The sequence below is a fragment of the Rana temporaria genome, chromosome 3 (assembly GCF_905171775.1).
Source record: "Rana temporaria chromosome 3, aRanTem1.1, whole genome shotgun sequence".
NCBI classification, from domain to species: Eukaryota; Metazoa; Chordata; class Amphibia; order Anura; family Ranidae; genus Rana; species Rana temporaria.
The window spans coordinates 456,071,862-456,216,040 of record NC_053491.1 but is presented as its reverse complement, the minus strand read 5'-3'; the positions used below and the strand labels follow the sequence as shown (position 1 = coordinate 456,216,040).

The 144,179-nt window shown below is 46.1% G+C and overlaps 2 protein-coding genes across 2 annotated transcripts; both read right to left on the bottom strand.

Moving 5' to 3' along the window:
• Nucleotides 1-39,373: 39,373 nt before the first annotated feature.
• LOC120930573 (mucin-3B-like) lies at nucleotides 39,374-56,766 on the bottom strand. Its single transcript, XM_040341748.1, has 4 exons — nucleotides 56,356-56,766; nucleotides 55,454-55,681; nucleotides 41,877-42,036; nucleotides 39,374-39,569 (listed from the first exon to the last, which is right to left on the bottom strand). Exons 1-4 carry the CDS (start codon nucleotides 56,375-56,377, stop codon nucleotides 39,374-39,376), a joined length of 606 nt encoding a protein of 201 aa, XP_040197682.1. The 5' UTR covers nucleotides 56,378-56,766.
• Nucleotides 56,767-88,617: 31,851 nt separating this feature from the next.
• On the bottom strand, nucleotides 88,618-115,715 carry LOC120933464 (mucin-2-like). The gene is made up of 9 exons (XM_040346694.1): nucleotides 115,599-115,715; nucleotides 112,976-114,247; nucleotides 108,038-108,139; nucleotides 103,842-103,963; nucleotides 100,111-100,169; nucleotides 97,085-97,224; nucleotides 94,264-94,326; nucleotides 94,018-94,183; nucleotides 88,618-90,127 (listed from the first exon to the last, which is right to left on the bottom strand). The coding sequence occupies exons 1-9, from the start codon at nucleotides 115,642-115,644 to the stop codon at nucleotides 89,923-89,925; spliced, it is 2,175 nt and encodes a 724-aa protein (XP_040202628.1). The 5' UTR covers nucleotides 115,645-115,715; the 3' UTR covers nucleotides 88,618-89,922.
• Between the last annotated feature and the right edge of the window lie 28,464 nt (nucleotides 115,716-144,179).

Genomic DNA, 144,179 nt, shown 5'->3' with positions numbered 1-144,179 from the left:
TTTTTTTTTGCCGTAGATAGCGTTTAGCCGTGGAATTCACCGCGGCTTCCGGGTAGGGAATCCCGCGGGAGTGGGCGTTCCTATTGACATGCCAATTGATTGACATGCTAAACGACGGCGCACACAGCGCGTCACGACTTCCCGAAGGAAGCTCGGGTCGGCTCGGCTCTATTCGGAGCCTGCGCACTGGCGCCAAATAGAGCCGAGCCGACCCGACCCGAGCTTCCTTCAGGAAGTCGTGACGCGCTGTGTGCACCGTCGTTTAGCATGTCAATCAATTGGCATGTCAATAGGAATGCCCACTCCCGCGGGATTCCCTACCCGGAAGCCGCGGTGAATTCGACGGCTAAACGATATCTACGGCAAACAAAAAAAAAAAGGTCAGTGGGGTAGATTCAAAGAGCAATTGCGCCTGCGTAACCATAGTTACGCAGCACAATTGCTTACTTGCCCCGGCGTATCGAATGCTCCTGATTCAGGAACCTCGATACGCCGACTGCAGCCTAAGATATGAATGGCATAAGGCTTCTTATGCCATCGTATCGTAGGCTGCATTCTTACGATGGCCGCTAGGGGGCGTTCCCGTAGTGGTCAGCGTATAGTATGCAAATTGCATACTAACGCTGATTCACAACGTTACGCGAGCCCTGCGTACGCAGTTTACGTCGTTTCCGTCCGTCGGGTTTCGCGTAAGGCTGCTCCTGCTAATAGCAGGGGCAGCCAATGCTACGTATACCCGTCGTTCCTGCGTCGCAAAGTTTAAATTTTACGTCGTTTGCGTAAGTGAATCGTGAATGGCGCTGGACGCCATTCACGTTCACTTTGAAGCAAATGACGTCCTTGCGACGTCATTTGCCGCAATGCACGTCGGGAAAGTTTCCCGACGGAGCATGCGCCCTACGCTCGGCGCGGGAACGCCCCTAATTTAAATGATTCCCGCCCCCTACGGGATCATTTACATTAGGCGCCCTTACGCCGGGCATTTTTGAGGAGCGCCCACGCAAATTACATGGCTACTGCTTCGTGAATGAAGCGTAGCGCAGTTAATTTGCGGGGGCGCAGGGCAAAAACGGGACGCTGCGCCTCCGTAAGGAGTGCGCAGCGGTACCTGAATCTACCCCAGTGTCATTTTATATGCAGAACTGGGCTGGATGTAGTGTTAGAAATTTTTTATAGGGTGAACCTCCACTTTAAGTTACCTCAGTGCTGTCTAGGGGTGCAGTTGGAGAACAGAGTAGTGAGCGAATGTCCAGACAATGAATAAAGGTTTTCCAATGCTTTATTTCCAGGCCAACACGGCCAACATCAACATCAAATGGGAAGAAAAGGTTGATGAAGAAAGAGGGAGAACTTTGCAGTATCAGGCCTGGATATGAACCGAGTAGTCCTGCTCTCAGTAGTACCAAATTGCAGTTCGTCGCCACTCTAGCCAGAGTGGGTGAAGTGCCCCTGGACTCCTGCCACAAGCCTGGCAGCCGAAGTGTCACTTTAGATTGCTGGGAGGAACAGATCTCTCTCACAGACCCGGCTCTAGGGCCTCTGCCACAGGCCAATTACTCTGAATGAGCTAAATGGACGAATTGAGCGAATCCTCCCAGTAGGTTTTAGCATAAGTCACCGGATGACAGCAAAGCATACCTGTCAGCATTCCGGTCACCAGATCCCCGATTGGTTCGTTCAAGCCCTGTTGGACAACCTACTTCCGGGTTCTCCTCAAGCCGACCCCCCAATCGAACGGCATCCAGCCTGGGATCCTCTCAATAGAACTGGGGACCCAGTAAGTCACTGGGGCCCCTCTCAGCAACATAGAGCTCCGCGTAGCATTCGACCCCGGCCTGGAAGGTGGACATTCCATCCTCTTCTCTTCTTTCGTCTTGTATGTCTTTCTTTTTTTTTTTATATAATTAGTATTTTATTTTAAAAGAAAGTCAAAACAAATACAAGATACATTGGCAGTGGAACATCATTACTTAACATAATCCGAACAGAGTCGGGCATGCATCAGGGATGGGACTCTGGAAAAGTAAGGGAGCGGAGGTCATCCGCCCACCCCGGACGTTCGGTCCACTTGAGCAGGCGTCCCCCCCAACAAGTGGGGGCGGGATATGACCCGAACCCCTACCCCCTGCAATGCTAAGTACATTCCCAAAGTAACAGTGAAACAAGGGAACATTCCAAGAACATCCTGAGCGCCCGAGGCAAGGCTGGGCACCTGAGCACCACATGCCCGCTTGACATTAACCACAATCTGCAATGAACAGGCAAAAACAAAGTAAAAACAAAATAAAATAGTAAATTATTAAAAATTAAATTAAATTAAAAGAGATACAGTGGACTGACACAGAGAAAGAAAAGAAAACAAGAGGGGTAGAAGAAGAAAGAAAAGCGAGAGAGCGAGAGACAGAAGAGAAGGTGGCGGAGGAGTCAGCCCCCACCGATGGCACATAAGGGGTATTGCATAAATCAGGAGGTCTCCTGGTTAGCCCGTTGGCGATGCTCCTGGACGAGTCTCCCTAAGGAGGGATCCGCCAGATCAAGCAGTGCCTCCTCTAAACTGGACGATAACGGGGCAGCATCGTGGATGTGTGCCCTCCATTCCCCCCAAACAGTGTTGAAGCGTTCCCGGATATCCCTGCATTCCGCGAGCCAGCTCTCTGCTTCCATGATCTCCCCCACCTTCCCCAACCAGTCCTGTTCGCTAGGGATAAGCAAGCTTTTCCAATGAATTGGAATGAGACGTTTAGCTGCATTGAGGAGGTGGGGAGAGCACTTTTCTTATAACGGGACAGTGGAATGGTAGGAACGTGGAGCAGAAAATGCTGAGGCAGGGCCGGGATATCCATCCCCAGGCCCTCAGAGATATGCTTACTGACCATATCCCAGAACGGCCGAAGCACCGGGCACTCCCACCAAATGTGCAGGAACGTGCCCCTTCTGTCCACATCCCCTCCAACACACCTCAGAGGCTGTAGGGAAAATCTTTGCTAGCGTAGTGGGTACTCTGTACCACCTTGTTAATAGCTTATAATTGTTTTCCTGGGTTCTAGAGTCACAGAGCTTGAGTGCGTCAGTCGGTATAAGTGATGAAGCTGTTCCCTGGTAAACTCTATGTGTAAGTCCCTTTCCCATTCCCTTACAAAGTGGGGAGTGGGGGAAGGCGTTGCATCCCCCAGCATCCCATATAATGCTGAGATCGCGTGGGGCAGGCGTTCCGCCGCAGCCCACATGCTTTCGAATTCTGTCAGGGTAAACCTAATCTGTGCTGTCTTGTGGCTTTTAGTCATGAAGGTCTCAAGTTGTCGGTGTCTCCAGAAATCAAAGGGGAAGCTGCCAAACCTTTCTCGTAGTGCGTCTAATGATTGCAAAGCGCCCCCCTCCGCAAATTTTGCCAAACTACATAGTCCGTCACCTACCCATGTGTCAAGGATGCCCTTAGCTCTCCAGGTGCGAACCACGGGAACCCGCATATCGGCGCCAAGGGGACGTTCTGGGCGCCAAGCCCAGTCTGGTGTTCAGCCTATCCCACAAACTCAAGGAGTGAGTAGTCAAGGGGGACACCCACTCCGACAGCCCCCTCTCCTCAGCTGGCACCCACGGCGCATACGACAGGTCTCGCCCGGCCATTGTTTTTTCAAGGGGGACCCAGAGCTTAAGGGACGTGTGGAATTTCCAGTCCAAAATCCGTTGCAATGCGATTGCTTGGTAATATTGTGGTATGTTCGGAATGCCCAGGCCCCCTCTGGTCTTAGTCCGCAGGAGTATAGACATTGCCAGTCTGGGTTTCTTGCCCCCCCACACAAATTTAGTAAAAAGACTGCGGAGATCTATGAAAAAACGTTTCGGCATGCGGATAGGCACCATTTGCAGAAAGAATAAAACCAGAGGCAATACTATCATTTTTAGGATGTTCGTCCGCCCACCCACGTAAAAAGAGCCCTGTCCCACGTCTGGAGGTCCCGAGTAATGGAGCCGAGGAGGGGAACATAATTAGATTGGTATAGAGAATCGTGATGATTGGTGAGTTGTATCCCGAGGTACTTTATAGAAGAGGTGGCCCATTTAGAAGGGAAGGAATCCCTCAGGTAGACATCAAAGTCTGCGGGACAGTGATCGGCAGTATTTTGGATTTCGTGAGGTTTACTTTAAAATTGGAGACCTCCCCGTATGCGGTTAGTTCCCTCATCAGGTTCGGCAACGAGAAAAAGGGGTCGACGACATGAAACAGTATGTCGTCTGCATAGGCAGATAGTTTATGTTCAAGGGAGCCCGCCTGCACCCCCCTGATATCAGGATTATCCCTGACCCTCTGCAGCAGTGGTTCCAAGACCAGAGCAAACAGGAGGGGCGAGAGCAGGCACCCCTGTCTCGTGCCGTTCCGAATGGGGAACACCTCAGAGAGGCCACCATTAACCTTAATTCGGGCCGTTGGTGCAACATATAGGGTGGAGATCCAGTGTAGCATGTGTGGGCCCAGTCCCGTCCTCGCAAGTACCGCGCGGAGAAAATCCCAATCCACGCGGTCGAATGCCTTCTCCACGTCGGTGGACAGTATCAAATAGGGAGGCATCCGACCGCGTGTGTGCGCCCAGTGTATGAGCTGTAGGGCCCTATTGGAATTATCCCTGGCCTCCCTACCCACCACAAAGCCAGTCTGATATGCATGTATCAAGTCGGGGATAAGGTGTTTCAGTCGGTTGGCCAGTATTTTGGAGAAAATTTTTAGGTCGGTGTTCAGGAGGGATATTGGCCTGTAGCTCTGTGGCTGGGAGGGGTCCTTGCCCTCCTTAGGGAGTACCGTAACGTGCGCCAGGGAGGTCTCCCGTGGGAGGCCGCCGGTCGTTGCCAGGGAGTTAAGAAGGGCACAAAAAGGAACCTTCAACGTGTCGAAAAAACTTCAAGTAATAGTCCCTAGTGAACCCGTCTGGTCCCGGGCTTTTGCCTGAGGGCAGGGATTTAATAGTGGTTAACAGTTCGTCCGGGGCAATTGGACGCTCCAGGTCCGTCGCCTGATCTGAGGGAAGGGAAGGGAGCCCAATCGACGAGAGGTATTCTTCTATTTTAGCCCGTTTGAGAGTCACTGCAGCAGGAGAGGAGGCGGATTCCAGGTTATACAGAGACTCATAATAGTCTCGGAACAACGAGGCGATCTTTGAGGTATGCTGTGCTTGTTCACCCCCAGGGGATAGTAATTTGTGCACATGGGCTAGGAGCCTCTTCTTCCGAAGAGCACGAGCCAACAACCGGCCGCATTTGTTGCCTTGCTCGTAATAGGTGTGGGCCATATATCTCAGTTTACGATTGATTTTACGGTCTAGTAATTTCGAGAAAAGCACTCTAAGTTCGTTAAGTCGCTTAAGGTCTTCTGGACCCGACGTCTTCTTATGGCTGAGCTCAGCCTGCCTAAGCGCATGCAGCACCCGCTGGAAATCCGCCTGCCTCTCTCTATTCAGCTTGGCACCTAGAGCAATTAAGGTGCCACGAACCACTGCTTTGTGGCCCTCCCACAGGATGCCCTCACCCACCTCATCGTCAGTATTTTCCAGAAAATAGTGCCTCAAAGTCTCCTGCACCCCTGCTACCACCCCTAGATCATCCAGCAAGTTTTCGTTGAGCCTCCAAGTCCTGACCCTAGAGAGTGCCTGGGACAGAGAAAGCGTGAGAGTCACTGGGGCATGGTCAGATATCGTGATTTGGTCAATGGTTGCCCCCAGGAGAAGGTCAAGTGCATCCTGGTCTATCAGAAGCATGTCGATTCTTGTATATACTTTGTGAACACTAGAAAAATAACTATAGTCCCTTTCCGTAGCATGGAGGACCCTCCAGCCATCCACCAAAGTGTGGTCCTGGAGTGTCCTCCTAAAGTGTCGCAGAAAGGCGTCAGAGTGGGTGGTCCTGCTCGTTGAAGTGTCTAGCTTCGGGTCCGGGCTGACGTTAAAGTCCCCCCCCCAGGATCAATCTGCCTTCCCGAAAGTCGGCTAGCTGGGCAAGGGTCTGGTCAATAAACGTAAGTTGTTGTGTGTTGGGGGCGTACAGAGTTGCAAAGGTGAACTTCTGTCCCATGATCGTGCCCTTTAAAAAAACAAAGCGTCCCTGAGGGTCCGCCTTGTGGTCTATGGGTTGGAATTGGCAATGTTTATGGATGGCGATGGCCACCCCCTTAGACTTGGGCTTTGGTGAGTTGCTAAGGTACCATTGCGAGAACAAATGAGTGGGGAGCTTTGGTAGAGAGGAGTCTGTGAAATGGGTCTCCTGTAAAAAGAGCAACCTTTTCACCTCTAACCAGAGCCTGTTCCGCTTGTTAGGGAGCACAAACCACGTATGTTGTAAGATACTACCTTGATCGTTGCCATGAGGGTACGAAGAGGGTCGTCCATATGCTAATCTGATTCCGCAAGGGCTGACTCGCTTTCCTAGCCGGAGAGGAGAAGAAGGAAAGGAAAAGAGAGGAAGGAAGAGGGGAGAAAAAAAAACATTAATGACACAAAACATACAAAAAAAATTAACATTCTCAGGTCCACTAATGCCGTAAAGGCACAGGAAGGTGAGACCCTACACTGTTTGCCCGACCCAGGTGGCCCCTCAGATAAAGCGGGGCCACAAAGGTGAGGCAAGGTGCCCATATCAGGGCATATACCCATGACGGGTAGTCCTAGGTGGGAGTCGTGATCGGACACAGAGAGCCGGGAGGTCTCCGCTCCCCACACACTGAAAAAAAAGGGAAAAAAAACTTCCAGCACATCACTACCCTGAGGGGGCCCCGGGCATGCCAGGGGCACCTAACGTAACATGACAGGCCCACACTAAGCAGAACAGAGCCCCAGGAACCCCATGGGCCAGAAAGCATCCCATTCCCAACTCCCACCCCACAGACCCTCCCCTTCCACATCTTAATATTGGTTCCCCAGTGGCAAAGTATGTCCAAGGCACTGTAACATGGTCAAGGCCGTGAGGTAAAAGTCCCACTGAGGCTAAAGGAAACAGAACTAACTAAGAGTAGGACTAGGACCAAAAAACAAAAAAAAGTTAGGCCCCTCCGCCGGCCAGTCCAGGGAGGGTGGTGTTTGGAGAGTCAGGGTCGATCCGTGAGCAGAAAAGAAGTAGAATCAGCGGTCTCTTGGGGTCTCCATCTGTAAAGATAAGGCATTGTTCAGATCTTCAGTCCCCTGCTGGAGGTCCCCGACCGGCCGCTGTAGACGAGGAACGTTTACGACCATGGGAGCTCCGAACCATCTGCCAGGGTTGAGGAGCCGGCACTGTTGGAATAGCAGAAGTCATCCTCCAGTCTGCAAAATCCACCGGTTCCAGCTGCAACTGCGTCAGGAAACGTGGGAGGTCATCCTTATTGCGTAGAATAGCGGACTTGCCATCTCTGTCGGCCTGCAGACTGAACGGGAACCCCCATCTATACTTGATGTTTGCAGCACGCAGTGATTCCAGGAGGGGTGATAGGGCCCTGCGCTGCATCAGGGTGCGGCGCGACAAGTCCTGATAAAAGAAAAGCCTGGCACCATCAAAGTCAAAATAAGGGCGTTTTCGCATCAGCTGCATGATCCTATCTTTAACAGTGTACCTATGGAGCTTGCATATAATGTCCCGCGGGTTCTCTGCATCTTGTGATTGCGGCCTGAGGGCCCTGTGAGCTCTGTCAATCTCCACTTTGTCATTCGGTGAGAGGCCCAGCAGCTCTTTGAAAATGCCTTGCAAGGTGGGGACAATATTACTAGCTGTTGTGGCCTCAGGCAGGCCCCTTATGCGAATGTTAGACCTGCGGCTACGGTTTTCATAATCGTCCAGCTGTGTGAGCAAGGCCTCAATTTGGTAGTCCTGGGCTGCACACTTGTCCCCCAGCTTAGCAATGGTAGGCAGGGCCTCATCCACAATCTGCTCCAGCGTTTCTAACCTGTTGCCAAGCTGGGTAGTATCTGCTTTCAGCTGGTCTATGTCCTGCTTAAAGGCTTTTTCCACCCTGGTGGCAAAGCGGTCTAGATCTTCCCTGGTGGGGAGGGATAGCAAATGTTGCCTCAGGTCCCGGTCGCCCAGTACATCCGCTGCATCGGGAGTTAGGCCTAGTGAAGCCACAGAGCCAGGGGAGTCGGAGGGGGTTGCTGCCCTTACCAGGTTCGGCGTCTGGATGGGAGACCCTCCGTGCTGCGACTGCGGTGAGTGCCTTGCCGCATCCTTCCCCTGAACCTCCGTCCCCTTGCTTCGCCCGGACGCCGTCTTGGAAGGTCCGCCGCGTGTCTGCAGGCCGCAACCAAAATATGCGCCGATGGACCCGGTACCGTGCTGTGTGGGATGCTTGGTTCTGGAGGAGACTCTCTGGGACTGGGACATGCCGTTTGGGCCCGGCTGGAGGCAGCGAATCCGCCGGAATCTGCTTATGAAGCTGCGGTGTGTGAGGAGCTCTGGAAACCTGCTTCCTCACGCATCCATGTCCAAGCCACGCCCCTTGTATGTCTTTCTAACCTCCTTTTCCCTGCTTCTCCACCACTTCTCTTTGCTCCCTCACTTCTACCTTTCGTTTTTCTCCTCTCCCTTTTTCTCCACTCCTCTCCACTTGTATTTGTTTATATGTCTCCTTCTTCTTCTGTCCCTTACAGTTCTCACCTCTCTTCTCTCCGCTACAATGCCTTTTTCCTGTCATTCATTCATTTTCCTCTCTCTCTTTTACTACCCTTCCTTTTTTTTCTTTCTACCCTTTTTCTCCCCCCCTCTCTCTCTCTCTCTCTCTCTCTCTCTTTTTCTCCACCTTCTTTCTCCCCTCTCCTCTCCTCACTTCACACCTCTTCCTCTTCCTTCCTTTCTTCACTCCTTTTACTTTCATACCTCTTCTTTTCCCTCCATTTCTATTCCTTTTATGTCTGTCCCCTTGCTGTCCCTCTCCTCCCCTGTCCCTTACCATCCTCTCCTCTTCCCTTCCCTTCTCACCTCTTTGTCTCACCTCTTCTATCTTCTACCTCTCCTGTTCCTTCCTCTCCTTACTTTTTAATTTACTTCAAAAACTTTCCCTTTCTGTTTCTTTCTCTCTACTATGATTGTTTTCTCTCCCCTTTCTCCAACTCTCCTCTTCTTTTCTGTCTAGTTCTCCCCTATCTCTACTTTCTTCTCCTCTCCTTTCTCTTTACTTCATCTCCACTCCTCATGTATCCTCCAACCTTCCTTCCCCTTCCCTCATATATCTTTACTTCATCTCCTCTCCTTTCTATTTACTTGATCTCCTCTTCTCACCTCTCCTTCCTTTTTCTTTCCTCTTCTCCCACCCTTTCTTTCCACCTTTTCTCTTTCCTTCATCTACTCTCCTCCTACTTTCCTTTCTCTTTTCTTCATCTCTTCTCCTCCCATTTCCTTCCTCTTCTCTCCCTTATTTCCCTTCCTCACCCCTCCTCCCATTTCCCTTCCTCTTCTCTCCATTTTCTTTCATTCATCTCCTCTTCTCTCCTCCCATCCTTCCACTTTCCATTCTCTCCTTTCTCTTTCCTCTGTCTCCTCTCCCCACCTCTCCTTCCACTTTACTTTCTTTTCTCTCTTTCCTTCATCTGCTTTCCTATCCTCTCCCCTCTCCTCTCCCACTTTCCATCCTCCCCTCTTCTCACCTCCCCTTCCTTGTTCCTTCCTCTTCTCTCCTTTCTCTTTCCTTCATCTCCTCTCCTCACCTCCCTGTTTTATTCCTCTTCTCTACTTTCTCTTTCCTTCATCTTCTCTACTTTCTCTTTCCTTCATCTTCTCTCCTCCCACTTCTCTTCCTGTTCTCTCCTTTGCTTTCCTTCCTCTCTTCTCCTCTCCTCTCCTCACATCTCCTCCGCTTTTCCTTCCTCTTTTCTCCTTTCTCTTTCATTCCTCTTCTCTCCTTTCTCTTTCCTTCATCTCTTCTCCTCGCCTCACCTCTGCTCACTTTTTACTTTCTCTACTCTCCTTTCTCGTTCGTTCATCTCCTTTCCTCTCTTTTTCCTTCCACTTCTTCTCTCCTTTTTATTTCCTTCATCCCCTCTCCTCACCTCACCTCTCCTCCCTTTTTTCCTTCCTCTTCTCTCCTTTTCTCTTTCCTTCATCTCCTCTCCTCACCTCACCTCTCCTCCCTTTTTTCCTTCCTCTTCTCGCCTTTCTTTTTTCTTCATCTCCCCTCCTCACCTACCTGTTTCTGTCCTCTTCTCTACTTTCTATTTCCTTCATCTCCTCTCCTCACCTCTCCTCCCACCTTTCTTCCTCTTCTCTCCTTTCTCTTTCCTTCCTCTCCTCACATCTCCTCCCTTTTCCCTTCCTGTTCTCTCCTTTCGCTTTCCTTCCTCACCTCTCCTCGCCTCACCTCTCCTCACTTTTTACTTCTTCTTCTCTCCTTTCTCTTTCCTTCATCTCCTCTCCTCACATCTCCTCCCTTTTTACTTCCTCTTCTCTCCTTTCTCTTTCCTTCATCTCCTTTCCTCTCTTTTTTCTTCCACTTCTTCTCTTCTTTCTATTTCCTTCTTCCCCTATCCTCATCTCACCTCTCCTCCCTTTTTTCGCCTTTCTTTTTCCTTCATCTTCCCTCCTCACCTCCCTGTTTCTGTCCTCTTCTCTACTTTCTATATCCTTCATCTCCTCTCCTCACCTCTCCTCCCACTTTCCTTCCTCTTCTCTCCTTTCTCTTTCCTTCCTCTCCTCTCCTCAAATCTTCTCCCCTTTTCCTTCCTGTTCTCTCTTTCCTTTATCTCCTCTCCTCATCTCACCTCTCCTCACTTTTACTTCCTCTTCTCTCCTTTCTCTTTCCTTCATCTCCTCGACTTTCTTTTTCCTTCCTCTTCTCTCCTTCCTCTTTCCTTCATCCCCTCTCCTCACCTCCCTGTTTCCATCCTCTTCTCTCCTTTCTCTTTCCTATATCCCCTCTCCTCACCTCCCTGTTTCCTTCTTTTTTCTACTTTTTCTTTTCTTCGTATCCTCTACTCCCTGCTTCCTTCCTCTTCTCTGCTTTCTCTTTCCTTCGTCTCCTCTCCTTTCTTTTTCCTTCCTCTTCTCTGCTTTCTCTTTCTCTTCATCTCCTCTCCTTTATTTTTTCCTTCCTCTTCTCTGCTTCTCTTTTCTTCATCTCCTCTCCTTTCTTTTTCCTTCCTCTCTCTCTTTTCTCTTTCCTTCATCTCCTCTTATTTCTTTTTCCTTCCTCTTCTCTCCTTTCTCTTTCCTTCATCCCCTCTCCTCTCCTCCCTGTTTCCATCCTCTTCTCTCCTTTCTCTTTCCTATATCCCCTCTCCTCACTTCCCTGTTTCCTTCCTCTTCTCTGCTTTCTCTTTCCTTCATCATCTCACTTCTCCTCACTTTTTGTCCTTCCTCTTCTCTCCTTTCTCTTTCTCTCATCTCCTCTCCTCACTTCCCTATTTCCTTCCTCTTCTCTACGTTCTCTTTCCTTCATCACCTCACTTCTCCTCCCTTTTGTCCTTCCTCTTCTCTCCTTTCTCTCATCTCCTCTCATCACCTCCCTGTTTCCTTCCTCTTCTCTACTTTCTCTTTCCTTCATCTCCTCTTCTCTTTCCTTTATCACCTCACCTCGCCTCTCCTCCCTTTTTCCTTCCTCTTCTCTCCTTTTCTCTTTTCTTCATCTCCTCTCCTCACTTCACCTCTCCTCCCTTTTTTCCCTCCTCTTCTCTCCTTTCTCTTTCCTTCATCTCCTCTCCTCACCTCCCTGTTCCCTTTTCTTCTCTACCTTCTCTTTCCTTCATCTCTACTTCTCTCCTCTTTTTCCTTCTTTTCTCTCCTCTCTCTTTCTTCTCTTCTCCGCTCCTTCTCTTACTCCTCCCCTCACTTCCAGGACTCCATGTGAGAATAAAAAACCCTTGGCACCACTATCCGGGGGGCCCACCCGTGTCACGTATGTGGATGCGGCCCGTGTCACGTATGTGGATGCGGCCCGTGTCACGTATGTGGATGCGGCCCGTGTCACCTATGTGGATGCACATTCTCCGTGAAGAGTAGTGGAATATATTGACACTATAAATGATTTTCGGCACCAGCTAGCAGCTCTTTTCCCAGGTTCATCTTAAGTGCCTTTTTGATTGGCAAATTGTTTGAAAACCCCCAAGCTTAAATTAGATCTCATCAACAGGCCTTGACATATGCAATATTTAAGGCACGACAACCATATGGAGCCCACGGTGGGAAAAAAAACCTGTAAAGAAAAGATGGTGTTTATGTAAATCAAGATAAAATGTACTCGGAAAAATGGCAACTAATTATGAAATAGCTGTCAACAAGTTACAGATTATGCTGCTGTTGTGTTAACAAGATCCTACAATTTTATATCTGTGTACTTTGTAATTGTGAAAGTGAGCAGCTTAAAGAGACCCTGCACCATCCTAAAAAAAATTACAAATAAAAGCACAGAAAAATCAGATCTTTTAAACTCGTACTTGTAGTGGTTTTCCTGTCTATAAATGATATATTCACTTTCATCGTGCCTCTGAACTTTCTAGAAAGTTTGACCACCCCAGGATGGTCAATGCCCTAGCAAAGCCCCTTCCTCACTGCCATCTCAAAGCTTTCTCCTCTTCTGAAAGTGTCAAATTAACCACTTAAGCCCCAAGCCTCTTTTTGAGATTTGGTGTTTACAAGTTGAAAACATTTTAATACTTCTAACTAGGGTTGTCCAGATACCGATACCAGTATCGGTATCGGGACCGATACCGAGTATTTGCGGGAGTACTCGTACTCGCGCAAATACCTCCGATACCTAAATAGAACACTTCCCCCCCCCCCCGCCGCTGCCGCCGCATCGCGCCGCCGCATCGCGCCGCCGCATCGAGGGACATGGCTAGAGGGACATTGCTGCATATGTGAGGGACATGGCTAGAGGGACATTGCTGCATATGTGAGGGACATGGCTAGAGGGACATTGCTGCATATGTGAGGGACATGGCTAGAGGGACATTGCTGCATATGTGAGGGACATGGCTAGAGGGACATTGCTGCATATGTGAGGGACATGGCTAGAGGGACATTGCTGCATATGTGAGGGACATGGCTAGAGGGACATGGCTGCATATGTGAGGGACATGGCTAGGAGGGACATGGCTGCATATGTGAGGGACATGGCTAGAGGGACATGGCTGCATATGTGGGGGACATGGCTGCATATGGGGGGACATGGCTGCATTTGGGGACACATTTAAAAAAGTATCGGTATTCGGTATCGGCGACTACTTGAAAAAAAGTAGCGGTACTTGTACTCGTCCTAAAAAAGTGGTATCGGGACAACCCTACTTCTAACCCCCAAATATATATATATATATATATATATATATATATATATATATATATATGTATGTATACAGGGCTCAAAATTTCAAGCCCTGAGCTTCTAGCCAGGCCTCAAGTGTTACTCGCCACCAGTTGCCTCACCTAACCCATATACTGCCCCGTCCCCAATTCCGCCCCTAAAAACGCCCTTGTAGATTATCTCTTGGAATGACACTGTTAAATGTTTATGCCGAATCAAGTCACACAATTAAATATTACCAACAACAACTTTAACAAAATGGGACAGGGCACTGAGGCAGACCAGAGGGACAGGGCACTGAGGCAGACCAGAGGGACAGGGCACTGGGGCAGACCAGAGGGACAGGGCACTGGGGCAAACCAGAGGGACATGGCACTGGGGCAAACCAGAGGGACATGGCACTGGGGCAAACCAGAAAGACATGGCATTGGGGCAAACCAGAGGGACATGGCACTGGAGCAAACCAGAGGGACATGGCACTGGGGCAAACCAGAGGGACATGGACTTTTTTACTTCTGCAAATATTGCTCTCCCCCTTCTTATGTTCAAGACTCCCTCCTCCTCCTCTGCCTTCTCTCTAGAACCAGGTCTTTTCCCCTATTCTCTTGCTGTCTCCTCTGCAACCCCCATCCATCCTCCTCTCTCTCTCTCTCCTCTCCTATTCTACACACTCTCATAATCAGGAGCCCCCTGTGTGCGGCTCCACACTTGCATGTCCCCACTTCCCCCTTTCATTGTCGGCAGTGAGGAGAGGAGCTGCAGTACAGCAGGCCCGGATCCAGGAGCGCAGTGACTCAGAGTAGGGCCCCCATGACTGGGTTATCAGTGAAAATTAACCATTGGCTGTGAGGGGTTGAGGGGGAGAAGAGAGGAGGTCATAAAAGGGTCTGTTCCCCGCCCCTGGGCAAGCACAGTGAGCTGAAAAGTTCAGAGCAACAGGTATGTCTGACTATCTACTGGGGGTTGCTCCGCACCAGCGAACGAGGGGGGACGCGCGTCGGCACGAGCTCGCAGGTCTAGATTCGTCCCCAAGAGCCCAGCGTCACTTTGGGAATCCCGATCCTCGGGCCCCTCCGGGCCCCCCCCGCGAAGCGCGCGGCCAAGAATTCTGGGGGGGGGTCCGGGAGGAATCCCCAGCGCGGACGGGGTTCTGCGGGCAGCGCCGCTCCGCCAGTCCTGGGGCGGCCGCGGCACCCGCGCGGCGAGTGGAGTCTGAAGTTGCGGGCCCCGCCCCTCGAGTAGTTACGCGGGGGTCGGCGCCTCTGCGGGGGAGACCTAGGAGCACGACCGCCAGGCCAGACACCTCCGCAGCCGGCGGCCTGTCTCCAGATGTGGCGGTGGCGGCAGTGAACTGCGCGGTAGCGGTCGACGGGGCTGGGGTCCCACCCCCTGGCCCATGGAAGGCGACGGCGAAAACGGCGAACGGGTCTGGCGGGCGGTCGGACGCCAGGCCTGCGGCCGCCAGGGATCCTTCCCCTGGTGAGTTGTCGGAAGTGTCGGATGAGCCTGCTACGCTCCGGTCCGAAGGGGAGCTTTCGGAGTCTGATGAGGAACCACCCCCCCGGCGGGGGGCAGCTGCGGTGGAGGTGATCGGGTCAGCTAGTGGTTCTAACCCTAGGCAGCCGGGTAAGTCAAATTCACCTTATTCTCCTGCTGTGCATTTGAATGTGGGGGGGCAGAGTGGCAGTGGGGGGGTAGGGGTGCCCGGTGTATTTCTGTCAGCGGGGGGCGGGTCCCCGCCCCCTGGCAATGTGTCAGGCGGGGGGGGGGGGGGGGGGGGGGGGGGGGCGGGGGGATTTGCGGGTTTCTTGGCGTGCATGAAAGAACTGGTGGGCAGGTTTGAGAGCGCGGGGGGGGCGGCGCCAGGTCCGGCGGCGGCATGGGCGGCTTCCGCGGGGGGGGGGGGGGGGCCGAGTGTGGTGGTGGCTCTGGCGGCGCCGGCGGCTCCGCTGGTGGTGGCAAGCTTGCCCCCGCCGGTGGTAGCCCCCGTGGCCCCGGCCGCTACAGCAACCTCAACGGCTCCACAGGCTGGGGACTCGGTGACTCCCCTGGTGGTGCCGCCTGTGGTGGCTCAGGCCAGTGTGGTGGCTCCAACGACGGCAGGGGATGGAAAAGGGGCCGGGGACACTGCTGCCAGGCAGGAAATTATCCGCTTGGCAGATGCGGCGAAATGTGAAATATATCTTTGCTATTGGTTGTGAGTGTCACCGGCGCAAAAGGAAATAAATAAATAAATAAATAAATAAATGTGAACTGTGATCTGCTGCAGTACCGTGTGCCCTTAGTGGGGGTCAATAGTGCTCTAAGAAGAAAAATGTTACTGCGCTGATCTAATTATCCAGAGGTATTTAATCTCTGGGAATATGGACATAAGTGAAATATCAGGGCCACAATGTACCCAATCTTAAGTGTGAATAACCTGAATACAAACAATAAAAAATATAAGAAATATATGAGTCATACAAATGTGACACAGTGATTTCAAACTTAAATCATATATCTAGATCAGTGTGTCAGCATACAATCCATTTGCCACAGTGCTTCTATGAGAAAAATGGCTGTTGCTGCTACTGACCAACCAAATAGTGAAAACAATACGAAAGATATTACAAAAAAAAAAAAAAAATTATATTATATATATATGTGTGTGTAAAAACCCAATATGCAGTATGCCAACTGCACCGTGAGTTGTTCAATAACCGATATTGGAACAAAATAAAATAAATATCAATAAAAGTGAAATAATTATCAAACAACCATACAACCATACAAATGTGCAATGTGCAGATTGGGTACATTGTGGCCCTGATATTTCACTTATGTCCATATTCCCAGAGATTAAATACCTCTGGATAATTAGATCAGCGCAGTAACATTTTTCTTCTTATATCTTTGCTATGAAGCATCTCTAGGGACTCATCTCAAGTCTGAAGTCAGGGAAAAGATCTGGAAGGGTGAGTATGTGGAGATTTTTTCTTTGCTCCCGTTAGAAAAATTTAATTTGGATAGGGGGAAACCGGACGAATCCAAGAAAGAGGAAGAGGAGAGGCGCAGGTACCGGCTGATCCCGCGTACGTTCGCCAATTGGTTACAGGCATTTAGCATACTGGCATGTGTAGTGGGGGGAAAAGAAGCCGGAATGTTGTTCAGGTCTGTTTATTTACCAGAATGCCATTGGGGAGGCTCACAGGGTGTATGGGGGCTCGGCGTGGCTTAGGTACGACGAACAGTTTAGGCAGAGGATGGCGGTCCGGCCTGACCTGCGTTGGAATCAAAAAGACATGAACTTGTGGTTATGCTTGATGACAGCGGCCAGGGCTCCAGGGCAGTTATTTCCAGGGGGGGCCGGGGGTTCCAGTTCCCAGGGGCAACCGGCCGGCAGAGCAAAAGGGGTGTGTTGGCAATTTAATGCGGGCTCTTGCAAGTTCGGGGGTGCCTGTCGGTACAAACACGAGTGCTCGGGCTGCGGTGGATCCCACCCACAGTCCAAGTGTTTTAAGCAGAGCAAGGGCCGTACCGGGGAGTTTGCTCACAAGAGGGACGACGCCGGTGAAGGTGGAAAAGATGCGCCGTTTCTCGGCAGATATCCGGATAGAAGGGCGGTGGCTATGTTGGAGAGGGGTTTTTCAGTGGGGTTTTTGATTCCGTGTGAGCTGGGGGTTGTTCCCCCGGTGCCACGAAATTTACGGTCTGCGTTACTTCATCCGGACGTGGTTTCGGAGAAACTGAGAAAGGAGGTGGCTCTGGGGCGCATGGCAGGTCCTTTTGGGGTAGCACCTTGGCGGACTTGGTGGTCTCTCCGCTGGGGGTGGTGCCCAAAAAAGAACCTAACAAGTTCAGGCTAATACACCATCTGTCGTTTCCGAAGGGTGGGTCGGTCAATGATGCCATTGATCCGGAGGCTTGTTCGGTCAGTTACACATCGTTTGATGCGGCGGTGCACTGGGTTAGGCGATATGGGCAAGGGGCGTTAATGGCAAAGACGGATGTGGAGGCGGCATTTCGGCTGCTGCCGGTTCACCCGGACAGCTTTAGGCTGTTGGGATGCCACTGGGAAGGACAGTTCTACGTTGACCGGTGCCTTCCCATGGGGTGTTCTATCTCCTGTGCGTTCTTTGAAACGTTTAGCTCTTTTTTGGAATGGGTGGTGCGGGACGTGTCGGGAGTGAATTCGGTTATCCATTATCTGGATGACTTTCTGTGCGTAGGGCCGGCTTCTTCCAGGGTGGCGTCAGTGCTCCTGGCCACCCTGGAACACGTGGCGGAGAGTTTTGGGGTTCCGCTGGCCCCTGAGAAGACAGAGGGGCCGCGCATGGTCATGACTTTTCTAGGGATCACTTTGGATTCCGAAGTCATGGAATGCAGGTTGCCAGAAGATAAGGTAGTGGCGCTTAAGGCTGAAGTAAAGGGCATGGTAGGGGTGCGCAAAGTTCGACTTAAGGAGCTCCAGTCATTGCTGGGGAAGCTGAACTTTGCGTGCCGCATTTTGCCAATGGGGCGGGTTTTTTGTCGGCGGCTGTCGGCTAGCACAGCGGGGATGGTGGCTCCTACACATTTTGTTAGCTTACAAAAAATACACAGAGAGGACCTACGGGTATGGCATTCATTTTTGGAGGAGTTTAACGGGAGGGCTTTATGGATGACGGGCCCTGTCAGCAATTTTGACTTGGAGTTATACACGGATGCTGCGGGGTCCACAGGCTTCGGAGCTTTTTTCCAGGGCAGGTGGAGCGCGGGCCCGTGGCCGGTCAGCTGGGTGGAAGCAGGGTTTACAAGGAACCTGGTCCTGCTGGAATTGTTTCCAGTGGTTCTGGCGGTGGAACTGTGGGGGGCAGAGTTTAGGGATAAAAAGGTGAGATTTCACTGTGACAACCTGGGAGTGGTGCAGGCGATTAACCGGGTGTCGGCATCCTCGCCACCGGTGGTGCGATTGCTGCAACACCTGGTGCTGAGATGTCTGCAAAGGAATGTATTTATTCATGCAGTTCATATAACGGGAGTGGAGAACGTCATTGCTGACGCCTTATCTCGTTTTCAGTGGGACAGGTTCCGAGAGTTGGTGCCGGGATCGGAACAATACGGAGTGCCTTGTCCAGAGGAGCTGTGGAGGATTGCGTTGGCGTGATCTCTGGTTGGCTCAGAAAGTCAGTGAGTGAAGCCACATGGGTGGCGTACAGTAAGGTATGGCAAGAGTGGGAGTCTTTGGCTACCTGGGCGGCGATTGATCCTTGTGGGCCGGACGTGCGAGGTTTGTTATTTTATTGGGTGGCTAGATGCATGGAGGATGGGGTGTCAGTATCGGTACTAAATCAGAAGATGGCGGGTTTGGCGTTCCTGTTCAAGTTGCGGGGTTGCCAAGATTTCACCAAGGATTTTTGGGTTAGACAGGCGCTCAAGGGGTATAGGAAAGCTCGTATGACCCGGGATGTTAGGCGCCCGGTTTCGTTCTCGGTGCTGCAAGGTTTGGTGGGGCAGTTGCCGGGTATTTGTTCCTCGGAGTACGAGTCAGCGTTATTTAAGGTGGCGTTCATATTGGCGTTCTTTGGGGCCTTCAGGATAGGGGAGTTGGTGAGCCCATCGAAGAAGAGGCCCGGCGGCCTGAGTTATCAAGAGGTAAGTTGTGGGCGAGACAGGGTGTCGCTTTGGCTGCGCAAGTCAAAAACGGATCAGATGGGAAAGGGACGAGAGGTTCTACTATTTGCCCTGCCGGGGTCTACGCTGTGCCCGGTGGGGGCGGTTCGGGCGTTTCTTGACATGCGCCCGGGGGCAGAGGGTTCCTTTTTGATACATGGTGATGAGTCCCCCTTTTCCAGGTACCAATTTGTTACCATTTTTAAAAAAGGGCTCCGTGCGGGGGGAGTGGATGAGAAAAGTTTTTCTTCTCACTCCTTCCGCATTGGTGCGGCAACTGAAGCACATAGATGCGGTTTGGGAGTAGAGGTGGTGAAGCAAATCGGCAGGTGGGAATCTAGGAGATTTAGGAGCTACGTCCGCCCTCATCTGTTGGATAGTTAATCCCTGATAGGGAGGAGGGGGGGGGGGGACAAGTGCATGGTGTGTATCATGTTTAAAATTTGGGGGTCAGTGTGTTGGTGTGCTGTGAGTTACCCGGTTCTTTCTTGTATATCTTTCTTTCAGATGGTACCCCGGCCTTGGTGTGGATCCTGGGCCACTCATATGTAGTATGGGGAGCAAGGCGGGCTGATGTTAGGCCGGATGGTCGGCAACTGGGCTTCCCAAGGGAGGAAGCCTGTGTGCGCTGGCTGGGGGTCCCGGGGATGCTTTGGGGCAGAATGGTTCCTGAAGTGCATCGTTTTGCACGGCTGGACCGGCCTCCCGATGTACTATTGTTACATGTCGGAGGTAACGACCTGGGGGTCAGATCGATGCTCGATGTCACCAGGGATATTAAGTTTGATATCCTAAGGTTGAGGACGGAGTTTCCGGGTACGGTTATAGTTTGGTCTGACATTGTTGCTCGGACCGCCTGGAGGTTAGCAAGGTCAGTAAGCAGGATCAACCGGGCCCGAAGGAAGATCAACCGGGATGTGGGCAGGTTCATGGCTCGGAACGGAGGGCTGGTGGTGCGCCACATGGAGCTGGAGGAAGAAACATGGAGGTATTTACGAGGGGATGGGGTGCATCTCACGTCAGTTGGGATAGACATGTGGTTCTTGGGCTTGCAAGACGGGATTCAGAGGGCCATTAGGGTGTGGAGGGGCACCCAAGGATAAGGTTTTACCCTTGGGTGCTGTGGCGTGGTTTTGGTCTCTGCGGGTGAAGGAGGAGCCGGAAAATAAGGGAGTTAAGACCTGTCGGTGACAGGAAAAAGGATGGTGCCCAGATAACGGAGGTTACCTGGAGGGAACGGTATGGTGCACTGCGGTCGGGAGGGTCTCTGAGCACGCATCGGCTTGAGGCCTGACAGAAGGGCACGAGAGACCGCAGTGCAATTGAGGAGTTAATTGTATATATATGTTTATATATATACAGGGTTTGAGTTTGTGTATATATATGTTTATATATATTTATAGTGTTACAGTTACAGGCTTTCGCCTGCAGAGACCAACGTCAGTTAGTTATAGGACAGGTGTGTTGTTTACGTTAAAATTGTTAAATTATTATCTTTAATAAAAATAAGGCTGCTACGGCCTATTATTTTACCCAACAACTGGTGTGGTCTCCATTTAATGGGAAGAAGGTTGGTTTTGGGTAGTAGGGGTAATAATACGGTTTAATTGCACATCTGTTATACCATAGTCAAGCGGGAGGGAGTACAATCCAGCACCGAGATTCACACACCTGCATAGCCATTGACACCACAACACAGCGCACACTGACGCCGCACAGCATACTGCCGCTCTCTTGTCAGGGCAACTCTTGGTGAGCGCTGTGCTGCACTGCCTACCTGGCACACCCAGAGTGGTGATAATCGCAGTCCTCCAGCTCACTTGTTCCTTCCTGCTCTTTGCTCTCCAGCTACATTGGTCAGGTTGGGAAGCCAGGCTCAGAGAGGTCATACTATCAGGTCCCATGGCTTAACGAGAATTGTAAGGAGAGCACCTGTGTACTGCTCTGCATGTGTGCGGCTCACCCGACTACTTTTCCTGGGCACGCACCTTTCCTCTTCGGCCACCAATTGCAGCGTGGCTCTAAGTGTAGGCACAGATTGGACTGTTGGTCATGCAGAACTGTTATCACTCGCCCCCAGCTTAAATCCACTCGCCAAATGCTAGTAGGCGAGTGGAAATTTTGAGGGCTGTATATATATATATAATTATATATATATATATTTTTTTTACTAACACCCTAGAGAATAAAATGGTGGATGTTGCAATACTTTTTGCCACACCGTATTTGCGCAGCGGTCTTACAAGCGCACTTTTTTTGGAAAAAAATTCACCTTTTTGAATTAAAAAATAAGACAACAGTAAAGTTAGCCAATTTTTTTTATATTGTGAAAGATAATGTTACGTCGAGTAAATTAGAAAAGGATCAACTCATGTAGGGTGGCATGTGGTTGCCATCATCCCTTGATTGCTAAACAATTGAAAAAAACTCAAAAAGGATTGGGATTTTGGAGGCAACAAATAACCGCCCCTTGCCATCAATCATCTGGTGATGGTATTCCATGATGGACAGTATCCATATCACACTTATTATTCAATTCATTGTATATTTATATAATTTTTGTATCAACCGATTTTGTAATATTTATATTTATATTTTGTAATAAATTTGTATATTTTTTGTAACATTTTTGAAGTTTCTGTTTGTTACCCTTTAAAAATCTTCATAGGCGACATTTAAAAAATTCTACAGGTTGCATGTTTTGAGTTACAGAGGAGGCCTAGGGCTATAATTATTGCTCTCGCTCTACCGATCGCGGCGATGCCTCACATGTGTCGTTTTAACACCATTTTCACGTATGCGTTCACTTCTGCACGGGTGCTCGTCGGGACAGGGCCGATTTAAAAAAAAAAAATGTTTTCTAATTTATTTTAACTTTCTTTTTTTATTTTGACACAATTTAAAAATATATATTCTGAACAACTTTTATTCCTATTACAAGGAATGTAAACATCCATTGTAATAGAAAAAAGCATGACAGGACCTCCTAAATATGAGATCTGGGTTCGAAAAAGGCCTCAGATCTCATATTTAGACTAAAATGCAATAAATTTTTTTTTGTCATTCTAAAAATCACTCGTCTCCATACCCAGCCAGGGAGAAGATCCGATTGCCTCCGCTGCAGCCGACGGCTCTGGTAAACGGCCGAGAGCACTGGAAAGCGGCGGGAGGGGGGCCATCTCCCGCCACCTCTCCCCTCCCCTCCTCTCCCGCCACCGATAAAAGTGATCTTGTGGCGTAGCCGCCGCAGAGACCGCTTTTATCTGAAAGAGGACAGCTCGCTCTTGAAAAGAGTCGCGTGCACGAGCGCCAGCACAGAGATTTGTGTGTGTAAACACACAAATCCCTGTGCCGTCAGAGGAGGGGAGACATGTCGTTTGTTCCTAGTAAGTAGGAACAGCGATATGTCACCTCTCCTAATCAGTCCTATCCCCGTACAGTTAGAACACACTGAGGGAGCACACATTTAAGTGAGTGAGTGTGTCTTAAGTTTTTTCCTGAAGGCCCAATGGTTTTCTTCCACTAACCCCTTAATCGCCCCCTAGTGTTATCCCCTTCCCTACCAGAAGTGTAATAGGAATAAAAGTTGTTCAGAATATATATATATATATATATATATATATATATATATATTTTTAAATTGTGTCAAAATAAAAAAAGAAAGTTAAAATAAATAAGAAAACATTTTTTTTTTTTTAATCGGCCCTGTCCCGACGAGCACCCGTGCAGAAGTGCATTTTTATAGCACTGATCGCTGTATAAATGTAAATGGTCCCAAAAATGTGTCAAAAGTGTCCGATCTGTCCGACGCAATACTGCTAAAAACAGCAAGATCACCGCCATTAATAGTAAAAAATAAAAAATAATAAAAATGCCATAAATCTATCTCATAGTTTGTAGACGCTATAACTTTTGCGCAAACCAATCAATATACAACTTTTGCAATTTTTTTTACCAAAAATATGTAGAAGAATATATATTGGCCTAAACTGATGAAGAAATTTGTTTTTGAAAAAACATTTTTGGGCATATTTATTATAGCAAAAATAAAGAAATGTTTTTTTTCCCCCAAAATTTACGGTCTTTTTTTTGTTTATAGAGCAAAAAATAAAAATGGCAGAGGGGATCAAATACCACCAAAAGAAAGCTCTATTTGTGGGGAAAAAAGGACGCAAATTTTGTTTGGGTAAAGCATCGCGCAATTGTCAGTTAAATCAACGCAGTGCCAAATTGTAAAAAGTGCTCTGGTCAGGATGGGGGTAAAACCTTCCCGGGAATGAAGTGGTTACCATTAGGGATGAGCTTCGAGTTCGAGTCGAACTCATGTTCGACTCGAGCATTGCCTGTTCGGCGAACAGCGTACAATTTGAGGTGTTCGCGGCAAATTCGAAAAGCCACGGAACACCCTGTAAAAGTCTATGGGAGAAATCTAAAGTGCGAATTTTAAAGGCTAATATGCAAGTTATTGTCCTAAAAAGTGTTTGGGGACCCGGGTCCTGTCCCAGGGGACATGTATCAATGCAAAAAAAAGTTTTAAAAACTGCAGTTTTTTTGGGAGCAGTGAATTTAATAATGCTTAAAGTGAAACAATACAATTTTATTTCGTACCTGGGGGGGTGTGTATAGTATGCCTGTGAAGCAGCGCTTGTTTCCTGTGCTTAGAACTATCCCTGCACAAAGTGTCATTTCTGCTCCCGAAAAAACTGCTGTTTTTAAAACTTTTTTTTGCATTGATACATGTCCCCCGGGGCAGGATCCAGGTCCCCAAACACTTTTTAGGACAATAACTTGCATATTAGCCTTTAAAATGAGCACTTTAGATTTCAAACGTTCGAGTCCCATAGACTTTAACAGGGTTCTAAAGTTCACACAAACTTTTGGTCTGTTCGCAAGTTCTGGTGCGAACTGAAAGGGGGGGGGGGGGGGTTTCGGCTCATCCCTAGTTACCATCCAATGTGCCTGAACTTGTTAGAACTTGTCAGAAAATGTGAGCACTCCAGAAGGGTCAGCTCCCTAGTTCAGGGTTGGACTGGGTCAGAAATTTGGCCCTGGACTTCATCCAGACTGGCCCACTTTGACAGGTCTCTCCCATGGCGGCCGGACAACTCCCACACCCCCCCCTCGGCCACCCAAGCCCCCTCCCCCCCTTCACTAGCCGTTCTACTTTATTAGAGTATAATGGCTGGTACTGGTACTCTTATAGGCAGTACCAGTGGGGAAGCTAGACATTATTTTACCCGGGGAAAATAATCAGTTCGGTGCCCCCCTTATGGGACAAGATTAGGCAGAAGTGAGAAACTCCCAGGCCATAGCTGTTGAGTCAGCTGTCTGTCCCCTCCCCCATGCTCCTCTGGTCCTCCCCCTGCTTCTTTGTTTCCCCCAGGTGAGCGCTGCGGGGAGGGAGAGACCGAGGAGTGGAGGGGGGCGGCAGCCCTCTGTCACTGAAGCCGGCCCACTGAGCCATCGGCCCACCGGGAAACTCCCTGTAGTCCCAATGGCCAGTCCATCCCTGCCCTAGTGTAGCATACCCCTGCAAAAGCCGCTGGTGAACTTAGTTCTATTCCCCCCGGTTAGAGCAATCACAGGGAGGCAGACAGCATTTTCTTCATTTTTCCACTGGCTCAAAGGAACAGTCTAGGAGTGCTATTTTTTTCTTTAGGTTTTATTGGAATGTAGAACTTGGATGGGGAACTGGACAACTTGAAGACTCTTTGACTATCTTGCTGAACTGTGAAAAGGGAATGTCCCATAGAATCTCTATGCTGATTGTGACTAGTACTCCTTCTAAAGACAAAGGCTACACAGTCATTGACTTTCCGGCACTGGGGTCATTTCTGACACAGCCACAGGATAATTGGTTGCCAACATCCACCAGGCACTTCTCAGTGAGGGAGATGCACCATAGGACAGCTGGACTCTCTCCAACCAACTTCCTCCTGGCCTTCTCCAGTGAGCTTCACCAGACCCAACTTGATTCTAGGTCATCGAGCTGGGAAATAGGCCCCTCAGTGATGCCTAGCTGAGATCTTGATGTCTTCCTGATGGCTTCTTCTAGCGTTCTGCCTCGGTGCAAAGCCCCCTAAACAGGAGTCTCCTCCAGCAGGACTGGACCCAGGAACTCTCTCCTTCTGCCTCAGACTATTTATGGGCTTTCCCACCACCTACTGGGCATGCCTTCCCAGGGATTGGCTGAGGTCCCATAAATATTCAGACTGCCCATTCCGTTTTTCCTAATAAATCCACTATCCTCTAGAACAGGGGTCTCCAAACATTCTAAACAAAGGGCCGGTTTATTGTCCTTCAGACTCTTGAAGGACCGGACTTTGGCAAGCGGGGGGTGGAAATTTTCCTGGCATCAGTGGGACTTAACATATGGTATTAGGGGGAGAAATAATGCCCCATTGTTTGTATCATAGGGAGGAATCGTGCCCCATTAGTGATGTCAGTGGGACAAATGGTGCTCCACTGTTGGTGTCAGATGTCAGAATAGTGTCTCGTATCAGTGGGAGGGATACTTCCCCAAGGGCCGGATAAAGGCAAGCAAAGGGCCGCATCCGGCCCTCGGGCCGCTGTTTGGAGACCACTGCTCTAGAATACAGGAGGAAGTAATCAGAGCAGCAATCTGTGATCTCTCTTTCCCACCAACTTCCTCCTGGCTTTCTCCAGTGAGCTCCTCAAGACCCCCCCCCCCAAAAAAAAAAACACTTTTTGTGTAAGCTCTGTACACAGGGAAAGGTCTCTATGTTTCTCATTCCTGAGAAATTAAAATATCTATTATAAAAAGCAGCACACTTTACACATATTACACACACTTAGGCACATATTTAACCCCTTGATCGTCCCTGATGTTAACCCCTTCTGAGCCATTGTCATTAGTAAAGGGACAGTGTATAGTATTTTTCTCAGAGAATAGGTGCAGGAACTTCCCCCTTCTAGGTCACCCTTTGTCCACGCCCCCTAACCACCCCTGGGCACTATACATTTTGGCCAAAATGTATGAAAAAATCTTTTCTTTTTTTTCTTTTTTTCTTTTTTATGTTATATAGCAGAAAGCAAAAAATATTGTTTTTTTTTTTTTATTTTCTTACTTTTTTAATTTATATTGGAAAAAATTTAAAACCTAGTGGTGATCAAATACCACTAAAAGAAAGCTCTATTTATGAAAAAAAAATTATATCAATTTAGTTTGGGTGCAGTGTTGCATGACCGCACAATTACTACCGTATTTATGGGCGTATACCGTGCACTTTTTTCCCCTTAAAATCAGGGGGAAATCGTGGGTGCGCGATATACGCCGATCCCCGCTGTCTAGCGCCGAGCCGAGCACTCGGCTAGGCTCGGCCACGCTTGTCTCCGCCCCCAGCCACGCGAGAGGAGCCAAGAGAAAAGCCGAGAGGAGCCGAACACACAGGAAATTCGGCTCCTCTCGGCGCCAAATCCAAAAACAAACACCGCTGCAACCCCGGGCAAGGTGCGGATGGACTCGCAGACGGACACGCTGGACGGAGACGGACACCTGGATGGAGGCCGCAGACGGACACCTCCAAAGCCGCAGACAGACACCCACAAGGCTGGACAGACCCCGCGCAAGGCCGCAGACGGACGCCGGACAAGGCCCCTGATGGAGGCAGGACAAAAATGTAAGGGCCAGATTCACAGAAAAAGTACGCCGGTGTATCTCCTGATACGCCGGCGTACTTTCAAATGTGCCGTGTCGTATCTTTAGTCTGAATCCTCAAACCAAGATACAACGGCTTCTGGCTTCGATCCGACAGGCGTACGGCTTCGGAACGTAGGTGTAATACTTCGGCGCCCGCTGGGTGGAGTTCTCGTCGTTTTCCGCGTCGGGTATGCTAATTAGCTGTTTACGGCGATCCACGAAGGTACGCGTGTTCGTCGCATTCTCTTACGTCGTCGCTAGTCGGCTTTTCCCGGTGTAAAGTTACAGCTGCTATTTCATGGCTTATATTTAGACCAGCCATGTTAAAGTATGGCCGTCGTTCCCGCATCGAATTTTAATTATTTATTTATTTTGCGTAAGTCGTCCGGGAATAGGAAAGGACGCAACGCATGTCGCCGTTCAAAAAATTACATTGGGTGCGACGTCATTTCCCGCACGGCGGGAAATTTCAAAACGGAGCATGCGCAGTACGTTCGGCGCGGGAACGCGCCTAATTTAAATGATACATGCCCCATTTGAATTAGGCGGGCTTGCGCCGGACGGATTTACGCTACGCCGCCGCAAGTTTACAGGCAAGTGCTTTGTGAATCAAGCACTTGCCCGTAAAACTTGCGGCGGTGTAACGTAAATGTGATATGTTACACCGCCGCAAATGTACCTGAATCTGGCCCTAAGTTTTCTTTTTTTTCCTTAAACTACCTTTCTAAGGTTGGGGTGCGCGTTATACGCCGATAAATACAGTAGTTAAAATTGCGCAGTGCTAAATAGCAAAAAATGGCCTGGTCATGAAGGGGGGGGAAATCTTCCAGAGCTAAAGTGGTTAAAATGATCATAAAACGAATGCAGCCACCGCATCTAATGATTAATAAGCCGCAATATATTACATTTTTGTTTTTTGAGTTTAATACTGCGCTATCAGTACAACTATCGATCGGAAATCAATTGCCCTAATGTGTGGCAAATTAATCGAATGGGTTGTGGTCTATGGATCGATTATTCCCGGACGAGATCGGTTCGGAAAATAAATTGATTCAAAGGCCTTCCTATGGATTTAGGATTCTGTATACGCAGGTTTTCAGTTTATTGATTTATTATTTTTTATTCTATTGGTTGAAAGTGATGAATTTGTATCTTTTTGTCTTTTTTTTTTAACCTGATTATAAATCTTACTTTAACAAAAAAATAAAGCCCTTGAATACATTTAATGCACACGGCGATGTAAGGCATCAGTAATCGTCTCAGCGATCTCCTTGTCGATCAGTGGGGGTGTTAGTGAATATGTCATGTGTGAGTCATCGGAGGTATAATGGGGGCTCAATCTGTTTTTCCTTTTAAGTTTACGAATCATTTAAACCTCCGCACGCCGTGATTTGGGGCCCCTCGGGGATTCTGACAAGAGTCGGCCTCCTTCGTGCCGAGGTGTCCTCGCTGTGCAGCTTGCCTCCGGTCCTCCGAACTGACTCAGCGCTGACATATGGATTCAGCCCTGTGGCTGGAGGAGGGGGGATTGGTACCTTACACAGGAAAACAACTTCTTCATTTAAAGAGAACCTGTCACTTCCCCAAAGCTCAATCCATTCGGGGATGTCAGCTTCCAGCAATAGCTTCTACTAAACTAAAAACTTTATTTATTTATTTTAAATATATAGAAGAATATAGATAGGCCTAAACTGTGGAAGAAATTAGTTTTTTGTATAAATTTGGGATATTTATTAAAGCAAAAATTGTCGCTCTTTTTTTGTTTATGGCGCAAGGAGTTAAAACCGAGGTGATCAAATACCACCAAAAGAAAGCTCAATTTGTAGGAAAAAAAGGACATAAACTTTATTTGGGTACAGCTTCGCACGACTGCGCAATTGGCAGTTAAGGCGACGCAGTGCTGTATCGCAAAAAAATGGCCTGGTCAGGAAGGGGCTGCAGTGGTTAATTTATACTTTTTTTTTTAATATATTTTTTTTAAATTTATTTGTTTTTGTATTTTTTTTTTAATTAATCCTTTATTTTATTTATACATGTTTTGGATAATTTTTTTAAGATTTATGTGTTTTTGTATTTTTCTTAATTTATACATGATTTTTTTTTTTAAGATTGATGTGTTTTGTATTTTTCCTAATTTATACATGTTTTTGATTTTTTTTTTTAAGATTCATGTGTTTTTGTATTTTTACATGTTTTTGTATATTTTTTTAAATGTATACATGTTTTTCTTTTTTAAGATTTATGTGCTTTTGCATGTTTTTTTTTTTTTTTAATATATACTGTATTTATCGGTGTATAACACACACCTTCACTTAAAGCGGTGGTTCACCCTCCATAGCAACATTTTTGCATAAAATTAGGCATAGTAGCTCGAGCTACAGTATGCCTGTCTTGATTTTTTTAGCCCGGTACTCACTGTTATATCGTACCTTGAAGATTCCGACTCCCCGCGGGGAATGGGCGTTCCTATCCAGACGGAGGATGATTGACGGCCGGCTCTGGCACGTCACGCTCCCCGAAGACAGCCGGAGTAGGTCTCGGCTCTTCGCGGCGCTATAGGGCGCATTCGCACAGACTATAGTCTGTGCGCAGGCGCCGTGAAGAGCCAAGCCTATTTCGGCTATTTCCGGAGAAGCGTGACGTGCCAGAGCCGGCCGTCAATCATCCTTCGTCTGGATAGGAACGCCCATTCCGCGCGGGGAGTCGGTATCTTCAATGTACGATTGCACTGTGAGTACGGGGATAAAAAAATCAAGACAGGCATACTGTAGCTCGCGCTACTATGCCTAATTTTATGCTAGAAGAAAAATGTTTTTGTTTTTTTTTTGTTTATAGGGTGAACCCCCGCTTTAAAGAGGGAAGTTTACATTTTTTTTAAATAAAGAACTTTGAAGAAAAATAAGGGTCAGTGCGCATCTGCAGCCTCACAAGTGCCATCAAAGCAGCCTTACCATTGCCATCAATGCAGCCTCACCTTTGCCATCAATGCAGCCTCGCCATTGGCATCAATGCAGCCTCAACATTGCCATCAATGCAGCCTTGTCATTGCCATCAATGCAGCCTCGCCATTGCTATCAATGCAGCCTGTTTACCCAGGGGCCCCTTTAATTCAAAGTCCCACCTCCTATGATAGACAGAACAGTGATCCAACACTGGCAGTGTGCATCTACAGCCTCACCATTGCCATCAATGCAGCCTCACCATTGCCATCAATGCAGCCTCACCTTTGCCATCAATGCAGCCTCACCTTTGCCATCAATGCAGCCTCCCCTTTGCCATCAATGCAGCCTCAACATTGCCATCAATGCAGCTTTATCATTGGCATCAATGCAGCCTTATCATTGCCATCAATGCAGCCTCGCCATTGCTATCAATGCAGCCTGTTTACCCAGGGGCCTCTTTACTACAAAGTCCCACCTCCTATGATAATGACACCTGTCAGCCTGTCAGCCTGCTAGATAAGGGGGAGGGGACGGGCGGCCTTACCGTTACTTTTCTTCAGTGTGTACGGCTGTAGTCTGTCAGTCCCGTCCCGGTCCCGGCTTCAGTCAGTCAGACTCAGTGCCCTCTGCTACTGGCGGCTGGCGCCGTTAGAGTTTGAAGCTGCATGCATTACGCATGCACGCTTTCTGCAACGACGCCGTGCTACCCAGGACAGTAGCGGGGGAGAGGAGGAGGAGGAGGGAGGGAGGGAGGGAGGAAGGAGGAAGGGAGGGCCAAGGGGACCAGTGTGAGTGTGTGTCAGACACTTCGGGCGTGACGGCGCCCCCCCCTCTGCAGCGCCGGGGTGCCGTGCTGGCTGCCTGCTGAGCTGTGACCTGGGCGGCAGCCGTCCCTGAGGCCGTAGGACGGGTTTTAATTTTTTCCGAACGGGGAGCTTTTTTTGTCGCCCCCCCCCCCCAGGGCCGGCGCTGGCACCGTAAGGCAAGTGCCCATGTTGCCTTGCGCTAGCGCCGGCCCTGGCTGTAACGAATCACAGCACAGTGATTGGACACAAGAGGCGGGATTTATGATTTCTCCAATCACAAGCAGGGGGCGGGGATTGTGCTCCTCCAGGCATTCCCGGCCAGGACAAGTACTGTCAGTGAGTAAAGCGGTGATGTGGTGGCCTTTTTGGGGGGCATCAGATTGGCCCGGGGGGTGGCTGTGTCAGTTTCATTCTGGGACACTGTATTGTCCTGGAATGAATGTGCCCGGGACAGACCTGAAAAACGCGGGACTGTCCCGGGCAATCAGACACGTGGTCACCCTACTGGAGGGCCGTCGTTTGAAGACCCCTACAGGCTTTGGCATCGGTGTGTGAACAAGGCCTACTACCTACCACCAAAGCAAGGCAGTGTCATTGTGGTTGCTATTAGGCAAAACTGTGGATTGAACGTTCATTTTCCGCTAATCTGCGTATTACAAAAATACAAAAAAAAATAAAAGAAGAATAATTTATCAGACAGAAGCTATTGCTGCAACCTAACCATGCATGTAATCTCCTAATAATGGAATTGAAGTCATAAATCCATTACATAATAATTACAGTAGTAGAGATGAATGTGTACAGCCAGCATTGTGCAGAATGAGATCGTTATTATACACATAGAAGACATCCACCCGTCATCTATTACATTGTATATGAATGAAGAGTGTGAATTGAGTAATGATTGCCCTATGAAGTGTAATGTGTGTCTCTGAAATGTGAGGTTAGATCTCCATCTGCTGCTGTATGCTGGTATTACAGGTTTACTGATTAAATTAATTCGAGGCATCCTATCCTTTGTATATTGGGGTAGATCAGGTACAGCTGCGCGCTCCTTACGGAGGGGCAGTGTACCCTTTTTACCCTGCGCCTACGCAAATTATTTGCGCTACGCTTCATTCATGAAGCAGTAGCCACGTAATTTGCGTGGGCGCTCCTCAAAAATGCCCTGCGTAAGGGCGCCTAATGTAAATGATCCCGTAGGGGGCGGGAATCATTTAAATTGGGCGCGTTCCCGCGCCGAGCGTAGGGCGCATGCTCCATCGGGTAACTTTCCCGACGTGCATTGCGGTAAATGACGTCGCAAGGACGTCATTTGCTTCAAAGTGAACGTGAATGGCGTCCAGCGCCATTCACGATTCACTTACGCAAACTACGTAAAATGTAAACCTCGCGACGCGGGAACGACGGGTATCCTTAGCATTGGCTGCTCCTGCTATTAGCAGGAGCAGCCTTACACTAAACACGACGTACGCAAACGACGTAAACTGCGTACGCAGGGCGCGCGTACGGTAGTGAATCGGCGTTAGTATGCAATTTGCATACTCTACGCTGACCACCACGGGAACGCCACCTAGTGGCCTGCGTAAGAATGCAGCCTAAGATATGAGGGCATAAGAGCCTTATGCCACGCATATCTTAGGCTGCAGTCGGCGTAACGAGCTCTCTGAATCAGGAGAAGTCGTTACGCCGGCGCAAGTAACCAATTGCGCTGCCTAACTATGGTTACGCAGACGCAATGGCTATCTGAATCTACCCCATTGTTATTAAAATGGATTCAGAGGACTGCAACTTCCTTATTCACTGCAGAGGGGTGTGAGTTTAGCTGAAAATACCTAAATGAAATGTCTAGGGGTATGGAAACATCTACAGACTGGAAGCCCTACTCTTCTTCCCCCAGATTGATGGACACAGCCTGCACCCCACTCTACAGACTGACAGGCCAACTCTCCTTCCTCCCAGACTGATGGACACATCCTGCACCCCACTCTACAGACTGACAGCCCCACTCTCCTTCCCCCAGACTGATGGACACATCCTGCACCCCACTCTACAGACTGACAGGCCAACTCTCCTTCCTCCAGACTGATGGACACAGCCTGCACCCCACTCTACAGACTGACAGGCCAACTCTCCATCCTACAGACTGATGAACACATCCTGCACCCCACTCTATAGACTGACAGCCCCACTCTCCTTCCTCCAGACTGATGGACACATCCTGCACCCCACTCTACAGACTGACAGCCCCACTCTCCTTCCCCCAGACTGATGGACACATCCTGCACCCCACTCTACAGACTGACAGCCCCACTCTCCTTCCCCCAGACTGATGGACACATCCTGCACCCCACTCTACAGACTGACAGGCCAACTCTCCATCCTCCAGACTGATGGACACATCCTGCACCCAACTCTATAGACTGACAGCCCCACTCTCCTTCCTCCAGATTGATGGACACATCCTGCACCCCACTCTACAGACTGACAGCCCCACTCTCCTTCCTCCAGACTGATGGACACATCCTGCACCCCACTCTACAGACTGACAGCCCCACTCTCCTTCCCCCAGACTGATGGACACATCCTGCACCCCACTCTACAGACTGACAGGCCAACTCTCCATCCTCCAGACTGATGGACACATCCTGCACCCCACTCTACAGACTGACAGCCCAACTCTCCTTCCCCCAGACTGATGGACACATCCTGCACCCCACTCTACAGACTGACAGCCCTACTCTTCTTCCCCCAGACTGATGGACACATCCTGCACCCCACTCTACAGACTGACAGCCCCACTCTCCTTCCCCCAGATTGATGGACACATCCTGCACCCCACTCTACAGACTGACAGCCCCACTCTCCTTCCCCCAGACTGATGGACACATCCTGCACCCCACTCTCCAGACTGACAGCCCAACTCTCCTTCCCCCAGACTGATAGATACATCCTGCACCCCACTCTACAGACTGACAGGCCAACTCTCCATCCTCCAGACTGATGGACACATCCTGCATCCCACTCTCCAGACTGACAGCCCCACTCTCCTTCCTCCAGACTGATAGATACATCCTGCACCCCACTCTACAGACTGACAGGCCAACTCTCCATCCTCCAGATTGATGGACACATCCTGCACCCCACTCTACAGACTGACAGCCCCACTCTCCTTCCTCCAGACTGATGGACACATCCTGCACCCCACTCTACAGACTGACAGCCCCACTCTCCTTCCCCCAGACTGATGGACACGTCCTGCACCCCACTCTCCAGACTGATAACCCAACTCTCCATCCTCCAGACTGATAGATACATCCTGCACCCCACTCTCCAGACTGACAGCCCCACTCTCCTTCCTCCAGACTGATAGATACATCCTGCACCCCACTCTACAGACTGACAGGCCAACTCTCCATCCTCCAGACTGATGGACACATCCTGCACCCCACTCTACAGACTGACAGCCCCACTCTCCTTCCTCCAGACTGATAGATACATCCTGCACCCCACTCTACAGACTGACAGGCCAACTCTCCATCCTCCAGACTGATGGACACATCCTGCACCCCACTCTACAGACTGACAGCCCCACTCTCCTTCCCCCAGACTGATGGACACATCCTGCACCCCACTCTCCAGACTGACAGCCCCACTCTCCTTCCTCCAGACTGATAGATACATCCTGCACCCCACTCTACAGACTGACAGCCCCACTCTCCTTCCCCCAGACTGATAGATACATCCTGCACCCCACTCTACAGACTGACAGCCCCACTCTCCTTCCCCCAGACTGATGGACACATCCTGCACCCCACTCTCCAGACTGACAGCCCAACTCTCCTTCCCCCAGACTGATAGATACATCCTGCACCCCACTCTACAGACTGACAGGCCAACTCTCCATCCTCCAGACTGATGGACACATCCTGCATCCCACTCTCCAGACTGACAGCCCCACTCTCCTTCCTCCAGACTGATGGACACATCCTGCACCCCACTCTACAGACTGACAGCCCCACTCTCCTTCCCCCAGACTGATGGACACGTCCTGCACCCCACTCTCCAGACTGATAACCCAACTCTCCATCCTCCAGACTGATAGATACATCCTGCACCCCACTCTCCAGACTGACAGCCCCACTCTCCTTCCTCCAGACTGATAGATACATCCTGCACCCCACTCTACAGACTGACAGGCCAACTCTCCATCCTCCAGACTGATGGACACATCCTGCACCCCACTCTACAGACTGACAGCCCCACTCTCCTTCCTCCAGACTGATAGATACATCCTGCACCCCACTCTACAGACTGACAGCCCCACTCTCCTTCCCCCAGACTGATGGACACATCCTGCACCCCACTCTCCAGACTGACAGCCCCACTCTCCTTCCTCCAGACTGATAGATACATCCTGCACCCCACTCTACAGACTGACAGCCCCACTCTCCTTCCTCCAGACTGATAGATACATCCTGCACCCCACTCTACAGACTGACAGCCCCACTCTTACAAATGATAAAAAGTGCTCTGGTCAGGAAGGGGGTAAAACTTTCCGGGGCTGAAGTGGTTAAGGGATGCTATTTTCATTGATGAGCTTATATCCATCTAACCCAATGGGGAATACCGCAATGTAGTTAATTGCACCAAGGGCCCTAAGCGCTGTTTCTCTTTGACTTGTTGAAGGACTGAACTAACTAGCTCTAAAGAGGGAGAAACCCAAAACACATATTAAACAAATTATAATGGCCCAAAACTTCCACTAGATGTCAGCATACCACAAAACAATAATCAGCTGATGCGGTTTAATACAATACATAAAAGTTACATAAAAGTGGGGCAGAACATACATATATAAATACAAACTATACAACGATACAAGGCATTTAAATATTAATACATACTGAAAACATTATTTACATCAAGTCATTATATTTTACATGCGTATCTAAACAAAGAATACAATACCATACATAGAATTCCAGCCTAAAACTAACTAGTCGTACAATTGCTGCCCCCCCTCGGCTAACTAATCTATGTAAAAAAGATAAACACTATATTGTTTAAAAGTATTGGGAAGCAGGGGTGGACTGACAACTCATGGGGCCCCCGGGCAATAGAAGATTATGGGGCCCCTCTGGCTTACAGATGGCCACTACACCAGGAGACAGTGCAGAGGCAGGGCAGCTAAAATCTCAGGATTTTCACATCAAAAGCATGTCGGTTTCGGACATATCAGGGACAGATGTAAAAAAAACACATATTTTTACATACTGTCCCTGGTTTTATTGAGCCTGGCAACCTTGATGGGGCCCCCTAGTGGCATGGGGCCCTCGGGCAGTGCCAGAAAGTCCCAATGGTCAGTCCGCCCCTGTTGGGAAGCCTGCCTTTACACGCACATGAACTTTAATGGCATCCCAGTCTTAGTCTGTAGGGTTCAATACTGAGTTGGCCCTCCCTTTGCAGCTATAACAGCTTCAACTCTTCTGGGAAGGCCGTCCACAAGGTTTAGGAGTGTGTCTATGGGAATGTTTGACCATTCTTCCAGAAGTGCATTTGTGAGGTCAGGCACTGATGTGGACAAGAAGGCGTGGCTCACAGTCTCCGTTCTAATTCATCCCAAAGGGGTTCTATCAGGTTGAGGTCAGGACTCTGTGCAGGTCAGTCAAGTTCCTCCACCCCAAACTCCCTCATCCATGTCTTTATGGGCCTTGCTTTGAGCACTGGTGAGCAGTCGTGTTGGAACAGAAAAGAGCCATCCCCAAACTGTTCCCACAAAGTTGGGAGCATGAAATTGTCCAAAATGTCTTGGTATGCCGACGCCTTAATGCCGCGTACACACCATCACTTTATGTGATGAAAAAAAATGACGTTTTTAAAAACGTCACTTTAATTGACTGTGTGTGGGGGAAAACGTCGTTTTATGTCTTCTAAAAAACGACCAAAAAAAATTGAAGCATGCTTCAATTTTATGTGTCGTTTTTCAAAAGTGCACTTTTTACTTCACAGAAATTGACCGTGTGTAGCAAAAAACGTCGTTTTCTAAGACGTTTTTTCATCCACGCATGCCCAGAAGCTACTTATGAAGCAAGCTTCAATGGTAAAACGTGGTGGAACGTAACCTTGCTTTGCAAGATCATTGTGAGAAAACGATGGTGTGTAGGCAACTTCGTCTTTGAAAATTGAAGTTTCAAAAACGTCATTTTTTACTTCACAGAAAGTGTCGTTTTTTTTCATCACATAAAGTGATGGTGTGTACGCGGCATTAGAGTTCCCTTCACTGGAACTAAGGGGCCAACCCAACCCCTGAAAAACAACCCCACGCCATAATCCCCCCTCCACCAAATTATTTGGAACAGTGCACAAAGCAAAGTCTATAAGCAAGTTTGGGGGGGAGGAACTTGACTGGCCTGACCTCAACACTTTGGGATGAATTAGAGCGGAGGACACGACTTCTTGTCCAACACCAATGCCTGACCTCACAAATGCTCTTCTGGAAGAATGGTAATACATTCCCATAGACACACTCCTAAACAGGGCCGTCTTTACCGCAGGGCAAAAAGGGGCAGCTGCCCAGGGCCCAGTCATTGTTGGGGGCCCAAAACAGCTGCCCTGTCAATCCCGCGGTGCCTGCTAGTGTTTTGTTCCAGACGGAATTCAGTAACCTTCGGCGATGCGACTTGTAAATACAGAAGCACTGCCTCTGTATTTGCAAGTGAAAGTGTTCCTCTCCCCGCGGCCGCTCAAACCCCTCCCTCCTCTATACATCGATCTCTATGAGAAAGCAGAGGAGGGAGGGGCGGGGGAAGCTACACGAGCACTGAACGCTATAGGAGAGCAGAGGAGGGAGGGGCGGGGTATCCTCACAAGAGCCGAATGCTATAGGACAGTAGAGGAGGGAGGGGCGGGGTATCTACACAAAGAGAAGCTCCTCCTGACTGCCAGCCTACACGGACACACTGTGAGTACTCTGCAGCTTCACTCTGAAATTTTCTAGGTGGTGGGAGAGGAACTGGGGGAGTTCTGGACTGGTAAAGCAAGCGGACCCCTCAGCCCTGCACTCCGCACACACAGCGGACCCCTCAGCCCTGCACTCCGCACACACAGCGGACCCCTCAGCCCTGCACTCCCCACACACAGCGGACCCCTCAGCCCTGCACTCCGCACACACAGCGGACCCCTCAGCCCTGCACTCCGCACACACAGCGGACCCCTCAGCCCTGCACTCCGCACACACAGCGGACCCCTCAGCCCTGCACTCCGCACACACAGCGGACCCCTCAGCCCTGCACTCCGCACACACAGCGGACCCCTCAGCCCTGCACTCCGCACACACATAGCGGACCCCTCAGCCCTGCACTCCGCACACACAGCGGACCCCTCAGCCCTGCACTCCCCACACACAGCGGACCCCTCAGCCCTGCACTCCACACACACAGCAGACCCCCTTAGCCCTGCACTCCGCACACACAGCGGACCCCTCAGCCCTGCACTCCGCACACACAGCGGACCCCCCCAGCCCTGCACTCCACACACACAGCGGACCCCTCAGCCCTGCACTCCGCACACACAGCGGACCCCTCAGTCCTGCACTCCGCACACACAGCGGACCCCTCAGTCCTGCACTCCGCACACACAGCGGACCCCTCAGCCCTGCACTCCGCACACACAGCGGACCCCTCAGCCCTGCACTCCGCACACACAGCGGACCCCTCCGCCCTGCATTTTCCGCACACACAGCGGACCCCTCAGCCCTGCACTCCGCACACACATAGCGGACCCCTCAGCCCTGCACTCCGCACACACAGCGGACCCCTCAGCCCTGCACTCCGCACACACAGCGGACCCCTCAGCCCTGCACTCCGCACACACAGCGGACCCCTCAGCCCTGCACTCCCCACACACAGCGGACCCCTCAGCCCTGCACTCCACACACACAGCAGACCCCCTTAGCCCTGCACTCCGCACACACAGCGGACCCCTCAGCCCTGCACTCCGCACACACAGCGGACCCCCCAGCCCTGCACTCCACACACACAGCGGACCCCTCAGCCCTGCACTCCGCACACACAGCGGACCCCTCAGCCCTGCACTCCGCACACACAGCGGACCCCTCAGCCCTGCACTCCGCACACACAGCGGACCCCTCCGCCCTGCATTTTCCGCACACACAGCGGACCCCTCAGCCCTGCACTCCGCACACACATAGCGGACCCCTCAGCCCTGCACTCCGCACACACAGCGGACCCCTCAGCCCTGCACTCCGCACACACAGCGGACCCCTCAGCCCTGCACTCCGCACACACAGCGGACCCCTCAGCCCTGCACTCCCCACACACAGCGGACCCCTCAGCCCTGCACTCCACACACACAGCAGACCCCCTTAGCCCTGCACTCCGCACACACAGCGGACCCCTCAGCCCTGCACTCCGCACACACAGCGGACCCCCCAGCCCTGCACTCCGCACACACAGCGGACCCCTCAGCCCTGCACTCCGCACACACAGCGGACCCCTCAGTCCTGCACTCCGCACACACAGCGGACCCCTCAGCCCTGCACTCCGCACACACAGCGGACCCCTCAGTCCTGCACTCCGCACACACAGCGGACCCCTCAGCCCTGCACTCCGCACACACAGCGGACCCCTCAGCCCTGCACTCCGCACACACAGCGGACCCCTCAGCCCTGCACTCCGCACACACAGCGGACCCCTCAGCCCTGCACTCCGCACACACAGCGGACCCCTCAGCCCTGCACTCCGCAAATGTTTGCCCAGGGCCCAATCAGCATTAAAAACGGCCCTGCTCCTAAACCTTGTGGACAGCCTTCCCAGAAGAGTTGAAGCTGTTATAGCTGCAAAGGGTGGGCCAATGCAATATTAAACCCTACGGACTAAGACTGAGATGCCATTAAAGTTCATGTGCGTGTAAAGGCAGGCGTCCCAATACTTTTGACAATATAGTGTACATCTTTCTTACACAGGTTAGTCAGCACACGTGTAAGGAGGAGGGGAGGGGACATTTTTAAGGCTGGTTGGGTTTAAGCTGGAATTGCACTTTAACTATAAGACACATGTAACCTGCAATGCGGCTATTCAATAGACTGATAGAATGAATCTTTCTGTTGAGCTGCTTGGCGCTTTGTTTTGTACAGATAGATTCCCAGAGTGATGGTGACACCGAGAAGGACAGCAAAAGCGACTCCCACTCCAATAAACAGGCCGAGCTTCGATATCCTCCCGCCGCACCGGTCATCTGTATATATGTAGAGGTCTGTCTCGGGGCACCTGGAGATATAAAGGAAAGTTTCACAATATAAAAGATTCATGCATGATTACTAACTCATCCCTTAAGAGAACCTGAGGTTTTGACAAAATCTAAATTCTGCAAAGCAAGAGAGCAAGAAAGGTAGACACTACCATTTTTTCTAGATATTTAACCACTTAAGGACCGAGCCTGTTTTTCAGACTCGGGCCAGATTCACAAAGAAATACGACGGTGTATCTCTGAGTTCTGCCGGTCGTATCTATGCGACTGATTCATAGAATCAGTTACGCATAGATATCCTTAAGATCCGACAGGTGTAACTGTGTTACACCGTCGGATCTTAGGCTGCAATTCCAGGCCGGCCGCTAGGTGGCGTTTCGGTTTATTTACGCGACAAATATGCAAATGAGGAGATACGCCGATTCAGAAACGAACGACCGCCCGGCGCTTTTTTTTTACGTTGTTTGCGTTCGGCTTTTTCCGGCGGATAGTTACCCCTGGGTCTATGAGGCGCAGCCAATGTTAAGTATGGCCGTCGTTCCCACGACAACATTTTTATTTTTTACGTCACTTGCGTAAGTCGTTCGCGCATACGGATGGACGTAATTTACGTAAACGTCGAAACCAATGACGTCCTTGCGACGTCATTTGGAGCAATGCACGCTGGGAAAATTTCCAGGCGGCGCATGCGCTGTTCGATCGGCGCGGGAACGCGCCTGATTTGAATAGTACACTCCCCCTAGCCGTGGAATTTGAATTCCGCCGGGAGATTTACGATACGCCGCCGCAACTTTTGAGGTAAGTGCTTTGTGAATTGCCCACTTGCCTCAAAAACTTGCGGCGGCGGATCTTAAATCAGATAGGTTACGCGGATAGGTCAAATCAGATAGGTTACGCGGATCTAACGATCTAAGATTACTTAGAACCCCCAGACATTATACATTTTTTTCTAACACCCTATAGAACAAAATGGCGGTCGTTGCAATACTTTTTGTCATACCGTATTTGCGCAGCGGTCTTACAAGCGCACTTTTTTTGGGGGAAAAAATCACTTTTTTAAATTAAAAAATAAGACAACAGTAAAGTTAGCCCATTTTTTTTATATTGTGAAAGATGATGTTACGCCAAGTAAATTGATACCCAACATGTCACGCTTCAAAATTGCGCCCGCTCGTGGAATGGCGTCAAACTTTTACCCTCAAAAATCTCCATAGGCCACGTTTAAAAAATTCTACAGGTTGCATGTTTTGAGTTACAGAGGAGGTATAGGGATAGAATTATTGCTCTCGCTCTAACGATCGCGGCGACACCTCACATGTGTGGTTTGAACACTGTTTTCATAGGTGGGCGCTGCTCACGTATGCGTTCGCTTCTGCGCGTAAGCTCGTCGGGACGGGGCGCTTTAAAAAACTTTTTTTTTTACTTTGTATTTTTATTAAATTTAAATTTGCACATACATGATAATAAAAAACAGTATACATTTCCCTCCCCAATAGAAATATACTTTACCATATTTACCCATGCCTTTGTCGGGACGGGGCGCTTTAAACATTTTTAAAAAAAATTATTATTTATTTTACTCGATTTTATTTATTTTTACACAGTGGGGCAGATCCACAAAAGAATTACGCCGCGTAATTTCAAATTTTGCACGTCGTATCTTTGTTTTGTATCTACAAAACAAGATACGACTGCATCTCGGATCGATCCGACAGGCGTACGTCTTAGTACGTCGTCGGATCTTAGGTGCATTTTTTCGGCGGCCGCTAGGTGGCGGTTCCGTCGAATTCCGCGTCGAGTATGCAAATTAGCTTGTTACGGCGATCCAGGAACGTACATCCGGCCGGCGCATTTTTTTACGTCGTTTGCGTTCGGCTTTTTCCGCCGTATAGTTACCCCTGCTACTATGAGGCGTACTCAATGTTAAGTATGGCCGTCGTTCCCGCGTCGCCTTTTGAATTTTTTACGTAGTTTGCGTAAGTCATTCGCGAATAGGGATTTGCGTAGAATGACGTCACCGTCGTAAGCATTGGCTTGTTCCAGTTTATTTTCGAGCATGCGCACTGGGATACCCCCACGGACGGCGCATGCGTCGTTCAAAAAAAGAAGTGACGTTTCTCCCGCTGCCGATAACAGTGATCTTGCAGCGAATCCGCCACAGAGACCACCATGAGCGTTTACAGGACTGCCGCCTGACGAGACGGACACCTCGGTTGTGGCAGCAGCTGCTGCCGTTACCGAGATATCCCTCTTCAAACTAAGGACGTATATAGTCGTGCGGCGGTCTGTAAGTGGTCAAATGAGGTGGATGGTTACTTAATACTTACAAGCATCGGGGACCAGTTCTCAGAATATTACAGGAGCCTGAGCTACAGTTGAAATGATAAGGAGACACTGGATCACAATCAGACACACATCTCAGAACACCTGAAATCCGCATTAGAGTGTGGAATTGCTTTAAATTATTTGGAATGTGTTCACAGGATCCTGGAGATAAAGAAGACACGATAAACAATAAATACTTTAAGCACCACGAACATGTTTCGTCATCTTCAACTTGCTTACCAAACAAGAATTACAGTCAACCTGAACTAAGAGTGAGAAAATAGAAATGCACTGAAGAATTTTTTTTTTTTTTTTAAATGCTTTATTCTATCAGTGTATTTTTATATATTATGTTCAGTTCTTTATAATAATATAATTTTATTTATCATTATAATTTATAATGTCATAATTATTATAATAGTAATAATAATAATAATAAAGTTGTAATCATTATAATAGTAGTAAAAAAGGAGTGGGGTGGGAATTAAAGAATTAAAAAATAATGCCTGTCTCCAGGCTAGTGCATGCGATATGTAAATAACCTGTCACTCACAGCAAGGGGGCGGAACGGACTAAGGTTTTTCTCTGTAAGTCCATTTTATTTCACTGAACAATAAAAGAGGATTGCTCAGAGCTGGATGAACTCTTTGTGGCAAGACAGGGCACAGATGATAGGAAATCGTATACTCTACATTGTGACAGCAAAAAAATAAAAAAATAAATTTCGGGTTTACATCCACTTTAAGTTCTAGCACCTATTATCTGAGAAAAAAAGCCCTGGTAATAGTATTAATAGTAATAATAATAATATTGATAATATTAATGTTATAATCATTATAATAGTAATAATAACAATAATAATAATAATAATAATAATAATAATAATAATAATATTATAATCATTATATTAGTAATAATATTAACAATAATAATAATAATAATAATAATAATAATAATGTTATAATCCTTATTTTCAATAGTTATTATTGAAGGAAAGAATATTACAACAATACAGAAGCATCGCCACAAATTCTGAAAGTGTTAATGAACACCTGAAAGGTCTCAATCACAGTACAGAACATCATATATTGTTTGGCATCATCATCATAAGAAAAAAACATAACAAAATACTCCAGGGTAAAACACGGAGTGTAGTCCCTCCCAGATAGTCAATGACCCAACCTTAGTAGGCCCAAGACCTGTCGGTCAAGGGTCCCGGATCTGGAGACCCCAAATCCATCCTACCACCAATATTACCATCCAAACGGGAGGACCCGCGTTGAAAATCTTCCGTAGGAAAGGTGGAGGCGTAAAGAAATGGGCAAAAATGTATATAGAAAAGAAAAGAAAGAAAAGGAAGAGAAGAAAAGAGAGAGAACAGATAGAAGAGCAACCGGCCAGCCCCTAGAAATCCACCAAGTGGAACCATAACCGTAGCTCACATCTCCAGCGATCTTAGATCGTTAGTTAAATAAGCCAGCCATGGGTCCCAAACCTTATGGAAAATCTCCAGCTTGTCCTGAACCAGTGCTGTCAATCTTTCATTTAACCAGTTAGCAACCGCCCTATAGAAGAAATACGTCTACAAGGCGGTTGCTTAACTCTGGGAGGGCGTCAATGTACGTCCTCCCAGAATCGCGCTCCCGCGCGCCCTGTGGGGCGCGCACACGGGAGTCTCCGTGACCGCCGGGTCCTCCGGACCCGGCTGATCACGGATCACGGTAAATCGCCGCTGATAGCGGCGGTTTACCACGTGATCGCTCCGTCCAATGACGGAGCGATCACTAGTAAACAAACCGGCGTCATGTGATGACGCCGGTTCCTCCCTCTCCTCTCTGTACCGAACGGTACAGTGTGAGAGGAGAGGGGAGAGAGCGGAAGCAGCAGCAGCTGCTGCTGCTGCTGCGGGCTGGATCTGTGACACATGCAGTCACAGATCCAGCCATCCATCCCTCCCTGTGCAATACTCTGCAGTACCAGCCATACTCTGCAATGCCCCCACACTCTGCAATGCCCCCACACTGTGCAATACCCCAAAATACTCTGCAATGCCCCCACACTCTGCAATGCCCCCACACTGTGCAATACCCCAAAATACTCTGCAATGCCCCCACACTCTGCAATGCCCCCACACTGTGCAATACCCCAAAATACTCTGCAATACCCCAAAATACTCTGCAATGCCCGCAATACTCCGCAATGCCCCGCAATACTCCGCAATGCCCCGCAATACTCCGCAATGCCCCACAATACCCCACAATACTCCGCAATACCCTGCAATACCCCGCAATACTCCGCAATACCCCGCAATACTCCGCAATACCCCGCAATACCCCGCAATACTCCGCAATACCCCACAATACCCCGCAATACTCCGCAATACTCCGCAATACCCCGCAATACCCCGCAATACCCCGCAATACTCCGCAATACCCTGCAATACCCCACAATACTCCGCAATACCCCACAATACTCCGCAATACCCCACAATACTCCGCAATACCCTGCAACGTCGTCTATGGGGATTTTTAAGTAGCGAAGTTTGGCGCCATTCCACGAGCGTGTGCAATTTTGAAGGGTGACAAGTTGGGTATCTATTTACTCGGCGTAACTTCATCTTTCACATTTATGCAAAAGAATGAAGAAAAAATACTAAATTTGCCAAATTTTATAACAGAAACAAAGAAAAATTATTTTTTTTTACAGAATTTTCAGTCTTTTTTCTTTTATAGCGCAAAAAATAAAAAACCCAACGGTGATTAAATACCACCAAAAGAAAGCTCAATTTGTGTGAAAAAAAGGACGAAAATTTCATTTGGGTACAGTGTTGTATGACTGAGTAATTGTCATTCAAATTGTGAGAGCACCGAAAGCTGAAAATTGGTCTGGTTATTAAGGGGGTTTACGTGCCTAGTGGTCAAGTGGTTAACATTAACCATGACAGTTTCCTTTTAAGCTGTTCAAGCGGCAAGGAGGCGGAGCGCCAGTTTCTAGCTATCGTGATTTTAGCTGATATAAAAATAAACATAAGCAATCGCCTTTGGGCTTTAGAGGCCCCCACCACCCTGTCGCGCAAAAGAGCCTGTTTTGCAGATTTAGCCATATTCAACTGGGTCAATGAGTAGATAAAGTTATATACCCGAATCCAAAATCTTCTGACCTTTGGACATGACCACCAGATGTGATAGGTAGTCCCCACCTGGCCACATCCCCGGAAACAGTTAGGGGTGGCCCCATGAACAAAGGTGGCGAGTCTGGCCGGCACCATATACCATCTAAGCAACACTTTATAGTTGGCTTCTATTATGGACGTATTTATAAGGGACTTAGAAGCAGTCTCTGCCAACTCACACCACTTATTTAGATCAAAGGTTTCCTGCAGGTCCTCCTCCCACCGGAGCATGTAATTTAGCTTAGTTGAGGAAGACATCAGCATCGCATATAACTCAGAAATATGTCCCCGTAAACTATCGTAGCGAGTATGAACCTCCAAGTCGCCCTGGCGGGCCAACGTTTGTATAAAATGACATAGCTGGATATACCTGTAACTTTCTATCAATGGCATTTGGTACTTCTCCTGCATAACCTGCTCAGATAAAACCTTTCCTCTGTCACAAATATCGGCTATGCGCAGCAGTCCCTTGTTTGTCCACCATTGAAAAGCAACTGGATCGAGACCCGGGGTGAAAGCACGATTTCTCAACAGGGGAGCCAACATGGGGAATCAGGCGATTTGAAAGTCTGCATTCTAGAGACCCTATCCCAAATATCCAAAGAAAAAGGTAAAGATGGGCATAAAATGGTGGGTCTGTCTTTAGGCGGAAGCCACAGAATATGGGAAATAGGAGACGGACGGCAAGCGTAGGATTCCATAACCATCCAAATCGCCTGTGACCGCTTTGAGTGGAACCTGGAGAGTTGGGCTAATTGAGCTGCATAGAAATATTTCTGCAGGTTAGGTAGACCCAACCCTCCCTTCCTCTTCAAAGTATACATAGTACGTTTATTCACCCTAGGCCTCTTCTCTCCCCAGATGAATTCAAGGATTTTTCTTTGCAACATCTCCAAGTCACTGCGCACCAAGGCTACCGGTAATGTACGGAATAAGTACAATATCCTCGGTAAGACATTCATCTTAATTGAGTGGAGTCTGCCAAACCACGATGGAGGGTGAATTCGCCTTCTCGCCAGGTCCTTGGTTATCCTTTTAATTAGAGCTGGGTAATTCTTACTATACAAAGTTTGGAGAGATGAGGTCAGATTAACCCCCAAATAGGGAAGCGTCTCGGACTCCCAATGGAACCGGTGCGTGCGTTCAATCACTGACTGGGCAGAGCTAGGCAAAGAGATATTGAGAGCTCTAGATTTACTGTGGTTTATTCGCAAACCCGAGATGTCTGAGAATGGCTTAAGGATATTATATAGATTGGGAAGGGACGTGATTGGTGAGGACATTGTCAGTAATAGATCATCGGCGAAGAACAAGCATTTATGTTCATAGCCACCGCCGACGATCCTCCGAACATCCTGGCAGTCCCTGATTTTTATTGCTAACGGCTCTATTGACAGGACAAACAAGAGCGGGGACAGCGGGCATCCCTGCCTAGTGCCCCGTCTGATGTTGAAAGATTGAGAGGAGTATCCCCTAATCATCAAGGAGGCTGTCGGGGCATCATAAAGCGTTCGGAGGAGAGCCAGAAAACGCTCCCCAAATCCGTATTGACGTAACACGTCGAACAGATAATCCCAGGAAAGGGAATCAAATGCCTTCTGGATGTCCAATGAAAGCAACATACCCCCTCTAGGACCCTCCCCATCCCAATTTGATTGAATCGCCGAGATCAAATTGATAACTCTGCGAGTTTGGTCTGACGCCTGCCTATTAGGAACAAAGCCAGCCTGGTCTGGATGAATGTATTTAGGGAGAAATGTGTTCAGTCTCATGGCTAGGACTTTGGTCAATATTTTCAAGTCAGAATTAATTAACGAAATCGGGCGATAATTTGCACAATCTCCATGGTCTTTGCCCGGTTTCGGTATGACATGGATGAATGCCGCGTTGTCGTGTGTAGGGATTTTCCCGTCCCGGCGTAGATCATTAAAATATTTACATAAATGAGGGGTAAGAACGTCTCGATATTTCCTGTAGTAATGACCAGAAAAACCATCCGGTCCAGGGGCCTTCGTAGGATTCAGAAGTTTAATGGCCGCCCCCACCTCAGCCTCAGTAATTGCATCATCCATCAGGTCCGCATGGTCCCGGGAAAGCTTGGGTAATTTAAGATCATGGAAAAATGCTTCAAGCTTAGCCTGGTCCAAGCCTTCCCTCTGGAGATACAATGACGAGTAAAACTTGTAAATACGCTCAGGATTTTGAGTGAAGTGGCCGGTCGGTAAGCGCAGTTTCGGTAGCGTCGGAGTATACGGTCGGGGTACCAGTTTCCTCGCTAACAGCGTAGACGGTTTGTCCCCCATCGTGTAGAACCGATGTTTGGACCAACTGACGTGTTTCTCAGCTTGCGTAGTCAGACTAAGATTCAGTGCCAAGCGTGCTTCGTCAATTTTAAAACTCAAGTCAGTCTGGGGGTTCCTATGTTGTTCCGACAGTAAAGCTTCCAAATCGTCCTCTAACCGAGAAATCATTTGTTCCCGAGTCCGCTTCAGTCTACTCGCTATTTGGATCAGCTTGCCCCGTATCATTGCTTTATGGGCCGCCCAGATGATCACAGGGGAAGTGTCTGCTGATTTATTAACTTCAAAGTATGCCTGTATCTCCCTCTCAATTTCCACATAGTGGACAGGGTCGTTCAATAGACTAGCGTTGAGGCGAATGATCCGACCAAGGGGTAGTTACATTTTTTGCAGAAGTTACGTATGGGAGCAATGGGGTACGTACCAACAGATGATCAATCCTAGAGAAGGATCGATGCACCTGAGAGTAGTATGTGAAATCCCTCGTTGAGGAATTACATTCCCGCCAGATATCAATCAGATCGCACAAATGAAACAAACGTGCAACCTTGCAGCTACTAGCCGGGGGACGTCTCAAGATCAACTTAGTCGGATCCGACTTATCCATAGTCCTATCTAATGGAATATTACTATCCCCTCCCATTATCACCTGCCCCTGGACCTTAGGTAGTAATATCCGAAGCATATTTCAGAAAAATTCTAGCTGACCTACATTCGGGGCATAATAGGAGATAAATGAGACCAGCTGATCGTGAAAACGACCCACCGCCATCAAGTACCTCCCTTCCCTATCCTTGACTATAGTTATAGGTGTGAAGGGAACTCTCTTAGAAAAACAAATAGCTACTCCCCCTTTCTTCTCCGGGCCACACGAGAGGAAATATTGTGGATACCTGACATTGAGATACAGAGGCGCCGAGGACCTGGCAAAATGGGTCTCCTGTAGCAGGAGAACGTCGACCCTCTGTTTATGGTAAAACTGAAAAGCTTTGGTCCTCTTGATAGGGGAGTTAAATCCGTGGACATTATGAGTAATGACCGCATAATCAGTTGAATAGGACCTAGCCATCGCAGCACGGCAGAGCACTCTTAACTTGGGACATCAAGTGGGTTGAAGATATCACTGAAGTGAAGACTGAGGGTCGCAGGACATTCACTGGAGACGCGAGGCGGACCAGGGACTGGAACGGTGCTCCCAAGAGAAAAGAAGAAAGAGTAAGAGAAAATAAAGCCAGAAACAAAGGGCCAAATTCTCAAAAGAGATACGCAGACTTAACTCCATTTTTCTAATTTTACACGGCGCGTATATTTGCGCGCGATCGTCAAAATGACTTAAGCAAAGATTTCCGTATTTTCAGCCGTACTTAAAGTAGTTACACCTGCGCATTCCCGGGCGCAAATTACGCTAGGCTCGCCGCTGTTTTTGATAGGCAAAGATGCAAATGAGGGAGTTAGGGCGATTCTCAGAATTAAGTGTGTGTGCCGTATTTTCCGCCCTGTGCGCACCTGTTAGTTTTTCTGACTAAAGTTCCACATTATAAAACCAGCCCTAATTTTACACATGCTGTGGAAGGGTTTGCAGAAGGGAGTTACAGCTCTAGTTGTGAAGTTTTTTTGCTGAAAAATGCCAGGACCAGCAATGATTTTGACGGCACTTGCTGCCTTACAGGCACAAAGGAGGAGGAGGGCACAGAGGAGGAGGATGAGGGCACAGGCGCGTGTTTATCGGCCACGCCGTGATATTTGGCAAATGCCAGTTTATGAGGTCATTGGCAACTACCGATTTGATAGGGAGGCCATCCTGGAGATTACCCAACTCCTTCATGAGGATCTAATCGCCCCAACCCTACGTTCCCATGCCCTGACACCTCTGGAAAAAGTTATGGCAACACTGCATTTTCTAGCGAGTGGCTCCTTCCAGCGAGCATCTGGAGGTGTGGCTGGGATGGTGCAGTCCACCATGAGTAAATGCCTACATCAGGTGGTCCCTGCCATACTGCGGCGCATGAGCCATCAGTTTGTCATGCCCACCCAGGAGGACCAGCGTGTGCAAGCCATGACAGACTTCTACAATATTGCTGGCTTTCCTAAGATCATCGGTGCGATTGACTGCACCCATGTGGCACTCCAGCCCCCCCATGAAACTGAACACCTGTTCAGAAACAGAAAAGGGTGGCATTCCATCAACGTCCAGATGATTGTAGATGCCCATGGCCTCATCTGGCACGTTTGTGCCAAGTTTCCAGGGTCGTGCCACGACAGTTTTATTCTACGGCAGACCAAGATCTACCAAGACTTGGAGATGAACGTTTATGGAGACAGCTGGCTGATTGGTGAGTGACATTGGTGTCAGGTATGCCCCCCCCATGATGGAGACATCACAAGGGGCACATGCATGACTAATATCCTCCTGTCTTTTCCCTTACAGGTGACTCAGGATATGCATTGGGACCCCACCTGATGACCCCCTTTAGAAACCCCCAAACACCCGGAGAACGAAAATACAATGAGGTGCACGTCCAGACCCGGGCTATAGTTGAGCGGACTTTTGGCATGCTAAAGTCACGATTCCGATGCCTGGACAAGACTGGGGGTACACTATTATATTCCCCAGACTTTGTATGCAAAATTATTGGTGCATGTTGCATACTGCACAATTTTGCATTAAGAAAGGGCATGCATGTGGACATATCTCCTGACCTGACCCCCCACCCAGGCAACCCCCCCCCCCCAAACCCCTCTACCCGGTCTGCTGAGGGCCAGGCAATCAGGAGACAACTGTCTGAAGGCATCTTTGCCCAGTAAATGCATCCTAATACAATTTTTGTTTTTGATTTGCCAAGACCAAATCACAGAGATTATGTGACCTTTAAATCTTTATTTTGTTAAATAAATGCACATTACTTATATGCCAAACAGAATGTTTATTTTGATTTACAAAACGCACATTAATTATCTCACAATGAGAATGCATGAATGCACGTCACTGTGGTCCCTAGCACAGACACATCACATGCACATAGAATTGGATTAGATCCAAGTACCCCCCCCCCCCTTTGGTACTTGGGAGCAGTAACGCCCCGCCACGGCTCCAATTATGTCACTGTGCATTCATACACCATTCAGGAACCTAGGATGACTTCTCCCTGGTCCTGGGGATCCCTACTCCACCAAAACTGAGGGTGACACCCTTATGTTTTCAGGAATGCCATCCCCCCACATTCACACATCATTCACACACATAGACCAAATCATAAGTACAGTGTAAAAAAAAAAAAAACAAGTACCCCTGCAAATTAGGGATGTTGCCGAGTGCTCCTTCTGGGCTGCCCACGGGCACGGGCACGGTCACGGGGACGGGCACGGGGACGGCCACGGGGACGGCCACGGCCAACTGGGGGATCTTCACGGGGGGGGGTCTGTGCAGGGGAGGGAGTATTTTCAGGGGGGGGGGAATGTGCAGGGGAGGGAGTATTCTCAGGGGGGGGGGACTGTGCAGGGGAGGGAGTATTTTGAGGGCGGGGGGACTGTACAGGGGAGGAAGCAGCCTCCCCTGGTGTCTGTCCTCCTGCTGGCCTTCCCTCCAAGGCAACGGCTATCCTTGTCAGACAGGAAGTTATGGCAGCCGTATTGGCCTGCACAGCCCGGGTATTGGCCTGCACAGCCTGGGTGAGGGCAGTCACCTCCTGGGCCACACCTGTTGTGGCGTTCCTCATGTCCCACAAACAGGTGATGACCCCCACGGAGTTGGTGGCCACGTCACCCAGTGACTCCCTCATTGCACCCAGGCTGCGCTCCACCTTGCTGATAGTTTTTTGTATTGCAGACAGACTGCGGGTCTGCCGGACATTGTCCCTCAACAGACTGACCGGCAGACGCACCAACCCCCCCCTGTTTTCAGGGGTCGGCATCCTACTTGCCCCTGAGGCTTGGGGCCTTGGAGGAGGAGTTGGAGTGAGCCATGGGTGCTGCTGCATGTTGGAGGAGGGTTGGAAGGGGCGACCCATGATGGTGGCCTGACTTCTGGGCGCCTGTGGGGTTCCCTCAGGGGATGATTCAAAGGTCATATCTTGGCCCATCATTATTTCCTGCCCAATCAGAATATTGTCATCTTCCTCCCCCTCATCCTCCTCCCACTCAACATCCAAATTAGGGGAGTTGTGGGCACTCCCCTCCCATGGCGAATCCTGCCCTTCTTGTGACTCTGCATGAGCCTGTCTTGGGGGTGGTGCAGCAGCCTGCCCTGATGGGCCAGCAACCTCCTGACCTGATGGGCCAGCAACCTCCTGACCTGATGGGCCAGCAAACTCCTGACCTGATGGGCCAGCAACCTCGTGACCTGATGGGGCTGCCACCTCCTGGGCTGATGGGGCTGCCACCTCCTGGGCTGATGGGGCTGCCACCTCCTGGGCTGATGGGGCTGCCACCTCCTGGGCTGATGGGGCTGCCACCTCCTGGGCTGATGGGGCTGCCACCTCCTGGCCATCTGGGGAGGACACAAAACAATCACAGGTTGTTGTATCCACAAACTTGGCACATCTTCCCTTCCCCCACCCACACATGCTAATCACCAGATAGAAATTCAAAAAAATTACCTGTCCTCATAAGAGGATCATTGTCAAAGCCAGGCAGGCCCACCACCTGCTGTGGGTGGAAACACTGGGCCACTGCCCATTCCTCCTCACTCATCCTGACTGGGCAGGGTCCCCCTCCTCCAGTGCCCCTGGTATGGGCATGCAGCGTTGCCAGCTTGTTCCGGGACACGCTCCTCAAGTCATTTATTTTTTTTTGAACTCCAGCGATGGTCCTGGTCTCCCCCCCCCCCCGCCGCATTGATCCGATCGGTGATCTTTTGAAGGATCTCCTTCCTCCTGGCCGGGGTGGTGGTGTGGCTCTCAGGGCCATGGAGAAATCGCCCAAATTTAAGGACGCCCTGAGCAAGTATATGCTTCTCTGCCGGTGAAAAATTTAGCTTCCTGCGCTTGGGAGCCATGACAGACAACACCCAGCAACAGGGAACTCAGCCAACAAACAAACAACAATACACACACACACCAAAGAAAATACAAACAAGCCAAAATAAAAAATAGACAGACAGCTACTATTAATTCGAAAACAAACAGGCAAAAAAGAAAAACAAAAAATATAAACAAAACCCAAAAAAAACTATTAGTAACAACAAACAGGCAAACAATCAAAACAAAAAACAAATTAGCAAAAACAAACACCAACTATACCCTCCAACTCCACAAACACTTTTCTCACAAAACAATCTTACCAACAAACACTGACAAACGTTCAAAGCAGAAGCAACTTGCTTTAGGAAGGGAACACAGGGAAATACTTTTGCAATTGAAGTGTGTTTGACTGGGGCTATTTAGCCACAGGGCGATCTTCAAACTAAGTACGCTTGGCCTTTTACCTATCTCACTGATTGCGCTGACCAAAGTTCTGCACATGCGCATTGAGGTCCAGATTCGTGCGCGCATGCGCAGTACGGCCGGCACTTCATTTGCATGGGGTCACGGCTCATTACAATGAAGCACGCCCACTTCAATCCCACTTGCCATAACCACGCCTTAGGCATTGAAACTTAAGTTAAGGATGGCGCAGTTTTGAGCGCAAATGCACTGAGAATACGGTAGTTACGACACCAACTTAGGGCGCCCTAACTTAAATGACATAAGTTAGATAATCCTAAATTTACACATGGTTTTGAGAATTTGGCCCAAAGAGAATAACAATGGCCCTAGCGGCCTACATCTTAAATGGATATATCTGTAATGACAGATCAACATCGTACCTAGACGGGGAGAAACCCCCACCGGGAAAAACCCCCGGAACAAAGTGTGCAAGGGTACCATCCTCCTGAGAGGATGAGTAGTCTCGCAGTCGGGTGGCATGCGTAACCACTCCAACCCAAAAAATAAAACACTCCTGTGCTGACAATCGGGACAGAAAAATTACATGGTCAAACAACGTTCCTGCTAAGAGGGAAAAAACAGGTCAACCAAGCAAACAAGTACTCAAACATTCCCAGCATATTTTTTTATATATATTTTTTTATAGCAAAAAGTTAAAAATATAGAATTTTTTTCAAAATTGTCGCTCTATTATTGTTTATAGCGCAAAAAATAAAAATGGCAGAGGTGATCAAATACCACCAAAACAAAGCTGTATTTGTGGGGAAAAAAGGACATAAATTTTGTTTGGGAGCCACGTCGCATTACTGCGCAATTGTCAGTTAAAGCGATGCAGTGCCGAATCACAAAAAGTGGCCTGATCTTTGACCAGTGAAATGGTCCGGGGCTTAAGTGGTTAATAAACCTCCTGGCCTTTTAATGTGCTGCTTAGAACTGTGATTGAGGTTTTGTATGATACATTCAGCTGGGCAAAGCTGTGACCTTAGTAGCAATCCAGAAAAGGACGCAGGCTGAATTTCCAGTAGGGTTGCCACCTGTCCGGGATTCACTCAGCCAGTCCAGGTTTTGAATCATGTGTTCGAGTTTCAGGTGGACTGGAACCTGGACACATTATTCAGACCAGGCTGTGGTTCCCCAACTAAGCAAGATGGTCACACGCAAATCTGTTGCCGTCCGGGAGCTGCGGGCTGCTGTCTGGGGGCAGGTCCGTCATCACTGGGGAGGGGTTCAGGGCGATGATGTCTGCAAGAGCAATTTGACTGTCCCTGATTTGGAGCAATATTCCTCCGTCCCTCTTTCCTCCTCATTTGTCCCTCATTTGGTCTGATCTATATAGTTGTATATAAAATGCACTTTTTATCTTTCAAAAAGTGTTTCCCAGAGCTAAACCTTTCATCTGATTTCTAAATTGCTGCATTTGTAAATTCTAGAAGCTAATATAAAGCAATAGTAGTGGTAAAAAAAAAAAACACTGGTGGGTTTAACCAGTTATTATTTTTTAATGGGGGTGTGGCAGGAGGTGTGTCCTATGCCTGAATACTTTTGCTAATAGTTGTCCCTCATTCCCATCTCAGTAAGTTGGGAGGTATTGAATCCTAGGCCCCGTACACACGAGAGGATCGATCCGCTGGAATTGATCCGCGGACCGGTTTCAGCGGATAGATCCCCTGGTGTGTACGATCCAGCGGATCTGTTTCCGTGGATTTTTGTCCCCGGGGATGGATTTCCAGCGGATCAAAATTTCTTGACATGCTAAGAAATCGATCCGCTGGAATCCAGTCCAACGGATTGATCCGCTGGTTTGTACAGACTCACCGGATCAATCCGTCCGAATCCATCCCCCGCATGCGTCGTAATGATCATCGCGGCGACGGCGCGACACGTCACCGCGGACGGAATTCCGCGGGGATTTTGATCTCATGGTTAGTACAACCATGAGATCAAAATCCGCCAGAGGATTTATCCGCGGAAACGGTCCCCCGGACCGTTTCCGCGGATAAATCCTCTCGTGTGTACTAGGCCCTAGGCTGCAGGTCTGTTTTTTTTGTATGCACCTTTACAACTATACAAACATGTAACTGGAGAGAAGCAGCTTACAATTTACCTATACTGCATAGGCGTGTGCCTGGGCACACCCTAATGCTCAGGCAGATCCGGCACACCCCAGGGCTATTTTTCTGCCAGTATGTGCGGGATTCCCATTTCGGCATCTCTTCTATATGATAATGGCAGTGCTGCGAGTGGGTCTATTTATCATTTGGCTATTTTACTCCTGTGTGTGCAAGCCAACGGCTGCGGAGTAAGCCGCATTTTCCGATTCTACCTCTATAGTTCCGGCTACAGCATCCCTGACAGCTGAATATCACTCCGCCGCCTTCTTACACCGCGACCAGTGGCTTGCACTCACAGGAGCAAGGTGGTGTTACCCCATTGTTTTATTCATCTGAACAGGTCCTGCCCCCTGCCACAGCCCATCACTGCCATGTGTACACCACGAGAAAATAATTGGTTGCCAGGACCGCTCCCGGCAGAGGAGAAGAGTGTAACTTTCTCCTCCCTGCTCCGCCTCCGAGTGCCCCACCCCCGGCTTCCGCCCTGCAGACAATGGAACCAGCTGTGGTGAGGCGGACCCACTGGGACTTGGGAGATGTCACTGGTACAGGGTAGGACAGCTTACTACTTACCTTTACCTATAGTAGATGTTTTGATTGCTGGGACGGTGGTGGTAGTTGGTTTAGTTGTGGTTGGTGTGGTAGAGGGTGTATTAGTGGTTTCATACTTTGTTCCTGTGTTTTCTTTGATCTCAGGTGATGTAGGTATATATGTAAGCACTTTGGCAGTGTCAGTAGGTAGAGTTGTTCCAATACCGGTTGTGGTTCGGAGAAAAGTTGGAGTAGTCGTTCCCTTTTGTACTGAAAGAACACAGAGATTTTATTGGAGGACAGAAGATATTGGCTTGTGCCGTGTTTCTTTCCAATAGTAAAGAGCTAAAACTACCACATTTTAATACTACTAGAATTTTTATAAGGAGATATGAGATTTATTACACACAGTGGAATTGGTTGTTTTCTACAGATTTGCTACTTTTCTGCTCTGCTTTACCAAACATCTTCTCATATGTGTTAAATGGGGGAAGAGGGGACATTTTTAACACGTGTCATGTGTTATGTCAATTGTCTCCTTCCCAGGCGCTTTGGGCCATTTACGTTAACGTCGAAACCAATGACGTCCTTGCGAAGTCATTTAGCGCAATGCACGTCGGGAAATTTTAGGGACGGAGCATGCACAGTACGTTCGGCGCGGGAACGCGCCTAATTAAATGGTCCCCGCCCCATTTGAATTAGGCGGGCTTGCACCCGGCGGATTTACGCTACGCCGCCGCAAGTTTACAGGCAAGTGCTTTGTGAATCAAGCACTTACGCTGAAAACTTGCGGCGGTGTAACGTAAATGTAATACGTTACGCCGCCGCAGCGTAGGGCGATTCTACCTGAATCTGGCCCTTTGTTCCCAATATTCAAGACTCAGGTTTTCTTCCAAAGTACAAGGTTTATTCTTCAGATAGGCAAGAAAACAGTCAATGCTTACATAAAGACAGCTGATAACACATGGCAAGATGGTAATTTCAGAAGGTTTCAGAAGGAGGAAATAGATGTTATGATGGTATGATGGTACGTCTTTCTGCTCGGCTTCCATAGAGAAAGCTTCCTGCTGGGTGGGCTTCCTACCCCCATCTCCCTGTAGGGTCGGGTGACCCCAGAGTTTCCTAGCTAGCTACTCACACCACATGGATTCTTATACTAAAAGCCAAGCTAAGCATATTTACTTTTAGAATAGCTCCAAGAACGGTGATGAGCTCCTGTCACAAACGTAACACCCACTTGTATATATTAAGTAACACATCTCCACCCATTGTCTTGACGTAGAACTCCAAAAATACATGTAACCTACACAGCAACTGACCTTTCTCTTTCCTCATCAACCTTCAAAATTACCATGTTTAAATCATGTTTAAATATTGATTCTCAGAAACTCTTATCACATAAAATAGTAATAAATTAAAAATCTAACAATTCCCCCTTAATGCACTATAATTTACGCTACGCCGCCGCAACTTTACAGGCAAGTGCTTTGTGAATAAAGCACTTGCCCGAAAAACTTGCGGCGGCGTAACGTAAATCGGATACGTTACGCCGCCGCACAGATACGCCCGCTGTACCTGAATCTGGCCCTTTGTTTTTCAAAACAAATGGTGCAAAACCCACGTGTTTTTTTTTCAAAACAATTACTTAAAAATATCTTTTAAAATTAATTTTTTTCTCATCCATGGACCTTCTTCCAAGTTTCTGGAAAATTGTGTTCTGATCCATAGAAGTGAAAATTGTCATGGCATGACTGACCATCTGCTTTGTAACTTGATCTCCATTTCTCTGTTAATAGTACATTCTTTTACATGTCACACTCCCAGAGAATGATCTGTCACTGTCAGTCTTAGTTACCCTGCTTTGTATTCCCATACAATCTAAGATTCGTTAACAGTCGAATTTATAGTTTTTATAATTTTTAACCTTTTTAACCGTTTGTACATATGCCAAAAATCATGTACATTACATTATAATATGACGTTCCTTGATTATAATAACGACAAAAAATTGTTTAGCGGACAATCTCATGAAATTTACAGATTAGTTCCAGCCTAATGAACTGTGAATTGGCAATTTTCCCAAGAAACTCCTCCTCCCAACCTCTAATGGTTAGCAGAAACCAGGAAGGTTTTACAACTATACAAACATGTAGGTGGAGAGAAGCAGCTTACTACTTACCTATAGTAGTTGTTTTAATTGAAGTGATGGTAGTTTGTACTGTAGTAGTTGATGAAGTAGAAGGAGAATTAGTGGTTTCAGATTTTATTCCTGTGCTTTCTTTGGTCTCAGGTGACGTAGATATACCTGTAAGTGCAATATGGCAGTGTTATCAGGCACGGCTGTTCCAATGACTTTTGTGGTCTGGGGAAAAGATGAAGTTATAGTCGTTCCTGTTTGTATTGAAAGGATACCGAGATTTTATTGTAGGACAGAAAGCTCAATTCGTTTTCATTTCCAGAAAGAAAAGTACAATATTTCAATTGAAATGTTAAAAAAAACATGCAGGACCAGCTTCTGCTAAGAACGTTGACTATTTCCTGCCATGAGAGCTTTTGGCTGGAAATCCTGGCCATGTGTATGCTCCATCGCAGTTTTTCCGACAGGAAAACAGTGGGGGAAAAAAAGATAACTGGCCAGATTCATAAAGGATTTACGACGGCGTATCTCCAGATACGCCGTCGTAAGTCCGAATATGAGGCGTCGTATCTCGGCGCCTGATTCAAAGAATCAGATACGCCAGAATTTGTCCAAGATACGACTGACGTAAGTCTCTTACGCCGTCGTATCTTGGGTGCATATTTACGCTGGTCGCTAGGGGCGCTTCCGTAGTTTTACGCGTAGAATATGCAAATGAGCTAGATACGCTGATTCAGAAACATACTTGCGCCCGTCAGATTTAGCTATGCTGTTTACGCAAGGCGTCGGTCCGGCGTAACTTTACCCCTCATAAAGCAGGGGTAAGTCATGTTAAGGTATGGAGGTCGGAAACTTCGGAACAGCGTCGTATTTTACGTTGTTTGCGTAAGTCGTACATGAATGGGGCTGGGCGTATGTTACGTTCACGTCGACAAAGCATTGAGCCGACGTATCTTAGGGAGTATTTGCGACGTGACTCTGAGCATGCGCGTGCATGCGCCTTTCGATCGGCCACTCATTTACATGGGGTCACGGCTCATTGTAATACAACACGCCCACTTCCTTGATAATTTGAATTACGCGGGCTTACTCTGGCCCATTTACGATACGCCGCCGTAACTTAGGGCTCAAGTTCTTTCTGAATACGGTACTCACCTCTTTAAGTTACGGCGCCCGCCGAAAATTATGCAGATCTTTCTGAATCTGCCCCAACATGTTCTATTTTTTCCCGTTGGAATTCCCAGCGGACTTTTTCCCACCGGGAAAACCAGTCGTGTGTATGCTTTTCCAATTGGAAAAAAACCTGCGCATGCTCAGAATCAAGTATGAGACGGGAGCGCTTGGTCTGGCAAAACTAGCGTTCCTAATGGAGATAGCACATTCGTCACGCTGTAACAGACTGAAAAGCATGAGGCTGAAAAGCGCAAATTGTCTTTCACCAAACTTCTACTAACACGAGGATCAGCAAAAGCAGCCCAAAGGGTGGTGCCGTTGGAATGCAACGTCCCCTTTATAGTCCCGTCGTACACGGTGTACGTCACCGCGCTTTGAACGGGCGGTATTTGGCCTGAATGTGTGTATGCAATGCAGGCTTGAGAGAAATCCCGTCATGAAAAACGGTTGTGTGCGCAAGGAATTAGGTGCTTATCGAAGAACTAGGTATTCTAGTTTCTTATTATGCCTATGATGGCAATGGGGTATGAATTCTTGCCCCATGACCTTCTGGAGTGTTTAAAGTAGAATTCCAACTAGATTCTACCGGAAGACCAGCGGTCACTTGGTGGGCATGGGGCATGGGTCTGTTTTGGAGGGGCTACTGTTCATTCTGAATTCAAAAGTGAACTGGTAAATAGTCTTTTTGACCACTTTTTTACCAGTTCGGTATTATGCCACGTGGAATGAATAATAGAGTCCACTCCAATGAATACGATTTTCTTTTGCCTGCGGATTTATAGCCTAGGAGTATGGAGCCAACTGTTTGGGTGACACATCCGTCAACACATATCCATTGTGCATTGTCAGCTCAAAAGTCGGATTTTCGAAATGATTTTTTTTTAAATGTCAAATACACATGCTCAGTGGCGTCGCTAGGGGGTGGCTTTTGGGGCTATAGCCCAGAATCTGGGGCCCATAGCCCCGAGTCTCTCAGAGATGGCCATGGCCTCTCTGCAGCCAGGACACAAGTGCACCACTGTTCCGCTCTCACTGTGCAGCCGTGGCAGCAGAGAGATGACATCATCACTCATAGCCCATCCTCTCTCTGGTGACCCTGATGTAAGGAGTGGCTCTTTGTGGACCCTGATGTAAGTGGGGGGGCTTTCTGGGAACCCTGTTGTAAGGAGGACTCCCTGGGGACCCTGATGCAATCATAATATATATATACAGTATATACACACACGGAAATTATTTACATGTGTATGTCAGCCCAAGCGTATGACTTTCTTTACTTCGCTGCTATGGGCTCTAGCCCCAGATTTTTTGTAAACCTAGCAAATGTCCCTGCACATGCTTATTTTTCTCAGACACCCCTGGGTAAGACAGTGATAATTGGCTGGAAATATCCAGCACAACCAATCACCATTTCCCCAAAAAATCTGTCAGCTTGAGAAATCTATGACATAGATATGACATATGGGAATCATCTCGTGCCTGTAGGGTTCCTTTGGACGGGTACACTATATTTCCAAAAGTATTGGGACACCTGCCTTTACACGCACATGAACTTTAATGGCATCCCAGTTTTAGTCCGTAGGGTTCAATATTGAGTTGGCACACCCTTTGCAACTATAACCGTTTCAACTCTTCTGGGAAGGATGTCCACAAGGTTTAGGAGAGTGTCTATGGGAATGTTTAACCATTTTTCCAGAATCGCATTTGTGAGGTCAGGCACTGATGCTGGACGAGAAGGCTTGGTCTCTGCTCTAATTCATCCCAAAGGTGTTCTATCGGGTTGAGGTCAGGACTCTGTGTAGGCCAGTCAAGTTGCTCCACCCCAAACTCGCTCATCCATGTCTGTATGGACCTTGATTTGTACACTGGTGTGCAGTCATGTTGGAACAGGAAGGGACCATCCCCAAACTGTTCCCACAAAGTTGGGAGCATGAAATTGTCCAAAATGTCTTGGTATTCTGACGCATTAAGAGTTCCCTTCACTGGAACTAAGGGGCCAACCCAACCCCTGAAAAACAACCCCACACCATAATCCCCCCTCCACCAAATTATTTGAACCAGAGCACACAGCAAGGTCCATAAAAACATGTATGAAGGAGTTTGGGGTTGAGGAAGTTGACTGACCTGCATAGAGTCCTGACCTCAACCACAGGGTTCCCACCTTTTGGAGGAATTAGAACGGAGACTGCGAGCCAGGCCTTCTGGTCCACATCAGTGCCTGACCTCACAAATGCACTTCTGGAAGAATGGTCAAACATTCCCATAGACATACTCCTAAACCTGGAGGACAGACTTCCTAGAAGAGTGGAAGCTGTTATAACTGCAAAGGGTAGGCTAACTCAATATTGAACCCTACAGACTAAGACTGGGGAGCCATTAAAGTTCATGCGCATGTATAGTGTATATTTATATGTAACAAAAGGTATTGCATATATCACACTACAGTTTTTAATTACAGTGGGCCAGATTCTCAGAAGAGTTACGCCGGTGTATCTCAGGAAACACCGTCGTATCTCTGTTTTTGGCCCCGGGTATCTATGCTTATGATTCCTAGAATCATTTTCGCATAGATACGGCGTAGATCCGACAGGTGTAAGTCACTTACACCGTCTGATCTTAGATGTAATTCTACGCTGGCCGCTAGGTGGCGTTTACGTTCAGTTCTCATTTGACTATGCAAATGAGCCTGATACGCCGATTCCCGAATGAATTTGCGCCGCGTCGTCGTCGTTTACGTCGTTTCCGTAAGCGTAAGGTTACCCCTGCTATATGAGGGGTAACCTTACGCCAGTCCGCCGTATGCCATGTTAAGTATGGCGTCGGGTCAGCGTCGTCTTTTTCCGTCGGTTACGTCGTTTTACTAAGTCGTCCGCGAATACGACTTTACGTCAATGACGCTCACGTTGGCGTCATTGACGTTTTCCGTCGTGAGCTGGAGCATGCGCACTGGGCTATTTTTTCGCCCAGCGCATGCGCAGTTCGATCGGCGCGGGGGCGCGCTTAATTTGAATACAAGCCGCCCCCTTTGAATTACGCGGCCATACGCCGGGCCATTTACACTACGCCGCAGCAAATTACGGAGCAAGTGCTTGGAGAATACGGCACTTGCTCCAGTAAGTTGCGGTGGCGTGGTGTAAATGGCTTACACTACGCCGCCGCCGATTCTATGAGAATCTGGCCCATTGTATTTTAAAGTAAACACATCAACACCACAGAAGGATTTGTTTCTGCTAGTTTCCCCACTAAATCTGCGGTTGTTTTTGTTGTGGCAGGTACATTAAAAAGGGATCATTGAAATAGAGCAACCCTTCATTCTGAATGCCATAGGGGCAGGTAGCATCAGCAAGGGGCTTCCATATCTACACTTCTACAGCCATAGAGAATATTAGGCTGCAGATCTGTGGCCAGGGACCATACTTTATTGGTAAAATAGCTGAAAGTAATTTTTTTTTGCACATTTACAGCCATACAAGTACAGTTTATAAATGGAGAAGGACAGCTTACTACTTACCTATAGTAGATGTTTTGATTGCAGCGGTGGTGGTGGTAGTTTGTAAAGGTGTGTTCGGTGTGGTAGAGGGTGTATTAGTGGTTTCATATTTTGTTCCTGTGATTGCTTTGGTCTCAGGTGATGTAGGTATATATGTAAGCACTTTGGGAGTGTCAGTAGGTAGAGTTGTTCCAATACCGGTTTTGGTTTGGAGAAAAGTTGGAGTTACAGCCGTTCCCTTTTGTACTAAAAGAACACAGAGATTTTATTGGAGGACAGAAGATATTGGCTTGTGCCGTGTTTCTTTCCAATAGTAAAGAGCTAAAACTACCACATTTTAATACTACTAGAATTTTTATAAGATTTATTACACACAGTGGCATTTGTTGTTTTCTACAGGTTTGCTACCTTTTCTGCTCTGCTTTACCAAACATCTTCTGATATGTAGCATTAGAAGGTCTAACACTTTCCCGACAGCCAATGGTTAGCAGAAACCAGGAAGGTTCTGTATTATTTTCATGCAAAAACAGCCTGTGATCAATTGTAATAGGAGGGTCTGGGTCCACAGTCCAAACTTCAAGGAAGAGGTGTGGCTGCCAACTGGCTAAGTACATGTGTCCACCACAGGAGGTAGGTCTCAGAACATGGATGCAGTTACTGATATTGCACCCTGGAGTTTAGGCAGAGTTGCTCCCCACAAATTTACTTGCCAGGAGTAGTTATCCAGGTTGATTGGTAGAGATCTATTGATTTCTCCCTAAGTTTGGCCTTGTTGCACTTTTCTCTTCTACCACTAGGTGGCCAGGTACTTGGTGGTACTAGATATGAGAAGGGCAACGCAAGGTCAGGTTATGGGTATATGGGGTGTCTCAGCCAATGGGCAGGGGTTTTCTTGAATCCCTTGGCCTGTTGGGAGAGCCTATATATTCGGGTGGAGTCAGGTGATCCAGGTTATGTGTCACCTGGACGACTGTCTGGGTGGACGTGTGTCATATTGCCCAGGTGCTAGGCCAGAGATGGGGCCTATCCTGGGCACATCTGGCTACTAGGCTGTCTGGGGGCCTATCCAGAAGCAAGAGAGCAGCGTAGGGTTGGGCTTGTGTGTCAAGCCAGGGACCGAGAAGGCCAGTGGGGTGAAGCTTGAGAAGTATCTTGAGTGCCAAGCTAGGGACCCAGCAGAGAAGTGGGGGTGACGCTTGAGGAGGATACCACTATAAAGATTGGAGGAGCTCAAGGGATTCAGTGATTTAGAGGGCCTAGTGAAAAGCCAGGAGCTCATTGGGTGAAGAACTACAAGAAGTGATTGTAGTGAAAGAGAAAAGAACTGTTACGTTTGTGTTAGAAACTGTTAAAGACTGTTGCCAAAGGAGACAGCATTCCTGCACATGCAGATGTGGCGTCTTTCTGGATGCCTTTCCCTGCATGGCTGTCCTCCTATTGAAGTCTTGGAGTCTGCCAATTCATCTTGCAACTAACTAAGGGTGTCCTGGCCCTAACCCTCTCTCCCCAAAAAAGATGGTTAAGAGAAATAAACTTTCTTTTGCATTCAAGAAGTGTCTGGCGCCCGAAAACTTTAACTACTCTGCACCCACCATGCCTAACAACCCACCATATACAGAAGGATGTCAGCTGTCTCTGGCCCTGGAGGTTCTCATTAGACCGAAGAAGTCCTGGGACCTTGCTACACTTATATTTTCATCCTGCATTGTTTTTGGGTTAGGAAGAAAACCAACCCCATCATCTCCTATTGATTATGACAGCTAATGATTACCAGTTCAGGAAGTTTGGGTTTTAGGCGCTGGGTCTTGAGTCATTAGCGTTCCATGATAAGTACAATTTGTAAGGCTCACTAGCTCTGATTTCTACTGCTTTTATAAAAGAGATGAAGGCAGATGCCTCCAAAATGGTTAATGTGTCTTTGTTCATGTCCTCAAGTTAATAAGGTCAGCCAGGTGCAAATTTTCTTGTCTTGATGTTGCATTGTGTCCTCCGATTCACCTGTTGAGTTAGGGTAACTGGCCATCTTCCCCACACTTTAATGCTGGATTACTGCCCCCTACAGGTCAAACAATATACTGTAGAAAGGGCTCATCTAATGCCCTAGTGAGCTTCCTGGGAAAATACTGCCGAAATGTAGCTGTTACTCTACCGGAGTGATCAGCCCCTCTTGGGGGGTGATGGGAGCCCAGTCAGGGTTACCAATGGGGTCTTGAGCCTTGAGACCCACATGAACGTACAAATGCCTGTGATGGACTGTATTGTCTGTGCAGGTTAATTCCAACTTATGGACTCTAAGAAACATATGTTGCCTCTTGTGAATTTATTGCCTAAATGGGCTCTTGCCTTGAAAGGATTACCTAATGGACTTTGCCATCTGCCTAAAGTACAGTCACTTTATGGGGCACTGTTGAGTGTATAGGAACTGTGTGGAACATGTCTTTTGAGAACTGTTACCTCAGTAAAGAATCTTTAATTGTTCACTCTATTTTCCTGGTCTGAAGCCTCTCTAAAGGGGTGCATGTATGGCATATTAGAAGAACAGGGCTTACAACAAGGCCATGGAAGTTAGAGAAGATACAGTACATGGGTCTAATGTAGAGAGTGCTATCCAGAGGAAGCTAGAATGTCATTGCTAAGGACTACAGTGTCTGTGTCACATACAGAGCAGCCAATCAGTCAGGAGATGGGTGACATGGCAAAGGTGATGGTTGCTCTTGTAGTGGAGGAGGTTAAGTGCTTGGCACCTCTACTAGTGGCCAGTTCCCCACACTTTGGGACTGGAATAATGGCACAGAGTGCCTAGGGACCCAGCCTGAAGTCCTGGAGACAGTGAGATGTAGGAGTTACTTTGGGATCCCATGGCAACTGTATTATTGGTCACTGGGAGAAAAGTGACAGCTGGTTTGCTGTAGACCAGTACAGGATCTGTAGTTAGGGTTGCCACCTCATCCCTTTAAACCCGAAGACATATGAAGTACACAGGTTCTGAGACTAATTTAATGCAGACAAGGCACCAAGTGAGGTGACGAACCCTATCTTCAGTACTGGCCCCCAAATGCTATATGTGAATTGAGTTTGGTGGTCTCAGCCCGGCTCCCGGTGGGTGTAAGCCTGGTAACCCTGCGCTTAGTACGCCCACCCCCTCCCACAAAAACCACCACACTTACACGCACTCGAAATTGGGTTAACATGCACGCACTTTGACCACGCGGTCTCTAAAAAAGAAGGACTAACGGGGCTGGTTGAGCGGGCAAATCCTCTCACTCCCTTATAGGGAGTCCCTCTGCCCCGTTGGGCTTCAAAGTGGAGCAGGTAGGGCGGGCTGTGTGGGAGGACCCCCTCACACACCCGCCATTGCCACCCGGGGCATGGAGAAAGGTGGCAGATTGCCTCTGGGGAGGCCTGCCTACTCCCAAATCCTGCAGTCCGGCTCCTCTCTCGAGTACACGCACAAAATACACTCAAAAAAGAGTTAAAGTGGTTCTAAAGGCACAAGGTTTTTTACTTTCATGCATTCTATGCATAAAGATAAAAAACCTTCTGTGTGCAGCAGCCCTCCCATCCCCCCTAATACTTACCTGAGCCCCCTCGTGATACAGCAATGTCCATGAGTGCCCTGGCTCTCCGGGGACTCACATTGCTGATTCGCTTTTGGCTCCCGCTGCTGCCAATCACAGCCAGCAAGCCAATCAGGAGACGGAGGGAGTGGGTCGAGTCATGGCTCCGTGTGTGAATGGACACACAGAGCCACAGGTCAGGAGCGTACCTGCTTGGGTGCCCCGACAGCAAGCTGCTTGCTGTGGGGGCACTCGGCAGAAGGGAGTGATAAGGATTGACCCCTGATACAACCTCAGGGCGAACCCCATTTCTGCCGTTTGACCCAAATCATAATAGTGAAACATGCAGACCAGAAAGGAGAGATAAACAGTCTACATCCTTCACCTTTTTCCAACGTTCAGCCAGAGAGCAGGCCAAACCCATTTATTCCATAGCCTTATAGACAAAATGACATCACAAACATAAGCATACAGATTGGTTAGTTTCATATAGTTTAGTCCCTTATTACATGCCCCTGTGACGTCTGTTCTGCACACGTTTCAAAAGCCTTTAATTAGCACAAATGCCTTTGTGTCATACAGGGATCTTAAACCCAAGTTTGCAGGGGCAACATTCTTCTCAGAGTCATATATGGACATAGGCAGCTCAAGGAACAAGGAGGAGGAGGGGTGGTTTCTACTTGCAAGTCCATATTTAGCATAAACAGTTCTCTTGTCACGAGGCACAAAAGTTCCTTCCACAATCGCCATATTTGTTTTACTTGACGGAGGGGGCTTTGGAATGAGGAGCAAGGGGGAATGACAGCTGAATAGCTCTTTTAGTCTTTTGTCCTCACTCAAAGTTTAAGATGTATTTGTAACTTTAAAAACATTATATCTGACATAACCTCTTTGAGGCCGGAATCACACTAGTGCGTTGCTTTTTTGAGCTGCGTTGTCGTTGCAGATTTCTCTAGAGGGTGTTCTGCAGATCAACTGCGGTTTAGCTGCAGATCAGGTGCGAATTTGGAGACCTGGGAGAACTTCCGGGTGAGAGGAGAGTGGGGGAGAATTGTATTGAGCTGAATGAGAGAAACTCCTGCAGAGAACTGAACACATGTGCGAATTAGATGCGTACCCATAGAAGATAATGGGACTGAATTCGCACCTGAGCCGCACCGCAAGACATAAAAACCGCATGCGGTTTGGAGGCAATACGCAGTGCGAATGCATCGCACATATGTGAACCAGCCTCATTGAAAACAATGTATTTTGAAATGTCCTGCGAATTAGATGCGGTTTAAACCGCACTCAATTCGCATAGGTGTGAACCTAGCCTTAAGGAAAATAAACACTTGGAATATATATCTTCACACATGCATATGTATATCTCTTATATAGATAAAGAAATAAAGGAATATTAAAGAATATAAGAAAAACATTTCAGTGGTTCTAATAAAAGAATTAGCTTAACACAAAATAGGAATTTTAGTACTTCCATCACAGGAGGGGCCAGGAGCGCCAAAAAGGAGGATCCGCAAAACCAACTGCCACATGCCGGCCCCATGGAGAGGAGGGGGAGATGTAATGTAGTGTGCATGGGCACATAGGATAACTACTATTTTGAAAAAACGCACAATAACGGGCATTTTTAGCGCTACTGTAGCGTTGGCGTTTTTAAAATGTTCTGTGTGCTTGAGCCCTTAGATACACTAAAAATGTTTAATTAAATACATTGGGCTAGATTCAGGTAGACTTACGACGTGCGTATCAGTAGATACGCCATCGTAAGTCCAAATCCGTGCCATTGTATATTTAAGCGTATGCTAAAAATGGGGTTACGCTTAAATGTTGCTAAGATACGACCGGCGTAAGTCTCCTACGCCATCGTAACTTAGCTGTCTATTTACGCTGGCCGCTAGGGGCGTGTACGCTAATTTACGCCTAGAATATGTAAATCAGCAAGATACGCCTATTCACGAACGTACGCCCGGCCGTCGCAGTAAAAATCGCCATTTATGTAAGGCGTTTTCAGGCGTAAAGATAAACCACCAAAAACATGGCGCAGCCAATGTTAAGTATGGACGTCGGATAGCCGTCACATTTTTCACGTTTTACGTCGTTTGTGTAACTCGTCCGTGAATGGGGCTGGGCGTAAGTTATGTTCACGTCGAAAGCATTGACTGTTTGCGGCTTGATTTCGAGCATGCGCACTGGGATACTTTCACGAACGGCGCATGCGCCGCTCGGTAGAAGCGTCAAATACGTGGGGTCACTAGTAATTAGCATACAACACGCCCCCTACCAGCCTATTTTGAATTAGGCGGGCTTACGCCGGCCTAGTTACACTACGCCGGTGCAACGTACGGCGCCAGATCTTTCTGAATACTGGTCTGGGCTCACTATTTTACGTCGGCGTAGCACATATGAGATGCGCTACGCCGGCCAAACTATACGCCGAGCTACGTGAATCTAGCCCACTGTCGCTGCCAATAAATAACACTGACTGAAGCAACATGGAAGAAATAGGGAGGGCCTAGCTAGGACTGAACTAACTAGCACTTAACCACTTAAGGACCTTGCCTGTTTTTCAGTTTTGGTGTTTACAAGATTAAAACAGCTTTTTTTGCTAGAAAATTACTTATAACCCCCCAAACATTATATATATATATATATATATATATATATATATATATATATATATATATATATATATATATATATTTTTTTTTTTTTTTTTTTTCTAACACCCTAGAGAATAAATTGCAATACTTTTTGTCACACCATATTTGCGCAGCGGTCTTACAAGCACACGTTTTTTGGAAAAAATTCACTTTTTTGAATTTAAAAATAAGACAACAGTAAAGTTAGCCCATTTTTTTTTTATATTGTGAAAGATAATGTTACGCCAAGTAAAATGATACCCAACATGTCACGCTTCAAAATTGCGCCCGCTCGTGGAATGGCTTCAAACTTTTACCCTTAAAAATCTCCATAGGCGACGTTTAAAAAATTCTATAGGTTGTATATTTTCAGTAACAGAGTAGGTGTCTAGGGCTAGAATTATTGCTCTCGCTCTAACGATCGTGGTGATACCTCACTTGTGTGGCTTGAACACTGTTTTCATATGCGGGCGCTACTCACGTATGCGTTCGCTTCTGCGCCCAAGCTCGTCGGGACGGGGTGCTTTAAAAAATGTTTTTTGGTTTTCTTATTTATTTTTATTTATTTTGTTAATTTTTACACTACAAAAAAAAATATGGGTCACTTTTATTCCTATTACAAGGAATGTAAACATCTCTTGTAATAGAAAAAAGCATGACAGGTCCTCTTAAATATGAGATCTGGGGGTCAAAAAGACGTCACATCTCATATTTACACTAAGATGCAAAAAAAAAGTGTCAAAAAATGACAACAAGAAAATATGCCTTTAAAGCCTCGTACACACCACCGAGTTTCTCAGCAAAAACCAGCAAGGAACTTGCTGGGAGATATTTTTTTGCCGAGGAAACCGGTCGTGTGTACATTTTCGTCGAGGAAACTGTCGAGAAACTCGATGAGCCAAAAAGAGAGCAAGTTCTCTATTTCCTTGACGGGAATGGAGAAAATTGGCTTGTCGAGTTTCTCGACGGCTTCACAAGGAACTCGACGAGCAAAACGATGTGTTTCGCCCGTCGAGTTCCTCGGTCGTGTGTACGAGGCTTAAGAAGCATGGGCGGAAGTGATGTTTTGACGTCGCTTCTGCCCTGCTATGGAGACGGGTGGGGGCCATCTTGCCCTCACTCGTATTCCCAGCCAAGCAGGACACAGGATGCGATCGCCTTAAAGTGTTACTAAACTCAGGACCCGGCATTCACTATATCTGGTCTCCCACAGTACACAGAATATGGAATGCAATTATTTTAGTAAATATAAACTGCTAAATACCTCTAATCATCAGCAGTATATAGCAGTCCTGTGACTTCTATCAGTATCTGGTTAAAGCTTGTAGGAGGTGTTTTCTGTCTGGACAGTGCTGATTGGCCCTGTGCTGATCACATTCACCCTCCGAAAAACATAAAAAAAAAAATCTCTAGCAATATGCACCAAACTGAGCATGTGCAGAATGACTCCAAAGGCTCTGTCTTATCAAGAGTTGGATTGGGGACAGTGGCAGAAAGAGAGGGTCAGAGGAGACAGGAGCAAACAGCCTTTTTACACAATGCGGAGGATTAACTTCTTGGGTTCCACAGTGAGTATAACAAGCATGCTTTACTGATATTATACAGACTGATTTTACTGTTGTGGGTTTAGTAACATTTTAACAGGAGGGTAGACGGAGGAAGAAACCAAAATCAGGAAAATAAACAAGAACTGTAGTGGCCAAAAACTGCCACTAGATGTCAGCGTACTACAGACATGGGTGTGCATTAGGGTGTGAACCCCAAAGCTCAAACACACATGGCTTTCGCTGCAGCCTCAGCTGCACGGGACAGTGAATGAATAGGAAGTGCTCAGTGCTGAGCGGCTTCCTGTTCATTCACAATCTGAAGCATAGTAAACACAGTTTACTATACTTCAGTTATGAATGAAGACAGTGAGTGAGTGTGTTCACTGTGTTCATTTAGAAAAGGAAGGGGCCGGTAAATTACATATTTACTTGCCCATTTCCCTGCTCTGCATCCTCAATCATCCCTCATAGAAGCTGGGAGAAGAGGAGGGAAGCCAGAAGCACTGCGGGGCACGTGTGGGGGCAACACAGGGGTAAGCCCAGGCGGTAGGGGGAATCTACAATGGACATAGTGATTAGGGTGTGCCTGGCACACCCCCTGTGCACGCCTATGACTACAGAACAATATTAACCTTGTGCAGTTCAAGTCAACACTTAACCGCTTGCAGGGCTGCGCAAAGTAACGTACCTGTACGTTACTTTGAATTTGCCGCTGTGCGCCTGCCGCGAGCTCCGTGACTGTGCCTGCGGGACCCGCAGACTCGATGTCCGTTGGGTGCCCGCGATCATACCTCCCAACTTTCTGAGATGGAAATGAGGGACACCTATCGGCAAAAGTATGCAGGCATAGGACACACCCCTTGCCACGCCCCCTTAAAGGAGAATTGTACAAAAACATACGATTGGTTAAACCCACAAGTGCTTTTTTTACCACTACTATTCCTTTATATTGGCTCTTGGAATCTAAAAATGCAGCAATTTAGAAATCAGATGAAAGGTTTAGCACTGGAAAACACTTTTTGATAGATAAAAAGTGCATTTTATATACATCTATATAGATCAGAGCAAAATGAGGGACAGATGAGGAGAATGAGGGACAGAGGGACATTTCTCTAAATCAGGGACAGTCCCTCGAAATCAGGGACAGTTGGGAGGTATGCCCGCGATCGTGTCACAGAGCTGAAGAACAGGGAGATTCCAGTGTAAACACAACATCTCCCCGTTCTACCTAGTGACAGGACACTGATTGTCGGCTCCCTGTCATCGGGAACAGCGATCAGTGTCATGTGACAGTAAGCCCAGCCCCTACACAGTTAGAATCACTCCCTAGGACACACTTAGCCCCTTCATCGCCCCTAGTGTTTAACCCCTTCCCTGCCAGTCACATTTATCAAGTAATCAGTGCATTTTTATAGCACTGATCGCTGTATAAATGACAATAGTCCCAAAATGGCGTCAAAAGTGTCCGATGTGTCCGCCATAATGTTGCAGTCACGATACAAAACGCTGATCGCCGACGTTATTAGTAAAAAAAATATATATTAACCTCTTGCCATCCGGCCGCCGACTATTTACAGCCACAAGGTGGCTGTAGAATGCCGGGAGGCCATCAATATACGGCCTCTGGCCATGCGCTGCTGGGAGGCGCGCACGCGCACTCCGCCACGTCACACAGGTGCCGATGCACGTGCCTGGCGGCCGCGATGTCCGCCAGGCGCCCGCGATCGGCAGTCACAGAGCAAGGGACGTGGATCTCTGTGTGTAAACAAAGAGATCCACGTCCTGTTAGGGAGAGGAGACCAATGGTGTGTACTTTGTACATAGGGACACAGATCGGTCTCCACCCCCAGTCAGTCCCCTCCCCCCACAGTAAGAATTACCTAGTAGGGAACCCATTTAACCCCTTGATCGCCCCCTAGTGTTAACCCCTTCCCTGCCAGTCACATTTATACAGTAATCAGTGCATTTTTATAGCACTGTTCGCTGTATAAATGTGAATGGTCCCAAAAATGTGTCCGATGTGTCCGCCGTAATATCGCATTCCTGACAAAAATCGCAGATCGCCGCCATTACTAGTAAAAAAATAGAAATAATAACAAAAATGTCATAATTCTATCCCCTATTTTGTAGGCGTTTGCGCAAACCAATCACTATACGCTTATTGCGATATTTTTTTTTTTTACCAAAAATATGTAGAAGAATACGTATCGGACTAAACTGAGAAAAAAATATATTTTTTATTTTTAAAATTGGGATATTTATTACAGCAAAAACTAGGGTTGTCCCGATATCACTTTTTTAGGACCAAGTACAATTACCGATACTTTTTTTCAAGTACTCGCCGATACCGAATACCGATACTTTTTTTTTAAATGTGTCCCCAAATGCAGCCATGTCCCCCACGAATGCAGCGATGTCCCCCACAGATGCAGCCATGTCCCCCACATATGCAGCCATGTCCCCCACATATGCAGCCATGTCCCCCACATATGCAGCCATGTCCCCCACAGATGCAACCATGTCCCCCATATACGCAGCCATGTCCCCCACATATGCAGCCATGTCCCCCACATATGCAGCCATGTCCCCCACAGATGCAACCATGTCCCCCATATACGCAGCCATGTCCCCCACATATGCAGCCATGTCCCCCACATATGCAGCCATGTCCCCCACATATGCAGCCATGTCATACCTAGATGCCGCCGCTGCCTAGTTAACCACTTGCCGACCGCGCACCGTCGTTATACGTCCACAAGGTGGCTCGGCTGGGCGAGAGCACGTAGTATGACGTCCTCTCTCCCAGCCGCCACCAGGGGCCCCCCGCTCGCCCCCGACCCCCGTGCGTGTGCCCGGCGGGCGCGATCGCCGCCGGGCACACGCGATCGCTTGTTACAGAGCGGGGACCGGGAGCTGTGTGTGTAAACGCACAGCTCCCGGTCCTGTCAGCAGGGGAAATGCTGATCTTCGGTTCATACAATGTATGAACAGAGGATCAGTGTTTCCCCTAGTGAGCCCCCCCCCCCCCCCCCCCCACAGTAAGAACACACCCAGGGAACATACTTAACCCCTTCCCCGCCCCCTAGTGTTAACCCCTTCACTGCCAGTGGCATTTTTATAGTAATCCAAAGCATTTTTATAGCACTGATCGCTATAAAAATGCCAATGGTCCCAAAAATGTGTCAAAAGTGTCCGAAGTGTCCTCCATAATGTCGCAATACCGAAAAAAAAATCGCTGATCGCCGCCATTACTAGTAAAAAAAATATAATAAAAATGACATAAAAATACCCCCTATTTTGTAAACGCTATAACTTTTGCGCAAACCAATCAATAAACGCTTATTGCGATTTTTTTTTTACGAAAAATATGTAGAAGAAAACGTATCGGCCTAAACTGAGGAAAAAAAATGTTTTTTTATATATTTTTGGGGGATATTTATTATAGCAAAATGTAAAAAATATTCATTTTTTTCAAAATTGGCTCTCTATTTTTGTTTATACTGCAAAAACTAAAAACCGCAGAGGTGATCAAATACCACCAAAAGAAAGCTCTATTTGTGGGGAAAAAAGGACGCCAATTTTGTTTGGGAGCCACGTCGCACGACCGCGCAATTGTCTGTTAAAGCAACGCAGTCCCGAATCGCAAAAAGTACTCTGGTCTTTCGGCAGCAATATGGTCCGGGGGTAAGTGGTTAATCAGCGTGCGGGGAACATTACAGCTTTCATTTGAATAGCTGTCTGTTCCCCGCCACGCCGCGTATAGACACTCCCCCTTGCTCGGGATTGGACAGGTGATCTGTCCAATCCCGAGCAAGGGGGAGTGTCTATACACGGCGCAGCGGGGAACAGACAGCTATTCAAATGAAAGCTGTAATGTTCTCCGCACGCTGATTAAATAGGCAGCGGGGGCGTTGCGGTATGCAACGGCGGCGGGGGGGGGTTAGTATCGGATCTGGCATCGGGGGCATTTGCGGGAGTACAAGTACTCCAGCAAATGCTCAGTATCGGTCCCGATTACCGATACTGGTATCGGTATCGGGACAACCCTAGCAAAAAGTAAAAAATATTGTGTTTTTTTTCAAAATTGTCGCTCTATTTTTGTTTATAACGCAAAAAATAAAGACTGCAGAGGTGATCAAATACCACCAAACAAAAGTTCTATTTGTGGGAAAAAAAAGGACATAATTTTTGTTTGGGAGTCACGTCGCACGACCACACAATTGTCAGTTAAAGCGACGCAGTGCCGAATCGCAAAAAGTGACTGGGTCATTGGGCAGCCAAATCCTGAAGTGGCTTAAGTGGTAAAAAATAAAAAAAAAGTATAGCATGTATTCATCACTCATAGACAGGCTAATAGAACACTTACCAGCTGTTACTATCAGAAGGAGTAATACTTGGCTAGTCTTCATGGCAATAGACCCGGGAGAAGGACCCATAGAAGGACTGAGCTTCACACACAAGAATATTCTGAAGTCTGTTTCCAGCTTGGTCACTGCTGATACTTAAAGCTGATTTTATTATCTTCTCATGTAAATCTTATGTAAATTATATATTGTTAATAATAAGGAAAAGAAAGATTTATTTTCTTACAGATTCTAAAGAGATGAGTCTTCATAATCTCTGGGGAAAAGATAAAAAAGTTATATTCTGATAACAAGGAAAAGAAAAATGCTCTTTATCTTTTTATGATGGTGTTCTAGTCCCGTCACCCAACAACTAATCACGAATACAAAGGGCCAGATCCACGAAGCAGTTACGCTGGCGTATCTATTGATACGCCGCGTAATGTCTAGGTTGCTCCGGCGTATCTTTGTTTTGTATTCACAAAACAAGATACGCCTGAAGCTGGGCTAGATCTGACTGGCGTACGTCTTAGTACGCCGTCAGATCTAAGGTGCATATTTACGCTGGCCGCTAGGTGGCGCTTCCGTTGATTTCCGCGTTGAGTATGCAAATTAGCTAGATACGCCAATCCACAAACGTACGTCCGCCCGGCGCATTTTTTTTACGTTGTTTCCGTAAGGCTTTTTTCGGCGTAACGTTACCCCTGCTCTATGAGGCGTACGCAATGTTAAGTATGGACGTCGGGCCAGCGTCGAATTTTCTGTCGTGTACGTCTTTTGCATAAAACGTAAAACTATTATGTCTCTATACCCTGTAAACAGTCATTTCAGCAAAAAAAAAAAAATCCTTTACAACTCCTTTAACTGCTTCCGGCAAGGTTGTCTACCTCCTGAGCCCAGGGCAGGGTGGAATCCACAGAGGCCTTTTTTTACAAGTGTATTTCCTCAGTCGCCAAATTTAACCACTAGCCGACCGCGCACCGCCGTTCTACGTCGGCAGGTCGGCTCGGCTGGGCGAGAGCACGTAGTATAACGTCCTCTCTCTCAGCCGCCACTAGGGGCACGATCGCCGCCGGGCACACGCGATCGCTCGGTACAGAGCGGGGAACGGGAGCTGTGTGTGTAAACACACAGCTCCCGGTCCTGTCAGCGGGGGAAACGCTGATCTTCTGTTCATACAATGTATGAACAGAAGATCAGTGTTTCCCCTAGTGAGGCCACCCCCCCCCCCCCCACAGTAAGAACACACCCAGGGAACATACTTAACCCCTTCCCCGCCCCCTAGTCTTAACCCCTTCACTGCCAGTGGCATTTTTATAGTAATCCAATGCATTTTTAGAGCACTGATCGCTATAAAAATGCCAATGGTCCACAAAAATGTGTCAAAAGTGTCCGAAGTGTCCGCCATAATGTCGCAATACCGAAAAAAATCGATGATCACCGCCATTACTAGTAAAAAAAATATATTAATAAAAATGACATAAAAATACCCCCTATTTTGTAAACGCTATAACTTTTGCGCAAACCAATCAATAAACGCTTATTGCGATTTTTTTTAATGAAAAATATGTAGAAGAATACGTATCGGCCTAAACTGAGGAAAAAAAATGTTTTTTTTATATATTTTTGGGGGATATTTATTACAGCAAAAAGTAAAAAATATTAATTTTTTTCAAAATTGTCGCTCTATTTTTGTTTATAGCGCAAAAAATAAAAAACGCAGAGGTGATCAAATACCACCAAAAGAAAGCTCTATTTGTGGGAAAAAAAGGACGCCAATTTTGTTTGGGAGCCACGTCGCACGACCGCGCAATTGTCTGTTAAAGCGACGCAGTCCCGAATCGCAAAAAGTACTCTGGTCTTTGGGCAGCAATATGGTCCGGGGGGTAAGTGGTTAAGATACACTATATTACCAAAAGTATTGGTAAATAGGTACAAGAATACGTATCGGCCTAAACTGAGGAAAATAAAAATAAAAAATTATATCTTTTTTGGGGATAATTATTATAGCAAAAAGTAAAAAATATTGAATTTTTTTCAAAATTGTCGCTCTATTTTTGTTTAATAATGATTTACAGACGGTCCTCGAGTTTCAAACATCAGAAAATTTGGAGGTTCATGAAATAAATCTGTTGTGACCTAGGCAACATCCTTAACTAACAAAAAATGCAAAGTTACCCCTCAAAGGCAGGACTTTATAGGCATAGGGCCAGATTCACAAAGGTTAGCGGATCTTTAGATCCGTGTAACCTATGTGTTTTAAGATCCGCCCTCGCAAGTTTGTGAGGAAAGTGTCAAATTCACAACACACTTACCTCCAAACTTGCGACGGCGGATCCTAACTCCCCCGGCGGAATTCAAATTCCGCGGCTGGGGGAGTGTACTATTTAAATCAGGCGCGCTCCCGCGACGATTTAAATACGCATGCGCCGTCCGGGGAATTTCCCGGCGTGCATTGCTCCCACTGACGTCAATAGGACGTCAGTGGTTGCGACGTGAGCGGGACTTGCGACGCGCGTGTTCGTGAATCGGCGTACGCAAACGACGTAGGAAATTTCAAAATCGACGCGGGAACGACGGCCATACTTAACAATACTTACCCCTGCTTTTAGAAAGGGTAAGTATACGACGGGTACCGCGCTACGGAAACGACGTAAGAACACAGCGTCGGGTCCGCGTACGTTTGTGAATTTCGCGTATCTCGCTGATTTACATATTATTCAGTGTAAATCAGCGGGAACGCCCATTTTTAAATCCAAAAAAAGATCCGACAGTGTAACACAGTGTGACACTGTCGGATCTCGGCCCTATCTATGCGTAACTGGTTCTATGAATCAGGTGCATAGATAGGACCAGTAAAAATCAGAGATACGATGGTGTATCTGAGATACTCCATCGTATCTCTTCTGTGAATCTGGCCCATAGACTGTACAACCACTATAGGGTAAAAGTGATAAAATGTTTATTGTACAAAAAAAAAAAAAAAGGAAGAATCCAAAAAAAAATAAAAAATAACAATAATACTAATAATAATAGCAAAAAACAATAATTCATCAAATGAAAATTGATTGTCATACAAATCATTCAAGGTACATGCATTGCATGGACATAGCCAAGCATACAGGGCCAGATTCACAGAAGAGATACGACGGCGTATCTCCTGATACGCCGTCGTTTCTCTGTGATCCGCCCGTCCTAACTATGCGGCTGATTCATAGAATCAGTTACGCATAGATAGCCCTAAGATCCGACAGGTGTAATTGACTTACACCGTCGGATCTTAGGATGCAATTCTAGGCCGGCCGCTAGGTGGCGATTCCATTGCGGTCGGCGTAGAATATGCAAATGACGGCGATCCACGAAGATCTGCGCGTTCGTCGCAATCTCGTACGTCGTCGCTAGTCGGTTTTTCCCGTCGCAAAGTTACACCTGCTTTAACATGGCTTATCTTTAGAACAGCCATGTTAAAGTATGGCCGTCGTTCCCGCGTCGAATTTCACATTTTTTTCTTTTTTTGTAAGACGTCCGGGAATACGAAACGGCGTAACGCATGTCGCAGTTCAAAAAAACGTCGGGGCGCCGTAATTTCGCGCAAAGCACGTTGGAAAATTTTAACACGGAGCATGTGCAGAACGTTCGGCGCGGAAACGCGCCTAATTTAAATGGTGCCCGCCCATTTGAATTAGGCGGGGTTGCGCCCAGCGGATTTACGTTACACCGCCGCAAGTTTACAGGTAAGAGCTTTGTGAATCAGGCACTTACGCTGTAAACCTGCGGCGGTGTAACGTAAATCATATACGTTACGCCGCGGGGGAGCAACGTAAATGTACCTGAATCTGGCCCACAATCCCTAATGATATAGACATACAGTTCAAAACTGATACATAATTAGCTCCTACGCGTTATGGAGAAAAACTCCTTCCTCAGGGAAAATCCAATATATGACATGGGTTGTAATCTAGAATAGAAAGATAGGGCCAGATTCACAAAAGGGATACAACGGCGTATCTGCTGATACGCCGTCGTATCCCTGTTTCTATCTATGCGACTGATTCGTAGAATCAGTTACGCATAGATATCCCTAAGATCCGACAGGTGTAATAGTTTTACACTGTCGGATCTTAGGATGCAGTACCGCGGCCGCCGCTGGGGGGAGTTTGCGTCATAAACCAGCGTCGGGTATGCAAATTAGCAGTTACGGCGATCCACGAAACTTTTTCCCGTCGTTACGTCGCTGCAAGTGTTAGTTTGCCATCGCAAAGATAGGGCACCTTTTACAAAGTGTAAACTTACTACACCATGTAAAAGTATACCCGTCTTTCCCGCGTCGCTTTTTAATTTTTTTTTATTTTATTTTTTTTCGGCGCAAGTCTTTTTTTCACGTCGCGATTCACAAAACGTTGGCGCGTCGTAATTTCGCGGAAAGCACGTCGGAAAATTTGCGTCGGGAGCATGCGCAGTACGTCCTAATTTAAATGGTACCCGCCCCATTTGAATTGGCCCGCCTTGCGCCGGACGGATTTAGGATACACCGCCGCAAATTTCCAGGTAAGTGCTTTGTGGATTGGGCACTTAGACAGAAAATTTGCGGCGGTGTAACCTAAATCGGTTACGTTACGCTGCGCCCGGGCTACGTGAATCTGGCCCATCATTTTTAGCAAAAGGCATTTATTTAGTTAACATTAAATCCATCAACTGGCAAAAGATGGATGGTGATTAGGGCAGGAAATTTTTTTGTGGCTGTATACTTACACAAACAGCCATTCATCAGAGTAGAGTCCAGAGTCCAGAGTAGGATAGCAAACAGGACCATAAAGGTCACATAGAGGGAGACCGGAGGTCCACAAAGAGGTTAAAAAACTAAGCACATTAACCACTTAAGGACCGCCGCACGCCCATATACGTCGGCAGAATGGCACGGCTGGGCACAGGGACGTATATATACGTCCCCTTTAAGAGCCCAGCCGTGGGTCGCTGGCGCGCCGCCGGTGCGCCGCCGGTGCGTGCACGCGAACCCGGTCCGAAGCTCTGTGACCACGCCCGCGGGACCCATGGACACGATCGCCGCCGGTGTACCGTGATCGATCACAGTGGCTCTTCACTGTGGCAATGTCAGTAATCGTCTGTTCCCTGATATAGGGAACGACGATCACTGACGTCACACATCCAGCCCCGCCCCCTACAGTTAGAAACACACATGAGGTCACACTTAACCCCAACAGCGCCCCCTAGTGGTTAACTCCTTCATGGCATTGTCATTTTGACAGTAATCAGTGCATTTTCATAGTACTTAACGCTGTGAAAATTACAATGGTCCCAAAAATGTGTCAAAATTGTCCGATGTGTCCGCCATAATGTCGCAATCATGAAAAAAATCGCTGATGCCATAAAACTATCCCCTATTTTGTAAACGCTATAAATTTTGCGCAAACCAATCGATAAATGCTTATTGCGATTTTTTTTTACCAAAAATAGGTACAAGAATACGTATCGGCCTAAACTGAGGATTTTTTTTTTTTTTTATATTTCTTTTTTGGGCGTATTTATTATAGCAAAAAGTAAAAAATATTGAATTTTTTTTCAAAATTGTCGCTTTATTTTTGTTTATAGCGCAAAAAATAAAAACCGCAGAGGTGATCAAATACCACCAAAAGAAAGCTCTATTTGTGGGAAAAAAAGGACGCCAATTTTGTTTGGAAGCCACGTCGCACGACCGCGCAATTGTCAGTTAAAGCGACGCAGTGCCGAATCTCAAAAAGGGGCAAGGTCCTTAACCTGCATATTGGTCCGGGTCTTAAGTGGTTAAAGGGTGTGAAGAGTCAGCATAGGAGTCACCTGAGAGCAAACCCGGACTGCGTCAAACTAGAGCAAAGAAAAAGAGCCAAACATTGTAGTGGGGGTATCAAAACCTTATATTTAAATTAGTAATCTCAAGGCTGAATTTGAACCTCATTTGTATTGAAGGTCAGCAAAATAGTAAAAATATTACTCAAAAATTATATATATATACCTCAAAAAAGTTTCAAACATCGTACTTACCAACGACTCCTACTTACAAACGGAAGGAGACAACAGGTAGTGAGAGGAAATCTACCCCTAGGAAGGGAAATTCTCTCCTGTAAGGGTTATTATGCGAAAAAGGTGTCTCCTCTCCAGGGGCGCTGATAGAAATCATGGGGCCCCGTACAGCCTACCTGACGGGGCCCCCTTCAGCTCCACCCCTGGTCCCTCCTTTAGCCCCACTCTGGCTCCACCCCTGGCCCCTCCCCAGATGCCATATTGTGCTGCAGACAGTGCCACCCATTCCATGCCTCCTGCCAATGCCATAGCTTCATGGGTGGCACTGTCTGCAGCACATTACAGGATAGGCGCTTTGGCGGCATGGGTGGCACTGTCTCTGCAGGCAGTACGTGTTATGGGCAGACAAAGTCACCTATGCCACAATGTATAGGTGGCGGTGCCATTACCAGAAACAATGCAAATAGAGTAACGCAGTGTTACTAGAAGTACCATGATACAAATAAAACAGTGGTTGTAGATCTTTAAGCACACCCCCCCCCCCCAAGCAAGCACACACCAGACCTGTGTAATTGTTGGCTGGGCTGAGTCACTTATTCCTGGTGATCCTGCCTGGACTTGAGGGTCTCCCACAAACTATTCCAGTCAGATGATCATCATGGGATGCCTCTGCTCTGCCTCTGCCGATACCGACATCTTCTGCCGCCATTGCTCCTCTTGAGTAGCCTCACTGCTATTTCTTCACGTGGAGCGAGAGGAATCAGAGTCACTCTGCCCCGCCAGCCAGGAACCAGGAGGTGACGGCTCCAGAGGAAGCACTGGCCGGGACTTGAGCCAGCATCAGCATGGCATGAGGAGCGGGCGCGGATGAGGTATTCTTCCGCGCCCGAAATATGAGAAATAGTCCCTCCCCTGCCGCGGCCGCTATATAAGAATGAACATAAGAAATAAAAAATAAAAAAACGTAAAATGTACAGGGTGGGGGGGGCATATGGCGGCTAAATGGCTGTTTGGTGCTGGATGATGTTAAGGGACCCTGATCGGTATTTTTTTTTTTTTTTACATTTAACTAGGCCAGTACAACTGGGCCAGTTGTACTGGCCTATCAGCAGCCCTGCTCCTCTCTACTGATGCTTTTTCCACAACAATCCAACATTTTTAAAATCCAATTGTCATTGGGACAGAAAGTGAGGTGCAATCTTCTGAACAGATGCACACAGACAGCAAAACAAATGTTACAGGGGCGATAACCCTTCTCTATGTTTTCCCAAAAAGCTTAAAATTGTTTTTTTGCCTGTAGTTACACTTTAAAAATGTACCAGTTCCAACATACAAACACATTCTACTTAAGAACAAACCTACAGTCCCTGTCTTGTTTGTAACCCGGGGACCGCCTGTATATGGACTATGATATCTGGCTAGGCCCCCTGAAAGAGATCTAGGCTCTTTTGATCGAAACGTGTTGGGGCTTTCACCTGGATATTGGATGAGAATTCATTTTGGACCCATACTCAACAATATTTTATAAGGATTGATGTATACTGTATGGTGAATATATCATACTGGAACCACATATTTTAGGATGACCCATGTTAATTATTTTTAACCATATATAAATAAAATGATATTATTTTAAAAATGTTTAATGTTTGATTTCTGCCTCAAAGCCCCAAGGAGTATTGGTAGTGTGCTTTGTTATTAGTTTAAGGATGTGGCAGCTCCATTCTCTTTTAGGAGGTTCTTTTTCTAGTTCTTTGTGTGGAGTCAATCTTTATTTTTGTGTTTCAATAGTGTTTATTAATTTTCTTCACAAACAAAAAGAAATACATATCAGCGTAACTTCTTTCTATAAGTAATGATTTGACAATCTGTTTACCATCACAACGTGCCATTGCCTATGAGGGTCACGACCTCCCAAATCATATGTAAAACCACATCATACAATTGGCAAATTAGACGTTAGTAAACAACACTTCAGATATGTAAAAAGGAGGTAGTAAAGAAGAAAAAAAGGGGGATTCAGTCCCGTTGGGGAATGACGAGAAAGGAAACAGTTGGATAAGAAAGAAGAGGGGGGAAGGGGGAGAGTTGAGGCTCCGCGCTCCTTAAAAATACTCCACAAGAGAAATCTAAGAACCACTCGACCCAGGATCACCAGTCAAGTAGCAGATCCATGGATCCCAGACCTTATGGAACTGCTTCATCTTGTCCTGCGTGATTGCCGTTAGCCGCTCATTTAACATAAGCCAGGACAATTTGTATTTGAGTTGATCAAATGGCAAGGCTGCGGACTTCCAGTTTCTCACTATGGTTATTTTCGCCGAGGTGAATATGAATGCCACCAGCCTTCTCTGGGATCCCGAAGTGTCAGGTATCTTACCCCCCAGGAGCGCATGTTTAGCAGCTTTAACTAAATTGATCTGGGTCAGGGAGTAAATGAAATTGTACACCCTGATCCAGAACCTCCGGACCCTAGGACAGGTCCACCACATATGGTATGTGGATCCCGTCTGTCCGCATCCTCTAAAGCATTCCCGAGAGGCACCCGGCACAAAAGCGGCCAGTCTAGCCGGGACCATATACCACCTCAGCAAGACCTTGTAGTTAGCTTCTATAATGGGAGTATTCATGATCGATCGAGACGCCGATTCCGACAGCCTGTGCCATTCATCAATCTCGAATGTTTCCTGCAAATCCTGCTCCCATTGGAGCATATGGCTCAGCTTATTCGAGGAGTATGATAGGATAGAATACAATCTCTTTATTTTTACGATCATTTATGTTCATTTACATGTGATGGCCTTTGTGTTGTTCAATAAAATATTTGAATATGAAAAATGCAATCTATTACTATAGCTGCCAAGAACATGGCAACTTTCCAGCAATGATAACCACTGATCGAGCTAAAATTGCAATCCCAAGAAAATCGAACATGGAAATTAGTGATTTTGGTCAAAGGTGGGATTGAAATTGCCTTGATCGATCAAGGCAGGAAAATTGCCTTTGTCAAAATTGCTGTAGGTATTTTTTTTCTGGTTTGATTCATTTTTCAAAATCCTGTATATTGTCAACTTATAGTCCAGTTTGATTGATCTGGTTGGGAGTAGTAGATTTCTCCTTTTCAGGCAACCACTTTCAATTATATGTTCTATTCACAGTAGATCAAAAGTGGTGGGCGTTGCCTAAAATGTGCCATGAGTATCGCCAGCTTGAGATGGCTGCCAGGACTCAGGAGCCATCAGTCCTATTACCAACATTTGGTATCAGTGGCGGCGCCACACCCTCTCTCCTGCACCTGTCACTCACCAATTGATAGATTCATGCATTGCATGAATCTATCTGTAGCGCTATCCCCTCAGGAGCCGCTGATTGTTTTAGGATCAGCGTATTGAGTTACCTCTATTTGTCTAGGGCTGAAGGTTGTGAGTAGAGCAATAAGTGAATGTCCAGTTCGTAGATAAGGTTTTCTGAATTGTTTCTTGGCCCAACACGACCAACATCAACTTGAGGTAGACAGAAAAGGTTGATGAAGTAAAGGAACTTTGCGGTATCAGACTTGGATAGAAGGAAAGCAATCCTGCTTTCAGTGATAGTTGTACAGTTCGTTGCCACTCCAGCCAGAGTGGGTGAAGTGCCCCCGGACAGACCCCTGCCACAGGCCTGGCAGCCGAAGTGTCACTTTAAGGTTGCTGGGAGGAACAGGTCTCTGCCACAGACCTGGCTCTAGGGGGAGGCCTCTGCCACAGGCCTAGAACTTGGATGAGCTAAATAGTTGAGCTAATCCTCCCAGTAAATTGTGCTAGGGTCACTGGTTGACAGTTGAAGTGTACCTGTCAATGTTCAGGTCACCAGATCCCCAATGGTTCGTTCAAGCCCTTTTGGATAACCTGCCTCCGGGTTCTCCTCAAGCCGATCCCCCACTGTGCGGCATACAGCCTGGGATCTCCTCAGTAGAAGGGGACCCAGTAAGTCACTGGGGCCCCTTGGTAGCATTAGTTGCTCCGGACCAGGAGGGCCCAGATTCTGGAACTTCGCGTGGTGCGCGATCCCAGGCCAGGTGGGCCATAGTGATGGGGCCCGCTATGTGCGCACACCCTAAATGTGGGTGCCGCACCTGGAACCAGGAACCCACGAAGAACCCCGAACAACGGCTTCCGCCACAGAAATACTCCTCTCCAGCATGCCCCGCGAGTGAAAACTCCTCTAATTGGCTCCGCCTGGACCTATCTGGCGCCACCTGCCGCCCAGGGATGGTACTGCATCCCTAGAACGCAGCCTGACCCACAGAACAATCCAGATTTGGCGACAGCCAAATTTAACATAATCAAGAATGAGAGCAACTTACCTCTCTCATTCTCCCACTAACTTTAGCGTAGTGCCCTTACTGAAAGTAAAGGGGCGCTATATATCTATTGTCGCTGCTGCCGCCCCCTATTCAGGTGTCTGGCCCCTTGTCAGGCGCTTGGCATCTGAATTACAGCAGTGGGGGTGTTTTTGGAAGTACCTGATAGGCATCCTGATAATAGGCTTCCAAGTTGGTAAACAGCGTGTGCACTGCTGTGAGTTCGCTGTTTACTCAGTGTTGTGTTAGGAAATCCAATAAATCGCTTCCCTAACACTGACCCGCCTCTCAGCCAATCAGGTCCCCCGTGTCTGGTTACCGGTCACCTGACAGGCGCTGCGATTGGACGCCTATCAGGCGTCCAATCATAGCAGAAGAGGACTGGAGAAGACATCGAGGACTCGGAGGGAGCGTGGAGGACAGCGCTGACCCGAGACAGGTAAGTGCCGTGCAGGGGGGGAGCACACTGGCATCATTTGATGGGGCAAACTGGTGGCAATTGATGGGCACAGTGGCTGCGCTTGATGGCACAGTGGCAGCGTTTAATGGGCACAGTGGTGATAATTTACGCGTACAGTGGCTGCGTTTGATGGCACATTGGCTACGTTTGATGGGCATAGTGGCTGCGTTTGATGGGCACAGTGGTGGCAATTAATGGGCACAGGAAGGGATTGGACGGGAGGACGTACACCTGGAGTGACGTATACAGGCGCTTGAAACGCCGCTCGTTTTTAAAAGTTCCTTGCTGTATATTCTTAAAACACATGTAAGCGCAGCTTTTTCCTTCTTTAATAAATACTCAGCCTGTGCTTACTACTTCACGATTGGAGTCCCCTCCTTTGTTTTTGTGTTTCCCCTGTTTCCTCTCCTGGGCACACTGACTGTTTGGATGGATAAGAGGACCCTGTCATGGAGATCTAAGGAGGATTAGTGGAACACATATACGGAGGTCTGGTCGAGATACCTATAGTGGATGCACTTGATTATCTGTGCGGAGGTAAGAGTCCCGGGAGCTCGGGGAGGGATCATTACACCCATCTACCAACACTATTTATTGGATTATCTTGTGATCACATCAGCCACATCCCTTCTGGCAGCCTATGCTTATTTGAAGAATCAATACTAGCACGGGATCACCAGATTTATTTATTTATTTATTTATTTCTCATCCTATGAATGGACACTCTCTCACGGCTATAGACTTCACTATATACATTCATATATTGTTTTTTATATGTATATATTTATTATTATTTTTTATATATTCACTGCATATTATATTTTATGTATATGGTATATATAGAATTACTATTTTGATGTTTGGATATTTACACTCCTTCACTGGATTGGATTGAGCTGTTATTTGCTCGTGTTTGTGTTAACACTGATCAGTATTTATATTTATTTATTTATTTATTTATACTTAGCACTTTCACCATGTCCGCGTACTAGGTTGCGCGGAACCCCTCACCTTTCTCATTTATATTTTTGTGTATTGTAAACACTTTAGGTTTTGCAGCAACTTATTGATACACTTTGTTTAGGGTTTATTCATTGAGTGTCTATAGTAGCGCATAAGCACTGTCACTTTAATTAATGGGCACAGTAGCTGCGTTTGATGGGCACAGTGAGGCTGCAATTGATGGTTTTTTTTTTTTCAGTTTGTTTGCACCCCCCAAAAAATGTTGAGCACCAGCCACCACTGTTTGGTATGGACAATTGAAGAAACAATGTCCCATTTTATGAAGTCAATACTTATACACTGGAGTAACCCCCCATGGGTGTTGTTTTCAGTAATTAGGTCTGCCCTCGTAAAAAAAAAAAAAAAATTTCCCCCTGTGGTTTACAACTTACTCCGAAGCAACCAAAAGCTTGTCCTGTTTTGGTTTATGTGCTTTTACATCATGGATAACAAGTAAACTGAGCTGGGCATCTAGTTTTCATTATGTAATGGTTGAAGCCGTGAGCCGAGAAGGGAATCGTAGGATCCCATGACAGAAGAAGTCAATTGGCCAGATTCACATACGGCGGCTCAAAGTTGTGCGGGCGTAGCGTATGTAATTTACGTTACGCCACCGCAAGTTAGAGAGGCAAGTGCTGTATTCACAAAGCACTTGCGTCCTAAGTTACGACAGTGTAGCGTAAATGTGCCGGCGTAAGCGCGCCTAATTCAAATTGTGAATAGGTGGGCGTGTTTTATGTAAATAAAGCGTGACCCCACGTAAATGACGTTTTGAATGAACGGAGCATACGCCGTCGTATCCCAGTGCGCATGCTCCAAATCACGTCGCAAATAGTCAATGCTTTCGACGTGAACGTAACATACGCCCAGCCCTATTCTGAATCGACTTACGCAAACAACGCAAACAACGTGAAATTCGACGGCGGTTCCGACGTCCATACTTAACATTGGCTGCACCATCTTTTTGGTGGTTTATCTTTACACCTGAAAACACCTTACGTAAACGGCGTATCTTTACTGCGACGGGCGAGCGTACATTCGTGAATAGGCGTATCTCGCTGACTTACATATTCTATGCCTAAATCAGCATACACGCCCCTAGCGGCCAGCGTAAATAGACAGCTAAGATACGACGGCGTAGGAAGACTTACGCCGCTCGTATCTTAGCGACATTTAAGCGTATCTCAGTTTGAGCATACGCTTAAATGTAGGACGGCGTGGATTCAGAGTTACGACGGCGTATCTACTGATACACCGGCGTAACTATACCTGAATCTGGCTATTTGAGTCCAACCATTTGTGCAGACTGTTCGGCTTCACAAGGTCCCTCCGCCATTTAAGGGCCCATTTATGCTAAATGTGGGTCAGACAGGTGCTGGGTCAGTTATTGTGCTTTTTGATGGCAAAAAAATACAAAGCAAACATAATCAGTCAATATTAAAATCAGTAAATATACACTTTATTAACAAAGTAACAATCCAAAATGATAAAAATTTATCAAAATCTACACACAATACATTCAATGAGCTGAAGTGATAAAATACAAAGGTTGCCTTTGCTGATCTTGCCCATAAAACACGCTGGTCTCCTGGCTGTGATGTAGTCCTAGAACTTTCAGTGGTTTTTGAGTCACCTGGTAGACAGATGCAGATTGGCAAGAATTCAGTCTGTTCTGGTCCAAATGCCGTGCTATGTATTGCAATTTTTCTTTGGATCTCAGTCTGTCCAGACAGTATGGCCACTTGCTTACTTAGCAAAATCAACACAAATACAGACGTTAGATCCAAGGAAGTTTTACTTAGTATAGTACAGAAAAGGCCCTTGTATCTTCACACTGCATTAACTCTGGTGCTGATGTTTTCATACCTCAATGTGTTTAGTGACCCCAGCTGTAGACTATATGTGCCAGTTACCTAAATTGTACCCCTTTAGTAACTTCAGACCAGGCAAGGGCAAAGGTTATTGAAAAATAAATTAACGTGATGACAATCACAAGTAACAGTTTGGTATATTCCCCCAACATCCCTAGTCCCTAACTTCAGGCTTGTGGCTGCCCCAGCATACCTGCTTAGATTAAGTCCATAATTGGATAAGATAAGTCTATAGTGGGTTAAACTCTGATTCCAGCAATTCTCTGGTCCTCCAGACTCTGATGACAACATGGCAGCATTCCATCCCCCCAAAATCTCTGGGCCCAATCCATCTCCGGACGTTCCCTTATTCTCTTCCCTTTTTTTAGGCTCAGGCTCCCCCCCCCCCCCCCCCGGATGCAGACCCTCTGTTCTTTTTATATCAGAGGGAAACAGTGGATTGGAACCCGCAAAACTTGCTTAACAGAAAACCCAGGAGCACACCTAACTCTTATGCCTCGTACACATGCTCGGGATTTCCGACGGGAAAAAGTCAGTCGGAAATCCCGAGAGGAAAAAAGAGAGCTGGTTCTCTTTTTTTTGCCGGTGGATTTTGGCAGTTTTCCCATTGGAAAAACTGCGAGGGAGCATACACACGGCCGAGATTCACGGGCAAAAGCTCTCCTCGCAGTTTTGGCGTCCGAAAACCCAGCCGTGTGTCAAGACATCAAGTTCTTGACTAGGCATTGTAAACGGGAAGCCGGGAACTTCAACCTGCCTACATGTAGTTCTACAGAGGGACAGTGAATGACAAGAGAGGTGAAGTTGCTATATCCTGTGCTTAGTAACTTCCTACATATCTACATACTCTTGTAACACAGCCAAGAGCTAACTTACCCTATCTCTTTATTCAATATATGGTCATTCATTTGGGAACTTGTTGTAGGTGCTGCTCCTCCTGTCCTCTCCTGCCCTCTGGCAGGCGTCACCAGTGTGGTTTCTTGTAAGCCCACAGGGTTGGGCTCCTTCCCCTTGTGTGTGGGGTGGCGGGCGATGACACGATCCCCTGGATTGCTCCACGGTTTCCTGACATTCCTGGCCATGCAACTGTCTACTCCATTTTTAAGGGGTAACTATTTCGCCATGCCATACTTGTATTGTGATGTATAATTATATGTTTTGAATATTTGAAGTTATTTTATGTGTCTCTTAGAGTCAACGATCCCCCTGAAGATGACCACCCTATGGTCGAAACGCGTCAGGATTACATACCTACATACATATGCTATGCAATCTTGTTTTACATTTTGCATGTATGGTAATATTGGAATATGCAGGAATTCATCTGGCCAGACCGTTTTACATGTTTTATTCATTGTAACTTAACTGTGACATTTGACAACTCTCCAATAAATATGTTTTATACCATTTTTCGACAAACAATTCTTCGATCACATTCATATTGCTGTCCAAAGCCCCACTGGGGAAAATTTTCTTTATCAACTTCCTACATATCCTTCCTTCAATACAGGAGACAGTAATGATGTGAAAGTCAGCAGGAGGAACCAGTGTGAGCTGCTGAGGAACCCAGGAGATCCATTTCTTAGGGGACTTCAGAGGAAACAGTTTTTGAAGCAGGAAAGGTAAGTATTTAAGTATTTATACTTTTTCTTTACATGTACATGTTGCCTATAGAACTTTAGAATGGTGAAAGGGTCACTTTAAGCTTAGAGTTCCATCATCACCAGCAGATGTGTTCCAGGATCACCAGGCTACAGCCAAACAGGAGTGCAGGAAACTGATGGAGTGCATAAATGTGTGGATGAAAGCTGAACTGGTCAACAGATGGTAGACTATGATCCCTTTATATACCTCAGGGTGGTTTAACTTTCATTTATTTCAATTGGAGTGTGCCCTTTAAGCAGCCTTGTATGTGTTTCATCCTTTGTGCCCTTAAATGATTGTTGTGACATACAGACCATCAAACGGAGAGGATATTGATGGTGGCCTCTTAATTAAGTAGATGTAGATTCCTAAGATGATGGAAACGATGAACAAGATCCCTATGGTGACTCCACTGCCTATGAATAAGCCAAGCTTGGAGATCCTCCCCGTGCATGCTGAAGATGTGTATATGTAGAGGTCTGTCCTGGAACATCTATGGGATGAGACAATCACTTGTATAATACCGATAATCACATAATTAGGAACAAAACCAATTTTGATAGAGATGGCTGTAGGAATTTTAGCAAGTTTGTGAATTGCTCTTGTAGGGCAAAGCAACAGATTTACTTTAACCATTTGCCGTTGTTTACCCACTCGCTTTTTAAAACAAGCTCTACAGCTGCCCAATCCCTTTTACAATCCCTTTTACAATCCCTTTTACAATAAGCTTCAAACTTTTTCCTAATAACCCTCAGCAGTTTCAAAAGTGGGATCCCATGGAATGCTTTCCACCAGTAGAAGGTAGAAGGTAGTAGGTAGTAGGTAGTAGAAGGTAGTAGAAGGTCTTTCTGTTCGGGATGCCCACTGACCCTTGAAAATGCCATAACTGAACTGGTAAGTAGTCTTTGGACCAGGGTCACCAGTTAACTGAACCAATTAGGTCTGTCTGCCAAATTAACCAGCACTTCCTGTTAAATCCCCGGTTCAGAGCACAACTGGATTTGCTGCTTCTTCTGTCTCCCGCAAAATTGTTTTGTGCAGACCAGAAGGATATTTAGTGATGTGCCAAGATGGACAGTGGCCATCATATTCAATACATGATACAGGATTTCCAAACCACTATTGGGGGGGGGGGGGTACTAAAACTGGAGCAAATAAAATGTGTAGAAGCTTTGCATTGCAACTAATCAGCTTCCTTCTTCAGCTTTATCAGTTAAGCTTTGAAAATAAGCTTTGAAAGTTAGAAACTTACTGTTTGCTATGCACAGGTACTCCAGATTCTGTCAGCTCTAGTATTACTAAATACCCCATTATGGATTTTTAAAAGAAAGAGCACAACAGAAATGGCTTCTAAGGCCCCGTACACACGACCGAGTTTCTCGGCAGAATTCAGCCAGAAACTCGATCGGAGCTGAATTCTGCCGAGAAACCCAGCCGTGTGTACACTTTCAGCCGAGGAAGCCGACGAGTTCCTCGTCGAGCCAAATAGAGAACATGTTCTCTATTTCCTCGTTGTTCAATGAGGAAAGTTGGCTCGCCGAGATCCTCGGCGGCTTCACACAGAACTCGATGAGCAAAACGATGAGTTTTGCCCGTCGAGTTCCTCGGACGTGTGTACGGGGCCTAACACTCTGCCTCTAATTAAAATCTGCAGTGGAGGGAGGAACAGGTGGGGGGAGGGGTCACCACCCTAAAACATTCATGGTGTATAAAAATCAGTTTGAGTTATTGAGCTATATAAACAAAAATGTTCATTACAGAAGCTAAGAAGAGAAGTGCATGGAAATCATACAAAAAGGTCTGCTCTGCTCTCTTCCCCCTCCCTCCCTGCCTGTCAGCTCCTGTGTCTGTGCAAGCCATCTCCGCCCCCCCCCCCACCTCCTCCCGCCAATATAAGTACTAAAGTAAAATTAAAAATATGCCACTTCAGGCCGGTCACGTGACTTCTGGCTGCTCTCCTACTCTGATAAAGGTCTACAACGGGAGGGGCTGAGCGGCCAGAACATCGGTCACGTGACCTACCTGACTGACGTCAGAGGGAGATCTCAGCCTCTCCCACTGTAGCCTGTGGATCGGAGTAGGAGAGTGGCCGGGAGTCACGTGAGCATTCTAAAGATCTCTGAAAAAAGGTACTTAGAGACTTAAGCAGTGCATTATGGCAGGATACAAGAGAGCAGCTGGTAGTGAATTTCATTTTTAAGGTTACAAGCACTTTAAGGTTTGACATGTTGGGCATCTATTTACTCGGTTCAACCTCAGCTTTTATGTTTTGAAACTACCACTATTTTATTCTCTAGCGCAGACTTTCTCAACCTTTTCAACATGGAGGAACCCTTGAAACAACTTTCCGGAACCCCTGCTAAATATTACTATACCTACAACTCACGATACTCTATGTGTAATGGTCAGTGGGATCAGGGCCGTCTTAATAGCATCATGGGCCCCTGAGCAAAGTAATGCTCTGGGGCCCCCACAATGATGACAGGGAAGGTAAACAGACATCAAGTAGGTAAGAGGCAGACTGCCTCCCCTGTGTATCTACCACTCTCAGTGCTATCATGGGGCCCCCAATTTTGGAGGAGCGTTGGGCACAAGGACCAGCTGCTTTGGCAGTGCCCAGGTGTGCCCTCTCATTAAGACAGCCCTGAGTGGGATGATTGCTCCTTACGGTCATTGGGAAGAATTACCCCCTTACAGACAGCTAAAATGTTCAATGATGTGAGTGGGCAGACATTTCTTATTGCTTAAGGAACCCCTAGCAACCTCTAGAGCAGTGGTCATCAACCCTGTCCTCAGGGCCCACTAACAGGCCAGGTTTTATGTATAACCTTGGGGAGATGCAGACTAGAATACTGCAATCACTGAGCAGCAAATTATATCACCTGTGATGTATTTCAGTTATCTTGCAAACTTGGCCTGTTAGTGGGCCCTGAGGATAGGGTTGATGATCACTGCTCTAGAGCATAGGTGTCAAACACAAGGCCCGCGGGCCGAATTTGGCCCTCCAGACCATTTCATGTGGCCCTCACACCGCTCCTGCAGCTGCAGGAGAGCTCCAGCCCTCCTCTGGTCCTCCTCCAGACCCTTACTTTCTGCTTTCCAGCAGCAGCATAATGAAAGAGGGGTGCACTGTGATGTAAGGGAGAGTGGGAGACTCAACTTCTGATAATGAAGTGGCTCTTGACATCTAATGTAAAGGGGAGGGGATGCGCTGGACATCTAATCTTACAGATATAACTGGCCATTTTGAGGGCAATCATAATTCTGATGTGGCCTACGATGAAATTGAGTTAGACACCCCTGCTCTAGAGGGACCCTGGTTGAGAAACCCTGCTCTAGCGTGTCTGCTTTCAGAAAATATATAGGCCCAGATTCACAAAGACTTACGACAGCGTATCTCCAGATACGCCATCGTAAGTCCAAATGGCCGCCGTCGTATCTATGCGCCTGATTCATAGAATCAGTTACGCATAGATTTGGCCAAGATACGAGCGGCGTAAGTCTCCTACGCCGTCGTATCTTGGATTGCAATAATTACGCTGGCCGCTAGGTAGCGCTTCCTTGATTTCCGCGTTGAATATGTAAATGAGCAAGATACGCCGATTCACGAACGTATGTACGCCCGTCGCAATTAGTTACGCTGTTTACGTAAGACATACGCCGGCGTAAAGATAAAGCATGTCTCTAGGTGGTGCAGCACATGCAAAGTATGGACGTCGGAACAAGCGTATCTTTTTACGTCGTTTGCGTAAGTCGTACGCGAATAGGGCTGTGCGTAAGTTACGTTCACGTCACAGGCATTGAGCCGACGTATCTTTGGGCGTAAATACGACGTGATACTGGGCATGCGCGCGCATGCACCGTTCGTTCGGCCATGCATCTACATGGGGTCAAGCCTCATTTAAATACAACACGCCCCCTACCAGCCTACTTTGAATTACGCGCGCTTACGCCGGCCCATTTACGCTACGCCGCTGTAACTTAGGACGCAAGTGCTTTGTCAATACAGCACTTGCCTCTCTATGTTGCGGCGGCGTAGCGTAAATACGATACGCTACGCCCGCGCAATGTAGTGCGGCCGTACATGAATCTAGGCCATAATGTTTTGGGGTTTTATGTAATCTTCACTCCTGTTTTAACCCTGAATGTAATGAAGAAATGTAATAGGAGAACAGGTCCAGGATAGGTAAAGGTAGTGTCCATGACCCTTGGGAGCCATTTAAAGCCCACTGCCTCCATGAAAGGCAGCAAAAAAAAAAAGAAAACCTAAATTGAGCCCAATGATTCCAATGCATTTCTCTGAAATGGCAATGGTACAGAACCTGTCATTTTCAGTCTATATGTCATAGTTTCCTTCTAATAACAGGAAATCAAAATACTCACAAGCACTGTGGGCCAGAGTTGCCCCATATCTGGCAGGTGCCATCATTACAGTTATGGTACACGGGTGAGGATGGATGGCAGTGAGATACACAGGCCAGACTACCGGCAGAGAACATAGGTGTATAAAACTCTTTGCTACCTTCCGGAACCAGATGCATACAAAGTTCTGTAGACACAAAAGAGCAGTGTTACACCCTAGTGCCTGATATTAACACTGGAACTGTATAGTAGCGATAAATCACATACCTTCCACACTTGGTGGTGGGATGGATGTATACCTGATACTGTTTCCATCCACACAGAAGGGATCTGTGAAAAAGAGAAAAGGTTGATAGTGACTAACATTGGCCCTGGAGTGTAGCTGCTGGGTTGTAGAAGGGACAACATATGTTGGTTCCATGAGGTCAGTAGGGCCCGGTCATGGCTGCTTCCTTCTTCATTCCTAGGCCACCTGGGAACTCGGAAACAGTGTTTTTAATTCATGACAAGTAGGAGTTATTTTCCTACTTGAAATACTAACATGATTTGGTTATGCCAAAATATGCCAATTTCCCATAAGCCCTATGAGGCTTTTAGTTACCCTGTCACATCAGTCCCTGCCCTCAAGAGGCTTATAATATAAGGTCTCTATGGGGTCAATTCACTAAGAGTTAAATAACAGCTAATAAAATGCGGTAAAATGCCGCATGTGGTAACAATTGTGCATGTGTTCAATTCACTTTGAGTTAAATGCCAAATTCGATATTTGTTCGATTTAGCTGTGAGGCCTCGTACACACGACCGAGAATCTCGTCGTAAATCAAATGTTGTTTTTTCTCGACGAGTTTCTTGTCAGGCTTGTCGAGAATCTTGTCAAGCTTTCTTTGCGTACACACTGTCAAGACAAAATCTCGTCGTTCTCAAACGCGGTGACGTACAACACGTACGACGGCACTATAAAGGGAAAGTTTGATTCCACTGGCGCAACCCTTGGGGCTGCTTTTGCTAATCTCGTGTTACTGCGTGTGAAGTAAAAGTTTGGTGAGAGACGATTCGCGCTTTTCAGTCTGTTACAGCGTGACGAATGTGCTATCTCCATTACGAACGCTACTTTTACCGAAGGTGCGCTCCCGTCTCATACTTTATTCTGAGCATGCGCGGGTTTCTAAGCATACACACGAACGCGTTTCTCGTAAACCAGCCGGACGAGGAACACGACGAGGAAATTGAGACTCCCGACGAGAAAAATTTGTTCTCTTTTTTCTCGTCGAGATCCACGACAGTTTTCTCGACGAAAAACATACACACGACCGTTTTCCTTGGCAAAAAAGCTCTGCCAGCATTTTTCTTGATGGATTTTGTCGAGGAAAACGGTCGTGTGTACGAGGCCATAGGCCTTTAGTAGAGCCCCCCACTGCCCCAAGCACCCCCCCCCCCCCCCATGTTGAGGGAATGTGGCCTAGTATGGTCTCCCTCATCTCCCATCTTTCCTGGTAGGGTCTGGTATGGATTTTGGAGGGGACCCCACACCATTTTTTTACATTTTTGGCTTGGGGTTCCCTTTAAAATGCATACCAGACCCAAAGGGCCTGGTATGCATTAGGGAAGGGACCCCACATTTTTTCCCCCCTCAGTTTTAACTGTCAGCTTTTTTTAACATTAATTTCCTTTAAAATCTATACCAGACCTAAGGGACCCCACATTTTTTTTCTTTTTCCTGTTGGTTCTCCTTAAAATCCATACCAGACCTGAAGGGCCTGGTATGCATTAGGGGAGGGACCACACGCTGTTTTTTTTCGTCAGTTTTAACTGTCAACTTTTTCTTTTACATTCAGCTGTCAGTGGGGAACCCGCTGACAGCTGATCAGTCATCGATTATTAAGGACACGGCGGCCGGCTTCCCTGCATGCTCCTTAGCAACCAGCTATTTGTCAACAAGCAACGTTGGGGTCCCCTCGACCATACTCTGTTTTTTGACAAATACCGCAGGTGATACCACTACCGACACCCTGGTGGTAAATATTGCATGTTCTTTTACTCTCTGGTTCATTTGTGAATTGGAATGAAGAGTTTTTAAAGTGATATTTACCGGCACATTTTTTCTGGTAAATACTGCATAATCATTTTATATATATTTTTATGAATTGGACTTAATTTACCACATGCAATAATTTATGCAAATGAGTAACATGATACCCTTATTGCATGCCTTACAGCTTAGTGAATTGACCCCTAGCTCACATGTTTAAATACACATGCTAGTGCCAATGTAGACAGGAACCAATTAAAGGCTACGTCCAACCATCATCATTGAATATGTCTTAAGCTGGCCATGCATGGATCGAAATGAGATCCATGTACAGCCAGCAGTTCCTGTACCTGTTAATGAGAAGTTGATCAATAGACTTGGCTTGTTGGGAAATTCTCACTTGATCAGTTCATGCAGCCAATATGCTGCAGTGCTGATCAGTATATTCTGATGGCGGGGGAGTCCTGCTGTCAAAATACAATGACACAGCAGGGAGGATTCCCTCATCCACATCGAATGTTTGGATAGGGGAATTGGGTTAGTTTTTTTTTGTTCGATTTGCTGGCTGAACAAAAAAAAAACCTCACCCACGTATGGCCAGCTTTAGGGACCTTATAGTGACCCTGTCACTTGGAAAAACAAAGCCCAGCCTGTAACAGAACACAAAGGAGCCTATTTATTAAAGTGGTAGTAAACGTCATGCTTTTTTTTTTTTGCGCAAACGCATATACGTGAAAATGCGCAAAAATACATACGGTGTTTCCCCAAAATAAGACTTACCCTGAAAATAAGACCTAGCATTATTTTCCAGGAGGGCCGCAATATAAGCCCTACCCCCGAAAATAAGCCCTACTGTGTCTTTTGTTGCCAAAATTAATATAAGACGTTGGGCTTATTTTCGGGGAAACACAGTAAAAAAACATCTGAAAAAGTAGATGCTCAAACAGGAGTATCATGTAAAAGAGGCCTAAAGAAGAAACAAAAAACAAAAAAAAAAATGAGCATAACACTGCCACCTACTGATAAAGAGATGAATTGTCACGCCGGTGTAACACTTACTGGCTGTAGATGTGCAGTTAGAGAGTTCCAATAGATGTATCACCATTTCAAGTACCCGGTTGTACTGCTGTGTAATGTTCAGATCAGGCTTGTATTCTATTTCCACAAAGATTTCATGACTTACAATGACGCTGCCCTCCCTGTCACAGAAAAAGTAATTTGTCATGACCGTGATATTCATTGGAAAGATTGGTTAGCAGAGTGTCTGAGTTTTCCTAACAGAGTTAGTGCCCTGTAATCAAGCCTTTGCAAAAATAAGTAATGGAGTCTCACCTCCTACGGTTGTACGTTCTTAAAAATGCGCCTTGCCTGACCTAAACCATTTATAAGATAACAAACATGGCTGAAGTGCAGGGACCTAACTGTATAAGTGAAATGTAACTGTAGATCTATGTGGGTAGAATAGTGTGGCTAACACGTTGGGATCTATTTATAAAAAACTAGCTGTAAAATGCCCCCAGCCACCGCAAAGCATGGATTTCCTATGCGTTAGCTCCATCTAGTGGCCATAATGCAGTATTTTTCTGAAATACCACAATCAAAAAAGTACCACATTATGTTCACTGTTCTGTTTCACATGCCATTTATGCACTCATTTTGATTCTTATACCCATTCTGTCCAGGCAGTAAGGCCTCCTGCTGACTTAACACTTCCACAGGCAGCTTAATTCTTTAATAAGACACAGAAGTTGAACCCAACAAAATTTTACTTTGATTGTTACTAAACTCAGGACCCTGCATTCACTATAAAAATCTGGACAAAGTGTTGTATATGGAGAACCAACATGGGTATACCATTGTTGGTTCTCCATATACAACTCTTTGTCCAGATTTTTGGCTTTACTTACTTCCAGTTGTGGAGGTTTCCCCTTCTATTGAGACAAATTGGTTTAAACCGTGACATGGATTTTGCAGCTTGGATAAGAGCTCCAATTTTTAGACACAATGCAGGGGATTAACCCCTTAGGTTCCACAGTGAGTATAACAAGCATGCTTTACTGCATATACAGACTGATTTTACTGTTGTGGGTTTTGTAGCATTATTAGCTATTGCAGTGCACATGATGTGTTTTTCCAGTCTTTTAAAGTGTAAACAGACAATGACTTCCCTAAGCCCTGTGTCTGCAAATAACTAACATTGACTGGGGAACATGGAAGAAACAGGGAGGGTCTAACACTAGATCTGAACTAACTAGCACTAAACAGGTGGGGAGGGTAGAGGGACAAACCAAAACCACATAATAAACAAATTGTAGAATCCCAAAACCACCACTAGATGTCAGCACACTTCTTAACAATAATATCCTGATGTAGTTCAAAACAGCACATACAAGTGGGACAGAACAACCACTAGATGTAGCTGATGATCAGAACAACCACTAGATGGAGCTGACGATCAGAACAACCACTGGATGGAGCTGACGATCAGAACAACCACTGGATGGAGCTGGCGATCAGAACAACCACTGGATGGAGCTGGCGATCAGAACAACCACTAGATGGGGCTGGCAATCAGAACAACCACTAGATGGAGCTGGCGATCAGAACAACCACTAGATGGAGCTGGCGATCAGAACAACCACTAGATGGAGCTGACAATCAGAACAACCACTAGATAGAGCTGACGATCAGAACAACCACTAGGTAGAGCTGGCAAACAGAACAACCACTAGATGGAGCTGACGGTCACAGGAAATATTAAAAATGCATTAAGGTGAAAAAACAAATGGCAGTGACCGCCCCCCCCCCCATTTTACTTACCTGAGCCCTGTAATTTCCCACAGCGGGGACGCGCTGTTCCTTTGCACGGGGGTTCTCGGCTCTTGATTGGATAGACTGATAGCAGCGCAGCCATTGGCTCCCGCTGCTGTCAATCAAATCCAATGACGCGGGCAGCGGGGGGCGGGCCCGAGTCATACATTTGCCCAAGGCCCGCTACAAGACCAAAGGAGAACAAAGATTTTCAGTCCAAGGACCTCGACTGTGGAACGCATTACCAACCAATATCCGAACGGAAGTGAATCACCAGGCCTTTAGGAAAAAACTCAAAACCCATCTCTTCTGAAGGCTAAATAAAAGGAAATGGATACCAAGCGCCTTGAGGCGATTCAGTTCGCATTTGTAGCGCTATATAAGTTATTCACTCACTCATGGCTGCCGAATGATGGACTCGGGAGCCCGCTTGCAAGGTAACCCCCAAGGGGGGCAACGCTTCTCCTAGGGGGTTATCTAATGCAGAGAGGAGCCGCGAGAGCTGCCAAGGGACCCCAGAAGACGGTGTTCGGGGCCACTCTGTGCAATACTAACTGCACAGTGGAGGTAAGTACCGTGTTTCCCCGAAAATAAGCCCGGGTCTTATATTAATTTTGGCAACAAAAGACACAGTAGGACTTATTTTCGGGGTAGGTCTTACCATGTAATATGCGGTCTTCTCTCCCCCTCTCCCTCCCTGCCTGTCAGGAATCCCCAGTATGAACTGAGTTAAAATGCTTGTAAAATCCTATAATCCACTCTAATACAGTAGTATATAATGTACAATGTGTACGTTTCTGTAATATAATTGTGCCAAATACATTTGTTATAGCGCCGCTCTGCGCTTCTGTTACCTGCCGGAGCTCTTTTCACCGCAATTATATTACAGAAACACACACATTGTACATTATATACTACTGTAATAGAGTGGATTATAGGATTTTACAAACATTTTTAACTAGGGCTTATTTTCGGGGGGTAGGTCTTATATTGCAGCCCTCCTGGAAAATAACGCTAGGTCTTATTTTCAGGGTAGGCCTTATTTTTGGGGAAACAGGGTATGACATGTTTGTTATTTTTTATAATCAAAGCTTTAAAATCACTTTAAGGGGATCATTTGCTGAGGTATTCCCAGTGTTAATTTATTTATGAATAGATTATTATAATTTTCTGCTAGGAAGATCGGAATTTCCCAGTTGTTCTGACAATTCACTTTTATTGTAGTGTACCGCAAGCCTCTGCTAATCATCCATGTTTTATTATTGCAAACACACCTGATTCCTTGAATGCCAACACCTTTATAGCCAGGAATGGTATAATAGACTGAGCTCATCTGAAGAGAGAAGAAAATTAATCATATCACCGAATAGGTATGAATAGAATTTCTAGGCAGAGCTTATCGTATAACAGCCATAAACCATAAAAATAGCTCTTATCTGTCACTGCATTTTGTTGCTGTAACATAAAAGCTAAAGTAACTCATACATAATGAAATAAGTTGTGATGAGAATCTTGACTGCCGATCTTTCTGGCTTGTATTAACCCCTTAGCGCTGGCTGCTGCTGGTTCTTTAAGGGGTTTGCTATGCTGGGGGCAGGGCTTCATGGCCATATGACTGCTGTGATTGGCTGTCACGACGGTCACATGATGGGAAAGAGGCCCATGATCCAAGGAGCAGCTTCAGACTTTCCTTGAGTCGCCGGTCACTGTGTCGGGAGTGTGCAAGGTGCATGCTCTCGGCACAGCACTGTCAGCGCTATTGTACGCAAATATGCGGCTGCTCGGTGCCAAGCCTTAGCCATCCGTTGTGTGTGCTGGGCGCCAAGAGGTTAAACCCAGCCAATAATATTCCCTAAACCACTTAACACCTACCCGCCTGGCCTATAACAAAATGTCAGCCGGGCGGTGGCTTTATCATCCTGACTGGACGTCATATGACGTCCTGTCAGAAAGCGCTGAACAGCGGTGCGATCTGTCACTGGCTGTGTCCAGCAGACACAGCTAACGACTGATCAGTGTACAGGCTCGCTGCGGGTATCATGTGATTGCTGTGACCAATCAGCAGGTCACATGAAAGTTGTAAACATTGGATGGCTTCCTATCATGCTATCCATTGTGTACAATTGTGTTGCTAGCTTTGATTGGTCAATGTGATTACGTGGTACAGACAGGGCCAATCACAGCCCATCTGTACCATGTAATTAGCTTTGACCAATCATAGCAAGCTAAAATGCTGTTTTTTATTTTCCTTGCATGACCCACTCAGATCTACAGTGACTTTAAGTTCAAAATCCTGATCACTTTCCCAGAGTAGTGCAATGTTACAATGGTAAAAGTATATTTCTCTGGTCACAGTGTGTTTAAAAAAAAAATTGTAAAAAAAAAAGATAGAAAAAATAATAAAAAAAAAGGGCCAGATCCTCAAAAGAGATACGGCGGAGTAACTGCTGTTACTCCGTCGTATCCCTGGTCCTAACTATGGAACTGATCCACAGACTCAGTTTCCCATAGTTAGGACGAAGATCCGACATGTGTAATTGAATTACACTGTCGGATCTTAAGGATGCAATTCTAGGCCGGCCGCTAGGTGGCGAGGCCATTGCGGCCGGCGTAGAATATGCAAATGAGCAGTTACGGCGATCCACGAACGCTCCGACGGGCCCGTCGCTCTAAATCTACGTCGTTTACGTTGAGTTCCGCCGCGTAAAACTAGGGCTAAGCCCTAGTTGTCTTAAGCCATGTTAAGTATGGCCGTCGTTCCCGCGTCAAATTTTAAATTCTACGTCGTTTGCGTAAGACGTCCGTGAATGGTGCTGGACGCCATTTACGTTAACGTCTAAGCAAATGACGTCGGAGCGACGTCAGTTAGCGCAATGCACGTCGGGTAATTTACCCGACGGAGCATGCGCAGTACGTCCGGCGCGGGAGCGCGCCTAATTTAAATGGGACTCGCCCATTTGAATAGGAACACCTTGCGCCGGACGGATTTAAGTTACAGCGCCGCAAAATTCCAGGTAAGTGCTTTGTGGATCGGCACCTAACTTGGGAATTTTGCGGCGGAGTAACTTAAATCCGAAAAGTTACGTTGCGCCGCGGCTTTGTGGATAACCCCCAAAGTGATTACTTTTTCGTACTGTCACCAGTCAGTGTCCCAGATCACAGCCACACCGGTTACATGATGATGCTGTACTGCACTAGTGACAGTATGTAAAAAAAAAAAAAAATGTCAATCTTTTTTTAAATTTCTTAATTTTCCAAAACATTATGACAAAAAATAACAACTTCAAAAAACTCTCCATGCCTCTTACTAAATACCTTGGACTGTACTTTCCAAAAAGGGGTCATTTGGGGGTATTTGTACTGTCCTGACAGTTTAGGGCTTCAAGAAATGAGATTTACCTAAGAAATGTAGCAGAATAAATTGTAGGCTAAATGTATTTATTTGCAATAAAGAAACGAAGAAAAACAAGTTTAATAAATAAAATACATATTTAAATTTATTTAGCAAAAAAAAAAAAAAAACAGTGGCAATTAAATACCGCCAAAAGAAAGCTCTAGTTATGTGAACAAAATTCTGCAAATTTTATTTGGGTACAGCGTGGCATGACTGCGCAATTGTGATTCAAAGTGTGACAGTGCTGAAAGCTGAAAATTGGCCTGGGCAGGAAGGGGTAAAAGTGCCCGGTATTAAAGTGATTAAAGACCGGAATGTTAAACCCCTTCCCTGCCCAGGCCATATTTCAGCTTTCAGTGCTGTCACGCTTTGAATGACAATTACTCAGCCATGCCATGCTGCACCCAAATAAATTTAATATAATGATTTTGGGACAAATAGAGCTTTCTTTTGCTGGTGTTTAATCACCATTGGGTCTTTAGTTTTTTATTTTACAACAAAGAAAAAAATCATTGACAGCTCTAACGAGCAGGGCTCTCTGATTCCAATTTTTTTTTTAAAGTGTATTGTATTTGTACTGTCTACCCTCATGTTGTAAAGTGCTGCGTAAACTGTCTGCGCTATATAAATCCTGTATAATAATAATTTAAATAAAAAGTTTCTTAGTTTTTGCTATAACATTTTTAAATAAATGATCTTTCTTCTTTCTTCATAACTTTAAGCCAAAATGTATTCTGCTACATTTCTTTGATAAACATAACCCAACATAACCCAAAGCTGTGTATATTTTTTACTTTCTGCAAAAGTTATAGAGTCTACAGTCTATGGTATATATATTTGAAAATGTATCAATTCTAAAGTACTAATGGCCTATCTTATTTTTTGAGGCCCTAAAATGCCAGGACAGTACAAATACCCCCCAAATTACTTTTTGGAACGTAGACAATCCAAGGTTTTTAGTAAGAGGCACGGCAAGTTTTTCAAAGTTGTTTTTTGTATTTTGTCAAAATATTTTGGTAAATAAAGAAAGTAAATCAATTTTTTTTTTAGTTCACAGAGTTTTCATTTTAACATTATTTCTTACACACATCATAGACATACTTAAAATTACACCCCAAAACACATTTTCATACTCCTCCCGAGTATGGGGAAAGCCTAGCCACATAGAGAGGCCCAAAATCCAAGGAGCACCTTTGGGTTTTCTAGTATGGGGATGCCATATGTATAAGACTTTTTCACAGCCTCTACACATAGAGAGGCCCACAATCCAAGGAGAACCTTCAGGCTTTCTAGGAACATAAAATACACATCTCATTTCCTGACTACCTATGACATTTTTGGAGGCCCTGGAGCACCAGGACAGTAGAAACACCCACACAATGACCACATTTTAGAAAGAAAATGACCCAAGGTATTTTACAGAGACATTTAAATATTTCATGTCAAGCCATAGATTTTTAGAAAATGAAGAAAGGAAATGAAAATGTATCTTTTAATTTTTTTACACACAGCTGTCAATTAATAGGACATTTCTTACATTTTGACGGGTGTTTTAATTCATCTCCACTCTATCCAAAACTAAAAAACCTTTTTTAGCAAAAGATAACTTACCTCCAATTTGAAATCTGATTCAAAATGTTTAAATTCCTCACTTGTTGTATCCATCAGATTCTCTGTGAAATTTAAGTTGGTGAACCTAACTTCTACATTCACCTGGGCTGGAATGCTAGTTCCTAAGAGAACAGAATGTTAAATGGCTTTAATTGATTAACACTGACACCAAGTACGCATGCGCATGGAAGCCGCCAGTCACGGCACGCCCTCCTATAGAGACGGCACGATCGCCGTTTCTAAAGTGTGCCTGCGTTGTTGTCTACAGCGCATGCGCCATAGACATGGGCGCCCATCATTATTGTAAAAGTTTAGGACAGGTATATGCAATTAGCGGACATCCAGCTGTTGCAGAACTACAAATCCCATGAGGCATAGCAAGACTCTGACAGCCACAACCATGACACCCAAAGGCAGAGGCATGATGGAACTTGTAGTTTTACAACAGCTGGAGGTCCGCTAATTGCATATCCCTGGTTTAGGAGTATTTCGAGCACCTACAGGTAAGCCGTAATCTAGGCATACCTGTAGGTAAAAGTTTAAAATAATCACATTTGATGCACAATCAAATATCCTCTTTTTGACACTCTACAAAGACCACTTATATATTTGTATTATACTGAGTTCCCCAATTTACAGGTAATAGGTTGTGGTCAACGCATTGATGGTAAGCCCATTGATCTCAGCATAGTGGTCACAATTATTTTAAGACATCGTATGATTACTGCAATCTAAGGTTACTCTCATTTCCACAGGGAAAAGGTTATTGATTTACTTCTATAAGGGTCTAAAGTGTAGAGAGGTCCAGGATATAGTGTTGTCCTTGTCCCGTCACAAGATGGTAGTGTTGGAGGAGGCCTTCTCTTTTCCTAACCGGAATGACTTATAGTGTGATGGTGCTGGACCCATAGAAGGGAGGCTTGGTTCTGATTGATATACAATGGAGTGCACTTTTCTTCAAAGGAGCTGATAGGTAATGGAGGTATAGGCGCTGATTTACTAAAACTGAAGAGTCCAAATTCTGATTCAGCTCTGCAAAGAAGCCAATCAGCTTCCATTTTTCTTTTGTGAAAGCTTAATTGAAGAAGATTTGGACTCCTGTGATGAAATAAATATACTTGGAATCCTAGACCTTTGGTGTCAAACTTTTGTTCTCCCTTCACCTTCTAGGACTTTAGTGGTGTCTGTATTTATGGATAATGTGAGATTTACCATTACTTCCTTAACCCCTTCACGCCGACCGTACGCAAATTTGCGTTCATGGCTTGAAGGGGTTATATCAGGATGATTCCTGCAGCTGCAGGCATCACCCTGGTACCATTTTTTGAAGTGAGTGGCTCTTTAGTGATAAAAACTGATGTGGCTAAAAGTCGCTCAGCTGTTATCCTAAAGGAGCGCAAGGGGACATCCCTCCCGCCGCCTTCCGCCGCTCTTCCCGGGCCTCCCGTCCCACCGGGAGACCCGAGCCACCAGCTGGTGCATCCACTGGCTAGGCTGGGACCTGAACAAAAGGCGGATTCGGCTCTGATCGGGTCTCTGATGTAAAATCCAGGAAGCAAAGTCACAACCTCACTTCCTGTTTACTCAGCTGCCAATGGCGCAGATGTTAAAAAAAGCACAGTATTCAGAATCGCCAATTTTGCTCATCTGAACACTTTTCAGTGAAAATAAGGGACCGGGGGTCTTTTAGGTGTTCACATTCCTTGTGACAGCAATAAAAGTGATCAGATTAATTAAAATAAAATAAATAATAAAAAAAAGTTTTTAAAGCGCCCACGTCCCTGCGTGCTGGCGCAGCAAAAAAAAAACAAAAAACGAATAAGTAAGTCATGCCCGCAAATGTAAACAGTGTTCAAATCACACATGTGAGGTATCACCATGATCGTCAGAATGAGAGCAATAATTCTAGTACCATACCTTCTCTGTAACTCTAACCTGGTAACCGTCACATTTTTTTAAAGTGTCGCCTATGGAGATTTTTAGGTACCGTAGTTTGTTGCCATTCCGCGAGTTTGTGCAATTTCAAAGTATGACATGTTATTTAATTAGTCGGCGTAACATAATCTTTCACATTATACAAAAAATTGGGCTAACTTTACTGTTTGTTTGTTTTTTTTAATTTATGAAAGTGTATATATATATATATATATATATATATATATATATATATATAATGTTTGGGGGTCCTAAGTAATTTTCTAGCAAAAAATACTGATTTTAACTTGTAAGCAACAAATTTCAACATTAGGCTTAGGCGTGAAAGGGTTGAGAAGGGTCAGACAGAAGGAGAAGAAAAATCCCTTTTCGGGGAACACATGTGGGGTATGGGCAATTAAACCCTGGATCTTGCTGGCATCTCCTACACAGTTCCTGTGTAATAAGTGATCTTTGCACATGTATTATTTAAGCATACAGCAATAATGCAGCCTATGGGTGGTTAGGATGTAAGCAGCTATTGCCATGTAACATCCTCCAGTGATAGGATACAAATAGCCATACCTCCCAACTTTTGGAGATGGGAATGAGGGACACCTATCAGCAAAATATGCAGGCATAGGACACACCCCTTGCCACTCCCACTTAAAGGAGAATTGTACAGAAAAACAAAATTGGTTAAACCCACAAGGGCTTTTTTATACCACTACTATTCCTTTATATTGGCTTTTGGAATTTACAAATGCAGCAATTTAGAATTTGGATGAAAAGTTTAGCACTGAAAAACACTTTTGATAGATAAATAGTGCATTTTATATACAACTATATAGATCAGACCAAAATGAGGGACGGATGAGGAGGAAAGAAGGACAGAGGGCCTTTGTTCCAAATCAGGGACAATTGGGAGCTATGGATAGCTATGGCTGCCTATTGTCCTCCTATGCAGGCCTGGCCCAGGACATTGTGTTACCTGGGTCCAAGAATAAAATGCTGCCCCCCCCAAAAACAAATCGATATTGTGATAATTACATTTTAATTAATCAGGATTTACATGCAACAGCACCTTGTCTATATGATGGGGCACTGTAGTTGCACTGATGGCACACAGGATCGTGCCAGCTCACGCTGCTGCTGTGTTTCTCTCTCCTCTCCTAGCACCGCAGCATCGCGAGATGAACCGGAAATGACACTGCTTTGATTACAAGTGATCACTCCGTCATTGGATGCAGTGATCAAGTGGTAAAAGGCCGCTGCCAATGGCCCTTTATCCTGATCCGTGATGTTCTGAGTCCTGCATGTAGCCTGGTATTGTTCACTCGTCCCCTCTCTTTCCTGATCTGCCTGCTGCATGCTTGTATAACGTTCTGGTATGGATTTTGGGGGCCTATAAAAAAAAATTAGGTGTGGGGTTCCCCTCAAATCCATACTAGACCTAAGGGGCTGTTTTTTTTTTGCCTGATGGCTCATCAGTTGGTAAGGACGTGGCAGCCGGCTTCCTGGCCCTCTCCTTAGCTACCAGATATACACAGTGTATTAAAGTGGGAACCCCCAATCCCCCGGAAAATTCATAAAAAATGCAACACTTGTGCTTTGCGTTTCTGGTGCGGCTCCATTGAAGTCTATTACACAACCCTTTCCAAAAACACACCGGCTGAAAAATGCATAGATGTGAACGTGTACTAGGGTTGCACCGATACTACTATCAGTATCGGTGCCGATACTGAGTATTTGCACAAGTATCCGTACCCTGAAAATAAGACCTAGCATTATTTTCCAGGAGGGCTGCAATATAAACCCTACCCTGAAAATAAGCCCTAGATTAAAATGCTTGTAAAATCCTATAATCCACTCTATTACAGTAGTATATAATGTACAATGTGTGTGTTTCTGTAATATAATTGTGGGGAAGAGAGCTCCGGCGGATAACAGAAGTGCACAGCAACGCTATAACAAAGGTATTTGGCACAGGTTTATTACAGAAACACACACATTGTACATTATATAATACTGTAATAGAGTGGATTATAGGATTTTACAAGCATTTTAACTCAGTTCACACTGGGGATTCCTGTCAGGCAGGGAGAGAGAGGAGGAGAGAAGACGGCACATTACATGGTAAGACCTACACCGAAAATAAGCCCTACTGTGTCTTTTGTTGCCAAAATTAATATATGACCCGGGCTTACTTTCGGGGAAACACGGTAGTAATGCAGACAAATTCCCACACATTTCTTTTGCATACAAAGACCACTAAGACTTACCTATTATAATCATATCTGAGACAAACTCACAAAAAATCCCAAAGAAATTTTCCTGGCAGATACATTTGATCCCATCATAGTAGCCACCATTTTGACATTGTACTAAGTAAAAAAAACAAAACAAAAAAAAACACAAATGACTTATGTATCATGGTTAAAGTAGATTTAAGCTCTAAATAGATAATATTTAGTGTATCAGAAACAATTGCCACATACAACATATTTTTAAATCATAAAGTATTGCCTTTAGTATTTTTGCTCCAATTTGCATTTCAGTGCTGCTGTGCTGATGTGTTCAAGACTCTTCCAGACGTTTCCTGTCTACATGCACTTGCTCCAGCATTAGCTACACATCATTGATCTGGCTCCCTGATAGTGACAGTGGTAAAGCGTTACAGGACAATGTATTTTGGTATGCAGAAATCAGCATGGATTAATGAAGAATCGTTCTTGCCAAACCAATCTATTAACCTTCTATGAGTTGCCATGTAGAAAAAGAAAGGCCCGTAGACGTGGTGTATCTGGTTTTGGCAAAAGCATTTGACCGAGTTCCCCATAAACGTTTACTGTACAAAATAAGGTCCGTTGGCATGGACCATAGGGTGAGTACATGAATTGAAAACTGTCTACAAGGGCGAGTTCAGAGGGTGGTGATAAATGGGGAGTACTCGAAATGGTCCGGGGTGGGAAGTCGGGTCCCCCGTGGTTCTGTACTGGGACCAATCCTATTTAATTTATTTATAAACGACTTGGAGGATGGGATAAACAGTTCAATCTCTGTATTTGTGGACAATACTAAGCTAAGCAGGGCATTAAACTGGAGGTTCACCCTATAAAACATTTCTAACACTATACTATATCCAGCCCAGTTCTGCAAAAAAAATGACACTGACCTTTTTTTTCCCCCTGTAGATATCGTTTAGCCATAGAATTCACAGCGGCTTCCGGGTAGGGAATCCCGCGGGAGTGGGCGTTCCTAGTGACATGCCAATTGATTGAAATGCTAAACAACGGCGCACACAGCGCGTCACGACTTCCCGAAAGAAGCTCGGGTCGGCTCGGCTCTATTCGGCGCCGGTGGAAAATGAAAAAGGACCTGGGGGTCCTAGTTGGGTGACCACATTTCCAACCCCCCCCTTCCCAAAAATCAGCTTGTGCTGTAACGAATCACAGCACAGTGATTAAATGATAAAGAAGTGGGATTTATGATGTCTCCAATCACAAGCAGGGGGTGGGGACTGTGCTCCTCCAGGCATTCCCGGCCAGGACAAGTACCGTCAGTGAGTAAAGCCGTGATGTGGCGGCCTTTTTTGGGGGCATCAGATTGGCCCGGGGGTGGCTGTGTCAGTTTCATTCCGGGACACTGTATTGTCCTGGAATGAAGGTGCCCGGAACAGACCTGCAAAATGCGGAACTGTCCCGGCAATCCGGAAAACGTGGTCATCCTAGGTCCTAGTAGATGATAGCAGCAGATTGGCATTGTTGAGCCTAACAAAGCAAACAGAATATTGGCATGTATTAAAAAGGGGATTAACTTCAGAGATAAAATGATAATTCTCCCGCTCTACAAGACTCTGGTACGGCTGCACCTGGAGTATGCCGTCCAATTCTGGGCACCAGTCCTCAGGGAGGATGTGCTGGAACTGGAGAGAATCCAGAGAAGGGCAACAAAACTAATAAAGGGACCTGAGGATCTTAGTTATAAAGAAAGGTTACGAGCACTGAACTTATTCTCTCTGCAGAAAAGACGCTTATGAGGGGACATGATTTTAATGTACAAATATCTTACTGGTGACCCCACAATAGGGATAAAGCTTTTTTGCAAAAGGAAATTTAATAAAACACGCATCCATTCTCTAAAATTAGAAGAAAAGCGGTTTAGCCTTAAACTGCGTAGAGGGTTCTTTACTGTAATTCCGCGTACACACGATCGGTTATTTATCCATCGGTGAAAAAACTAGGAACTCGTTTAAAAATTATCTGATGGTTAAAAAAATGATAGAAAAAAACGATCGTCTGTGGGCACGTCCATCGGTTAAAAATCCACGCATGCTCAGAATCAAGTCGACGCACACTCGGAAGCATTGAACTTAATTTTTTTCAGCACGTCATAGTGTTTTACGTCACCGCGTTCTGACACGATCGTTTTTTTAACTGATGGTGTGCAGGCAAGACTGATGAAAGTCAGCTTCATCGGATATCTGATGAAAAAATGCATCAGACCGTTTTCATCGGATGAGCCGATCGTGTGTACAGGGCATTAGAGTGGTAAGGATGTGGAAGGTTAGCATTAAATAAACATGGGAAATAATCAGATACAGATCATCACTTATAAACTTTGGGCCAGATCCAGAGAGAATTGGATACGCTACGCCGCCGTACCCTACCTGGCGGAATTTCGAATCCTCAACGATTTCGCGCCGTAAGTTACGGCGGCGTAGTGTATTTCTGGCGGTGGAATTCAAATCGGCGACCAGGGGGCGGGTTTCATTTAAATGAAGCGCGTCACCGCGCCGAATGAACTGCGCATGCGTCGTCCAGAAATTTCCCGCCATGCTTTGCGCGAAATGATGTCGCAACGACGTCATTTTTTTAACTTAGACGTGAGTTATATTCATCCCTATTCACGGACGACTTACGCAAAAAAAAAAAAATCAAATTTCGATGCGGGAACGACGGCCATACTTAACATGGCAAGTCTATCTATACGCCGCAAAATACCAGCTTTAACTATACGCAGGAAAAAGCAGACTACAGACGACGTTAGAAAATGCGACGGCCGCGCGTACGTTCGTGGATCGTCGTAAATCGCTAATTTGCATATCCGACGCGGAAAACGACGCAAACTCCACCCAGCGGGCGCCGAAGTATTGCATCTAAGATCCGAAGGCGTACAAAGCCGTACGCCTGTCGGATCTTACCCAAATGCCGTTGTATCTTGGTTTGAGGATTAAAACTAAAGATATGACGCGGGAAATTTGAAAGTACGCCGGCGCATCAGTAGATACGCCGGCGTACTTGCTCTGTGAACCGGGCCTTTAATGCTAAACCATGAGTATAGCTATTTGTTGCCAGACCTTTTTGCAAATTACTTAAAACCCTGTAAATAGTATACAGTATAAATATTTGAAAGCATTGGGCCTGTAAGCTAGAAAGATGGTGGCTATAATCCTTCTGTCATACTGTATATGAGAAAAATGTTTTTCAAACCTATAATTTCAGTTAAAATACAATAAAGTTAATTTTAGTGCACATAATCTTATCTGTTTTTGTAAAATATGTTAAAAATAGACTTTTGAATATATTATATTATGTCAAGCCTAAAAGTTACATGTATCATCGAAATTGCAAAAAATTTTGATACCCATCTTTGCAGCTGACCAGGATATTTTTTAGCTTACCGTATTTATCGGCGTATAACACGCACTTTTTTCCCTTTAAAATCAGGGGAAAATTGTGGGTGCTTGTTATACGCCGATTCCCTCTGTCTCTGAGCGCCGCCGACATAGACCGAGCTGAGCCAAGTGTACTGTGTACTCGGCTAGGCTCGGCTACACTCCGCTCGCAGTCACGCCCTGTCCCGCCTCCTAGCTTTTATGTCCCGCCATTGGACTGCTGTGGTGTCCGTCATACGAGCCGGGCCAAGGGGCGGGACTGGGCAGGACTGCGAGAGGAGCCGAATACACAGGAAATCCAGCTCTGTATAGCTCGGCTGAGGCGCTAAATTTAAAAATACATAATGCTGCAATTTTGGGCAAGGTGCAGATGGACACTTATAAGGCTGGATGGACTCTCTGCAAGGCTGCTGATGAATGCTGGGCAAGACAGCAGATGGACACTGATAAGGTTGCGTTGATTGGCATTTAAAATGTAAGTATTTTTCCTTAAACTTCCCTCCTAAACATTTTTTTCCTTAAACTTCCCTTCTAAGCTTGGGGTGCGTGTTATATGCGGTATACGGTATATTACATAACTGGCTGTTAAATTTTAACACATTTTAGTTTCTCTTAAAGTGGAGTTCCACCCATAAATATAACATTACATCAGTAGTTTTAAAAAAAATTCATTAGTCCTTTAAGAATTTTTTTTTTTTTTTAGATGCCTTCAAAGTGTTGTTGCTAGGCAGAATAGTTAATCTTCCCTCTTCCTGCACCTAGGTGCTTAAGCTTCCTAACCTACATCGCACAGACTCCTGGGAATGTAGTGGGTGTAACTTTCCAGGAGTCTGTGCACTCCCCATTATCGAAGAATCATGAGACTTGGACAGTACAGGTGCTGAAACCTGATCTGAAACCTATTAAACTGCTTGTGCAGCACTGAGCATGTGTGAGATCTGCAAGGCTGAAATCCAGGAAGTCATACAGTCTGGCTTCATGATGCCCACACTTAAGATGGCCCCAGTCAATTTCTATTTTATAAAGTGTCTAAATGCTGTAACAACCTAACAAAACGGACCTTAGTTTACAGACTAACTTTACTAGAATACATTAAGCTTGTGTATTACAGGGGTATTTATATTTAAAAAGTGAAATTGTGGCCGGAACTCCGCTTTAAAACATATTTAAAAGAACAGGCTTCCAAAAATTGTTTTTTTCTGTATAGGTGTAATCTGGTGGGCCTAAACACTTTTGGCTTCTTGTACCTCTAGGATGCCCTCCCCACCCTAGTTCCTTGCTCTCCTTCTGCCCACTAAGTTTTGAGCAATATCACCAATCTTTAACTAATCTCACTGCTCATGTTGACTTATCCGTGATAAAAAATACAAAAGGAAAGTGTGACTCCATTGTAATTGTTATTACAAATGTTCAGGCAGAGAAGGGAGAAAAGGATGCCTGAGAAACACAAGAAGCCATATGGATGATACCTCTCCATCGTGTTCCTAAACATGTAAAAAAAAATTGAGTGAAAAAACTCTTCATATGTGAAAGAACCCCTTACCTGGTTCTGGATTCCAAGTTGTACTTGTGGTGGTGGAAGTAGTTATTACTGTAGTTGTATCTATTCTGGCCGTGGTAGTGGGTGTAGTGGTTGTGAACATTGGGGTAGTAGTGGGTGCAGTGGTTGTGAACATTGTGGTAGCAGAGGGTGTAGTGGTTGTGAACATTGGGGTAGTAGTGGGTGTAGTGGTTGTGAACATTGTGGTAGCAGAGGGTGTAGTGGTTGTGACCATTGTGTTGGTAGTTGGTGTAGTGGTTGTGACCATTGTAATGGTAGTTGGTGTAGTGGCTGTTAACATTGTGTTGGTCCTGAGTGTAGTGGTTGTAAACATTGTGTTGGTCCTGGGTGTAGTGGTTGTGAACATTGTGTTGGTCGTGGGTGTAGTGCTTGTGAACATTGTGGTGATCGTGGGTGCAGTGGTTGTGAACATTGCGGTAGTAGTGGGTGTAGTGGTTGTGAACATTGTGGTAGTAGTGGGTGCCCTGGTTGTGAACATTGGGGTAGTAGGGGGTGCAGTGGTTGTGAACATTGTGGTAGTAATGGGTGCAGTGGTTGTGAACATTGTGGTAGTAATGGGTGCAGTGGTTGTGAACATTGGGGTAGTAGTGGGTGCAGTGGTTGTGAACATTGTGGTAGTAATGGGTGCAGTGGTTGTGAACATTGCAGTGGTAGTGGGTGCAGTGGTTGTGAACATTGCAGTGGTAGTGGGTGCAGTGGTTGTGAACATTGTGTTGGTAGTGGGTGCAGTGGTTGTGAACTTTGCAGTGGTAGTGGGTGCAGTGGTTGTGAACATTGCGTTGGTAGTGGGTGCAGTTGTTGTGAACATTGAGGTGGTAGTGGGTGTGAACATTACGTTGGTAGTGGGTGCAGTGGTTGTGAACATTGTGATAGTAGTAGGAGGTGCTGTGGTTGTAAACATTGTGGTGGCAGTTGGTGTAGTGGTTGTGAACATTGTGGTGGCAGTTGGTGTAGTGGTTGTGAACATTATGGTGGCAGTTGGTGTAGTGTTTGTGAACATTGTGGTGGTAGTAGATGGTGCTGTGGTTGGGAACATTGTGGTGGTAGGGGGTGTAGTGGTGGTGAAAGTGGTACTAGTAGTTGGAGGTGTTGTAAGTTTTGTGGTGGTGGAAAGTTCTGTAGTTGAAAGTGTGGGTATAATAGATGTAGTGGTGATTTCTGTGGCTGTTAGGAATGCCATCTGGGCTTTGCAATCTGGTGAAGAGGAATTTACTTGCATTGTACCACATGAAGTGCCTGCTCCCCCTGCAGATGCTGGAAGAGAAAATAGATATGATTAATTATACAATATGCAGTAAATACTGACACTAACCAATCAAGATTAGAAATGAGGATGTAATGTCAAATATGGTCATTTAGCATTTAGCGCCATAGTAAAATGACGTCCTGTGTTGGAAGTGGAATACCGGGGTTATGGCTGCACCAATATGCCATAACCCCGATATTGGTTTTTTTTCAGCTGGCTAAAAGTGATCCCAGTGGCTGATTAGCTGCTTGATCACTTTTTTGGTTCCCCCCCACCCCTCCCGCCACTTTCCTGTGATTCTCAGGCTTACCTGGATGATCGGTAGTGGAACTGATCCTACAGTTGCAACGGCTGACCACAGAGATTGGCTGAGGACAGGTGGCCTTAGCTAAACTCTATGGTTTAAAAGGACACAAGCAACGTCATGACATCACTTCCAGTTCCAGTCCGATGTAAACAATTAATAATTTTTATAGCAAAGCATTAGATCAATAATTTTGATCTAAAGCTTTCCATTGTAGAGGAGAAATGTGGGGTCATATGAACCCCAAATGTCTTCACAAAGAGGACCCTTCATGCTGTATTGTTATCGAAAGGGATGTTTACATAAAGAGCCCAGCCCCCCTGTTTGCACGCAGTGGCAAAGGCATACATAGGTCATGCCCACATATGTAAACAGTGTTTGCACCACACATGTGAGGTATTGTCACAAACGTTGGAGCAAGATCAATCTTCCTCTAGCACTAGACCTTCTCTGTAACTCTAAACTGGTAACTTGTGGACATTTTTAAAACGTTGCCTATGGAGATTTTAAGTACTGTAGTTTGGTGCCAATCCACGAGCGTGCCCAATTTTAAAGCATGAAATGTTGGGTATCTATTTACTCGGAGTGACATCATCTTACAAAATTACATAATATACAAAAAATATACATATACTGCATATAAAAAGGTTTACAAATCAATACACTTGTTATTCTCCTTTCTTCTGTTAATATTTAATAAAATCTTATTACAAAAAAAAAGAAGAAAAAAAAAAACAGATACCAAACCACTCTAGTTTCCCCACAATGCTCAGCATTAACTAATGCTCTTTGCATTAACTTAGTTATGCACATAAGTTCATTTTAGTTTTCCTGCAAATATTGCGTTTCCTATATCTGTGGTAGGAATGCTTTAGCTCCATTTACCAACATTTGTCTGGGCTAAAGCATTTTTAGTTGAGAGGCCACAAAAGGTACTTATTTGGATCATTCCTGAATTAGCCAATGTAATATTACACATATGATTAAAATGATATTTAGAAATGCAATGTCATAACTCTATGAACTGACCCCATTTTGGCTAACTGGCCACTTACCTGCTGCTAGAATAAGTAGATAGAGGATAGCAGTGTTGAGCACCATTTTCCCATCACTTGCTCCGCTCACGCAGGAATCTTCTGTAGTTTTCAGTCACCCAGAATGTGTTCTCCAAAGATAATCCACAAAGTCAGTAATAAATATGATTTACATGGGTTATAAATGTAATACAATATATGCAAATATGAGCTCAAAGGACCAATAATTTGTTTTCTTGCTCAGGTAACAAAGGAAAGGCTTAAAGTTCAAACTTCTGGATTTTTTAGGAGGAAGTCAGTAAAAATGTTCAAGCTGCCATAAAAAGTTGGTGGTCAGGAATTCACCTTAAACTAACGCTGAACCCCAAACACATACGAATTACAAATTGTTACATCCTGATTTAACTATCAGCTGATTTGTATTTCTTCCATTCAGTCCTGAGGTTTACACAGCCTTGCTGGAAAGCACAGCCAGGTGGATGGCATACAGTGGTTTTCTTCTCTCCATTTCCAGCCTGGGTGGGGCCTCTGTTGGCCCCCCCCTACTTTTGTCCCTGTCTCCTAAATATGAAAGCTGGAGATGCCACTTTGACTAGACCAGCCTTTCTGACCCTTTTCAACATGGAGGCACCCTTGAAACAGTGGCGTAACATGAAATGAGTGGGCCCGTGTGCAAGATAAAAAGTGGGCCCTAGGGATTGCTAAAAAGAAAGTGTTGCGTGTAGCGCATCATGGCAAAATGTGGGCATGGCTTGAATTGCACTAAATATTGGGCATGGCTTAAATGGGTGTGGTTTAATAGAGTCTGAGATGACTTACATAGTGCAGAATGCAATAATATTAAGTAGGGAATTTACAGTGCGGAGTGTACAGCGGTGGGTAGTATGTGCAGGAGAGGAGTGTGGAGTGTACGGCGGTGGGTAGTATGTGCAGGAGAGGAGTGTGGAGTGTAGGGTGGTGGGTAGTATGTGCAGGAGAGGAGTGTGGAGTGTAGGGTGGTGGGTAGTATGTGTAGGAGAGGAGTGTGGAGTGTACGACGGTGGGTAGTATGTGCAGGAGAGGAGTGTGGAGTGTAGGGTGGTGGGTAGTATGTGCAGGAGAGGAGTGTGGAGTGTACGGTGGTGGGTAGTAAGTGCAGAAGAGGAGTGTGGAGTGTATGTAGATGGGTATAATGTGCAGGTGCGGAGTGTGGAGTGCACAGTAGTGGGTGGTATGTGCAGGATGGTGTCAGTAGGGCAGTGGACGGTGTTAGTAGTTCCTTATTTTTATTATTTATTTTTTCATTTTTTCAAAATGCTTTTTGGGGGCCAGCGGATGGTGTCAGTAGGGCAGTGGACTGTGTCAGTAGAGCATCAGACAGGGTCAGGATTTTTTTTATTGCTGTTATTTTTTACAATTGTATTCTTTCAATTATATTTTACAATTTATTTAATATTATTTTTTCAATTGCCAATGATTGGGGTCGGGGGTGGTGGAGAGTGTCAGTAGGGCAGTGGACGATGTCAGCAGTTTTTTGTTTTTATTATAATTATATCTATAATTTTTTTATCGTTTTTTTAAATATTTGGTTTCACAGTGGTTCTGGGAAAGGGGGTGGGAGTGAGGGGGGGTATGGGGCAGTGAACAGTGCCAGTAGGGCAGTGTTGAGTGCAGTATACAGAGCTTTGGCTCGGCTCAGGTCCCCCCCCCCCCATAGCAAGCTGCTTGCTATGGAGGCCCCCGATCCGAGCCGCAGCTCTGTCAATCCATTCAGACACGGATCACTAGTAAACGTGACTGGGCCTAACATACCATCCACCACCAACAACACCCGGGGCAAAACTTCAATAGATAATGGAGATAGATGGGGGGGGGGGGGGGTTCGGTTCCAGGGGACTGGACGGGGCAGATTGTAAAGGCCACAGTGTGATTCCTTTGGGGTGACCTGTACGTGAAACCTGGAGTCTGCCGGACATGGGCCCCTCCAGTCATCTTAAGAATCAGGTATACCCTAATACTCTGGCTCCGGGCCAATTGTCAACCTTTTCGAAGATCATCTCTTACTGTTGTACTGTAATCATTTGTTGCACTTCACCTATGATTTGTTAATAGGTCCCTTCTGACGAGTTCTGTTTGTCCTCAGGTTAGAACCATTATTGTACTGTTACTCTGTATATTTCAATAAAAAACCCCAATAAAAAAATCGAACAAGAATTAGCCTCTAGAAAATAAACCCCCTTAATTGTGATGAAGTTAAATATTAGTAGTACAATGTCCAATAACAGGAAGCTAATCTAAGGTACATAATTAGAAAAATATAGATATGTAAGTCAATAAAAGTCAGTTTCACTTCCATGTTTCTAAGTTAAAGTGTATCTAAATCCAAGAACTATACATGGTAAATATTGCAGTTTTCCTATCCATAGATCAGGCAGTTGTATTTTTCTTTTCTTTTTTTCTGCCTAATTTTTCCTTTGCTTTCACTTGATGATCCTGTTATCATGACTCTTACTTACCTAGGATGACAGTGCTCTCTTCTCCTCCATAATGTAAGTGGTGGTGTTATGTAACCAAAATAAATACATTGTAAAATGGAATAAACTAGAGGAGCAGAATCCTAGACAGTGGAACCTCTGATTACGAGCATAATCCGTTCCAGGAGAATGCTCGTAATCCAAAGTACTTGCATATCAAAGCGAGTTTCCCCATTGAAGTCAATGGAAACTAAAATAATTTGTTCCGCATTGACTTCAATGGCATGTAATACCGCATGCAGCCAGAGGCGGGGGGCACCGGAGAGCCTCGGAAACGGGCGAAAAGGCCCAAGGAAACTTCTTCTGACCTTGGCAAATATCGGAAAGACTTTGCCTCGGGCCTTCGGCTGTGCTCTGCTTCGGCGCCCCCCCACCACCTCAGGCCAAATGCAGTACTGCAGGCCCCATTGGCTTGAATTCTTCTCGTTTTGTGAGACAACACTCGCAAACCGAATCAGAATTATTTTTAAAAAGTTGCTCGTCATTCAAAAAGCTCATTAACTGAGTTACTCGTGAATCGAGGTTCCACTGTACTTGGCTTTCTTCAAATACAGGTTGGTCGTGTTTCTTGTTAAATCAATCTAGGCCGCTCTAAAAAACACAAAGCGGGAGAATAGTCCCATAGGTGTGCTACACACCTAACTTGAGAAGTTTATGTGATGAGAAGGAACAAAGAACAATGATCAGTTCAAAAGTCAGCGTAACATTTATTATTGACAACAAATTGAAAGAAAGCACTCATATGGCTTTTGATGAGTGCTCGTCCCATCTCCAAGGGGGGATACACTTTGATGTTCACCAGCCTTTAACCACTTCAGATCCGCGCTATAGTAAAAATACGTCTGCAGCGCGGACCTGAAGTGCCAAGTGGCCGTGTTTAAACGGCCTGCCGTTTCTCTGCTGAAAGCGCGTCCCCGCGAGCGCGCTTCTGCAGAAAACTGTGTTGGCCGTGTCCCTCGGACACAGCCAATCACAGATCGTGCTGAATGGCCAATCACAGCGGCCATTCAGCATTCGATCTAGCCGTCCAATGAGAGATGATCTCAAATGTAAACAAATGAGATCATCTCTCATCACCGGCTTTCTCTCCTCACACACAGACCGCGTGTGAGGAGAGAAAGATTACAGTGATCGTTACAGTGGAAAAAAAAAATAGTGAGTGACACAAACACTACCCACAGTCCCTGCCAGTGCCACCTTCCAGTGTCACCTTCCAGTGCCATCAGCCATTGCCACCAGCCAGTGCATTCTCATCAGAGCCACCTGCCCCTGCCATCAGAGCCACCTGCCCCTGCCATCAGAGCCACCTGCCCCTGCAATCAGTGCCACCTGCCAGTGCCGCCTGCTCGTGCCATCTGCCATCAGTGCAATCTGCCATAAGTGCAATCTGCCATCAGTGCCACCTGCCAGTGCAATCTGCCATCAGTGCCACCTGCCAGTGCCACCTGCCCGTGCCATCTGCCCGTGCCATCTGCCCGTGCCATCTGCCCGTGCCATCAGTGCCATCAGCCATCAGTGCCATCAGTGCCATCAGTGCCACCTGCCATCAGTGCCACCTGCCATCAGTGCTACCTGCCATCAGTGCTACCTGCCATCAGTACCATCTGCCCGTGCCATCTGCCAGTCCCATTTGCCGTCAGTGCCACCTGTCAGTGTCATCAGTGCCACGTGCCATCTTTTGTCATTGCCAACGATGGCTAAAAGTCCTTTTTCACTTAAGGAGGTGTACGAAATTATTGAGAGAGCAACGGGGAGCTCTGCGATTCGGATTCCTCTGCAAGGTCAGACGCCGGATCTGATGTTGACTTTGAGCCGGTAGTTAGCAGTGAAGAGGAAGAGGAGAAAGAGGAAGAGGAGAAAGAGGAAGAGGAGGAAGAGGAGGAAGAGGAAGAAGAGGAAGAAGAGGAGGAAGAGGAAGAAGAAGAGGAAGAAGAGGAGGAAGAGGAGGAAGAGGAGGAAGAGGGTCCGCCCGCCAGACGAAGGCGTATTGCTAAGGAGGCAGTGCCATCCACCAGCACTGCTGTGCCATCCACCAGAACCGCTGTGCCATCCACCAGAACCGCAACACCTCGTCAAGCAAGGTCACGTACCAGTAGGCCCCATGCCAGCCTTCCCTATTTCCTTGAGTACCCCTTGTGGCTTCCTCCTAATTCCTCCTTTCACTGCCCAGCCAGGAGTCCAAGTGGACACAGAAAATTTTGCCCCAATAGATTTTTTCAATTTAATTTTTACTGAGGACATGCTTGCCTCAATTGTTTCCCAGTCCAATCTCTATGCCCAACAATTTATTTCCAGTCACCCCCACATCTTATTATGCCCGTCCCTTCCAATGGAGACCCCTAACAGTGGAAGAGTTTAAAATTTTTTTGGGCCTCATATTTTGTATGGGACTAAACCACAAAAACGAAATACGTTCATATTGGTCAAAACGCCCCATCTACCACATGCCCGTCTTTTCCTCAAAAATGCCCAGGTCCAGATATCAAATGATCATGCGATTCCTACACTATAGTGACAATACCCAGTGCCCTCCCCGAGATGACCCAAATTTTGACAAACTTTATAAAATTCGGCCACTACTAGATTATTTTTCCCAAATTTTCCCCCAGTTGTTTACCCCGCACCAAAACATCTGTGTTGACGAGTCCCTTGTAAAATTTTCTGGCAGGCTCGGCATAAAGCAATTTATTCCCTCCAAAAGGGCCCGCTATGGAGTGAAGCTCTATAAATTGTGCGACCGAGCCACCGGATATACGTATGCCTTCAACGTATATGAAGGAAAGGACAGCCAGCTACACCCCCCTAATTGCCCAGACTATGTAGGAACCAGCGGGAAATCGTTTGGCAACTCCTAAACCCGCTCATGGAGAAAGGCTACCACTTGTATGTGGACAATTTCTATACAAGTTTGCCCCTTTTCCGAAACCTGTATAGAAAGAAGACACCCGCATGCGGCACCGTACGGTCGAACCGGAAGGGCTTTCCTCAAAGCCTCGTCACCAAGAAGCTAAGAAAAGGGGAGATGGCGAGTTTACAGAATGAGGAAGTTCTGGCCGTGAAATGGAGGGACAAAAGGGATGTGTACGTGCTTTCTACCATCCACAACAATACATGCGTTACCATCAGAAGGAGGAATGGGCAAATCCAGAAACCTAAATGTATCCACGAATACAATAAGTTCATGGGGGTGTCGATTTCAATGATCAAATGATCGAGCCCTACCTTTCCACAAGACGATCATACCAGTGGTATAAAAAAGTTTCCATTTACTTATTCAATTTGGCCATATACAACACCTACGTATTATATCGAAAATCCACTCCAAGACCCAAATCCTACCTTTATTACCAGGAGGAAATCACCACTGACCTTTTATACCCCAGCAACCCACCAGCAAACATTCGATCCGATGTGGTAAGCCGACTCTACGAGCGCCACTTCCCAGATAAAATCCCTCCCGGACCAACAGGCCGAAATTCCCCAAAAAAATGCCGGGTGTGCTCCAAAGATGGAGTGAGAAGAGACACCCGTTATTATTGTGCCCAATGCCCTTCCCAACCAGGCCTCTGCGTAGTTGGCTGTTTCCGCCGTTATCATTCCTTACTAAATTATTAGTCACTTCCTGCCATTTACCTTTACACCCCTTATGCCTCTGCTTGCTCTGTATTTGACCCTGGCTTGTTATTTGACCACGATTCTGCCTACCGATTTTGTTTATACCTCTGCCTGATATGGAACTGACCCTGGACTGTTATTTGACCACGCTTATGCCTACCGATTCTGTTTATACCTCTGCCTGATATGGAACTGACCCTGGACTGTTATTTGACCACGCTTATGCCTACTGATTCTGTTTTATACCTCTGCCTGATCTGGAACTGACCCTGGACCGTTTGACCATTCTTTTTGCCTGCCTCTTGGACTGATCTTTTACCCTGCCAGTGGACTAGTGGGATTCATAGCACAGGGGTCTCACAAGTGAGGGGCTCCAGAATTGTTTTTCTGGATGAAGAAAACTATTGTTTTTGTTTTCTCATTCTAGATTAGGGTCTGGTTGCCCGGAGGCTTCAAAGAGATTTGGGTGGGAGAAGCCTCTACCCCTGTCCCCATTCTGTCCTGAACGAGGCCCTACTTCTGCCTGCTGCCTGTAGGACCTATGCCATCATGCCTGTTGCCTGGACAATTGCATTTTCTTTTGCTAACCAAGTCCCTGCCTGCTGCCTGGACCAGTGCTATCGTCCCGTGGACAACTGCGCTACTAAAACCACAGGTACATTTTTTGTTTACCCTTTGCTTAGCATAATGTATTTTGGGGTGTAATTCTTGTCATGTGTATGCTATGTGTCCCTAGAACACCTGTTGGTGTTCCTTGCATGTTGGGCCTCTGTATGTGGTCAGGCTGTGAAAAAGTCCCACACATGTGGTATCGCCATACTCAGGAGGAGTAGCAGAATGTATTTTTGGGTGTAATTTTTGCTATGTACAGGCTATGTGTTGGCAATATCTTATAAATGGACAACTTTGCATAAAAAAATTGCGTTTTCATTTTTTTTCCACATTTTCCAAAAACGTTTGGAAAAAAATGAATCGTTCAAAAGACTCATTATGCCTCATAGATTATACGTTGGGGTGTTAGCTTTCCAAAATGGGGTCACTTTGTGGGCATTTCCATTGTCCAGGTGCTCCAGGGCCTTCAAAAGTGTAATAGGTAGTCAACATGTTAGATGTGTAATTTATGCTCCTAGAACACCTGATGGTGCTCCCTGCATATTGGGGCTCTGTATGTGGTCAGGCTGTGAAAAAGTCCCACACATGTGGTATCGCCATACTCAGGAGGAGTAGCAGAATGTATTTTTGGGTGTCATTTGTGGTATACACATGCCATGTGAGAGAAATAACCTATTACAATGACAATTTTGTGAGGGGGAAAAAAAAAATTAAAAAAATATTCATTTTGCAAAGAATTGTGGGAAAAAATTACAACATCAAAAACCTCATCATGCATCTTACTAAATACCTTGGAATGTCTACTTTCTAAAAAGGGGTCATTTGGGGGGTATTTGTACTTTCCTGGCGTGTTCAGGGCCCCAAGAAATGAGATAGGCACCGGTACAACAGGTGTGATAATTTTTTTATGATTTGCACCATAGCTTGTAGACTCTCTAACTTTCACAAAGAGCAAATAATATCCACTAATTTGGGTTATTTTTACCAAAGACATGTAGCAGTATACATTGTGGCCAAAATTTATGAAGAAAAATTTATATTTTGCTAAATTTTATCGCATAAACTAAGAAAAATTCATTTTTTTTCAAAATTTTCCGCCTTTTTTCATTTATAGCGCAAAAAATAAAAAGTCCAGAGGTGATCAAATACCACCAAAAGAAAGCTCTGTTTGTATGAAAAAAAGGACAAAAAATTCATTTGGATACAATGTTGTATGACTGAGTAATTAACATTCAAAGTGTGAGAGTGCTGAAAGCTGAAAATTGCTCCGGGAACGAAGGTGGTTTAAGTGCCCAGTAAGCAAGTGGTTAATGGCTTTAAGGAGTTAGATCGCTTTGGACTCCATTAGGGTTGTCCCGATACCACTTTTTTGAGACCGAGTACAAGTACCGATACTTTTTTTCAAGTACTCGCCGATACCGATTACCGATCCTTTTTTTTTTTATGTCATGTGACAGTGGCAGTATTTTTTTTTTTTTAAAGTGACTTTTTTTTGGGGGGGATTGTCAGTGTGTGTTTTTTTTTACATTTTATTTTTTTTTAAAAATATTTATTGCAATTTTTTTTTTAATCAGCCCTGTTGGGGGTCTTTGGAGAGATATCAGGGGTCTTAACAGACCTCTGACATCTCCCCTTTAAGACAGAGAAAGGGACTAAGGACACAGATTCCCCAGTCCCTTTCTCTGCAGCCTCAGCTGAAATGAATGGAGGGAAGCTCTCCTCCATTCATAAACTGAAGCATCGTAAACACAGGTTACGATGCTCAGTTATATGAATGGACAGAGTCCGTGATCACTGACTCTGTTCATTCTGAAAAGGTAGGAGCCGGGTTTAGTGGGTCCTACCTCCGCTCTTCATCCTGACAGATTGAGGGGGGAGAGCGGCACGGAGCGGGGGGATAGAAGCCGGTCATGGAGCGGGGGGAGAGAAGAAGCCGATCACGGAGCTGGGGGAGAGAAGCCGGTCACGGAGCAGGGGGAGAGAAGCTACTCACGGAGCGGGGGGAGAGAAGCCGCTCACGGAGCGGGGTCGCGAGGGGGGGAGAAGCCGGTCACGGAGCTGGGGGAGAAAAGACGGTCACGGAGCGGGGGGAGAGAAGACGGTCACGGAGCGGGGGGAATGAAGCCGGTTACGGAGCGGGGGGAGAGAAGACGAGCATGGGGGAAAGATGGGCACGGAGCAGGGGGAAAGACTTGCAACTCCCCTGCCTGCCCAGGTATCGGGTGAGGCATCGGAGCATTTCCCCCGAGTACAAGTACTCGGGGAAATGCTCGGTATCGGTACCGATACTAGTATCGGTATCGGGACATCCCTAGACTCCATGATCGTTTGCCTATATATATGAGATGTGCCTCTGTTTTTTCGAGTGGTCTTATACATCATTCTGACCTCTAAATCCAACGGATACGATGACTTTTATATTAGTTATTTGCTGAAATACATTTTCCTTTCTCCCCCCTTTCATCTGATACTCTCCTTTTTGGAGCAAATTCAGCGACAGTGTTTGCTGTGTGGAATATATGAGCGATTGGCTCCTGTGAATGATTCAAACTTTTTTTTATACCATTGGATACGATTTTTCACAACTTTATGGATATGATTAATCTTTTCCCATAAGATAGTGAGACCTGTTCCCTTTCCAACAATCCTTGAATGTGTCCTGAAGAAGCCTAGCGGCAAAAAATGTGTTGATCCACAGGGGCTCACTCTTTATCATATATTCTCCATATGTGTTTTTAATTCTCCTAAATGTTTTATATGTACCATGTATAAATTTAAAATAAATACTGTAAGATTTTGGTAAAAAATTTTCACTGTTCATTGTGCCTCTAAAGTCCTACCTGTGGGTCACAACCTAGTGTCCCCTTTCCTCTCCCTTATCTATTAACAACAAAGTCACAACTAGTAGAAAAACAGTAGCCAACACATTTTTTCTTTGACCCCCTGAAATGCTTTGGTTACTGTTTTTCTACTGGTTGTGACTTTATTGTCAAGAATAAAGGTTATATGGACTTTTGACGTGATCAATTGATGCTTTGTACCTTCTCCTCACAGAAATAAACTGAACAAGACTGACAACACTGCTTGGGATTACAGTGCAGCAGAGGCACTGTGTTCTCAGCTGACACTTAAAGCTGAACTCCAGGAGTTATCTTTATTGCATATTTAAATTGGTCCAGCTTGGCACAATGTAAATAGGTATATCTCACACCTGATGGACCTGTCAGGAATCAGCAGCAGAGATGGTCAGATTAGCCTGGCAACACTTAGAAACTGAGACCAGACTATATATAACAAAGTAAATCTATTAATAGTAAAAGAAAAGATATCTACACACCGGCAAACGGGAAGCAAGAAAACATGAAGATACAAGTGAACTACATAAAACTAAAATGCCTAAGTAACAGGAAGCCTAACTACGAACTAACTATATACAGTATCTACAAAAATGGGGAACACAGACAGAAAGAAGGCAGCAGGGTACAGCATGCAGGGAAAAGGCAAGATCAGCCTGTCCCATCCTTAACAACCGATGAGTCATCATCTGTTGGTGAGTTTCCCCACTGACAGCTGAATGTAAAAAAAAGGATGCCGGCAATAAAAAAAAAAAAAACAACAACGAGGGGTCCCCCCATGCATACCTGGCCATTTGGGTCTGGTATGGATTTTAAAGGGAACCTAGTTCCTAGTTCCGGCAGATTTTCGAATGTACCCCATATTCATTCACCTAGGGTGGGGGGCTGGTATCTGGGGGCCCCCTTTTAAAGGGGGCTTCCAGATTCCGATAAGCCCCCCCGCTCACAGACCCCGACAACCAATGGCCAGGGTTGTCGGGAAGAGGCCCTGTCCTTATCAACATGGGGACAGGGTGTTCTGGGGTGGGGGGGCCGCAGGGCGCCCCCCTGCCCCAGAGCACCCAACCCCCCATGTTGAGGGCATGCGGCCTGGTACGGCTTAGGAGGGGGGGCGCTCGCTCGTCTCTACTCCTTTCCTGTCCGGCCGGGCAGCGTGCTTTGGATACGGGTCTGGTATTGATTGTGGGGGGACCCCCACGCCGGTTTTTCGGCGTAGGGGGGGTCTCCTTACAATTCATACCAGACCTAGGGGCCTGGTATGCCCCTGGGGGGGGGACCCATGCCGGTTTTTTATTTGAAATTTAGCGTGGGAGTTCCCCCTCAGGATTCATACCAAACGCTGCAGCGAGAATTGGCAGGAATCCAAGTCGGATCCTACGAGCTCCCGCGATGGGGCTCGTAGGTGGTCAATCTCGCCGACAAAGGGAGCGAGATTGACACAACATTGCGGTCACCTACTGTATATGTTTGGTTTAAAAGGGATGAAGTGGCAACCCTAACTATTCTTTTCATTGATACAAGGTACTATTCCTTCCATTGACACCAAAGTGGGGAACTAATGCTTCCACTGACATTAATGATGGGGCACTATTTCTCACACTGACACCTTTGGTGTAATTTTAATTATCCCACTGACCACCAAGCCTATGGCATTGTTTACTCCCACCGATAACAGGGCAGTTTCTACTTGGCCACAGACCGCCCCCCTAAAGTTTTAAGGGCAGTAAACTGGCCCCATGTTTTGAAAGTTTGGAGACCCCTGCACTACATTCATCTTTATAGAACAGGGCACTGCATCCCAAGAATATGCAAACAGGGCATTTGAGGTGACAAAAGCAGGAGATACGCTGCTCCAGGTGAGGGGATCCAGATGAAAATAAATTCAATGATGAGGACTCATCTTACGGGTGCATACTTCGGCTCACCTGTCATAAAGATACATGCACACCGAAATGCATCTTCCAATAAAAGTGCAAGACAAACATCACAGGACAGTAGCAGATCAGGCTTACTCATAGCCCAATCTCAATCTAAGATGCCCTTCACTAACCTTTATGTTTATATTTGGAAATTGCTTGTTCGTATTGTTCATCAATATTAATCTTTGCTGATTTGACTATCTAATTGAGTCATGATTGTAAAGCCATTACATACTGTAAATACTGTTTTTTTATGCATTATCATACAATTGAATTTATATGTACCTACCTATGTATTTGATTTATTTGTCCAGGTGTGGGAGCACACATCCCCTGAGAAAGCCTACCACATATTGAAACATGTCGGGATTGCTACACCATTACAAGAAGCTGTAATGAATTCACTATGTGGATAATAAACAGGAATTATCTCCATGTTTTTAAATATATTTGTATTTTGTTTTTCTATATTTTTTAACATGAAATATATTAATAAAATATTTCAATTTAGTACACAAGTATGATTCCAGTTATTGACACCTAAAAAATCCCAGCTCATATACTGAGCACCTCAAATGTACTCTTTGTCCATCTTTATTGATGTGTGAGTGGGTCTTTTAAGCATACACGGGGGCAGATTCACAGAGCGAGTACGCCGGCGTATCTACTGATACGCCGGCATACTTTCAAATTACCCGCGTCGTATCGTTCTTTTGAATCCTCAAAAGAAGATACGACGGCATCTGGGTTAGATCCGACAGGTGTACGTCTTCGTACGCCTTCGGATCTAAAATGCAATTCTTCGGCGTCCGCTGGGTGTCGTTCACATCGTTTTCCGCGTCGGGTATGCAAATTAGCTATTTCCGACGATCCACGAACGTACGAGCGGCCGTCTTTTTTTTTTTACGGCGTCTCTAGTCGGCTTTTTCCGGCGTATAGTTAAAGCTGGTATTTCGTTGCATATAGTTAGACCTGCCATGTTAAGTTTGGCCGTCGTTCCCAAGGTTATTTTTAATTTTAAATTTTTTTTGTGTAAGTCGTCCGTGAATCGGGATGGACGTAATTCACGTCTATGTTAAAAAATATGACGTCCTTGCGACGTCATTTAGCGCAATGCACGGCGGGAAATTTAGGGACGGCGCATGCGCAGTTCATTCGGCGCGGGGACGCGCTTCATTTAGATAAAATACGCCCCCTACTCGCCGATTTGAATTAGGCGCCCTTACGCCGCGAGAGATAGACTACTACTACTATCTCCCATACGCTGCGCCGGTGCAGATCTCTGTGGATCTGCCCCATGGGATTTGTAGATTTAGACATTATACCTATCTTATAAATGAAGACAAGAGTTTTTTTTTTTTAAGGGGTTTTAAATTTGTATTTAATTGTTTGACTTGAGAAATAAAGTATATGCTTCCCTTCTTATATATAAAGTTGTGTGAACATTTTTGAGCTTTTTGTTCTATTCTAGTCCCATTTATTTTGGTTCAATAACCTAGTGACTCCAGACTTATTTTGTGTGATAGTCTCTCTGTTTATCTGGTGAGTATGTGTAATCCAACATAAATATTTCCTTCAGTAAAGCAACCATAAAATTCAGTAATTATTACCTCTAGCGATGCAAGATAACATATGATGTCAACAGATTAAGTACTTTGTTACACGTATACATTTTCTTTAAAAGTTTTATTCAAATTTTCCCAAGATAAGAAATTTTCTGTTTTCAAGGAAACAGTTTCTTCCGCTTAGGTCACAAAATACATTCTGACATCACATACAGTAGGTGGATAGATGTGGTTACCTGACCCTTGTGAATGTACCATCTGAGGGGTTGTAAGTTAGTAGACATGTGCATTCATTTTCTTCCGACTGCATTTTGGTTCCAATTTCAGGTATTTTCGTTATCTTTTTAACAAACGAAAACGAACGCACAGAATACGAAATCCGAAAGATCCGACATAAAAAAAAGTTTTTTTTTTTTCGTTGCTACAACAGTTCGATATAGATAGGAGATTTGACATGACGCTGACAATAGCAATCTGTGTCTATCGAACCTGTGGTCGAATGTGCCTAACCTTAACTCTATTAGGCCCCTTTCACACGATCAAACCGTTCATGTCCGCCTGTCAGTTTTGACGGCGGACCTGAACGGCCGATCCATACAGTCCTATGGAGGGTCGGATGTCAGCGGAGAGATGTCCGCTGACATCCGACCCGATCCGAAACCGCCAAAATCAGACGTATGGCGAAAAGTCCCCATCCGTCCATGGCATATCGGATAAGATCTGATGAAAATGGACATGCTGTCTGTTTTCATCAGATCGCTCCATAGAAGACAGCCCCCAGAGAGAGGCTTGTCATCCGCCGGCTCAGTGGAGATCAGCAGACAGATCTCCCGCTGAGCTGGCAGACTCCGTAGCTTAGTCCAAGATTATTCTACATAGAGAGGAAAGATTCGACATAGAGCGGAAAGATTCAACATAGAGTGGAAAGATTCGACATAGAGAGGAAAGATTCAACATTATAGAGACAGTGTTGGGGTAGACCATTCGACATGATCAACGAAGATTCGACGAAGCAGCGAAAAACATACAAATGTCGAATCTGTCATTGAAGGCTTATGGTGTCTGTCGAAAGTTCTAAGAAGATTTAACGGAGCAGCTAAACTGTACGACGCCGCAATCGTACATTTCCGGTTAAATGCTCCGCCCATAGGCTATAGAAGAATTTGAATGTTGGTTGACTAGTAATAATAATTTATAAATATAATTATTACTAGTGTCTGTATGACACTATAGCTTGTAGGTGGAACATTCGACTGGAAATGTACGATTGTGGCGTTGTACAGTTTAGCTTCTCCGTCGAATCTTCTTAGAACATTCGAAAGACACCATAAGCCTTCAATGACAGATTCAACCTTAATTAATTCGTATTTTCGGACGAATGCATTTTTTAACAAAACAAAATAAACAAAAACGAATTTCGGGAGTAACTAAATAAAAAAAAATTCGGACGAAAACGAAATTCCAAAACAAAATATTTCAGTGTGCACATGTCTATAAGTTAGTTTGTTTGCCTTCTCCTAAGATGCAATTTTAAATGCTGGAGAGACCAATCACAAGTCACCAGCGATGGCATGAGTGGGTGGTGGAGGATCTTTAGGGCAATTTTTGTTACGTAGCTTTGGAGTATAGTTATAACTGAAAAACTCAAGGCCCCATAGAAAAAACATTAATGGGTACCTTCAACTTAGAGAGAAGTTTTTAGGGCCGGTGTTGACGGAAGCAGTCAAATGCATGTAGGCAGGTGCAGTCTATTTTCTTCACTGCAGGTGGCGCTCATCTGCAATGGCAATGCAGGTAGAGGAGGAAGTCAAGAGAAACCTAGTTCCTCTATTGTTTCTTCGGTCACAGGGAGGCATTTTTTCTGATTTGATGGTGGCACTTCAGGTAACTTTGGCAGCCATCTTGGGTCAGGCAGAGTCTTTTTAAGATGTATTCAATAAAAAGGAAGGCGTCTAGCCTAAAGCATGGATCGTTATAGGAAAGATTATAAACAAATTGGTATATACAAAGATAAATATTATGTATTCGTAAATATAAATAAATAAATAACAATGTTATCACTTGATAGAATGATATGAAGTGACACATTTCAAGGGTTTTCCTCTTCATCAGAGCCTTGGAGAACCCAATCTGGTCTGTGTGTTAAAATATGTACGGATGGATGGTATAGCACTGGAGAAGTGGTATAAGGGTTAGGTTATAAAAAAATACCCCAAGCTGGGGCAGAGGTTCACCTTCCAGCAGGACAACGACCCTAAACATACAGCCAGAGCTACAATGGAATGGTTTAGATCAAAGCATATTCATGAGTTAGAATGGCCCAGTCAGAGTCCAGACCTAAATCCAGTTGAGAATCTGTGGCAAGACTTGAACATTGGTGTTCACAGACGCTCTCCATCCAAACTGACAGAGCTTGAGATATTTTGCAAAGAAGAATGGGCAAAAATGTCCCTCTCTCTAGATGTGCAAAGCTGGTAGAGACATCCCCAAAAAGAATTGCAGCTGTAATTGCAGAGAAAGAAGGTTCTATAAATTATTGACTCAGGGGGGGGGGGGGCGCCATACGAATGCACAACACACTTTTCACATATTTGTAAAGAAAAATTAAAACCATTTATCATTTTCCATCCATTTCACAATTATGTGCCACTTTGTGTTGGTCTATCACATAAAATCCCAATAAAATATATTTACATTTTTGGTTGTAACATGACATGTGGGAAATTTCAAGGGGTATGAATACTTTTTCAAGGCACTGTACAACTTTAACCACTTAATGACTGCCTCCTGCACATATACGTCGGCAGAATGGCACGGGTGGGCACAAGCACGTACCTGTACGTCCTCTTTAAGTGCCTAGTCGTGGGTCGCGGGCGCGCGCCCGCGACCCGGTCCGAAGCTCCGTGACCGCGGGACCCGCGGACCCGATCGCCGCTGGAGTCCCGCGATCGGTCCCCGGAGCTGAAGAATGAGGAGAGCTGTGTGTAAACACACCTTCCCCATTCTTCACTGTGGCGCCGTCATCGATCGTGTGTTCCCTTATATAGGGAAACATGATCAATGATGTCACACGTCCAGCCCTGCCCCCCTACAGTTAGAAACACATATGAGGTCACACTTAACCCCTTCAGCGCCCCCTAGTGGTTTACCCCCAAACTGCAATTGTCATTTTCACAGTAAACAATGCATTTTTATAAAAAAAAAAATTGCTGTGAAAATAACAATTGTCCCAAAAATGTGTCAAAATTGTCCGATGTGTCCGCCATAATGTCGCGGTCAAGAAAAAAAATCGCTGATCACCGCCATTAGTAGTAAAAACATTTTTTTTTTATAAAAATGCAATAAAACTATCTCCTATTTTGTAAACACTATGGGCTGGATTCATATAGAATGGCGTAACTATATGCGGGCGTAGCGTATCTCATATACGCTACACGGCCGTAACTTAGAGAGGCGAGTACCGCATTCACAAAGAACTTGCGCCCTAAGTTACGGCGGCGTAGCGTAAATGGGCCGGCGTAAGCCCGCCTAATTCAAACTAGGCTGGTAGGGGCGTGTTGTATGGTAATGAATCGTGACCCCACGTAAATGACACACCTAACGAACGGCAGTATTACGTCAAATTTTCTCCTTAAGTTACGCCGGCTCAATGTTTAGTCGACGTGAACGTAACCTACACCCATCCCCATTCACAGACGACTTACGCAAACGACGTAAAATACGACGCTGTTCCGACGTCCATACCTAACATAACTTACCCCTGCTTTATGAGGGGTAAAGTTACGCCGGTCGAACGCCTTACGAAAACGGCGTATTTTAATACGCCGGGCGCAAGTACGTTCGTGAATCGGCGTATCTAGCTAATTTACATATTTGACACGGAAATATACGGAAGCGCCCCTAGCGGCCAGCGTAAATATGCACCTAAGATACGACGGAGTAAGAGTCTAACGTCAGTCGTATCTTAGACAAATTCTGGCGTATCTGATTCTTTGAATCAGGCGCCGAGATACGACGCCTCACATTCGGACTTACGACGGCAAATCTGGAGATACGCTGTCGTAAATCCTTTGTGAATCCAGGCCTATAAATTTTATGCAAACCAATCGATAAACGCTTATTGCGATTTTTTTTTACCAAAAATAGGTAGAAGAATACGTATCGGCCGAAACTGAGGAAAAAAAAACGTTTTTTTTTATATATTTTTGGGGGATATTTATTATAGCAAAAAGGAAAAAATATAGAATTTTTTTCAAAATTGTTGCTCTATTTTTGTTTATAGCGCAAAAAATAAAAACCGCAGAGGTGATCAAATACCACCAAAAGAAAGCTTTATTTGTGGGAAAAAGGACATCAATTTTGTTTGGGAGCCACATCGCACGATCACGCAATTGTCAGTTAAAGTGACGCAGTGCCGAATCGTAAAAACTGGCCGGGTCCTTTACCTGCATTTTGGTCCGGGTGGTTAAAGTGCTATGAAACCCTTTTTTTTTTAAACTCATGTTTTAGTTGAGAATGTCCAGATTTACATTGTATTTGTAAAGCATGCCGCCTTTAGGGCTCTTGCACTCAGATGCCTAAAAATTGCACTTTTTTAGGCATTCGTGTTTTTTTATTTTCCTGATTTGAATGACTTTATTTGGCTTCCACACACAGGCTATATGTAAACCAGCGTTGCATATAGATTATGTAAAATAAAAATTTCCAAACGCTTAGGCCCCATACACACGGGAGAATTTATCCGCGAATACGGTCCAGCGGACCGTTTCCACGGATAAATCCTCTCAAAGATATCCGCTGATTTCGATGGGATGGAGTGTACACACCATCCCATTGAAATCCGCGCGGAAATCCTCTGGCGATGACGTGTCGCGCCGTCGCCGCGATTATGACGCGGCGACGGGCGCGACGCTGTCATATAAGGAATTCCACGCATGCGTCAAATCATTACGACGCGTGCGGGGAATCCCTTTGGACGGATGGATCCGGTAAGTCTGTACAGACGAGCGGATCCATCCGTTGGAATGGATTCCAGCAGATGGATTCGTTGTGCAGCACAACAAATATTCGATCTGCTGGAATCCATCCCAGAGGAGATTTCTCCGCGGAAAGAGATCCGCTGGCGTGTACACACCATAGAATCTATCCGCAGAAACCCATTTGCTGGGATTTATCTGCGGATGGATTCTATCGTGTGTATGGGGCCTTACATTTAATGTATTATATCTTTTACAATATAAATAGAATGTACTGTACCTATTTAGTAATGCTAGCAGCATAAGGATTACAAATAGTTCATGTTGATTGTTAGAGTTTAGTTCATAGAAGTAGGCATTGTGATTATGACAGACAGGAAAACTTTAGTACTAAGTGATGGTGAATCATAAAGCAGACTACAGTATTACTTGAACCCATCTTTTATTCTGGTCATATGCTGCCATCTACAGGCCAAAATATGGAACTGCACCATAAGGGACATATAAAGCTTTAGGTACAGCGCATCTTTTGGTGTCTGGGCACCTCTCAAAGGGCTGATCAGTAACACATGTGGAGGATTAAGATGTGATCAGAATATTGTGATTACAGTGGAACCTCGGATTGCGAGTAACCCGGTTAAAGTGGAGTTCCACCCAGGAAAAAAACATTTGCCCAAAAATCATAAAAAAATTGAAAAAAAACGTGGAAAAATAAATAAATTATACTCACCCGAAATACCTTTTGCTATGCGGAAGTTCGTAATCTGCCTCTTCCGTAGCCGCGGTCCGTCTTCTTCTTCCTCTTCTCCTAGTGAATGGGGCGCGCTGCTTTCTGGGAACTGTGTGTGTTCTCAGAGAGCAGCCGCGCATTCACAAGTCGGCACAAGACTGGCGCATGCGCAGTAGGAAATGGGCAGTGAAGCCATAAGGCTTTACTGCCTGTTTCCCCTAGTGTGAATGGCGGCGCGGGACCTGCATCGATCGTGGGATCGGCATTGGGGGGGGGACCATCAGCGTGGGCAAGTAGGACAGGTAAGTGTCCTTATTAAAAGTCAGCAGCTACACTGTTAGTAGCTGCTGACTTTTTAAAAAAAAAAAAAATTGCGGGTGGAATCCTGCTTTAACGAGCGTTTCGCAATACGAGCACTGTATTTGAAAAAAAAAACCTGACTCGGTTTGCGAGTGCTGTCTCGCAAAACAAGCAGGATTCAAGCCAAAGCGGTGAGGTGGGGAGGTGCCGTAGTCGAACAGAGCCGAACGGCGATCGGAGCCGATTGGCGCCGGTTGGACAGTGCCAGAAATGCTCAGAAAATCGCGGAAATACTCAGTTCCCGAGCCTTTCCGAGTTCAGCCGAGGTATTCTCAGCCCTTTCCGAGTGTTTACGAGGCTCTCCGGCGCCCCCGCCTCTGGCCGCATGCAGTATTGCATGCCATTGAAGTCAAAGCGGAACAAATTATTTTCGTTATGATTTGGCATGCAATTTAACATGTCAAATCGCATGCAAAATTGGCAGCGGCTTTTACTGGCAATGGAACTGTCCGAATTGGTATGCCACGCCGGCTTTGCAGTGCTGCACCTGCACCTAGACTGTGCACTTGCTTAGTTGCTCCAGAGCTTAGCCTAGGTTCACATTGGTACGATTTGGCATGCAATTTAACATGTCGAATTGCATGCCTAATCGGCGGCTTTTGCTGGCAATGGCACTGTCCGAATGGGTGTGCCATGCCGACTTTGTAGCCCTGCACTGATTCCCAAACGTAGCTCCTGCACTACTTTTAGCGACTTTAGGTGCGATTTCAGTAGACATCTGTGCAGGAACATGAACAGATGTCTGTCAAATCGCCCCGAAGTCGGACTGCATTGCTGGGTTGAAATTGTGCGAGTTCAGCTGAACTAAATTTCTGACCCGCAGCAATGGGAACCTAGGCTTAGTAAATTAGCAAAAGCTCATCTAATCATGTGCAAGCATACATGCAGTTTTTTTTCCTTGCACGTGATTGGGTTTACCTCATTTACTAAGCTTTGGAGCAACTGCACTTTGAAAAATGAACAGTCTACTTGCCTTTAGTAAATCAAACCTCAAGTATCTGTTCCATCCCAGTGCTGCTTTCCAGTAATATCCTCTGTCTATTTACTAAGGATCTTTGTTATCCTCCCACCTTGACCTTTTCCCATTTTGACCATGACCATGCCTACTGATTTATTACCATGCTTGGCTTCTGCCTGCTTTCAGCTGTTGCCACGTCCAGTGTTACTAAGGGCGGCAACCTGGGAGCTGTCAATGGTTGAAGCCCACCATCCCATGTGGAGTGCTCTGGTGAGCATATTTACCGACTCCTTTCTCCATCCTAACAGACCTGGAAGAGGGGGGGGGGGCTGGAGGAGGATCCGTGGAGCACAGAAGGGGACCCAGAGGAGGATAGGGACCAGAGGAGGACTGACTGAGCATAGAGGGGGACCTGGAGGAGGACGGGGACCAACGTAGCATAGAGGGGGACCTGGAGGAGGACGGGGACCAAAGGATGACCAATGTAGCATAGAGGGGGACCCGGAGGAGGACCCATGGAGCACAGAGGGGGACCCAGAGGAGGACGGGGACCAAAGGATGACCAACGTAGCATAGAGGGGGACCCGGAGGAGGACCCATGGAGCACAGAGGGGGACCCAGAGGAGGACGGGACCAAAGGATGACCAACGTAGCACAGAGGGGGACCAGGAGGAGGACCCATGGAGCACAGAGGGGGACCCAGAGGAGGACGGGGACCAAAGGATGACCAACGTAGCATAGAGGGGGACCCGGAGGAGGACCCATGGAGCACAGAGGGGGACCCAGAGGAGGACGGGACCAAAGGATGACCAACGTAGCACAGAGGGGGACCAGGAGGAGGACCCATGGAGCACAGAGGGGGACCCAGAGGAGGACGGGGACCAAAGGATGACCAACGTAGCATAGAGGGGGACCCGGAGGAGGACCCATGGAGCACAGAGGGGGACCCAGAGGAGGACGGGGACCAAAGGATGACCAACGTAGCACAGAGGGGGACCAGGAGGAGGACCCATGGAGCACAGAGGGGGACCCAGAGGAGGACGGGGACCAAAGGATGACCAACGTAGCATAGAGGGGGACCCGGAGGAGGACCCATGGAGCACAGAGGGGGACCCAGAGGAGGACGGGGACCAAAGGATGACCAACGTAGCACAGAGGGGGACCAGGAGGAGGACCCATGGAGCACAGAGGGGGACCCAGAGGAGGACGGGGACCAAAGGATGACCAACGTAGCATAGAGGGGGACCCAGAGGAGGACCCATGGAGCACAGAGGGGGACCCAGAGGAGGACGGGGACCAGAGGAGGACCCGCAGAGCACAGAGGGGGACCTAGAGGAGGACGGGGGCCGAAGGAGGACCCACAGAGCACAGAGGGGGACCCAGAGGAGGACGGTGGCCGAAGGAGGACCCGCGGAGCACAGAGGGGGACCCAGAGGAGGACACGGAGAGAGGGAGGAAAGAGGGAGCAGGACACCTGAAGCCAGAGGAGGACAATCAGTGCGGTGGTGGGGGGGAGTTACAAGCATCGTTCCCCCTGTATAGCAGCTGACAGCCGAGGGAGGGAGAGGGGGAGAAGCGGTTGTCAGCTGATGGACTTCTCCTTCTTTTCTTTTTAATATGTAATATGTTTGTAAAAATTCTTAAAAAAAAAAAAAATGCGTGTGAAACTTTATGTATAATGGAAGCATCCAAATGGACTATCACAAAACCAGTTCATATACCCAATTTATCTATCAACAGGGTATGTACGATTTCAAATATGAATAATAATGAAAGCATTCTTAGTACGCTGTGGGGCACTTTGCTTGCATTCAAGGACATTAGGCAACCCTGGAAGAGATACCAACAGAAGCACCTGTTAAAACTTTTTCTCTCCCTAAAATAATCCCCAGAATTCCATTTGGAAACCAAAGAGGTTTGATATCATTGGGTACAATTATTGTACGAGGGGTCTTCAAAAGTTTCCGCATTTTTATATACCGTATATTCTCGAGTATAAGCCAACCTGAATATAAGCCGAGGCACCTAATTTTACCACAAAAAATGGGAAAACGTATTGACTCGAGTATAAGCCTAGGGTGTCCATCTGCATGCCTCACTGTGTCCATGGCTCACTGGGCCAGATTCATGTAGAATTACGCCGGCGTAACTTTTCCCGTTTACGTTACTCCGCCGCAAGTTTTCAGCGTAAGTGCTTGATTCACAAAGAACTTATCTGTAAACTTCCGGCGGCGTAGCGTAAAGCCGTCCGGCGCAAGCCCGCCTAATTCAAATGAGGCGTGTACCATTTAAATTAGGCGAGTTCCCGCGCCAAACGTACTGCGCACGCTCTGTTTTGAAATTTCCGGCCGTGCTTTGCGTGAAATGACGTCACCTGATGTAATGTTTTGAACAGCGACGTGCGTTACGTACTTTCGTATTCCCGGACGACTAAAAATAATTGAAATTTGACGCGGGAACGACGGCCATACTTTAACATGGGCTGTTTAATTTTACACCACCTAAATAGCAATCACAACTTAACGACGGGAAAAGCCAACTAGCGACAACGTAAGAGAATGCGACGAACGCGTGTACCTTCGTGGATCGCCGTAAACAGCTAATTAGCATACCCGACGCGGAAAACGACGCAAACTCCACCCAGCGGGCGCCAAAGTATTGCATCCTAAGATCCGAAGGCGTACGAAGCCGTACGCCTGTCGGATCTTAGCCAAATGCTGTCGTATCTTTGTTTGTGAATTACAAATAAAGATACGACGCAGCAAATTTGAAAGTACGCCGGAGTATCAGGAGATACTCCGGCGTACTTTTTCTGTGAATCTGGCCCCCTGTGTCCATGACTAGACTTACGTTTAACATGGGAGTATATAGAAGGAGTTTGAAAATTTGTTTTTCCCAGACCATAGGTCCCCCAGACAGCAAACTTTGCACACTTGTAGAGAAGAACCGGGGCTACATGTGTGCCATGTTTCGGGTCCAGGGGACCTAAGGCCGGCTGGTACCGGGTCCCCAAATTTACCAGAGAAATGAGCGTTTAACATGGGAGTCTATGTAAGGGGTGCCCTAACTTTGAAAAATCGGTTCTCCCCAGCTGTAGGTCCCCCGGACAACAAACTGTGCACACTTGTAGAGGAAAGTCCCCAAATTCCGGGAGATCAGGCGCAAAAAGGTGACTCGAGTATAAGCCGAGGAGGGGATTTTCAGCACCAAAAAATTTGCTGAAAAACTCAGCTTATACTCGAGTATATACGGTATATAATAGAGTTTAAAAAAAGTGTGGAAACTTTTTGAAGAAACCTCATAGAACTAAACGCAAAACTTTTCTTTTTCCATTTTGTATTGAGTACGAAAGGGTTATAACCAATTTCATGTCCCATTGAGGAAATTTCCCGTAACTTCAAGTCTCATAACAAAAATACATGAGAGGAAATCCGGCTAAAACGAGGACATTCCTGGGAGTCATCATTGGCAGATTTCCCCTCTATTCCTATTTGGGTCACAACCCACAATTTTGGATTTCATTTTATTTTCAGGGATAACAGTAAATCTGGCAAATAGAGAGGGAGAATCTCCCTAATGGGGACAAAGACAGCAATAAAAACTCTACAGGTGTTCTAATCCCTCTCCACTCTATTCAAAACTAAAGTTTCTGCTTTAGTTATACTTTAATAGTTAGAGGTCTATGTAGAAAAATTTTGATTTGATCGAAGGGCCATCTAGTAGCCCTAATGCATTTTTTTTCCTGATTTAAAGAAAATACCAGGATAAAGCCACTAGATGGCGATGGCAATCATGGGAGAAATTTCAAATACACAAAATACATAACGTTTTGTTGGGTTTGTGTGAATGTTTGTTACATTTGTGCGGGAAAGTTAATGCAGTATATATTGATCCCTTAAGACCCAATTCACACCTGAGTATTTTGTAGCTCAAAGCTTGAATAGGCTCAAGGAGGAAAAAATAAATATTCTCTGTGTTGGTGGTTCACATCTCCACTCCAAATCACCCAAAGCATAAGAAAGGTTTTATAGCTACTTTTGTAGCTTGATTTGGGCAAATTGGTGGATTTTTAATCCCATAGAAAACGTGCAAATTTTTGAGTTTTTTGTCATGCCTTTTTCCAGCGCTTTTCAGCTCAAATGCAATAATTAAATAAAAATAAATAATGATAAAAAAAAAATACATACATAATAATCATAAATTAATAAAAAATCAATAAATATTAAATCATAATAAATAAAAAAATACATTCAATTAAATATAAAAGAACCCCTAATGCTAAACCCAACCCCTAACAATAAATAAATAACACCAATAACCCCTAACCCTAACAAAACCAAATAATAATCATAAAAAAAAATGAATTAACCCCAACCACTAGCACTAACACCCAACTCTAACCCCTAACTCTAATCCTAACCCCCTAACCGTAAAAATAAAATAAAAATAGCAATAATACAAAAAAAAAAGCAGATGAAAAAAGCTGAAAAACAGCAACAAATGATGAAACGAATTACCGTATTTATCGGCATATACCGCACACTTTTTTGCCCTGAAAATCAGGGCAAAATCATGGGTGCGCGATATACGCCGATACCCGCTTCCCCTGCTGTGTTTGAACCACTGCGCCGGCATATACCGAGCGCAGTACACTCGGGTATAGTCGGGTATAGTCGGGCAGGCTCGGCTCCTCTCGCGGTCATGTCCTGTGCGTCCTGTACGTCCTGTATGCGAGAGGAGCCGAGTGTACTGCGCTCGGTATATGCCGGCGCAGTGGTTCAAACTCAGAGCGGGAAGCGGGGATCGAGCGGGGAGGACACCAAGGTGGCCGCAGAAGGACGCCGGACCGGACGAGGCCGCCGATGGACGACGGGCAGGACGTGATGGACGACGGGCAAGACACAGACGAAGGGCATCCAAACTGTAAGTATTTTATTTTCCCAGGATTTTTTCTTCAAGTTCGGGGGTGCGCACTATACGCCGGGGCGAGCAATAGGCCGATAAATACGGTATATTTTTCTCTATTGGCTAAAAAAAAAAAGACTACAGCTCAAAAACGCTGTATAAAAAAATGCCCCAAAATGATGATATCAATAAACGTACCTTCTGATCTTATGTGTCTGAAATTACAGCATTGCATGTCTATTGAAATGAAGACAATGTGACTTCCCTTTCTGATTGTCAATGTACTTTATTACAATTTTATACAGAAAAAATAAAACTTTGGGTTAAAAAAAATTAAATTAACAATATACAGTGATTTTTCAGGATTATACTGAGGTTACACATATATTAAATATGACAGAACTACACTTATCTTCATTTTTACAGGCCCAGATCAGGACTATGCTAGCCCCAAGGACTAGTCTTTATATAATAGTCCCACTGGGCCCATGCTCTGAAAACATTGGGAATGGTCGGTGTGCAGGATATAAAAGGGGATTGTGGTTTTAAAGGTCGTCATTGGCCATTTCCAGAACCATAGCTCTCAACTGTCCCTGATTTCGAGGGACTATACCTGATTTGGAGCAATGTCCCTCTGTCCCTCTTTCCTCCTCATTTTGGTCTGATCTATAGAGTTGTATAAAAAAAATGCACTTTTTATCCATCAAAAAGTGTTTTCCAGGGCTAAACCTTCCATCCAATTTCTAAATTGCTGCATTTGTAAATTCCAAAAGCCAATATAAAGGAATAGCAGTGGTTAAAAAAATGCACTTGTGGGTTTAACCAATCATTTTTCTGTACATTATCCCTTTAAGGGGCGTGACAGGGGGTGTGTCCTATGCCTTAATGCTTTTGCTAATAGGTGACCCTCATTCCCATCTCAGAAAGTTGGGAGGTTTGCAGAACTTGTGTAATTCATTTGTGTTTGTAATTGAAATACAACTTTCCAATGGGAAATATGAAGATTGCTATTGCCAACCTCCTTCTAAAAATACTTGTTACTTGCTGTCTATAGGAAGGGCACAGAGAGAGAACAATGGATGATGCAAGAAGAATAGGAGCACCTAAGCAAAATATAGAAGTCCAAGTATTAATATTTCATCACTGTTGTGTCCCACCTATGATGTACAACAGGGGTCTCCAAACATTCCAAACTGGAGGCCAGTTTATTGTCCTGGAGACTTTAGAGGGGCTGGAAAAGGTCCCAACATCAGCAGGAAAAAACAATGCCCCATCTTTGGTGTCAGTGGGAGGAATTGTGCCCCATCGTTGGTGTTATTGGGCATAATTGTTGGCCTCATTGGGAGGAATTTTGCCCCATCGTTGGTGTCAGTGAAAGGAGTTGTGCTCCATTGTTGGTGTCAGTGGGAGAAATTGTACCCCACCATTATTGTCATTGGGCCTAATTGTTGATGTCATTGAGAGGAACTGTGCCCCATTGTTGGTGCCATGGGGAGGAATCGTGCCTCTTCGCTGGTCTCAGTAAGAGGGGGGGGGATTAAGCCCCATTGTTGGTATCAGTGGATGAAATAGTGCCCCAAGGGCCGGATAAAAGCAATCAAAGGGCTGCATCTGGCCCCCGGGTTGGAGACTACTGATGTACAATATTTTTCTGTTGTTGCAGTAAACTTCTGATTTATTCTGACATCTAGTGGTTCTTCAGAGCCACTGCAACCAGGGCTGTCTTAATGAGAGGGCACACCTGGGCACTGCCCAGGGGCCCCAGCTGCATGAGTGGCCCCTGCACTTTCCCCAAATCAGCTGGTCCTTGAGCCCACACTGCCCTGAAATTGGGAGCCCCATGATGGCACTGAGAGTGATAGATGCAAAGGGGAGGCAGTATGCCTCCTACCTACTTGATGTCTGTTTACCTGCACTGTCATCATTGTAGGGGCCCCAGAGCATTACTTTGTCCAGGGGCCCATGATGCTATAAAGATGGCCCTGCCTGCAACTTGTTTATTTTCTGTATCTGGTATGTCCTTTTGTTCTCCCTTCCTATTTTAATAATGGATAGCACAGTCCTAGCTAGACCATCTCTGCTTCTTCCATGTTCCCTCAGTGGTGGTTATCATAGAATGCTTTTCAAAAGTCATTGCCTCCTTAAGCTTCTCTGTCTTATTGAAGAGTCGTGTAACAAAATGTTAAATTAAAGTGCCACACCACTGCTAAGAGGTCCAGATACAACTGTATTGCAAAAAAAAAGTCAGGGGGGGACAATTCAAAAAGTAGTCAATGGGGCAGATCCACAAAGCGAGTACGCCGGCGTATATACTGATACGCCGGTGTACTTTCAAATTTCCCGTGTCGTATCGTTGTTTTGAATCCTCAAAACAAGATACGACGGCATCTGGGTTAGATCCAACAGGCGTACGGCTTCGTACGCCTTCGGATCTAAGATGCAATTCTTCGGCGTCTGCTGGGTGGCGTTCCTGTCGTTTTCCGCGTCAAGTATGCAAATTAGCTATTTCCGAAGATCCACGAACGTAGGAGCGGCCGTCGCATTCTTTTACATCGTCTCTAGTCGGCTTTTTCCGGCGTATAGTTAAAGCTGCTGTTTTGTGGCGTATAGTTTTGTTAAGTATGGCCGTCGTTCCCGCGTTTAATTTGAATTTTTTTTTTGTTTGCGTAAGTCGTCCGTGAATCGCGGGATGGACGTAATTTACGTCCAAGTCTAAACAATGACATCCTTGCGACGTCATTTCGCGCAATGCACGGCGGGAAATTTAGGGACGGCGCATGCGCAGTTCGTTCGGCACGGGGACGCGCTTCATTTAAATGAAACACGCCCCCTACTCGCCCAACTTGAATTCCGCACCGTTACGCCGCTTGAGATACACTACACCGCCGTAACTTACGGCGCAAAATCTTTATGGATTCGAACCAAAGCCAGGTAAGGTACGGCGGCGTAGCGTATCTCAGATACGATGCGCCGGGGAAGATCTTTGTGGATCTGCCCCAATGCATTTTAGGAGTCCAAGAGCATCCTATTTATCAGTTATGTGCTTGTAATTCACACTGGAAAAATACCATTGTAGGTCCAGCTCACTTCTGGTTTGTTCACATTGTTGTCATTCAAGCCCTGATCCCCAAACACATCGGATACTTTTTTTGGATTGTTCCAATGACTTTTATTGGAATAAAGTTGTATCTGGACCTCTTAGCAAAGGTGTGGAGCTTCAATTAAAATTTTTGATACATTACACTATAAGCCAAGGAGAATGCGGAGATCCTCTGAGGTGTAGAAGATGCCTGCTTATGAACCAGACCATTTACATCAACATCAGTACTTTAAGATAACAATACCAGCAAGAAAACCCTGCGGGTCCAACGCTATCTTTCCACTTTTCTCAACTTATTGAGAAGTTAAGCTGCCTGTGGATGGTGCCATGTCAGCAATTAGTCATACTAAGACCAGGTCTATGGAGTTTTTGCATATATTGGCATTTCAAACAGAACAATCACAGAAGTCCAAAAATAACAAACACAACAAGCCGATGCATTTTTATTAACGCCACCCTCTATTAGTGCTTAGATTGATGATTTAGTTAGATTA

What these genes read in the sequence shown, in the direction of transcription:
- LOC120930573 (XM_040341748.1), bottom strand. Translation starts at nt 56,377, where the DNA reads ATGTGTTATCAGCTGTCTTTAT. An exon ending in GTGTTATCAGCTGTCTTTAT is followed by an intron (nt 55,682 to 56,355) that starts GTAAGCATTGAC and finishes GTGTTCTTTCAG; the next exon opens with TACAAAAGGGAACGACTACT. An exon ending in AGAACTGGTCCCCGATGCTT is followed by an intron (nt 39,570 to 41,876) that starts GTAAGTATTAAG and finishes TTATATCTCCAG; the next exon opens with GTGCCCCGAGACAGACCTCT.
- LOC120933464 (XM_040346694.1), bottom strand. Translation starts at nt 115,644, where the DNA reads ATGGTGCTCAACACTGCTATCCTCTATCTACTTATTCTAGCAGCAG. An exon ending in CTCAGATATGATTATAATAG is followed by an intron (nt 103,964 to 108,037) that starts GTAAGTCTTAGT and finishes CTGTTCTCTTAG; the next exon opens with GAACTAGCATTCCAGCCCAG. An exon ending in CCCACCACCAAGTGTGGAAG is followed by an intron (nt 94,184 to 94,263) that starts GTATGTGATTTA and finishes TTGTGTCTACAG; the next exon opens with AACTTTGTATGCATCTGGTT.